Source organism: Orbicella franksi, chromosome 10 (genome assembly GCF_964199315.1).
Source record: "Orbicella franksi chromosome 10, jaOrbFran1.1, whole genome shotgun sequence".
In the NCBI taxonomy this organism is placed as follows: Eukaryota; Metazoa; Cnidaria; class Anthozoa; order Scleractinia; family Merulinidae; genus Orbicella; species Orbicella franksi.
This window is the reverse complement of record NC_138154.1, coordinates 8,704,394-8,847,369: the sequence shown is the minus strand read 5'-3', so window position 1 is coordinate 8,847,369 and position 142,976 is coordinate 8,704,394. Positions and strand designations below refer to the sequence as shown.

General features: G+C 38.4%; 9 protein-coding genes, 3 long non-coding RNA genes and 8 pseudogenes across 15 annotated transcripts in view; 7 read left to right on the top strand and 13 right to left on the bottom strand.

Annotated features, from left to right (window-relative positions):
- Positions 1-8,304, top strand: part of LOC145499382 (uncharacterized) — a 10,330-nt pseudogene extending 2,026 nt beyond the window's left edge. Inside the window, exons 5-9 of the transcript XR_014050925.1 lie at positions 1-76; positions 335-427; positions 687-903; positions 1,341-1,427; positions 1,909-8,304. The exon at positions 1-76 is cut by the window's left edge and continues 115 nt beyond it. The product of XR_014050925.1 is annotated as an uncharacterized LOC145499382 (transcript). The remainder of the gene's footprint in view (positions 77-334; positions 428-686; positions 904-1,340; positions 1,428-1,908) is intronic.
- A 14,143-nt stretch (positions 8,305-22,447) lies between these two features.
- Positions 22,448-30,865, bottom strand: LOC145499517 (uncharacterized). The gene is made up of 11 exons (XM_081479036.1): positions 30,776-30,865; positions 29,768-29,850; positions 29,506-29,604; positions 28,739-28,832; positions 28,501-28,588; positions 27,936-28,019; positions 27,657-27,773; positions 27,197-27,322; positions 26,457-26,492; positions 23,810-23,876; positions 22,448-23,217 (listed from the first exon to the last, which is right to left on the bottom strand). The coding sequence occupies exons 4-11, from the start codon at positions 28,822-28,824 to the stop codon at positions 23,066-23,068; spliced, it is 756 nt and encodes a 251-aa protein (XP_081335162.1). The 5' UTR covers positions 28,825-28,832; positions 29,506-29,604; positions 29,768-29,850; positions 30,776-30,865; the 3' UTR covers positions 22,448-23,065.
- A 1,121-nt stretch (positions 30,866-31,986) lies between these two features.
- LOC145499516 (uncharacterized) lies at positions 31,987-36,072 on the bottom strand. The gene is made up of 6 exons (XM_081479035.1): positions 35,556-36,072; positions 35,246-35,385; positions 33,618-34,070; positions 32,720-32,782; positions 32,559-32,621; positions 31,987-32,183 (listed from the first exon to the last, which is right to left on the bottom strand). Exons 1-6 carry the CDS (start codon positions 35,843-35,845, stop codon positions 32,074-32,076), a joined length of 1,119 nt encoding a protein of 372 aa, XP_081335161.1. The 5' UTR covers positions 35,846-36,072; the 3' UTR covers positions 31,987-32,073.
- Positions 36,073-36,923: 851 nt separating this feature from the next.
- On the top strand, positions 36,924-38,998 carry LOC145500069 (uncharacterized). Its single transcript, XM_081479564.1, has 3 exons — positions 36,924-36,970; positions 37,680-37,791; positions 38,344-38,998. Exons 1-3 carry the CDS (start codon positions 36,924-36,926, stop codon positions 38,809-38,811), a joined length of 627 nt encoding a protein of 208 aa, XP_081335690.1. The 3' UTR covers positions 38,812-38,998.
- Positions 38,999-55,355: 16,357 nt separating this feature from the next.
- LOC145500067 (uncharacterized) lies at positions 55,356-56,242 on the bottom strand (annotated as a pseudogene).
- Positions 55,887-59,576, bottom strand: LOC145500522 (uncharacterized; annotated as a pseudogene).
- A 5,459-nt stretch (positions 59,577-65,035) lies between these two features.
- Positions 65,036-71,640, bottom strand: LOC145499798 (uncharacterized; annotated as a pseudogene). The gene is made up of 9 exons (XR_014050987.1): positions 70,752-71,640; positions 70,071-70,395; positions 69,430-69,658; positions 68,767-69,305; positions 68,342-68,555; positions 67,867-68,118; positions 67,450-67,621; positions 66,545-66,693; positions 65,036-66,224 (listed from the first exon to the last, which is right to left on the bottom strand). The product of XR_014050987.1 is annotated as an uncharacterized LOC145499798 (transcript).
- A 1,859-nt stretch (positions 71,641-73,499) lies between these two features.
- Positions 73,500-82,507, bottom strand: LOC145501196 (uncharacterized). The gene is made up of 3 exons (XR_014051215.1): positions 82,457-82,507; positions 74,356-74,389; positions 73,500-74,235 (listed from the first exon to the last, which is right to left on the bottom strand). It is a non-coding gene; the product is annotated as an uncharacterized LOC145501196 (long non-coding RNA).
- LOC145500992 (uncharacterized) lies at positions 74,586-81,022 on the bottom strand (annotated as a pseudogene).
- On the bottom strand, positions 74,586-82,102 carry LOC145501188 (uncharacterized; annotated as a pseudogene).
- Positions 82,508-86,411: 3,904 nt separating the features above from the next.
- Positions 86,412-86,866, top strand: LOC145501135 (uncharacterized). The gene is made up of 2 exons (XM_081480691.1): positions 86,412-86,544; positions 86,634-86,866. Exons 1-2 carry the CDS (start codon positions 86,412-86,414, stop codon positions 86,864-86,866), a joined length of 366 nt encoding a protein of 121 aa, XP_081336817.1.
- A 462-nt stretch (positions 86,867-87,328) lies between these two features.
- On the top strand, positions 87,329-89,458 carry LOC145501149 (uncharacterized). Its single transcript, XR_014051190.1, has 4 exons — positions 87,329-87,395; positions 87,795-87,884; positions 88,084-88,170; positions 88,316-89,458. It is a non-coding gene; the product is annotated as an uncharacterized LOC145501149 (long non-coding RNA).
- Positions 89,459-92,194: 2,736 nt separating this feature from the next.
- Positions 92,195-97,080, bottom strand: LOC145499782 (uncharacterized). Its single transcript, XM_081479310.1, has 6 exons — positions 96,998-97,080; positions 96,377-96,479; positions 96,096-96,162; positions 95,627-95,689; positions 95,312-95,499; positions 92,195-95,055 (listed from the first exon to the last, which is right to left on the bottom strand). The coding sequence occupies exons 2-6, from the start codon at positions 96,435-96,437 to the stop codon at positions 94,775-94,777; spliced, it is 660 nt and encodes a 219-aa protein (XP_081335436.1). The 5' UTR covers positions 96,438-96,479; positions 96,998-97,080; the 3' UTR covers positions 92,195-94,774.
- A 3,169-nt stretch (positions 97,081-100,249) lies between these two features.
- Positions 100,250-101,438, top strand: LOC145499783 (uncharacterized). Its single transcript, XM_081479311.1, has one exon. The coding sequence runs from the start codon at positions 100,257-100,259 to the stop codon at positions 100,734-100,736; it is 480 nt and encodes a 159-aa protein (XP_081335437.1). The 5' UTR covers positions 100,250-100,256; the 3' UTR covers positions 100,737-101,438.
- Positions 101,439-101,481: 43 nt separating this feature from the next.
- LOC145499784 (uncharacterized) lies at positions 101,482-106,906 on the bottom strand. Its single transcript, XR_014050985.1, has 3 exons — positions 102,931-106,906; positions 102,107-102,814; positions 101,482-101,825 (listed from the first exon to the last, which is right to left on the bottom strand). It is a non-coding gene; the product is annotated as an uncharacterized LOC145499784 (long non-coding RNA).
- A 1,727-nt stretch (positions 106,907-108,633) lies between these two features.
- LOC145499836 (uncharacterized) lies at positions 108,634-118,805 on the bottom strand. Of its 2 annotated transcripts, XM_081479363.1 has the most exons (16): positions 116,039-118,805; positions 115,833-115,904; positions 115,330-115,401; positions 115,026-115,070; positions 114,733-114,798; positions 114,009-114,056; positions 113,629-113,732; positions 112,977-113,059; positions 112,655-112,743; positions 112,261-112,365; positions 111,877-111,958; positions 111,295-111,354; positions 111,073-111,148; positions 110,530-110,565; positions 109,948-110,004; positions 108,634-109,503 (listed from the first exon to the last, which is right to left on the bottom strand). In XM_081479363.1, the coding sequence occupies exons 1-16, from the start codon at positions 116,130-116,132 to the stop codon at positions 109,486-109,488; spliced, it is 1,107 nt and encodes a 368-aa protein (XP_081335489.1). In that variant the 5' UTR covers positions 116,133-118,805; the 3' UTR covers positions 108,634-109,485. The 2 variants fall into 2 exon arrangements, with proteins under 2 accessions (XP_081335489.1, XP_081335487.1); XM_081479361.1 differs by lacking the exon at positions 108,634-109,503 and having other exon boundaries at positions 109,518-110,004; positions 116,039-118,800.
- Positions 118,806-118,929: 124 nt separating this feature from the next.
- On the top strand, positions 118,930-120,004 carry LOC145499837 (uncharacterized). The gene is made up of 2 exons (XM_081479364.1): positions 118,930-119,366; positions 119,547-120,004. The coding sequence occupies exons 1-2, from the start codon at positions 119,169-119,171 to the stop codon at positions 119,994-119,996; spliced, it is 648 nt and encodes a 215-aa protein (XP_081335490.1). The 5' UTR covers positions 118,930-119,168; the 3' UTR covers positions 119,997-120,004.
- Positions 120,005-135,417: 15,413 nt separating this feature from the next.
- On the top strand, positions 135,418-138,133 carry LOC145501001 (uncharacterized). The gene has a single exon (XM_081480571.1). It carries the CDS (start codon positions 136,158-136,160, stop codon positions 137,739-137,741), a length of 1,584 nt encoding a protein of 527 aa, XP_081336697.1. The 5' UTR covers positions 135,418-136,157; the 3' UTR covers positions 137,742-138,133.
- Positions 138,134-138,239: 106 nt separating this feature from the next.
- On the bottom strand, positions 138,240-140,889 carry LOC145500071 (uncharacterized; annotated as a pseudogene).
- A 174-nt stretch (positions 140,890-141,063) lies between these two features.
- LOC145500072 (uncharacterized) lies at positions 141,064-142,092 on the bottom strand (annotated as a pseudogene).
- Between the last annotated feature and the right edge of the window lie 884 nt (positions 142,093-142,976).

The following is a 142,976-nucleotide window of genomic DNA, read 5'->3' as shown; positions in this document are numbered from 1 at the left end:
AAGGAAAACTCAGAAGGAGGAAAATCGGGAGCTGAGTTGCTATGCTGGCACACTAACGAAGGAATTTCTAACAATGGTGAGGTTTACTTTCATGCTTGTTGGATGTGTGACTGGTTGTACCCAACTTTGCGCTACACACCTTGTTGGTTACTCACCATCTCCTATCCAACGTGCGCCAATTTAATTCTAATTCTTTTTCAACACTGTTTATTTATGAATTTTGCAATGATTTGGCTTGCTTAATTCTCGGATAGAAAGAGGGGTTGTTATGTGCCTATTCATTGGCCAAACAGACTTTCAATTAACCATCATGTGTCACTTTTGACTTTCTTAGGTTTGCTCCCTTTGGAAGGAAATTGCTCTAATAATGAGAGACAGAGAATTTAAAGCAAATGAAGAACACTAGATCGACATTTTTGATGTCAAGGTTGGAGCACTTTAATGGAACTTATTATCCTTTAGAGCTTTCTTTTAGTGTGGCATCAGCTTGTTTGGAGTCGTAATGATTTGTGTTTGAAACTGGTTTAACATTCTTTATACATGTACATGAACACTAGTACAATATTTCCCATAGAAATGTGTTACTTGCATTACCAGTGTCATGTTGGTGGAAGACAGTCAATACAAATAATGCAAATAAAAAAAATTATGATGAGTTTTAACTTGAAAATGTCAATCTTTTCTAGTGCGAAAAGTGGGGTTTCCTCCTCCTGGAGATGTTTGGGAGCAATCTAGGAACAGGTGATTATGGCCACCTAACGGTAGAACATGTTCCAATGCTTTTTAGAGTGCATCGCTCTCTTCATCACCTATCCAACCAGGGATTTGAAGCAGCTCACAAATTACAGCGACAGCTGTATGCCAGAGCAACGTCACATGATTCATCAGGCAACACTGCATCATGTAAGTTTATTACAATTTGTACTGGGGTGTTCCAAACTTGATACTCAAAAGAGGCTAAAATAAATACTTGTAAGTGTTGTTGGTTTTTTCTATATTTTCCATCATGATGATAACAGCACTCACAGATACACCTAAATCTAGCATGTTTCTTGGTGATTACTGTTTTGACCTTAAGAACCACAAATCAGAGAATATATTAATAATTTAGAATCAGAATGAGTCGAATTCAGTCATAGACTGGAATATCTTGGTCATTAGTAAACTTAAACTGCAGGGTAATAGGGTAGTAAATCAGGTAGATGGTGATTTAAGCCAGTTGAGATTCACCTTCATAGGGTAAATTGTGCATAATTAATTGCCAGAACATATAAACCAAAAAATTCCCCAAACTAAATTGTTGTATTAATTAAGTCTTAAATGTACATAATCTATTTCAGTGGATCAAATCCTCACACACCTCTATACAGAGATGCTGCTTGACATGAGACTAGCTTTCAAAGAGGCTAAAGGCTGCATTGCTACAGGTATTTATACCTTTTGTTGGTTCCTTTGTGGTGAATATAATTTGCTTCCAATTTGTTACAAATTTCCAATTTGTAACATCTTGATACTATCCCTGTTATATGTCATTTGCAACAGTGCTGCTGGCAGACTGAGCTTCAGATATTGCCAAAGTCCAGCCACATGACAAACTCTTCTTTAGAATACTTGAACAATTTTACACCATCCTCTGCAGGTTTCATTTTACACTTACCCTCTCTAGATAGTGTGTCTAAAATTGAACGCTGCTTTATACTGATGAAGCATTGAGTACTTGAAATGAAAATCCCTGCACAAAAACGAAATTTTCCTGTTGCATGGAATTTTTGTTCATGAAAGTGAAGATTTATGTTCTGCCAATGAAAAGTGAAAAGTGTTGAATAAAATAATAGTTATATGAAATACAAAAATGCAATTATTCAGACACACCTCACAGGCCTCTTGTATGGCTTTTTTTTGTTTTAGGAAAGCCCTTCTACTATCGAGGATGTGGATGGAGGCCCAAAAGGATGACCTGGTCAGGGGAAGAACAAGCATGGATTGGAAGGATAGATCAACTGCTGTCTGATTTATTTGGTCCAGACTACTGTAATTATGAATACACAGAGAAAAAGCACTGTGTCCTGGTTCCAGGTCAATTCCCACTCATGAAGTATGATCATGGCGAGTGGGAAAAGGCATACTATTTTAGTGTTAATAGTGACAGAAAACCTTGTGTCGACCATGCTTGTAAACCTGGAAATGATTTTGATGACACTCCTGTCAGCAATCCTGACTGCCAACCAATCAGCAACCCTGTCAGCAATCATGCCTGTAGCCCTGTTAGCAATCCTGACTGCAAACCAAGCAGCACTCCTGACACCAGACCTTCCAGCAACCCTGTCAGCAATCCTGACTGCAAACCAAGCAGCACTCCTGACACCAGACCTTCCAGCAACCCTGTCAGCAATCCTGACTGCAAACCAAGCAGCACTCCTGACAGCAGACCTTCCCGCAACCCTGTCAGCAATCCTGACTGCAAACCAAGTAGCACTCCTGACAGCAGACCTTCCAGCAACCCTGTCAGCAATCCTGACTGCAAACCAAGCAGCACTCCTGACACCAGACCTTCCAGCAACCCTGTCAGCAATCCTGACAGCCAACCAATCAGCAACCCTGTCAGCAATTATGCCTGTAGCCCTGTTAGCAATCCTGACTGCCAACCAATCAGCACTCCTGACACCAGACCTTCCAGCAACCCTGTCAGCAATCCTGACTGCAAACCAAGCAGCACTCCTGACACCAGACCTTCCAGCAACCCTGTCAGCAATCCTGACTGCAAACCAAGTAGCACTCCTGACAGCAGACCTTCCAGCAACCCTGTCAGCAATCCTGACTGCAAACCAAGCAGCACTCCTGACACCAGACCTTCCAGCAACCCTGTCAGCAATCCTGACAGCCAACCAATCAGCAACCCTGTCAGCAATTATGCCTGTAGCCCTGTTAGCAATCCTGACTGCAAACCAAGCAGCACTCCTGACACCAGACCTTCCAGCAACCCTGTCAGCAATCCTGACTGCCAACCAATCAGCACTCCTGACACCAGACCTTCCAGCAACCCTGTCAGTAATTCTGACTGCAAACCAAATGATAATCCTGGTTATACACGTAAAACTGTTGAAATGAAGCAAGGAAAGAAACATTTCCAAGCTACCTTCAGATATGACAGCATTAACCATCTCACTCGTGGTGAACGAGCATCCTTGAAGCTTCCAAAAGTGGTCTTTGTATCACCCAAAGAGGTTCAGCTGGTTGAAAGTGGCAGTGAAGTCAGTGACCCGCATCTTGTTAACATGCGTCCTGCTGAAAGTATGGTAAAGGATGCAATGGATATGCTGACAGTCTACAATTGCAGAGTGAATGATGGCGATGACAGCAGTGAAACATTAGTCAGGGTTGGTAAACTTGGTACATTTACATTGGCATCAATGAAAATTTTCCAAAACATGTGCACCCTTCAATCAGATGCTGTCAAGCTACAACAAGAAAGAAACTGGCTTTCACAAGAGAAGGAAAACTTGTCGGTCATCAATAAAATCCAAGACATTCTAGAAAACTCTAGGCCCCATGATGAAATTTTAAGGCAGGGCTCTTTTATTATCGATGTCCATGATTTTAGCACATTGGCATGCAAACGATATGTCAATGGATTCACCATAGATACAGTGTGCTTAAAACTTTTACATGAGTGTTTGCCCACTGAAGTTGTTTACTTGCCAACATATAGTCAGACGTGGGCAAGGCAAGGTGTGCAGTATTTCAGTCAGAGGGTAAATCGGTTTTTTAGCCACTGTAAAGTGCAAGATGTGGAATGCATTTTGGCACCAGTTCATTTTGAAACTCCCAAACACTGGGGATTGCTTTGCTTTGAGTATTCAAGAAGAACAGTGTACTTTGATGATGGTCTCAGGATTTCTCCACCAAGAGACATTTCCACTGTGATAAGGAACATGCTGGGTGGTTTCAGAGCCCTTTCAGATGATGCCAGCTTTGATGAGGAACAGTGGAACCAGTTGAATCTTCCATTGCCACATATCAACATGCCAGCTCAGACCAAAACAGGTGTAGGTTCCGGAAGCTGTGGTGTTGGAGTTATTCTGACTGTGAGAGATATAATATCTAGTGGAAACTGTCACCCATCATTTCTTTGGAAGTTTGAAAACATGGACAAGTTACGGAAAGAGCTGATGTCTCTTATCCTTCAGTGGTGAGATTAGAGGTACTTGTACTGCAACTCTTCCCTTAAACCTTGTTGCTGCTTGTGCACTCAGTACAAGCATCAGAAACATTGTGTGTACTCTACAAAATAATGTTGGTGAGAAGGTATTTAGTCAAGGACCTTGTGTGCCATGAGCACAAACAAAGATGTAAGAACTGGACACTGTGCAGTTTTTAGTGGGAATGTCCTTGTGCCTATTCTTGTGCACAAGTGGGAAGCAGGCTTCAGAGTAGAGTTTACAAACATACATTTTAACACTAATTGATGCCAATAATTATTAATTATTATTAATGTCTTGCAAATAAATACTTGTCAACAGTGGTGCCTAAACAAGACATAACAGTAATGTGTGAAAATAATGAATAATCTATTTCAGGAATTGTGACTTATTGAACAGAATATTTATTATCACTCAAGTTACTCTCTAAAACTCTGAAATTACAAGCAACTTTTAAGATAATGGTCATCAGTGGTAATAATTAGATTCAAGTGCTGAGTGAACTTGTATGGTATCTAAATTATCATCTGAGTCACTCTATGAAACTATGAAATAGCAAACAACTCTTAGATTATGACATCAAAAGGCATATTCTGCTCACTAATAATAATATCATAATTATGTGCCCACAACATTTGGATTCCATACCACTGAAACAACTTGCTTTGTGTAAATGTCAGTTGTTTTGCCAATTCACTATAACAATGTCAATCAACATTAACATGGCATTTGTCCATTGGAAAAGTTTAGTAAACAATCCACCTAATATTAAATTAAATTAATCAATAGACGATATTTGTATTCTCAGTATTGGACTGGAACTAGCTTGCAATGGAGGTGAAAAGATTCCCCTGCATCAGCCTCCATTGCAAGCTAGTTCCAGTCCAATACTGAGAATAAACATATGGTCTACTAATTAATTGTCTTAAGTAAAGATCAGGTAGTTCACTAGACAACATAAAATATTCATTATATTTGAAAATTATAACTGGCAAAGAGAACCCCACTGTAGACTTTTCTGTTGCTAACTACTTGTTCCCGTTATACTTTACAGAGGACAAAACTGAATTCATTTGCCAGATTGAAGTTATTTGAAATTATTTTTCCTGAAAGTTTTGAGTAAGAGGAAGACAGACCCATTGAATGACAGATGCAGGTTAACAGGAACAAAGGAAATGACAATCCTTGTAACCATGGTCATTTGTACAATTGTTAGTGACTAAAAAAATTAGTAACTTTAGGGCTCGTTATCTGAAAGTAATTATTATTTCAGTGAATGCTTCAAGATGTTTAAATATTTGAAACATGTCAGTAGTAAACCTCAGACATTTTTCACTTCAAGAGTTAGTAATTGGCATTATTTACTGTGAAATTGCCTTAAGTTTGCTAAATTGAGTTGTAGCTAAAGAAAAGTCACCTCTAAAACTCGCACTTTTCAAGAAACATTCTTATAACCAACTGGCCATGCTCGATATGAGTGTACAGTCCAGGCCACCAAATAATTTCTATTTCCCGTGTTGCTCGACCTTCCCCATATCCAACTACCAATGATGACTTTGATGATGCTCTGTTGTTTTGTAGCGGGGCATATGCTCTGTCTTTTGCTCTCAAAATTTCTTCTTCAGCACAAAGTGGGGCAGCTGAAGAATTTGCCTCGCACTGTTTGTTGCCAGCAAATAAAATTTCAGTATTTAGGTGGATTTTACTTTCTTCCAGTGCCTCAATAAATGGATCCAAATCATAGGTCTTGTATGAGATCCTTCTTGTTGTCCCTTTGTAACTGGGCTGTGACTTGTGGCTCCCGTCCCTAACTGTGTTTACTTGATTGTTGAGTCTTCCTATGAAATACTCAAAGTATATTTTGGGCACTTGATGGCTATCAACTTTTATCCATCTCCCTTGGAGAGAAGAAACTATGTGAGAAACATGTTTTGTGGAGCACAGGTGCCATTTCAATACATACGTGGGAGAACTTGTTTAAAATTTAAATTAATTGCTAGCAATGATTTATTGTAGTCTTATAAAACTAAATTTTTTGACTCGAACATTCCTTACTTCGTTGCGTCGTAGAATTTGCCCCATTGCGATTTATAAGTTTTAGAAGGAAGTGAGAAAAAGATTTGAACTTTTAATACTCTACAGTGACTTAATCGATATTATTATGCATCAGTCAACTCCAGCAGTGCCCATTCCCCCCCGGTAACCGCAGGGCATTTGCTCACATTGTCAGTCCCGGAGGTGGGGCATTCGCAATCTTATCACGGCCCTGGCGCTGGGCATTTGCATGCCCCAGGGCGACCCCCGGGCATTTGACACGTGTGTTTTCGAAGTGCCATGGACGAGGTCATCAGGAAAGACGCGGCGTTTGTCGAACAATGGCTTGTCCGTCTGTGACTAGAGAAACTTGTAGATGTTTTTAAAGGTAATCAGCTAACACGTACTGTTGTCCTTGAAGTCTTACCGTTGCATTCAAATACTGAACAGTCGAACGATTTATTCACTGATTAATAAAAAACTGCAGAGGTGTCGGAAGGTGACGATCCCGGGGATGGGGCATTTACCTTCTTTCTTCGTCCCAACCCCGGGGCATTTAGTCAGCTTATATGTCCCCACCCCGGGAAATTTGCTCCTTTTTTTAAAAAAATGCTTATGCCTGGGCGTTAGCCCGGGGGGATGGCCACTGTTGGAATTGACTGACGCATTATGACCAACAACAGACCATTACTCGCAAGTGGGGAACCCAGGCATTGCACATTGCATGATAGTTTTCAACTTAGTGAACGCTTAAATGTTTTAATTCACCTGGTAAACGAGGATGAAACGTAGAGTTTATTCTTTCCACCAAGCCTCCAATCCGTAGTTGATAACCTTCTTGATATTTTGGGTCAAGGTTCCCTCGTGGCCTTGGTAATGTCGTGACATTTCCATCACCATCTTTAAAAGCTGGATTCAGGGGATATTCTTCTCCTTGGTGGCGTTCTCGCATGTGTTTGGCCAAAGAATACAAGGTTTTGAAACTTCTCTTGCAGCACGGACATTCGGTCGTGTAGCTCGGCATTATGATACTAAAGAATGAATAGCCTAGTCATACACTTGCGCCCCGGACATCGTGAATTGCAAATGTGAAGGCCTTTATTCTCACTGGCATTGTCACCGGAAGTAGAACCCGTGAAATTTCCCCCACCCTACCCCAACTGGCTTTGGAGCATTAAAAGCAAGAGAGGTTGCAACGCCAATATGAGCGAAAAATGTATACTATGAAAATAATTTCAATACTTGTAAAGACTTACTGTTGTCAGTCGGCTATTGTAGCTGCTGAGGGAAGAAAAATATAAAAGGCAAATTGTGCATCCCAAGGGTGTCCCAGTGAGAATTAATTGTCTTCTCTCACGCAACGCACCAAAGTGATAGCGTTACTATTGTGGGTTAGTGTTTTACGTGATGTCGGAAAAGCCGCAGTTTTCAGCGAAAGATGAGAGGTACCGGTATCATCGACATTCGAAAGAGGAGAAGAAGAGACAAAAGCGGGAATGGAAGAACCGGTTCGGGAGGAGTGAAAAAGGAAAAAGCACGAAGCAAAGAGAGGAACATTAGCCGTCATTGATATGCCCGATGTGCGGCAGAACCAGATTGACGGAACTGGCAATGATGATCTGGAGTGCGGGGATTTCCTAAATACGAAGTTAAAGTGTAACACAGAATGGCTAGAAGTTGAGGGAGCTAGCACAGTAAAAAAGAAAAAAAATGGTTTTGTTGACTATAAGGGACGTCCACAGGAACAAGTCTCGATAGAGAAAACAAAGCATCCAGAAACTATAACATATGAAGCAAGCCAGGGTTTGGGCAGAGGTCAGAAAATGCTTGCTCTTGTAAAGCTCGAAAGGCCGGACATTTCCGCACACAATCCAAAAATGTTCAGCAAAACCATCGCACGGACAGTTAAATTCACAACAAGCCGTCAACTTGAAAAGCAACGCAGCAGTACCTCCAAGTCAGTGCGCGAAATCAACTCGCTCGTTAATTGTCAAAATTTCTCAAGAACCAGTTGGGTGTGGAACATTTGGACAGTGTTTCCTGGCACGGTATCGAAATATTACAGCAGTTGTTAAGGAAATGAAAAGACAGAATAACACTTTCAAAGAGGGTGAAAGATGTAAGCTTGAGGTGTTTCACAAGGCTAATGTATTGCATAGCCTCGGTGATCATGCTGGGCTTCCTTTTCTTTTGGGTATATGCACCAAACAGGAACCATACTGTTTAGTCCTCCAGTTTCATGGCTGTGGAGAGGAAAGCCTTACCCTTCACAAGGGAATAAAACGAAGACTGCTCAATAAAACATCAACCATCGGAACATTTAAAGATATTTGTGGTACTCTAGAATACATCCATGGCAAAGGCTTTCTTCACAATGACCTGAAATCCAACAATGTTTTACTTGAAACAAAAAAGGATGGATTTCGCCCGATTATTATCGATTTTGGAAAAAGCGGACCAATAGAGAAAGAGAAGGGTTACAAACGGAGCTATGGTGCCGAGTACATTGCACCGGAAGTCAAGAAATGACACAAGCAAAGCTGTGCAAGTGATGTCTATTCGTTTGGAAAGATGCTAGAGACAGCAGTTCGTAACAGAAGTTTCGGTAGTTTATTTTCAAACATTATTTCCAAAGCAACTGCGTTTTCTCCCACACTAAGGCCTTCCGTTGGGGAGATTTTTACTCAACTAACAAATGCTGCTCATAAGTGATTTCTCTTTTACGTACTTTGAGTATACGTATCGCTGGTAATTTGTAGGTCCCGTTTACGTTGAACTCTCACATCAGGTAATCATAAAGATATACACAGCAAAAACATTAAAGTTCATAGTTCTGGTTAAAGTAATTATTGTCATCTTGTGTAAAAATAGCCTCATCATGTTTGGTATCCTGCAGATGTGGCCTGTGTTAGCCGCAATAGTTGGTGATATAAAGTTTCGCTAAAACAGTGAAGTGATGAAGTGTGAGTGACAGAGAACATTATCCCGGGAGACTAGTAATGCGCATTCCATCAACACTTTCTATTGTCCTCAAATTTACTGGGCATTTAAATTGGTCATTTCAAATGACCGATCTCTCGGTAACTAAGACTTGTGGGTTCTCATGGCGTACAGAATACATTCAGCATATGAACACAAGCGTTATTTTTCAATTCTTTGCATTCGAGGCTGTATTAAAGCTTTAAATTTGAAAACCGCAGTCTTCAATATCTAAAATTTGGGCTGAATAAGTGTCATTAAGTTTTTTCCAGCGTTAGAACATGCCTGATAACTGTTGTGCGCCACTGTGTTGTAAGAGTGGATAGCGATTAGGGCCAGACGGAGAAAGGATCACATACCACAGCCTTCCAACGACAGATCCAGAAAGGCTTAAGGTATTTTTTCGATCTCTATTGATTTGATACACTTGCTGTTACATAAATTGTGGTAATTTTGTTTCAATTGTCTTATTTCATAGACTTGGCTTGTAAAGATTAAATGAGATGTATCCACAACATTCCAGATCGTGAAGCGAACCAAGATCTGCTCGTTGCATTTCAGGCCAACTGATTTTCAGAAAGGCTTAGCAGGTCGCCAAGTTTTAAAACATGATGCCGTTCCCTCAATTTTTCAATGGTCTGCACCATCTCCTAAGAGGAAATCGCCACATAAGCGGTCACAACCTCCATCTTCATCGGCTGAAATGCCATCCTTCAGTAGCGTGAGTGAAGCAGACATCGATACTTCCACTCTGGATGAAATCGACAATTTATGCACGCACATTGCAAAGTTAGAACAACAAGTCAATTTACTTGAGCTCGAAAATAAACAACTTTTGAAGAATGTCAACGAACTTCTTGAAAGCCAGTTTGGCATAGCATGATTTAAAGACTCAGACTCTGATATCAATTTTTACATGGGATTTCCTAATTTCCAAACCCTTCTGGCTTGCTACAAGTTTTTAAACCCAGGTGAGAATGGTTCTAACATTGTTTATGTTAACAGTGCGAAGGAGGACCTAGAGTTTTCATCATCAATTAATGCAGATGGCTTTTTGGGAAATAAACCCGGCCCACATTGAAAACTTAGTACCCTGGACGAATTTTTCCTGGTGCTTGTGAGAATGAGACTTGGGTTATTTGAACTTGATTCAGCCCACAGATTCAGGATACATGTTTCTACAGTAAACAGGATTTGTATTTCTAGGATCAATTTTTTGTACTTAAAATTTGGCTTCCTTAACATCTGGCCAAACAGAGAGGTAATAGATAAAGCAATGCCCCAGTCATTTAGGGATAAGTATCCTAAAACAAGGATCATTATTGATGGAAAAGGGATCAAATGTCAGACCCCTTCTTCCCTAGTTTTACACAGTGAAACCTATTCTTCGTACAAGAGCCATACAACCTTTAAAAATCTGATTGGCATCGCACCCAGTGGCCACATAACATTTATTTCCCAACTCAATGGAGGAAGTATTTGAGACAGGGAGCTCACAGTAAGGTCAGAGTTACTCAACTTGCCTTTTGATCAAGGTGATGTGGTGATGGCTGACAAGGGGTTTACCATTTCTGACCTGCTTGAACCTATTGGTATTGGCCTGAACATCCCCCCATTTCTTGGTTTGCAAAGTCAACAGACCCCTTCAGAAGTTATTGCCACTCAAGAAATAGCTTCAGAAAGAATTCATGTGGAAAAAGCTATAAACAAAGTGAAAAACTTTTACAAATTTAATCAAGCCATTCCATTGTCTTTAGCTGGTAGTCTAAATCAAATGTGGACTGTTTGTGCCATGCTTACCATCATGCAAAATCCCATTGTTACTTAGCGATCAATTTTAACATTAGTATATACCACACAAGTGAATAGTGCTTTTCACATGCGCTGATTGGTTCACTGAGATGATTAACAAAGTACTATACACCTCTGAGCAACTAAAGAGAAACAAACTGTCTTTGCATGTTGCTGTGTTTACCAAAAGTGATGTTTTGGTCCAGTAGTTATTCAACTTGTGTGATATACACTAAAGCACTGATTATTCACCTCAGTGGTAGTGAATGTGGTAAATATTTACCTCCACTTCAGTAAATAATTGTTAATTAAAAAAACTACTTTGAGTAATGACAAAAAGAAAACTGGAAAAAAACCTTGTAAATTATGTTAATGTGTGGTTTCAGAAAATATAAATACCCACTCCATTGATTTTAGGCAAGTCAGTTGGCAGGGGTGGGGAGAGGGGGTGTTATGCCACAAAATGTAATAACTGACACAAAATGTAATAGTAACGCAAAATGTAATAACTTTTGTCACAAAATGTAATAGTAACGCAAAATGTAACAACTTTTGATGCAAAATGTAATACAAAAGTAACGTAAAATGTAATAGCACAAAATGTAATAATGTTTTGGTTGGTATAAGTTTGTTGGAATTATTCATTTATTTATTTTTTAATTATTATTTTTTATTTATTAAGATCGTAATAGGCACCCATCAGAGACTTGGTCTAGGCAAGAGTTTCAATATCAAGGCACAATTGATAGCAAAATCGTCCCACTTAAAATGATTGAATTCCCATGCACATCTTTAAATTAAGCTGTACACTAAGATCTTAAAGAACCTAATTTATACATAAATGATAACTTGGAAAATAATTGGAAGTAAGGGATGACTTGTGCAAGAATATAAAAGAATATGCCATTTTATCAATGTAGGGTAAGGGATGTAAATATATCTAAAATATATCTGCTTAAGACAATGTTAGAGCAACATTGCCATTTTGTTAATGTTAATTGTTTTATGTGGCAGGAAACGCAACTTTCCATCCATGTATGACAAACTTGGCAAAATTTTTTTTTTTCACGAAAAGTTTGTAGAGGTCAGTAAGGGGTCAGTTGACCGGCCGCAGGTCACTGTTTATCAGTAGTAATCTGAAACCAAAGTAAGACACTCCTCTGTCGTTTCGATAAGACTTAGTATACCAATGCTGGTCACGTCTTCATTCTAGTCGACCATGAACACCATATTGTGGTATTGGTTTTTATTCGTAACCATTGCCAGTAACGTGCAACAAATTTTCGCAATTTCATCACTCGACGATGAGACGTATGAGACATTTCTTGAGTTGCTCAAAGGAAAATTTAACGTCCCATTGAAGCAAAGAACCACCAAGCAGAAATCCGCTCTTGTACGGTTTTGGCAAAATCGCGACCATGTATCTCTGAAAGGGGGCAAGGTATGCTACAATGGTAAGCCAATAATGAAAAAATCAGCTGTATCGAGCATTGTAGCGAAAGCATTCAAGGCAACAAAAGGTTTGGGTGTGAGGAAAATCTATCACCGTCTAAAAGATGTCTGTAGTGGCGTGGGAGAAAGAGACATCAGAAGTGTGCTTGGAAAGTCGTGCCTACATCAACGACTGAATGTTTGATTCCAAAACAAAGCTGCTTTAAAGCCAGTATGCGCTAAAGCTGTACAAATCCGCCATCGGGTGGATTTAGTAAGCATGGAAAGTATGCCAGTCAAGTGGAAAGGAAAAGTATTCAAGTATGTCTTGTCCGTTTTAGATGTATTTAGCCGGTACCATTAGCTTTTTCCACTGGAGGGGAAGAAAAGCAGCTCGATCGCGGCGGCACTTTCAAACGTTTACAAAGAGCATGGGCCTCCTTGCGTCATACAGCACGACCAGGGGCTAGAATTCGACGGTGCTGTCAATAGACTGTGCAAGAAGCTTCGTATTAAAGTAATTAAAGGGCGCCCATACCACCCGCAGTCACAGGGAAAAGGAGAACGGGCCCACAGAACATTTAAGAAAAAGATTATGTACGATTTATTGACTATGCGGAAAACAGGAGTGAACTGGGCAAAATGTTTACCAGAATACGCAAGAGCATTAAATCAAGAAGTTAAGGAGGAGCTATCTTGGAAGTCTGCCTTGGAAGTTTGTTATGGGCGCAAACCTTTCAGGAAAGATGAACTATCAGAGGCCACTACTGCACAAGAATGGAATGTCGAGAACGAAGCTTACGAGGAGATGATATCTTCGCGACCAAAAGATTACGAATCCCATGATATACAAGTTAATCGAATACAGAAAGCTGCTTCCGTGGCAAGTAAAAGATGCGAAAACCGCATGATCCAGAAGGGACTGAGGAACAATCCACCTTCAGTTTCTGATATTGGTGAAAAGGTGCTGATTCGCTACCCTGCGGCGAAAAAATAGGTAGCAAGAGGTCTATCTTAATGGCAAGAATACTTAAGGAAAATTTGAAAACTTGTAAATACAAAGCTCAATTTACATTTCCAGCTGGCTCTTCCAAGATTCTGACTAAATGGATTTCCGTTAATGACATGACAAGTACAACACTTGACAAAGAAAAGAGGAAGAGAAAGCTCGCATGCCAGAGTAACAAGAAAATGCACAAAAAGAAGTATTTGATACCTTTCTCAAATCATAGGGAGAAATTCACTGACATGCAGTCTGAGATGAATTTTTTAATCAGCTGTGACCCGCCCAAAGATGGCAACTGCCAATTTTCTGCACTTTGTCATGAGCTTGTGAACATTGGCATCTTCTGGTCTGCAGAAACATTAAGGAAAGAGATTGTGTCATTTCTGGAGTCGCATCCAAACTCTCCAGATGGGACTCCTTTGGAATTATTCGCTGGCACACCTTGGAGCCAATATCTGCGATTAATGGCATGCAATGGAACACATGGTGATCACTTAATGCTCCAAGCAGCAGCTGATATATTTAATATACAAATTGTTGTATATTCCACTCTTGGTGCAACAGCTATGCAGACAATTTCCCCTATGAATTGCTGTCCCATTGTGACATTTTATCTAGGTCACTTCGCTGAGGGAGCTGGAGAGCATTATGTGTGTTTGGCAGACGAAACAATTTTGGATCGCTCCGACACAGAGTACAATTGTCTTTCCCCCGTCCAAGATGAACAGTCCAATTTAGGTGGCACATCAGGTTTAAATGAACCAGGGGATCAGTCCCAGAGCGATGCAGATCAATACACTCCTGACATCAATACAGCCCATGGTAACCAAACCCGATTACATGAAAATGAAGAGCAAGATACGAATAACCAATGTGGATATGAACAGCAGGGAAACGATCGTGCAAGTCAGTTTAACGAGTGTAATACAGATTATGGTGCTTACAGTAATCCTGATGTTTTGGAGGACGTTACAGAAACAACAGGGGGAAGTTATCCGGAAATGCGAAGTTCTGAGCCGCCCAACACAGAGTATAATTGTGTTCCCCCCGTCCAAGATCAACAGTCCGAATTGGATGGGGCATATCAGTCCCATACCAAAACAGATTGACATGCTCCAGATGTCAACACAGCCCATGGTGACCGAACCGGATTGCATGAAAATGAAGAGCAGGATACCAATAACAAATGTGGATATGAACAGCAGGAAAATGATCATGCAAGTCAGTCAAACGGGTGTAATACAGACTATGGTTCTTTCCTTAATCCAGATGTTTTGGAGAACATTATAGAAACAACAGTGGGGAGATATCCACAGATGCGGCAGACCCTTAGAGCTGTTTCGTGGTTTTTCAAACGGATCGTCGACAACGTACCTCTTCCACAAATTTACCTTCCAGAGCTAGCAGATGTTGCCGACATACACCAGCTAAGCATACGAAACATAAAGGGAAAGAACAGTGGAGCAGTAATCGCTCTAAAACACATAATTAATGCTAAGAACTGGACAAACGCTTGGGTTCGCTTAGTAGCTTACAGCTATGGGTGGTACAGTGTCTCCAAGATTTACTGGAGAACCCGCAATTAAAAGAGCCCTGCAATAGTTTAAAGTTTAAGTTTCAGTTTATATTTTCAAGTTTCATTTTTCCTTCCTCAGAGTTGCAGTTAGATTTCGTTTGAAATAAGATTTTCATCAATTTAAAATATATATGCATAATTCTTTTACCAATTTTTATTTTAAAAAAAGGAGCTGACTCGCTTCTAGCGTGATATTGCAAGACATTAAATTGGACAGAGTCACTTGTTTGTTAGTACGTTAATTAGTGTGACAATATAACGGATAAAGAATTGAATGATATAAAGTTAGCATATATACCATTACAAATCGTAGTTTTTGTACCTTGATTTCAAAATAAAGAAAGGCATGTGTTATTTGGAGGGCTTTTTTGTATGAAAAAATACTTTTCTACAGGAATTTCACAAGAGTTCACCTATTCACCCCTTTTCCCCTGGAAAAATCAAAGTAGCCTTTTTGAAAAACTTGTGGCGTCCGCCAGTTTTAAAAAAAGACAGATGTTCTGTACCTTACCCACATGTAATTCCTTATATTTCGAACAAATATATACCAACCAAAACATTATTACATTTTGCGTTACTTTTAGGTATTACATTTTGCGTCAAAAGTTGTTACATTTTGCGTTACCGACGTTGTTACATTTTGCGTCAAAAGTTATTACATTTTGTGTTACTATTACATTTTGTGGTAAAAGTTATTACATTTTGTGTTACTATTACTTTTTGTGTCAGTTATTACATTTTGTGGCGTAACAGGGGGAAAAGGGCTCAAAAGCCAAATGTTTCAAGTGAAAGTGACAATTCCAGAGAATTTCAGGGCAAGGGGTTTTACCCAAAAAGCCTTCTATGGGGAGGTATTATGTTCTCTGGAAGAACACAAATAATTGGTGGCTTATTACAGTGCATACTAGGTTTCATGTAAAAAGTTTAACATGATAATTTCTACTTAATTTCCACTGATACTACTTGATGATGTTGCCACAACATTAACTGTGCCAGCTGTGCTTGCAGAACACGCTTCAGCTGGCACTGGCAGTGCCTTGAAGAATTTAGCAAAGTGCTTTAAATAGAACTGTTCTAATTTTAACAACATGGCAGCAAAAAACTCAGCATCAAAATAGATACGTTCGATGACCATCCCCTGAAAGGTGTAGGTGACGAAGTCACACCACTTTGCCCCTGTTATCCCCATCTGCCCTTGGACCTGACAGTAGTATTTGTGGTTTTCCTTTAAAACTGGGAAATCATCTTTCATTTCCAAATAAAATTGACCATCACCAGCACATGCTGTCTTGGGTGTGACATTTCTATGTTTGTAGGGACATTTAATTTCAAGGATCCCATATGGGTTGTCCTCTGTCACATCAATAACTTTTGCATCTGGTGACCAACCAAGGAATGGAAAAGCAAGGTTTACCACAAATCCCGGTGTAAATGTTTTTACAGGATGCCCACTGTGCCTTAGATAGTTCTCATATTGCTCTAGGGCTTTACTTTCATACTCAATCCCATGTCTCAAGGGTTCAGGTAAATTTCTTGAGTTGCTAGAGGTATTTCCATCCCCAACAAGGCCCTTGAAAAAAGCATTACTGACAGATTTTCGACTTAAAATGTCTCCAAATGTCAAAGCTGTCAATCTGGGTTTCCTTTCACTCCACCATCGACTGTTATTTCGCTGTGACTGTGTTTCAGATTTGAGTGAATTAGCATCCTGTTCACTGATTCTTAGAGAATCATAAAATTGCTGATGTTCTGAAGTGCATTGTGTGAAAATAAACAGGGGAAGATGTAAAGATACTGGGAATGAACGATAATTTGTGATAGGTACAGTGTTGCTGTTACATTGCTTAGACAAATCAACATTGCATGTAACTTTGAAATTTCCTTTCCTAAGATATCCTCCCAAGGGTGCAGGCCCAGCTCTAGTGGGTACATTTTTACCCCCAGTATCCATGTACGAACTAAGCCCAAAGTTATTGTTGATGTTTTGGAAATGGACTTTGAAACTTTCAATCTCTATGTCACTTGGGGCTGCCTTAACTGCAGGATACAATGAACAGGCAATACTGGGTGAGGACTGTACAGAAGTGCTTCCTGACGCTGTTGTGCCTAGTTTGGGTTTTTTAAAGACCATATTCATCAATGGTTCTAATGAGATGCTCTTTCCTCTAGGCTTGTGCCACTGTGAACTATGTATTAAATTTAATTTATTAAATTATTTTTCTTTTTTAAATTACTTTTACTTTTTTAAATTTTTTTTTTAACTTCAGCACGCCTGTGAAAACAGGCATCATTCTTTGCTCCTGGCACTAAACAAAAGAGGCAAGGTCGCCACTGTGAAGTTTATTTGTGAGTGCACGGTGGCAGCATGATGGAATCTTGCACACTGAAAAAAATAGAAAAAAATTTTTGCAAATTCTACATTCACAAGAAAACGAAATGCAAGTAATGCTTTTTTAGAAGTGTGTCAACTTCCACTCTGAAATACAATTTGAGGGGAGTGACAATAATTACCAGCTGTGATACTTTGATCACGAGTAGTACTACTCTTCGATCAGTTGATGTAAAAATAACAGTGGTATGAAATAAATGCTCAGTCATTTTTCGATTATACAGCCGCTTTCACTATCAGCATCCATAGCAGTTTATGTTGCTGCATCAGCTTCTGACGTGTCGTTTGAAATAAATCAATCAAAAACATTGCACAAGAGACCAGTATTGAGAAGGTCATGGTAGTGGCCTGTGATTGGTACATCTCGATGTGTCTTGTTTGTTTAGGACGTCAAAAGATGAAAGTAGCTGTCAATGTAACACTGAAAGGGAGCTAATGGGTACTTTTAAAGAACAACACAAAGAAGACTCTTAATATCAATTTTAGTGACGCAAAGAACAAAGTAAATGACCATGGACCGAGCGCCATGGACCGAGTGCAGTTCATGTTCTACCCATGGTTTTCTTTGTCTTTTTTTGTCATGTTGGTGACCAGCCCCAAACTTCCTCTCGGTCAAATGTTGAAACTTGCAACCTGAAATGAAAAATGAAATGCTTCCTGAGGGGGTTATTCCCACCAGGGCCTTGTAGGTCTCCTTACCTTTGTAATTGGAATACATATTTCCTTTCAGCTCGAGAGATGTAGGTGCTTCACAGTCAAGCTCAGTACAGTCTATAATAACACGTGTCTTTGGATAGCTGTCTTTGAAACTCTGTGGCATAGTTGCATTGACCTGTTCTCTTGTTGGCCAAATAGGAATTGCTGACAAACGGAGATACATGAAGTTAACCCAGCTAACAAAGAGTTGACTGACTGTACTCTTGTCAATTCCAAAGAGCCATCCCAGATCCTTAGTAGAAAACCCTCTCCGTATCCTCATCAATGTCAAGAGGAATTGCTGTTCCCCCGTGAGAGAGTGTTTACATCCACACCCAGTTTCCGGGCGAGAATTTGGTGCTGAAACCAGCCTGATGTTCTCTCCATTATCTCCTGGTTGTAGTAAATTTAGTACGCTAACAAAAACTGCATAATTTGGGAAACCAGTATAGTGCATACATTTCTCATCAGACTTGATAACTTCAACAGAAAAAACTGGACCATCAGCTTTTTTTCCTACTGAGGATCGTGACTTTCTCAGTTAACTGCGTATTTGCAGCAGACAGAGCATTAAGAGCTTTTTGGACAGCTTTCAATGCTAAATCACAAAGCAAGTTTATGACATTGCCTGTCACTCTAGCAGTAGAAGTTTCACAATTTGTAGGACTAAAAGAAAAGAAAAACAGGCAAGCAGGTTACAGGGGGAGAAAGACCCACAAGATCAAGTGATTACTCCCTAAGCTAGCATTTGACTTGTTTTGCAACTTTTTGTAAATAAGTTTTATAACATAGTGTTTCACAGGTGGATTATTCAGATTTTTAATGTAAAAGTTGTTTCAGCTTCTAAAATTGTACAAACAGTAGGTTCATATCATCTGCATAAGTCGTCAATGTTATTGACTTGTTTTATTGAATGAGGTTATGGTGTAAGCATAAGTCTTGCGTAACTTTTAAAAACTGACCCTGACTCTGCTGACTCATACAAGATGTTAGATGGTTGACTTCAGTTTTTCTGGGCTTTCCTTTTTCTCTGTTCGCCAGCAGGCCTCTGATTCCATTTGAGTGGCAATGTCCCTATCTTTAAATGCAAATGGCTGCCCCCTTGTACACAAACAATGTCACTTTGTTGAAGTGTATGTTACAAACCCTTGGTGCATTCATAATCACAAACCCGTCCTTCCCTGATGTTCTGGACATCAGATTTTCCCAAACTCATCCAATTTTTTTTCCACAAGGAATACTAAAAAAGGTAAAACCTGTTTGATTATCATTTGCATCATATATTCTGTTTGAACAGCCAAAGTAAACACACTGTTTTCCTTGGCTTTTCTTTGCCGCCATTTTGAAACAGATACTTCCATAGCCTCGCTTTCGTGCAACCAGAAATAAGAAGGCTGAATTATGCAAAGCGTCTATGGAAGACTCGACTTTAAATGATCCTTGTTTTAGTGGGTCGTGTCCAGGAACTGTTGCCAGGCAGCCAAGTCTCCCTCCTGTGGTATAAGCACAATTTCATGCGTGATATTTGGAAGGGAATTGCTCCTTCGCTGTTAAGAAGTCTTTTTGCTGGGTCAAATGAAATTGACAGAAATAATACTAGGCATGCTAGTAAAGGTAATTATTATCAGAAAGAAGCAAAGTTGGAAATTTTCAAACGCTCATTTCCAAGAACTGGAGCAAAAGTATGGAACCTTATTCCTTCTGACTGGAGAGATGCTTCTAAATCTTTTTTTAAGAAAAAATTGGTGGATTTCTCTTTGATACTCTTGGATAACAATGATTATGTTGAAGTCGAGAATTTAGTGCAATGACAACACCCAGGCTCTTACAATTTGGTGGAATGTATTTATTGATAATAAATTTAGATACTAATTAACAAATAACTACAAAAGCCACTTGAACTTGTTGCTTTTGGCAACTTTGTTGTTTCTGTGGGATCCAAATGAAATGGGATTTACAAAGTTTAAATTTCTTAGTTGTAATAGAACTATTGGATAACAGTTAAGCGTGTATTTTCAAGAATATTTTTCAACATGTTGTGTTTACTTGTACAATTTAAAGCTTTCCTCTCAAAAATGAAAAATATTGTAGTCACGATAACGATAACACAATTTCAATGCCACACAAATTCAATTTACTGCCTGTTAACTTACATATAACATTACACGAATGCAATAAAATTTATCTCATTTTACACTAAATTAAAACCAGTTTGTCTCTTCTAAGGGAGAGCATTTGTCTAATGTTTGCCTTTTCTTCAAATTATGACATGCTATCCACACGTTAAACCTGGAAATTTCAAGTTTGGTTTTTAAACCAAAACACAAACCAAATGCCAACAGCTGATAACAGCAAAATTCTCATTTGTCCAATCTTACTTTAGTCAGGTTCTGACTAAAGTGCACCTAAATGCCAATTTGTTTTTCTGCTAACATGAAACTTTGCACCTATTCCAAAAACATCTAGTCATTTAGCAGTTGTCCCCATGCCCCCCCTTCCTAGAATTTTTTCAGGCTTTATTTTCACTACTGCTTAAGTAGTGTTCATGGCTGCCATGATTGTTGACAGCTTCAAAAATCCAACAGCTGCAAAGTTTTGTTCCTGCAGAAAACAATATTTTAGGGTTTTGGTGCAATTTAAGAAAAACAACATGATTGTACAACGTTCATAGTCTGCAAAATTGGATCAATTTTTGTTTCTGGGCAACCGACCATGATAAAATATGATCGAGTACGAAAAACAATTCGTGCACGATACAATTACATCCACCACGATGATTTTTACATCGAGGTCGATTACTTTTAATCGACGTGGATTACTTTTAATCGACTTGTTATGGAGGTGGATTACTTTTATCGAGGTGGAGTTCTTTTTATCGAGTTGGATTCCTTTTCATCGAGGTGGATTGTTATGGAGTTCGATAAAAATCGTCTTGTTCAATACGTTTGATTTTCGATAGTAAAAAGAGACTGGTACAGATAACGTGACATCTCACCCGAGGTAGACTGGTGAAGAAACTATTTCTCGTTGTTTGTGAGCCCCTCGTAGAAAGAAAATGGGATCCAGAAATTGTACAGCCGAAATAAGTATTTCCGTTGGACTTTGCCGTGTATGTAACATGGGCCTCATTCGTTTGAGCTCGAACTTGAAGTAAGTTTCTTTGGGAAAATTTACCAGTAAGGGTCTGGCAGCAAGTATAGATAAAATGTAAATTAATATGTGTAAGTACTTATTCGGCTCAGCTTTAAAAGTAACGGTCATGTATATTCTCCTCTTTAATAATGTATATATTTAAAATTCTTAAAAGTATGTTGTAGTTAAGAATTAAATTGTTCAAATGTAAAGAGAATAAGACTAGGTAAGGAACTGCCTCTTTTGATACTTTGCAGACAACATATTCGGGTTTTTATTCTTGTGCAAAGGCAGAGTCTGTGCTGGTGTGTAATTAAATTTCAAGCTTACTATAAGGTTTTTGCAAGTTCAAGTAAGCTTAAGCTTTTTTTGGGAAAATCTTCATGATAGTATGTTATATGCAGGTTGGAACTCTCTGTAAAATGAGGCATAAAACAATAATAATTTGTCAGGTATTGTCCTGGGTCCAAAAGAAGACTTGCAGTGAGGCATGGCATTGTCATCTTCCCATCCACCTACCCTCCCTGCCACTCCAGAGTAGCTAGCGACAAGTGTACAAAAAAAGTCACACAATAACAAGTACATGCAACGGTTCATATCTGCTGAGAACGTTTATTGCCAACATATACTTATCAGTAAAAATATTAAGTTAGAAATTTAAAAAAAGGCTACTAACAACAAAGTCTCTTACCTAGAGATAATCAGAGATAGAAATCACTCATCCGGAAAAAAATATTTCTCATAATTGATAAAGTTATAATGAAATAAATTACTTGCAGCTTTTCTGACGTTAACTAGCTATGTTCAGTTGCAACAAATATCAGTTAATTACATTCCTATTTCAAAACATGGTTAAACTAGATAATGAAAACTACATATGTTCTATATTCATCAGGTTAATTGAAATAACTCCATGAATTACAACTCATTGCAATTTAAAAAAAGTGAATTTAAATCAGTTACCTGCATCTTTTATTACTTTAAGTATAACTTGCACATTGTGTTCAGGTGCAACAAATGTTAACAAATAATATACAATGAAGACAAATTATTAAAATGAATTAATTATTAAATTGAAGTCTATGACAGTTTTCATTTGAGTGTAAAAAAAAAAAACCAAACTAAACACCCTGGCGGATCATGAAGGAGGCAGACAATGTAGTAATTTCAAACCAATACATGTACATGTAACTAAAAGGAAAAGGTGAAGAAATTAGGATTATGAGCAACTACTATCAACCTTTGCTTTTGTTTCTACATTTACAGCACATAAGACTTGATCAAAGAAAGAAACAAACATAAAATTAACTTACTTAAACGTATCTCTAACTATACACAACTAGATTTTCATTGCTGAAGTACACAAACCATGCACTTAGTACTTAGTACTACTTATTACTTTTTTTTACTCCTAAACTAATCATTCAAGAACACTGGACATGCCCTTCCACATGTACACTTGCTTTTTCACAATATAAATTACTGGCAGCTTTTATAATTTTACAATTCCAACGTTCAATTGCAATATATGTCTCCAAGCTACTTTCCTTTATCTTAACAGTGATATACTTAATAATAAACCACCTAGATAACTATGTAATTGTTTATAATTAATCACTCAAGAAATATAACTCATTGCAATTAAAAAAAAGGTGAAATTAAATTAATTACCCACAGCTTTTGTAACATTAGGTATAATTTTTTTTTAATCAGCTTTTAAATGCTTTGCCTTTTTTCTTTCTGCAGTTGTTCTCCTGTCCTTTTTTCGTTTCCTTTTTCTGCTCTTCTCTTCCTTATATTCCTCTTTCTCTAGGACTTTTTCGTTTTCTCCTTCAGTTTCTTCCATTTCTTCTTCTATTCCTTTTTCTGTTTCTCCTTCCTTTTTTGCTTCTTCCGTTTGTTCTTCCTCCTTTTCTATTTCTTGTTCGTCTGTTTCTTTTTCTTCTTTTTCTTTGTCCTTGTCTCCATTTTCTCTTTCTCTTTCCTGTGCTTTCTCGATTCCTTTTTGAGGCTCATCTGTTATAAAAATGTACAATTTTTTGTTAGTCCATTCACTTCTTCTCTTTTTGTTATTTTCTATTTTTAGCCTTCCAATGTTATTAATGTAATGTCATTATTTGCCGATTATGATCAGATAAACATGATTTATGATTGGCTTGGGAATTTTTAAGTCAGCCTTTGTTAGTTCACCGACTGTATTCTGAGGTATGCTATCATTTTTCTTAGCTCAACTCTAGCCTTCAGTATAGATTAACCTTGGATTTAATAGGTTCTATTTACAGTTTTGTATATGTTGTAGTTAAAAATTAAATTCAGGTAAAAATTAAATTCCTTTGTCTCTTAACCACACTTATTCATTGAGTATGGATAATTAGGGTTAGAAGACAAAGAATTCTGTATCGTAAAAAGAATCCTTTGAGTCCCAGCAGCAGATAGTCAGGTCAGGAAGAAGTCGAATGGGTGAAAGTGACGTGAAGGTAAGTTTTCACGAACGATTGCACCCATTTGACTTCCTCCTGACTTGGCCATCTGCTCCTGGGTCTCTGAGAATGCATAAAGAGTTGATTTTTACTTACCCAGTAGTGTAGCAGATAGTGTTACATCTTGTAATTCACCTTGAGGGAAATTTCCTCTGAAGGAGACCTGCAAGTCAAGGTAAGGAAGGGAAGTGTGCTGTTCAAAGGAGTCACGGATAACTTGTTTCAATGATGGAATACAATATGTTGTAACCATCACTGAAACAAAGTTAGCCATTTTTTTCCATTTGAGCAGCCCACCTCCCTTAAGATGCCTACAGTTGCCTATTGACACTGTAACCACTGAAATCACTATTAACCACTGTCAGTGTTGGGGTAGCCTTTTTCTGTCATTGTCACTGTTAGTGTTAATCGTTCCGTTATTGTTAATTTTTCTGTTGTTGATGCTTGTGTTGATGCAGTTAACGTTGATGTTTTAAGTGTTAATAATATTGTTACTGTTAGTGTTAGTGTTTCTTTAAGTGTTAGTGTTAGTGTTTCTGTAAGTGTTAGTGTTAATGTAATTGTTATTGTTAATAATAGTGTCAGTGTTAGTGTTTCTGTTAGTATTTCTGTAAGTGTTAGTGTTAGTGTTAGTGCTAATTGCTAGGGTTAGGGTGTTAGTGTTAGTGCTAATTGGTAGTGTTAGGGTGTTAGTGTTGGTGTTAGTGGGTGTTCTGGTCAAGTTGGTCTGTCTCAAGTGTCAATGCTCTAGAAGAGCCTTGTCCCAAGGGATCCGGTCAAATTAGTCTGTCCCAAGTGTCGATGCTCTGGAGGAGCCTCGTCCCAAGGGAACCAGTCAAATTGGTCTGTCCCAAGTGTCGATGCTCTGGAGGAGCCTCGTCCCAAGGGAACCAGTCAAGTTGGTCTGTCCCAAGTGTCGATGCTCTGGAGGAGCCTCGTCCCAAGGGAACCAGTCAAGTTGGTCTGTCCCAAATGTCGATGCTCTAAAAGAGCCTCGTCCCAAGGGAACCAGTCAAATTGGTGTGTCCCAAGTGTCGATGCTCTAAAAGAGCCTCGTCCCAAGGGAACCAGTCAAATTGGTGTGTCCCAAGTGTCGATGCTCTAAAAGAGCCTCGTCCCAAGGGAACCAGTCAAATTGGTGTGTCCCAAGTGTCGATGCTCTAAAAGAGCCTCGTCCCAAGGGAACCAGTCAAATTGGTCTGTCCCAAGTGTCAATGCTCTAAAAGAGCCTCGTTCCAAGGGAACCAGTCAAATTGGTCTGTCCCAAGTGTCAATGCTCTAAAAGAGCCTCATCCCAAGGGAACCAGTCAAGTTGGTCTGTCTCAAGTGGCGATGCTCTAAAAGAGCCTCGTCCCAAGGGAACCAGTCAGGTTGGTCTGTCCCAAGTGTCGATACTCCAAAAGAGCCTCGTCCCAAGGGAACCAGTCAGGTTGGTCTGTCCCAAGTGTCGATGCTCCAAAAGAGCCTCGTCCCAAGGGAACCAGTCAGGTTGGTCTGTCCCAAGTGAAAAGCCCCGTCTCTGGATAGTTGGTAGTGTCAGTCTTCCCCCAAGTATCAGGGCTCTAGAAGGGCCTCGTCCCTGGAGAGTTGGTAGTGTCAGTCTTGCCCCAAGTATCAGGGCTCTAGAAGGGCCTCGTCCCTGGAGAGTTGGTAGTGTCAGTTTTCCCCCAAGTATCGGGGCTCTTGAAGAGACCTCGTCCCAAGGAAACCATTCAAGTTGGTCTGTCCCAAGTGTCAATGCTCTAGAAGAGCCTCGTCCCAAGGGAACCAGTCAAGTTGGTCTGTCCCAAGTGTCAATGCTCTAGAAGAGCCTCGTCCCAAGGGAACCAGTCAAGTTGGTCTGTCCCAAGTGTCGATGCTCTGGAGGAGCCTCGTCCCAAGGGAACCAGTCAAGTTGGTCTGTCCCAAGTGTCGATGCTCTAAAAGAGCCTCGTCCCGAGGGAACCAGTCAAATTGGTCTGTCCCAAGTGTCAATGCTCTAAAAGGGCTCATCCCAAGGGAACCAGTCAAGTTGGTCTGTCCCAAGTGGCGATGCTCTAAAAGAGCCTCGTCCCAAGGGAACCAGTCAGGTTGGTCTGTCCCAAGTGTCGATACTCCAAAAGAGCCTCATCCCAAGGGAACCAGTCAGGTTGGTCTGTCCCAAGTGTCGATGCTCCAAAAGAGCCTCGTCCCAAGGGAACCAGTCAGGTTGGTCTGTCCCAAGTGAAAAGCCCCGTCTCTGGATAGTTGGTAGTGTCAGTCTTCCCCCAAGTATCAGAGCTCTAGAAGGGCCTCGTCCCTGGAGAGTTGGTAGTGTCAGTCTTCCCCCAAGTATCGGGGCTCTAGAAGGGCCTCGTCCCTGTAGAGTTAGTAGTGTCAGTCTTCCCCAAGTATCTTAGCTCTAGAAAAGTCCCGTCGGTGGAGAATTAGTAGTTTCGGTCTTCCCTCAAATATCAGGGCTCTAGAAGGGCCGTGTCCCTGGAGAGTTAGTAGTGTCAGTCTACCCCAAGTATCGGGCTATAGAAAAGTCCTGTCCCTGGAGAGTTAGTAGTGTCAGTCTTCCTTGAGTTTCATGGCTGGGAAGGGTTTTGTGGCACTGAGGACAAGAAATTAATCCCAATTTTTACATTGTAGCATGCTTAACTCGTAGCCTCACTAAAAAAGATTTTTGGATGTATGTCCTTATTCATGTTATGTTAATGTCGTTTTAGTTTTACCTGGTGTCATAATCACAGTTATTACTCATTTATGAAATTTTCCCTACCTCACAATTTAAAAGTGTCTTGACTTCTGCCTCTTCCTGGAAAATGTTGAGAAATACGAGATAAGTACAGAGTATGGAACCTTTGTAATGATATCTCAGGTTATGTTCTATCAAGATTATTCTGGAATTCTTAAGAGTAGGTGCACTCAAATATGCACATGTCAGATTCTATATTCAAATTTTATTATTAATGCATTCGTATGTTTGAAACTTGCCAGGGGTGCTCATTGAAATATCCCCTATTTAACTTTTTTGTCACATAATCCGATTCAAACACTAAAAGTAACACCACAACAATTTGCTATTAATTAATTAATTAATTAGTACAAAATCATATAATTATTTGACAGTCATTTCTCAATCTCATCTCACGAATGTATGATCATGTTACAGTTCCTGATGAGATCAGTTATGTATCAGCTTTTTAATTGTCAAATGGAATATTGGATTAAGACCCAGATAACTTGAAACCCTGCTAACTCGAACTGATTTTCACTTCCGTTCAGATTTCAAGTTATCAGGGTTGCACTGTATTTTTATTTTGATACTTGCATTCTTTCCTAAATTTATAGGTGACTATCATACTTCACACTTGGGTTGCACAATGAGTGCAAGATGGCTGATAAATTACAGTACAGAACCTCACATTGGTATGTCAGTGTTCAATCACCATTTCTTAAGTTCTCTGTTGGATAACATGTAACTTAGATTTTTGACATAATGCTAGAGAATCTACTTACTCTTCCATAAACATCGAGGACCTCATGTCCCTCTATGGGGTCCAAGTGCAACACTACTTTGTTTCGCCGTTGCAGGGTAAAGTGGAGTGGCATGCATCCCATACCCCCTGCCCAGTCATATACTTCCTGTTATTCACATAGACAAAAGTAAAATCTTCTCAAAACCTGTCAGGTACAGGCCAAATATTAAGACAAAAGAACAAATAAGAGAGGAAAAGGTCTAGGGAGGAGATAGTTAAATGTTGTTGGTATGTGGTAATTATGCTTGCAGGGTTATGCCTCGCTCAAGTTTAGATATGCTTAGTTAAGTATTGTATAAGCATACTAGGTAAAATTAAATATAATAACAAGTATGAAATGAGTGAGTGAGTATGAGTGCCAGCTCCTAATCACATGTTTTACAGACCACCAATGGCTTCCTTTGGTTACACATAATTTTAATGTAGAGTATTGTATAAACCTGAAACAGAGCTGTTTCCTTGAACTTCCGCCTTGCTTTTATTTCACCAAAGCGAAGGGCAATAACAATGCCTTCTTTGGGCTCTGGAGCCACACGTTTTCTTCTTTCCTCTCTTATCTAGACAGACGAAAACAATTAAAATAATGTTTTTCACTAATTATTTCCCTTATTAATCGTTGCCAGCCTATTAAGTTACACATGTAATTTCCATATGTACATTATTGTGAGTTAAATAAGATACACTCTTCAATAGACAGTATCTGTTGTTTGAAAACTTACAATCACTTCTGTTTGAGACAGTTTTTGCAGCTCTTTGTCATCTTTCTCTGTTTTGTTCTCCTGCTGCACTTCATGCTCATGCTCCTGTGTTTGACCAACAGACATTATTTGTTTGTAATAAATACTAAAGAGACAAATTTAAAGCCCAATGATAAATGATAAAGATGAAATTTTCATTATGCCATGGGCAAGGGATTAAGAGAAAATCTGAGTCCCCAATGGGAATAGATGCCATGAACTCTCAGATACCTCTGAGCTAGGAGACACTTGTGGAGAGCTGGGCAATTTTACTGGGTTGGTATGTGGCATGCGTCCTGTATACATTGCTGATCATAGCAGTATCTGGGAGGCCATGGGTTTGATTCCCTTCAGGGACATAATGAACATTTCATGTTTATCATTAAAATTGTTGTATTTATTGCCATGTCACTGGAGTAGAATTGAGTTTTTAAATCTGCAGCACTCTGCATCTTTCCTTTTGTCGTGCTTTAAAGGTGTTTTAAAGTCCACTAAGTAAAACATTTTTTCTTCAATAACTGGTAGCATTTGTTGTTTAAATACTAACTTTGTCTGATGACTGATCAGTTCCCTCACATGCTGCAAGCTGGCGCTCTTGCTCGCGTCTCTCCTCACGCCATCTTGCAAGTTTTGCTCTAAGTATAGAAATTTACACCAAATTTGCCTTAATCATGCATGAAATGAGTGCTCAATGATTAGACTGTTATTTATGATTGGTTGTTAAATATGGTGTCTGTGATATGTAAGTTACACTACATAATAATTCAAGAAAGCAATGAAATTACCTCTCTAATGCAAGCGATTCAATCATAAAGGTTGCTCGCTCACATATGCTCATTGTTGAATGGGACAGCCAATCATAGTCGTCCATATCTGATGCTGCAATTGATTTACAAATAAACAACATGAAAGGTGTATATATTTTTAACTATTACTCCTTGCAAGCCTACATTGGAAAATGTCTGTTGGAAGATAGAAGATTTCTGATTTTTTCTAAAACTCATTCATACTCTCTGAAAAAAAAAACGTTTTAAATCTAAGACGTAACCTCAAAATAGTAAAATTATTAACAGGGCTTTTCAGGACCAATGTTAACAAACACAGCTAAAAGAAACAGTCCTTTTTTATAAAGGCTGTATACTGGCAGGGAAAAGCTCAATTCAAAAAAAATGTTTTAATAATCTTCTTACAGCATTTTATCTTTTAAAGATATGTTCTTTTAATAAAGATATGTTACTCATACACTTTCAAACCCATTAAAGGCTCTGAACAAAAGCAGTGTTAACTCCAAACTGTTAGCCAGCTTACATTGTAGTAGCCCATTTCAATATGTAAAATACCACATAGGCACCAAACAAAACCTTTTGAAAAGCTTTTCGTTGGGGAACAAATAAATCACAAATGGGTTGGGGGTACACAATATGTAAGTTATACTTTAAAAATGCAGATCAATACAAAACAATTTTGGAAAATTATTTATCAAGTAACAAAATGAGGGTGGTTAAGTTTTCAGAGCAAACCATACTGATTTCAATGTCAAAAATTGTGTCACCTTCAATCCGCTCAATGAAGGTGAGATTTCTTCCGGCTGATGGAGTTAAAAATATCAACTGGTCCACATCATTACTTCTGTTCCCATACAATTTGAGTGCTGTTTAATTAAAAAGGACAAGGAAGTGTTAGGATAAGCAGAAAAGCAGTTTCATTAACAGAACTTGCTATCACACTTTTGAGATGTCATACAAATACAATTTGGCTTACTGTTAAAAGGGTTTCAGGAAATTCCTTGTTAACTATGTTTATGTTTAACCAACCTTCTTGGCCATCTTTGGATGTTGTTTCTGCAATCCAGAAGAGCCAACCTTCCTGGCATTGCCCAAGTACCCTCTGAAAAACCCTTGACAAAATGATAACATCTGAGTTAGTTTTAAAAAGTGTGCATATACAGTAAAATTTAAAATTTATTATTATATAAGTTGGTTGTTCCGTCGGTTGATCGGTCGATCCTTCTTTCCTTCCTTGGGTCGTAAACTTTTGTTTGTATTTCCACTGACGAAGAGAAAAATGTGGTCGAATGAAATGTGTTTAATAACATGATGCATGCAATGCATGAATGTCGAGCAAAATAATAAATTATTATAAATGGAAAGCACTTATTAACTTCTTGGGGGAAAAAGAAAGAAATATCACATCAGAGGGAAAAGAAAAAGAAAAAAAAAATTTGTGCGTTTGCACGCCCGAGTCCTGAGGTTTAAATACATGTAAGGGACAAATGTAAAAAAAAATTTTTTTTACAACAAAGCCAAAACATTTTCATCTTTCTGCATATACTCATGCATGTACTTCATCGTGCAAAATAGTCATAGCCTAAAGGCCTTTGATTTCTTTGTGCAATTATTTACTGATCCTAAATTCAGTGCTGAGCATGGCCAAAGAAAATTTTTTGTTCAGGAAATTTTTCATGAATTTATATTGATGCACACCTTTACATAATATTGATTATTGCTCCAGAATTCACACCTTCATGCAGTAACAAAAAGGAAAGACAGTTTAATGTTGTCTTATGTTTTATTAGTACTCAGAAAAAAGTCCAGATAATGGACTTCAGACTTGTAACGGATACCTTGTAGATTTTATTTTTTCAGAATTTTTCTTTACTCCTTCCTCCAAAAAAAATTTGTTTTTTTTTCCATGGGAAATGGTGGACAAATCATAATGTTGATTTCTTTTGAAATTACATTAAGCTGTATTATTTTGCAATCAAATATCTGGTTGAATTAACAACAAACAGTACAATAATACTATACAATGTACATCCAAACCTCAACGTTGCCTCATTCAATTTCCCATGCAAAGTTGTATTGGGGCGCAGTAATAGTGCCACTACAGGTTTTTTATCCTCACGAGCCTGCCAGCATAGCTACATGTATTTGTAAATCCAGAACAAGAACAAGTTTAACTATGCAATAACCACAATTTTAAATTGGGGGCTCACGGTTTCAACATTAAAACCCCCACATAAATCGCCCACTTTCTAGCACAGGATTTTAGTCATTTCCCGCACGTATTTCTTGTAGGTGTTTTGTTGTTCACACCCTAATTGGAACGTTATTTGTACTACAAAGCTCTAGTATAAAATAAGTTCCATTTATGTATCTTGTAGTTTTATCCTGATGAAGTCTCAGTAGCATACGAAGCCGGTCGATTAATAAACTCAGTTATACAAGGCAAGTTGCTGTGTGCTGCTCTTAAGTTTTTTTATTTAAAAAAGAAAGCAAATAGATTAATTAAAGATTGACTGACCGACTGACAGATTGACTATAACAGCAACAATATACATGTATCTTTATTGCTTCTAATTCTCCAAAGGGAGAGGTTGGTCTGATTGAATGAATGAATGAATGAATGAAAGAATGAGTGAGCGAGCGAGCAAGCGGGCAGGTGGGCGGTCAGGTGGGGGGAGGGGGTGAGTGATTGAGTGAGTGAATAAATGGAAGACGGATGAATTTTCCACCATCATTGCCCGAATGTCATTTTTGAACTTGAACTTTATTACGATAATCCAAGTTCAGGTTAATCCTGATAGCCCAATAAAAAGTGTTTGTCAAAATGTGCTCTCATTTACCTCTTCAAAACTGTGGTTTAAAAAAGATGGTAACCATTCCTGAACATTGACACAGGATGCCTGAACAGCGGATTCGCATCTAAACACTTCATTCACGCGACACTCTCTACTGGAGACCCCTAAAAACAAACATTACATTTTGCATTATTTGAAAATGTGATAGAAAACCATTATGGAAAAAATGTTTGTTGTGGTTATGTTATGTACCTCCTAAGCCATGTGGAGACATGTCCATTGTAAATGCCCCACTGTAAAAAAGGCAGTGCAAAAAAAATGTGCCATACAAAACTTTTTATTAGCATAAAGTATTAAATTACACACATCATCATCATCATTATTACCAGCAATATGTTATTATTATTATTATTATTAATGTACAATTTTTTGGCTTGAGAACAGCTAGGCAAAACTTGTTACAAAAATGAACTATGTATACAGAACATGACTTAAAGGCCCAAGAAACTATGACATCACAGAGAACCCAACGAAACATGTTCAAACTGCAGAAAAATTAATTGGTCTCAACTGACTGCAGCAAATATTTAAGATAAAAACACTGTACTTACCATTTATACCAACTCCGTGGAAAGGCTTGCCACTTATCCCTGGGTGTAAAGGAGAGATTATTGCAACTATGAAGACCGTACTGTGCCACTGTTCAGTTATTGCAAAAAGTAAAAAGGTAACTGTAATTGAAATACTGTAGCTGTCCTTCTAAAATGGGATATTGATCCCTTCTTGTGGCAATGTGTGACCTTGGATACTGGTTCTTTTTTCTTGACAGCTTTGGACATTTCATGTCTACAATTGTCAGTTAAATTAGCCATACACAGTGTTCAGCAGATTTCATTTGAACTTTGAATTTGTGCTGATTAGCTCTTTATTAGCTCTTTCATAAGCTCTCTATACATTTGAAACGAAATCAATAAAGATGAAGAATAAAACTGTATAAAATTACTTTTAAAATCTTTAGATTTTACCTGAAGTAGTACGGGTAGATGATGTTTGCCTTGCACGTCTGATGAATGATTTTCGTGTTGGCACTTAAATGCAAATGATAAGTGACATCATTATCAGGGCTTCTTTCATTGTATCATTCTAAGGTCATAAATTATTGCTATGGATACAGAGTTGTTCTTACCTTGCACAGTGTTTACAGTCACTAAATCATCATCTTCGAAAGGACTTTGAAATAGATCAGTGTCTGTGGGAGTTCAGCATGCAAACAATGCATTAATTTTTATTTAATGTATTTTTAATTAGTTACAGTTAATTCGATCAATTTCCCTGAACCTATTTGGATTGTCTTTTGTTGCTGTTATTAAGGATTATGCAGTATAGTCCTGTTTCTCAAACCTCCAGGGGAAAAAACCCACCACAAAAACACTAGCATGAAAATATATAATGATTCATGATTGTCTGCAAGTGGCCCATCAGGCTGGAGCTTATCCTGGTTTCCGTGGCATGAAACAACTAGCAGTATTTCTATTCCCCCCTGGATGGGATGCTAGTCCATCACAGGGTTACCCCCAGCAGTAAATTTGCCGATACCCAAGAGCACAACAACCTGGCACAGGGTTGCAAATTTTTTATTGGTGACTGCTACAGCAGTGGTCTTGAACAAGGGGTTTGGTTTTTAGTTATGGGTAGATTTGTAGTCAAAGTATAAGAACTGGAAAAGGTTGTCAGCAACCTTAAAGCAGTGAAATGGGTAGGGGGATAATTCATTGTATTACTTTGTATTACATGCAGCTCTCATAGTTAGTAATAACAACTATTATTTTGTTTTTACTCTGGTGTTTGTGTTCCACGCACTTATACTAATTATGTAAAGTAAGCACTATGGCACAAAATCTGACATTTTTTATTTTATGGGCTGTGTGTACTCTTAGTGTTGCAAGTAACACCTGAAATTTACTAGCAGGCTGCTAAAAGTGAGATTTTTTCCTTTCGAGCACTTTTACACATTACAACGTTATTGCACACAAACCTTAAGATAATTGCTTTAATAAAATTTTATTTTGAATCATTTCACTTACATTCACTTCTTCTAGGTGACTGGTCAACCCGGACAGGTGTGCTGGCCAAAGGGGCAAGAACTGATGATGGAAGAGGCGATGAAGAGGGTGATGTAATGGCAGCAGGTGTTGCGTAGGTGACTTGTGTAGCAGTTGAAACAGTTGTGTTGGCAGCGATGGCACTGGTGACAGATGTAGTGGTTGAAGCAGTTGCATTGGCAGGGATGGCACTGGTGACTGGTGTAGTGGTTGAAGCAGTTGTGTTGGCAGGGATGGCACTGGTGACTGGTGTAGTGGTTGAAGCAATAGTGATGGCAGGGATTGTACTAATGACTGGTGTAGCAGTCGAAGCAGTAATGATTGCAGAGATATCACTGGTGACTGGACTAGGGGTTGGAGCAGTAGTGATGGCAGGGTTTGAAGTGGTCACAGTCTGACCTCGTGTCAAAGTGTTGTTATTGCGGCGCGGTCTGTCTGTAAAGGAGAAGAATGCAGCTTAATATTATTATTGGAAAGCACATCTGCACATAATAATAATCTTTATTGAGGAAACCTTTTCACATACATGTGGTTTTCGAAAAGGACCTCAAAGATTAATACTAATTAGTCTAACTAAAAATATGAAATTTATAAAACACTTAAGTTAAATTTAAAATCTGTCTCTTAACCATGGAACTTTGTACTGGTCTTACTAGTCCATGGCACAAATTACATACGCATGTACTAGTGCCTTGTACAGTACAAGCCTATATATAAAAAACCACAGAAACAAATTGAAAATGTAATATTAAAAATCTGATGTTTAATTAATCTGCAAGCAAGCCAGAGTGAAATACAGGCTAGCTTCATTTTGTTCTGTGGTTACTTTTCTGGCAGACAACCCAACAGACATACGGACAAGCTAAGCAGACTACTCGGTACTCCGTTAAGTGTTAAAAACAAATTATAAAAATGGAATTGAAGTACAGTGAAGTAAGATTACTTTTCTATGTCCTATTGAACATTATTTTCTATTTTTTTTTTCTATTTTACAGTCAGATTATTATTTCATTGGTAAAATCAATGTACTAATGAATTTCCAGGTTACATCAATAAAGATATTACCGGTTAATTATTCATTCGTTGCTGGTACTGAGAAAGTCTTTTTAAATTTCGCCTTTTTTCTGATGAAATGTAATTGTAATGAGTTTATGTAATGTGATGTAATGTATTGAATTGTATGTCTTGTAAATTGTTTGCAGGCCCCCATTTAAACCAGCCTACGCTGAATTGGGTGGCCTGTTGAAATATTGCATATAAATAAATAAATAAATAAATATCTGGTGGTATTTAGGGTGTATTTTATATTTTTAAATTGTGTTCGATTTAGTTTGATTGGTTTCGATTAGATTCAGAAATCGAACTCTGTCACACAACCCAATCGTTCGACTAAGTTCGATTGAGTTCGACTACCGAACAGTGGGAAATAGGTGAGTAAGTCCGATTGATCTCGAGACAACAATTTCGGGCATACGACAAAATGAAATTTGGCAGTTATACGAGCGACCAAAAACTAAAAACGCGCGGGTGGCAAAGCTTTGAGAGGCGCGGCTAAAGAGGCCTCGCCGCGCGCGCGCTTTTTTCCCCAAATTAAAGGCTAAGTTACTCACCTTTTTTACGTTTCCAGTGCATGAAAACTTTTTTCTTTTTGCTCCCACCGAATAGATCCAATATCTTGTCGCCACTAGGCACTCCCACGTGGACGACTTTCATAGCCTGTCCTTTTGTGTACGATGAAATGAATCTCAAACTGTTGAAAGGAAATAAACATAAACTTTCTGGCTGTTCGAGCATGTATTGCTATACAGCAAATAACTGTTGAATACAGTGATCAATAGATAGAGATTTACTAGTAAACAATCTAGGCCTGATTTGTAACAATAGTTATTATTGGATTTCCAGTTCAAAGCGATCACTCACCAAGATAGGTCTAAACCCGCTAAGGTTGGAAAGGCGGCAACCAAGCTGTCTGTTATGGTGGACGCCGACTCGCTTCTTCTAAAACCAACATCTTTTACTCTGCCAGCGTCAACCAGCTTTTTGAAAGCTGTTTTCCTGGGGACTGTTTGAATCCTTTTAGGCAGATGAATAAAAGTCCGCGTCAACGCTCGACCGGCGTGGAGAGGCGGATCGGCAACGTTCTGGACGTCAGAATCGCTCTCACTGGAGCTCTCACTAGTCGAGCGATCACTGTTATCATTACCCATCATGGAAAAAATAAATGAACTTGTCAGCGACCAGAGGGTTTGTGTCTTGCTGAATGCAACGACGCTAACTTACGAAAGACGCTTATTTCGCGGCGTCACAAAGTAACTTGATACTACGTTATAACTTGTAAGGGGCGGTACGCTCTAAAGACACTGACAATGATACCATATAATTTGTGTTACGAGAGGTGGCAAAAATAGGATAATTTTCATGACTTTTACTGCCAGTCACAATGACAAAATCTGAGGATTTTTTAAAACAAATAGTTTCTGTGATCTCCGCTGTCATCAAACAAAGCGAAGTTGTATTAAATACCGTGCGGTGCTTAATTTGAAACGACAGAAGAGGTGTCACAATTTTTCTCAACTTCAACTTTGGGTGCTCTTTTTTTTCGCGGCAATAGGAAACAGGAATAAAAAAACGCTTGATCGCAGTATATTCTCAGGCACTCTGCGTTGTGTCTTCAGAACCAGTTTTCTCCTATCGCAATGGGGTCATTTGGGGAGGTATACAGAGGGTTTTTGTGTGAAGCCTGATAAATGAAAAGAACGGAAATCGCAAGGTGGTGCGTGATTACTGGGCGAGTTCCCGATTTCTAGGCGCGTGACGTAATTCACCTGTTAGATTTCAAGGATAAGTAAGGCTTTCTCTGGGCTATAACAATACCATTAGATAGAAAAATACAGTCCTTATAAATAAAACAGAATATTAATTGAGGTCAAACAATGAATTTTCTCTATTTATGTACGTCCAAATGTAATCAATATGACAATTCGGCGATATGGCAAGAAATCTGATCGACTTCTTTGAATGGAAGTGAAATTTGCATCACAAAAGAGCTGAGGTGCGACAGTGATTCAGCGAACGTGTATTGTAGCTCGTTAGACCGACTGGAGTCTTCAACCTGAACATTGCAAAATCTGCTTTTGATCAGTATTGGAAATTCGTGCTTGGCATTACGATATGAATTTGAATTTGTTTATTGATTTGGAAAGAGGACCGCGATCTGCTTTGGTTCGATGGCTCCAAAGGCGACGTTTGATAGCAGATCCTCTTTGGTGTGCGCAGTGTAATATCGCGATGGAATTAACCGAGAGAAATGGCGAACATGTAGACGGGTTTCTTTGGTGAGTACAGAGTTGCATCTACTGAATCAGTGCGATTCACGTGAAATCTAATGTAGTCTACTATAAAATTGCTTATACACGAAATGAACGCTACACTTGAACAAGAAATAATGACGCGCCTTCAAAGTTATGCTAACTGTTTTAGCCAATAGAGAAAACAGAAAATTTTCATCATTCTTACTTGTTCTTCGAACGTTTTTTCTCTATGCTGGCGTAACTAGAATTAAAATTAGAATTAAAAATCTGAAACCCTGAGAAGAAGAAATGTAGAGTCTCGATCATGCAAACATATCATGAGCCCTTGTATTCGTAGAATCACCATTTCTCGGGCCATTTAAAAAAGGAATTTCTAGCATAAATGGCCACATCCGTTAAATAATTCCCAAAACAATTGATGTCGTACCTCTAAAAAAAAAAACGGCAGGGATCAAAACTGCAACAGTGAACATAAATCATGTTTAGACTCTCTTACGGGAACGGGGCGCATAGGTCAATTAGCAATAGCGTGTATTTCTTTTTGTTTTATTAGGAGATGTAGTGGGTGTCGCAAAAGACGAAGCTTGCGAACGAACAGCTTTTTTGTTGAATTCCCGAAGATCCCTTTGGGAATGCTTCTTCGCATAATGTTTTCCTTTGTGCACGAGGAGTCACAACATAGAATTGCGGAAACGCTTGCCTTAAGCCGAAGTTTAGTTTCTCGCATTTATAGGCCACTACAAGATCTGTGCTCAGTGGATCTCGAAAACAGGTCAATCCTACCGTTTGGAGGACCCGGAGCTGTTATAAAGTGCGACGAAAGCAAGTTCAACCATAAATCCAAGGTAATAAACTTAACCCAACCTGATCCTTATAGAGCTACCTTATCTCAAGAAAACGCACGCAAAAATCCAGAAAGGAAATTTGGGATATATGAACAATTTACCGCTCTTGCCACTATTGTTGTCCAACTAACTTTTGTGACTTTCTTTTATCACCGGTGAATATACGACCATAGCGTCTCGTCCCCTCTTTTATGCTAAAAATTAGTTAAAAATACCAACGACACCTTTTGGGATTGTCGCGTAAACTTTCTTTCACCTTAATTTAATTTTAGAAACCGCTCCGGAGAAAGTCGTTTTAATTTTGCCAAAAGCTGTTTCGTTTTGACTGGAAATCGGTTAACCTATCGTCGTTTATTAAATGCACAAAAAAATCTCAATTCGGAGATAATGCACACAACCATTCTTAACGTTCGATGGGTAACATCTTGGTAATGCACATAAAGACCGTCAAATACTAATAAAATGATAAGCACAAATTTAAAGGATAATCTTTTTCAAAAACTCTAAGAAAAAAGCGGCCGAGACAAAACTTACTTTGGTTGTTTATTCCAGTATAACAGGGGAAGGAGAGCAGCCCGTGACTCGTGGGTGTTTGGCATCATAACCACAGAGTATAGTCCCGCGCGGGGTTACTTTAAGGTTGTCGAGAGAAGAAATGCGGCCACCCTTCTACCGATCATCAATAGATGCGTCCTGCCCGGTAGTGAAATCCATACAGACGATTGGGGGGCATACAGACGAATAATGCAACTTCCAAGCGTCCGCAGACATAGAGTTGTCGTGCACGCCCACAATTTCGTCGATCCACGCACTGGAGTGCATACACAGGAGGTGGAGTCTTGCTGGAGCCAGCTTAAACTCGGGCAAAAACAGAGAAAGGGGCTGAGAAGAGAAGATCTGCAATCCTACCTCGACGAGAGAATGTGGCGGCAGTGGAGAGGAGGAGACCATACGCAAATCATGGCAAATTTTATCGCCATCATACCCCTACAATTCTCGACTAACCAACCAGCTCTATAATAAATAATTATAATCTTCTTAAATAGTAATTTTCAAGTCGCTTATAGAGTGTTTTTATTTAAGGACGTTCGCGCGTAAATTTTCTACTCGATAGATTTTTTTTAAACTTCTACTACAGTGAGACTGATGACTTACTTGTTTCAGAAATGAAATAAAAATAGGGGGTCACCGGCTTCGTTTCAGAGATAAGGCGTGTGGAAAACTAGTCTGATTTTGATAAATTGGTGCGTGTAATTCAGCATGCTCTCCAAGTTCTTTAGGTTAAAATATCAAAGATAAGTCAACAGTGGCAAACTATCCTAAGTGAATCTGTGGCGTTCATAATTTCAAATATTTCCATTATTTTCAGAGACCTTAACCCAAAATCCACGCAAAGTCAAAGCGATGGCCATTTGCCCTATTATTCTTCACTTTACTACTTAGCGCGCGCGCTCGATGCATGACGTGGCATGTGAAATTCGTGCGCAGTAAGGATGCGCAGAAACAATTAGCGCGAACATCCTTAAGGGAGACTTATGTTTAGTGGCCCAATATTTTATTTTAAATTCAAACGTTAACAATTTAACAGTTCAAACTGCAATACGACATTTGGTACCCCAATACACAGAACACCTGGCTACGCCCCTTCTAATTATATATGTTTTAGATATTATGGTGGCATACTTCAGTTTTAAGAGATTCAAGAGCGCACGTTAACATTTTCTTGTTAACGTCAATGTTGCACGCGCAGCCGGCAAAACTTGGCCAAAAAAAAATTACACGGGAACCACCAGTTACGTTTAAACAAGGGCACTAAACATATTCTTTTCTGCCACATTGTCGTGTCACATTTACGTCAGAGTTTTGTTAGCCACGATATTAGAATATAGAAGAAATAACATTAATTAATGTAAATTGAAGTTTAGCAACTTTCTTTTTTAAAAACGTTAATTGGAAACGGTTCTTTTCGTGCCCTGGTGGAGCCTATAATCTGGAGTTTAATGGGGACTGTGGCGGTCAGGCGGTTGTTTTGTTTTACACTGTGGTAAAACACGACGGGCATTTGAGAACAGTAGGGAAAAGTAGAAAGGACGAGCCGCAGGCAAGTATTTTCTACATTTCTCGAATGTTCTCAAATGTCCGGAGTGTTTTATCACAGTGTAATAAACGTCTTAGGCTTCTTCATTTGCTTTATGATATAGATTTTACATGCGCAAAACAATAACACACGCTTTTTCTATGCTTTATACTCTGATAAAACATAGGTTTTTGACCAATCAGAGCACGCGCAGGGTCCTATTTATATTGTAATTGTTCATAGATCTAGACACTGTTTTGTTTAAAATATGAAATTGATGTTCAGTGCAATAAAAGTCAGACAAGATACAAAGATATCACTTAACGTCGCGGGCTTTGTCTCGAATGTAACAGAGCATTTTACGTGGATTTGGCACTATGGCTGAGAAGGAGGTGGCCTGCAATCTGCCGGGAACTTGGTGCTAAAGGGTGAACATTATTCACTCACTAACAGGCAGAGCTGCTGCTCGAAGCTATCACAAAAGGGACAATTGTCGTAAACGAGTCGTAGTCAATAGTAGTTCGACAACTCAGTTTGACATACCTAAAAAAAGCAAATAGAGATAAGGATATTACTTTGCACGCCCTTAGAGCTTAGAGCTCATTTCTTATCCGAAAGCTTCGTTAATCGCGTTCATCAACCTAACAGATCTCAGTTCAAGGCCAGGCAAAACGAGGATACATGTTTTCGGAAATTCAGTTGAACGCAACGTTTCTTGGTTTAGCCACACCTTAAGTCACGGCGCACGGCTGACGCAAGGTTGCTGCATGCGAGAAAAGTATAACAAAGTTTTCAGACCATAGATATGAAAACATGAAATGTTCAATACTGAAGTCGTGGAATGACAAGCCATTAGGCGAGTTGTTTTAATGGGGCCTGGTTCTTTCTTCGTAAGGACTACTCCCTACCGGTCAATTCATCTTTGTTGCTGTTTATAACACTTTTTTGACTAAAAATTAAATGTTAAACGTCCCAACCGAATTCAGTGGCAGCTGAAAGAGATCAAACAGGTCGATCCACTTTTTTCCTGAACTGAACAAGAATAAACACAATATGTGCTAATAGATCGTGTCTTCGCCATTGACTAAGATTCCATTTCGAAGAAAGGTTAGTTTAAAGGGAAGTATCACGAGAGGTCTTCTAAGTTTTTGTATAAACTATGCCAGCGTTAGAAAGGTTCTCTTACTGATCGCAAGAATAACCTTTAAACAAAAAAAAGGCATAAATTCACTCATTAAGATGTGCACAAACCACAATCAATGGCTTTTTTGTGATTTTACTCCAGGTGATACTTTCAAATTTGAAAACGTAGGCCCGACGTTTTCAAACTTTAGACCATTACTTCTACCTGTACGAAGCCAAACCAGTTTGAAACAACTTTCGTGACCAGTATAGCACGTTTAGCAAACGTTAGGCGACTATTAGTAGACTTCCAATTAATTCCATCGCTTTCATTGGATTTTCAAGAAGCACTAAATCTTGGTGAGACTACCCCTTTAAGTTATATGGTCTAATATGGCTGTGCCCTATATAGGAATGGTGACGGTGAATGGTTAAGCTGAAATTTTCAATAGAAGAGAGAGGGGGGGGGGCGATCCAGTTCGCCCATGGGCAAGGACTCGTGGGGTGAGCTGGATGTCAGCAAATGTGTTGACTCTCTTTTAGAAAAAGTTGTAAAAGCTATATTTCACATAACCTGGTGTTATCCCGATTTCATTGTAATGCAGATGTTAACTTCAAAATGATTGATTCTTACAGAATAATATTTTTTTGTTATTTTTTTCCAAGCGGGCACGGTAACGAATCCTGCAATCTGATTGGTTCTTAGCGCGGTCCGGATTTTCCTATCTATGACCACAGTCACAGTAACGCTTGCGTAAGTTTTTTTCCCTGACTTTTTTTCGTTTGAGAGCTTGGAAAAAAATAAATAAGTTATTTACCGGCTTAGGGTCGGTCCGTATAGTGAAAAATTGTGACCTCGGACTTGGAAATGCTGCCCTCGGCCTGCGGCCACGGGCAGCATTTTCAAGACCTCGGTCACAGTTTTTCACTATACGGACCTCCCAGCCGGCAAATAACATATAATAGAACTGAAAATTTCTCACTTCGCGGACAATTCTACCCACAAATTTGCTTGAAAACACATTGCGTTAAATTATCTTTCCTGTCGCGATCTTTGTAAAAACCCTCCAATTTTTATTTTTAACTTTTTTTTAATGCTATTCAACGTATTTTTGGTCGTTCCAATTGTGTCACGCCTAGGGTCCCATCTTCAAACTTCCTAAGGATTAAAGGGAAACAGTTTTTAAGACCTCGGGCACAGTTTTCCCCAATACGGACCTCCCGGCCGGCAAATAACATATCTATATTTTTCGGGACATTGCATACGAATTAGAAAACATTGTTTTGGTAAGGTTTAAAGGAAAATCAAAAGGCTCTTTGGGAGTACCCCCCGGGTGGGGGGCTCGTGTCACTTTTTATGAAGCTTTATTTGAAACTGAACGCTTTTCGCGTCTTTTTATTGCCTGCTGGCAACCTTGCTCATGGTTTGTTACAGTGATTCCGATATCGCAAATTGGTAAAAAAAAATAATAATAATAATCAAAAGATAATTTATGTAGCTTTTTGTTACTCATTGAAGGTTGCGTTACATTGTAGCGTGACCTTTACAACATGATATACGATACACGTGTAAGCCAGGTCAATTTCCCACGACAATCTTTAGTCAAGAAAGATACACGTTTCTGTTTTTCAAATCGAAGAGAGCGTATGGAATATAATTTCTCTCTTTCGATTACACTTTCGTGTAACACGCGTGAAGAGGAGAGAGAAAAAGAGAGAGAAAAAAACCGCTAAAGGTGCAGCCTGCAATCGCTCCAAAGCCGGAAGCCAATTTCATTTTTTGTGCTGCGCTGGAAACATTATCATTGTCAAAGTAATTCCATTGATGATTTCCAGATTCCTTGTGAATTGTTCCTTTCTGCCTATTTGTGCTAGCTAGCGTGTTCGTGGTCGACAATCCCTTTTCGACAAGCTAAATATTCGAGAGAAAGTATCTTCTCAATGATGTCTCTGGAAACAGCTTTTAACTGTGCTTTTTTGGAGAAGGTGGACGCGAGTTTACAGTGCCCTATCTGGTGAGTTTTGAAATTCTAATATTGCTTGGTCTAAGAATAACCGTTGTTGAATGCATTGCCATGTTTCTTTCCAGTTTAAATGTTATCCTGAAACCCGTTACCCTGAGCTGTGGGCATTCTGGCTGGGAAAAGTGCTTAGCTAATCTGGCTAGAATCGCTACGCCAAAGTGTCATACATGTCGCACGCCATTCACAGCGAACGGCCTGAAGCTTAACGTCATCATGGACACCATGACCAGAGATCTAAATGTAAAATGTTTAAGCGGAGGCTGTGAGTGGAGTGGCATTTATCCCGAAGCAGAGGACCACTATAATGAATGTCCTAAACTAGAAGAAAGGTGCAAAAACGAGCACTGCACACACGTGGCTGCTCGGGAAACGATGCCAGCCCACGAGGACGTCTGCCCAAAACAAAAGCTCCCGTGTATGGACTGCAAACTGCTGGTACCTAGAGATGGCATACAACATCACCACGACTTTATGTGCGTCAATTCGCCAGTACAATGTCCGTTGGAATGCGGAACGCTGTTACCACGGTATGTTGATTATTCCCAATTTCTGGCCGGAACAGTCGATTTCTCAAAACAGTGTGATATGGTTCATGAGAGGGATGCGGGATTGTCACTTATTTTCACGATATTTAAATTACACGATGTGCCAAAAAAAATGCTAAATAGGCGACCTGCGAAAGAACTTGTTTCACGTTTTTAACGTTTTTTTAAGCCAAAGCATAAAAATAAGGTGGTCGGAATAGCATGCTTGATCCACTTTTCGAAATTGCGATCCCGCGAAACAGGCAGCCATAGAGGATCAACATAACATACGAATAGGTTATTGCTTGAGGTGAGAGTCAAAAATAGTCACTTAAGAAAACGAAACCTGGTTGACCGTTGACAAAGAGTGAACTGAACAAGGAAAACCGTTCTAAGTAGGGGATATATATGCACCCCTTGCGAAGGTAATAGAGTTTTGACGGTATGCAAAGACGCAATATACAACTTTTGCTTTAAATTTCATTTAAACTTCAAAAAACTCAGTTAACCTGATAGAATTCAAAGTCCTTTATAATGTCGTTATATAGCACTTGCTTGCAAATCTGATGGCACAAAGCAACGTTCTCGAATACTGGTTTCCATCCTATTTTTCTCTTCGGCGTAGAATTTTCGAAAAACAGTTCCAAGTCCTCCGCTAGTGGCAGGATCAGGATTTTTTTTTGTCTTGAAGAGAGTACAAGATACACTTTCACAATTGAGAGACTCCTCTTCGTTGCTCTGTCAGTGTTTCGACTATCCTTGTCTTCGATCTAATAACTTGGAATTTTTTTCCTCTTTGTATTGATGAAACCTTTCGGTCATTTTTGCGATTTCAGCATCAAAGCCGTTTTTGCGTGACGTCAGTCCTGAATCGTCTAATAATTTTGGTATTATTAAGACAACTGTCCAATAATAGAAACGTCTTCCAAATTTGGTCGTTGCCAGCCGGTAAGCTGGAATTGTTTTTTTAAGATGCTCTAGATCGGGGTTACTAAATTTTTTTACACAGCGCTACTGAGTTAAATAAGTAACTAAACAAAAAAAATGGGATTCTGTCTTGATGCTTTAATCTATGTGAGGACATTATAATTTAACAAAAGGACACGGGTGATTAAAACTCTAAACATGGTTATCGGCGAACGCATTTAGTTACTTAGAATCTGCGATAAATTTATTTATTAGTGGAGAAAACAGTTGGCGGTGTTCGACCACCTTGTTATAACTTCTTGATATATTGTAACAAAAGGTAATATCCCATCCCATTTTCAGGAACCATGTAAACCTACATTTGGAGCTTTGCAGCAACAAAGGTATCGAGTGCCAGGTTCCTGGCTGCAAAAGAGTCGTGGAGAGAAAACACTACCAGCAGCATGTGTTAGAGGCCGCTGAAAGTCATTTCAACCTGCAGAATGCAGAAATTCAACGGCTTAATAGGATATTAAACAAAGAGGTAAAAAATAACGGGCTTTAATTTATACCATTCGATATATTCCCATGAATAAAAATTTCTTAAGTTTAATGTTTGATCAATTTCCCTGCCCTCATCAATAGTCAAATTCACATATTGAATAGTATACAGCATACACATTTTATAATTGAGCATGCACATCTTTAATACATTGGGGTAACATTAAAATAAGCTGAACTAGTAGATGTATACTTTATTCACCCTCGGAAATGTAGAGTAGCTTTAACAGCTAATGTTAAGGAGCATTTCAACAGCACAATGGGCAAAGACCAGACCACAACACCGGGAACTTCCCTGCTTTTGCGAGCAGGAGTGTGTGGGTTCTTTAACGTCCCCTGCTGACCATAACAGTGAAGATGCAGGAGACGGGGCCTACGGTTTATCGTCCTTATCCGAGAAGACTAGAAAATCTAACCATTTGCAGATGTCATTGCAAAGGAAGCATATTCTCCTCAGTTATTTTAAGACCCTGAGTGTTGGTCCGGTCTGGGGCTCGAACCCGAGACCTCCCACAGTCCGACGCTCTACCAACTAGGCTAACCGGTCGGCAGTGGTAACTGCCTCCCCTCTTTTGTTACTCACTCACTCACTCACTCACTCACTTGCTCGATGAAATTCACGACGACTCCCCTGTTCATGTGGCAGAAGCACAAATTTGCATTCTATATTATAGAGGGTCATCCAAATATAAAAATAACTTGGTTAAATGCCGGCTGTTAGTCATATGGTCATAATCATTGACAAATGTAATGAATACCATCATCATTACAGGATTACAATGCAGAGAAAGAGGAACCAGAAGCGGACAAGGTTATCTCTTTTAAATGGGAGATAGAAGAGTTCCCCACCAATATGGCCCTTCTGAACACGAGACAGGAGCCACTGACCAGTAATGTTTTCAGGAACGGGAGAGACAGTTGGAGGGCTCTGCTGACACAGGACATGGATTTGTTCCTGCAACTTGTGTCAGCAGCAAACCCAGTGACAGTTGAGATAAGGTAAGAAAATATAATTAAAAATTATTCAATGAGTGCATGATGGATTGGAAATGGCAGATAGCCAACGAGGCATAGTGCCAAGTTGGGTATAACTAACTCATATCCAACAAGTGCTTGTGGAAAATTTGTTTTATTGAAAACATCCAAAGAATTGCGATTAAAAGAATTGAAAGAACTGCAACCAAGCATATTTGTGGTCCATGGAATATGAAATCACATACAGGGAATAACTGAACACTTGATTGATCTGGTTAAAATGGAAAACCACATGTTCATTCCGTAAAAGTGTATGATTTGCATTCAAAATGTAAGGCAGTAAAATTATGCAGTCAAAGTACCGGTACACCTTTAATCGTCACTCGATCTATTAGAAGGTCTAGCTGCTGGAAAATGATGAGTATTATTCAATACCTTTGAAACTTTATTTCTTAATTAGGTTTGTGATGATGCCTGGAGGAGATAAAGAAGAGGTTTTTTTCCTCAGCCACACTACCCTCAAAGAAGGGCAAATGTGGGGATTAAATTTACAAAGAATAAATAAATGGGTAGAAGAAAATGGGAAGCTGAGAATCAAGTTTATAATTTATTTTCTTAGATTTTAATCACTTTTTTGGGCTACAGTATACCTTTCTAAACTGAAACAATCAAAACATTAAATGAGAACAAAGGATGTTGCCTTTTTGCCTAAATAAATCAATGACATTGAATAAAAGAGACAGTAGTCCATCGAAAAAAGATGCAGACCCCTAGGAAAACTTGCCTAGTCTCAATACTTTTGCGTGGCTTTCAACATAGTGGGTTTTGCATTCATACAAAGAGACTTTGAATGATTCAAGTAAACAGTTATGATACCTAACCTAACATGCTTTAACATCGAAGATCAGTTTTAGAACAACATAGCCATCCCCGATCTATTGTTCTCAATTTACATTTTGATTGGTCTAACCTTCTTCTTGGCTTGTAGGCCAACCGTAAAATTTAATTTACGCAATGTAAAATGTAAAGGAGCTTTGTTGCGGATTTTAACAGATTTTCGAACAGTAGAAATTTAAATTTGTGGCATAGGAAACCTTAAAATCAAGTGCCATTGTTACTAACAATTGCCATAATAGAGCCCTGAACCTGTCAGCAACCATATTTGTGACTGTGGATAGATTTGTTGGAAATGGATTGTAAATTGAAAATTAATGCTAAACTTTTCAGGTTGTTTCAGAGCGTGGTAAAAATCAATATTTATAACTCTAGTTTGATTTCAATCAAATTATGGTCATGTCTTAACTTCCTTTATATGTTCAAAGATAATATTTTTCATGGGTTAAGTTACCTACCACTATAATTTCAGAACAGTTTAGCCAAAGAAATCTGTGAAATCCCTGTGACATAGCTCCTTTAGCCATATAGACATAGAATATTGATCAAATGTATGTATCATTTTAACAGAAAATATAATTGTAAATTCCAAGGTGGGATGTCCTATTATCCTGCCGTGAATACATGCAAAGTAATGTATCCTACAATCATGCTGCATCAAAACAATTGAGAGTTTTGCAAACTTAACATAAAAAAGGAGGCAGCGTTTAAGGTAGCCAAAAATGTTGTTCCCAAGAAACGTGTTGCATTTAGTTGCATATATTTGGTAGAATTGTAATAACTTGATTACTTTTTTTGCTGCCCTCAAACATCTTGGCAGACCTCATGAAAGGAAGGCAAACGTAAAAACCATTTTACGCCTCTCCATTTGGAAGATTGTGATCCCTTTTCTTAGTTTTTGTTTTCAAGGTTTATTGATTGCCATCATATGTATGCATGAGTGTCGTCAGAGTAAACCGCAATCTATAGTTGATACTAAAAGGCACAATAAGGTTGATAATATTGAACCTTAATAAAGGAATCTAGATTTGTAAAAAGTGCATTATTGTTGAGTTGTATATGTTGTAGTTAAAAATTAAATTCAGGTAAAAATAATTTTAACCTAGTTCAATTCTCAATTTCCCTTGTCTTCTAACCCTAATTATTCATAATCAATGAATAAAAGGGTTATGAGACAAAGGAATTTAATTTTTGCCTGAATTTAATTTTTAACTACAACATACTTTTAAGAATTTTAAATATATACATTATTTAAAGAGGAGAATATACATGACTGTTACTTTTAAAGCTGAGCCGAATAAGTACTTACACATATTAATTTACATTTTATCTATACCTGCTGCCAGACCCTTACTGGTAAATTTTCCCAACGAAACTTACTTCAAGTTGAAAAAACAAAAAACAGCTTACCTTATTCATGTTACATACACAAAGTCCAGCGGAAATTACAAATTACCACGCAGTAACTGCAAAATTTTCCCTTCCCCCCGTCGTCACCTCTCCTTATTTCGGCTACACATTTTCTGGATCCCATTTTCTTTCTACGAGGGGCTCACAAACAACGAGAAATAGTTTCTTTACCAGTCTACCTCGGGTGAGATGTCACGTTCTCTGTACCAGTCTCTTTTTCCTATCGAGCTGGACTTTTTCGATAGTCTTATCAAACGTATTGAACAAGACGATTTTTATCGAACTCCATAACAATCCACCTCGATGAAAATCCAACTCGATAAAAAGTACTCCACCTCGATAAAAGTAATCCACCTCCATAACAAGTCGATTAAAAGTAATCCACCTCGATTAAAAGTAATCGACCTCGATGTAAAAATCATCGTGGTGGATGTAATTGTATCGTGCACGAATTGTTTTTCGTACTCGATCATATTTTATCATGGTCGGTTGCCCAGAAACAAAAATTGATCTGCAAAATTAATGTCTTTCAGACAGCCAAGTGCCTAACCAGTCTCATCATAACAGCTGGCGAAGTCTTCCCGAAGACTTCTCTGCTCCTCTTCTGTCTTCAGGCTGCAAATACCATAGCCATTTGTTGCCGACACCACCAACACATCTTCAAATGAGGAAGATGAGGGCTGCGAGTTGGCTCTGGTGACTGATGTGGTAACCAATAGCTGAGCCGATCTTGGACAAATTGGCCCAAACATCTCCCCACCCCCTCTCAAGTTGCAAGTGTTTCAATTTCGGACAAACCACGCAAAGGAAACCTGCATGGAACACAAATTGAACTTTAGTCTTGGAACAGTTGAGGAGCTCACAAAATGCATTGACAAATTGTGCCCTTCTTTCGTTAGGCAATTCATCAGAGTTCAAGCAATGTGCAATTGATGGAGCAAGTTCCAGTAAGGCAGTTAAGTGTTTGTTACGTTTTAGGCCAAGTGCAGTGAGTGTTGGTCTGTCTAGTAAAGTAAAGTAGTTTATTAAAACTCTCTTGCAGTAAAACAACTGAATTAACGAGTACATTTTACAATCTTAAATTATCTAAAGTACAGTAATTTACAAATATAACAGTGGTACTATCAATTGAGTCACATAAAATATTTAAATGTAAAAAAAGTCCTCTACTCTCTTTGTCATGCAGGCCTGCATGTCTAATTTGTTCATCAACACCCAAACAGTGCATTGTTCATTTTACATCTCTCTGACACTTGATCTACCTCTCTGCCATGTTCGTCACATAAACAGTATGGACAATTTTGATCTGCATCCCCCTGGGAAGGACGAGCCACTGCTTCACCAAGGCATGTACAGTCGCTCTTGGACGTTGTCTGACTGTTTCCTCACGTACCTGCTGGTAGCTCTGAATTGCTGCGTTCTGCCTGGCCCTAGCTGTAGCTCCTGCAACCTACAGTGGAGAAATAGGTGAGGTCCCTTACACTGAAAGTGAAAATGGGTCTGTCAGTGTCCCAGTAATAAGTGTACAACAATGACTTTATTCATCATCATCATCATCATCATCAGTCCTCATAGCGCCATCGGACACATAAGACCTTCATAGTCTCTCCCCAGCGCGAAGTGTATGGTCTCGAGTTCTTTTTCCGTTGACCTCCTCCAGGTTGTTCTAGACCTTCCACGTTGTCTTTTCCCTTATGGTGTCCAGAATAGACCTACTTAAGGAATGTCGCTGGGGTCTTCAGTATGTGTCCAATCTAAGTCCATTTCCTCCTGGTTAAGCTCACCATGATGTCTTCTTGGTTACAAATCTTGCCCACTTCCAAGTTTGTCACTTTCTGTGGCCATGTTATGCCCAATATAATGCGAAGGCATTTATGGGAAAAAACCCTCAGCTTTCTAACCATTTCCTGAGTTGTTTTAATAATAATAAACTTTATTACCGTGTCTAAAATGTTTAGCTGAGGGGAAGCGTCCCCTCTACTAATTGTGGACACCTACCTAAAATAATTACAACTATTACAATAATAAGAAAAATTTCTGTGATAAAAAAGCTATATACATGATTATTATTAAAATTCACAAAGGCAGCAATTGCATCTTTCATTGTTTAAAAAGTTACTGAAGTCGTGTTTCCAAATTGTTTTCTTAAATGTATTAAGAGACTGACAGTTTCTTTCATCGGTCGTCAGGTGACTCCAGAGTCCTGATTTCCAGGTTTCCGAGCCATAGAGAAGCACTGTCTCAACATTTGAGTTGTAAAGCTTTAATTTCATCTTGAGAGAGATCTTTTTAGAGCTCCATGTAGGCTTCAATGAAGTGAATGCTTATCTCGCTTTGCCAATTCGTGCTTTTGCATCTGCATCTGCACCTCCCTGTACATCAATCACACTACCAAGGTAAGAGAACCTATCTATTTTCTCTATCTCCTGTCCGTTTATTTTGATTTGGCAATTACGCTTGCACCCAGTGCTCATCCATTTAGTCTTTTTGCTGTTGATGTTTAACCCGACCTTAAATGCTCTCCAGAGCTGGAGAGCAGGCAGAGGTCGTCAGCGTAATCCAGGTCTTCTAATACGGATGTCAGCTACCATCTAATCCCAGTATGTTGGTGACTTGTTGTTTCCTTCAAAACCCAATCTAGGGGAATCAGAAACAGTAAAAGTGACAACATGCATCCTAGTTTTACCCCTGTTTCGACCCCAAACCATGGCGTTAAATTTCCCTCATGGAGAATGCTGCAGGTAAAGTTTCTGTATAAAGCTTGAATCATCCAGATGATCTTCTGTGGGATGCCATAAAGCTTTAGGACTTTCCATAGGATAGTACGCTGCAAGCTATCCAAAGCCTTCTCGTAGGCAATGAAATTCAAATTTAGGGGTGCTTGCCATTTCATGCATTGTTCTATTATATTCCTTAGGGTGGAAATCTGTTCTTGTGCATGACCTTCCCTTACGGAAGCTTGCTTGTTCCTTTCTCAGCTGATTGTCTACTGCCTGTGAATTCTTGTCAGAATAATTCTGGTAAACACTTTAGCCACCACTGATACAAGAGTGATTCCCCTCCAGTTAGTACATTCAGTGGTGTCACCCTTCTTGGGATTATCATGAAAAAACCTTTGTGCCAGTCATCTGGGATCTGCACCTCCTGCCATATGTGCTTGAACAAGACAAAGAGCACCTCAGAAGCTGTTTCAATATCTGCCTTTAGTAGCTCTGCTGGTATGTCATCATAGCCAGGGGCCTTATTATTCCTCAATTGTCTAATTGCTTCTCGTATTTCATCCATAGTTATTGCGTCTGAATTTATATCAATGCATAACTCTGCTTAAAGTCACACTAGTTTGCTGAAGAATGCGCAAGAAAACTAAACACATGAATTGGATGAATTTGGCCACAAATGTTGCGTGTTTAACTTGATCTGGGACACTTAAATTGTAACAACACATTTACAGGATTTCCATTGTTCAGCAAAGGTGGGGTGAAAAAGACGCACCCACATTACTAAATATAATCGAACAATCTGATGTCTGGTAACAGGGGATGGGGGGGACGGGATAAATTTTCCTTGCGAGATACTGAGGGTACAAGGGCCAAGGGAAGAGCGCCAAATTGCTCAAGAGAAATATCTTTTATCCTTGAGGGAATGTCTCCTCTCTCCCCTGGGGTGATACTTTACACAAACCAGACCTACAGACCATTGCATGACCATCATGGCTCGACATAAATAGCATTATGTGTGAACATAATGTTTGGTTTTATATCGATGCATGACTCTACGGAATACTAACTCTGCTTGAAGTTGTACTAGTTTGCTTAAGAATGTGCAATAAAACTAGACACATGGATTGGACGAATTTGGCCACAAATATGGCGTGTTTAATTTGATCCAGGACACTTAAATTGTAGCAACACATCTACAGGATTTCCATTGTTCAGCAAAGGTGGGGCAAAAAAGACGCCACATGTCACCGGTTGTGGCAGCCCCACCAAGACAAAAGCAGAGTTAGCGTGACGGGATAAGTCAAATAACACGAGACTTACTCTTTATGTTGTGCCTAATAATATAAAGAGATTGCTAGCAGTAGGCCTGTTTAGTCTTAACAGGCAAGCGTGAAAACGCAGCCCTTGCCTGACTGGCTTCAATGAAAACTTAAAGAGCACGTTCCACTAATTATTCTGTGGAAGAATAAATCATAGAAGTTAGATTACTTAAAGACCTAGGGGAGCTAGTAAAGCCGCAACCCCTGTCTGACTAACTTTACCAAAAGACGATGGCTTGGACAAAGAAAACATATAAATTTAACAGGTGATATAAGGATAAAAGAATGAGAGTGAAGTCACAGCTCCTGTCTGACCAACTGCAGTAAACTCCCAGTTCTGAATATTGCTAATGGTAAAAGTAATATTATAGCGCCCTCATAAATATCGATATACCGTTAGAAGAGGCTGTATACTGGAAATCAAAATAGGCCGTAAAGTAGCAACCCCTGACTGACCTACCCTAGCAGCCATACAATGAAGGACAGCAACATAGCAGCCCTTGTCTGACCTACGAAGCTGTCAGGACTTACTAAATACAGGACAAGAAGGACTTTCAATTAAAACCAATTCGCATTGATACTTTCTGATCTAAGGTAAACCTTAAAGGCGTTGGATTTCCATCGACCAAGAGCTCGAATTTGCGCATCAGAAAAACTTTGGTCGGCAGCGTAACACGCTGCCCCCCCCCCCCCCCCCGATTCGAAAACTGTGGTTTTTGTATCGACTTATGTCTAAGCCGCAATATTGGAGGCAATGCTGGAGCTTGGTATTAAGTTGATACACAGTAATAGGTGACTGATCAGAATTACGCAAAAGAGGGCCAGGTCTATTACTTCGAAACTTGCAGTAATTAAGAAGGGTTTTAACCGGCCAAAAGGGGACAGAATCATCCCGACTGATTAGGATATCAAATGGCCGGTGGTCAGAATTGTGTTAATAATCAGTGATAGTGATCTTAGCCATGCATGGGTCGCCTTCACGCGATAAATTTTGCAGATCACGATATTGGACAACTGAACATGCAAAGCGAGTGCTCTTGGTTGAAAGCTCACCAATTCGCAAAAGTCCTTAAAAAGTAGTAAGAAACATGGTGGAAAGTAGAGTGCGTTGGAAAGCTGAAGAGTGTATTCGAGGGACCACACGAACTCATCCAACACTGGTTTTGTAATGGGCAAACAAATAGCTAAATGTCTTTGACGACTTAATGCTGTTAGTAATTTCTGTATTGAAAATGATTTGATTAGGTCACAAAATCCTCCGAGTTTGTGACCATAAGAAATGGTAGAAAGATGTAAAGTTATCGTAGAAAAAGCCAATTTGCAAAAGGAAAGATATGAAATATAAAGGGGAAGACAGACAGGGGATAATGGCAACGTGGGGTTAGAGGACAGTAAAATTGAGCATAAAATTGTCGAAAGATGACCCACGTGCGTTGATATGATCTGCGGGTTCCTTCAGTTAGTGCTGAGCTCAACAAGCCACTCAGGTTAGAGACCAACTCTTGGGTAGTAGGTTGTCAGGTACTGTGGTTGGATTCTTGTCTACATCCGGTGAGAGTTCCTTGAACTTTGCTACCTGAAAACGTGAAATGTAATCGGCTCAAGTATTGTAAAATCAGGAATGTGTTTCACGTGAAGTAATACATTGTGTCTGGGGCAACTTGACACTAAATCCCTGATCAACACCATAATACTCTGATGTTTGGACGTCTGCTTGTTGATAATGTCAACAACGGCAGCATTATTGGTAAAGAATATTACACACTTATCAGCCATTAAATGTCCCCAAATATACATCGCGAGGACAATAGGAAATAACTCTTAAACTGCAATGTTATAAGTTTTCCATGAAACCAGCCATTTGCCGCTGAACCAGTGCTTACCAAAGGCAGCCCCAAAGCCTATTGAGCCTGCTCCATCAGTATAAAGTTCAAGGGTATGCAACGTTTTCCATGTATTGTCGAGAAAAAATGATTTGCCATTAAACTCCTCTAAAAACCGAATCCACGAAAGGAGATCCTGTTTCAAGCCTTTACCTAAATGGATATGATGGTGTGGCTGTCTTATGCCCTTGGTAAGATCAATCAGGCAGCAAAGAAAAGCACGGCCCGGGACAATAACTTGACAAGTAAAATTTAGTAAGCCTATTAAAGACTGAAGTTCTTTTAGCTTGACTGTGCGACATTTATAAAAATTGTGCAAGAGCATGTGGCATTTTTGAAGCTTTTCGTCTGGTAGTCGTGCTTCTCTTCTCACCAAATTGAGAGTAATACCTGCAAATTGCAATACTGTATCAGGGCCAATGGTTTTTTCCAGAGCTAGGGGTACTCCGAGATGATGGCATAGAGAAATAAAGTTGCCCAAGTCGGCCTCGCACCGGTCTTTGGTCTTTGCAATAAACAAAAAAATTGTCTAATATGTGCAAAACAGATGAGGCACCCAGACGATGAATAGCCAACCATTCCAATGCGGTACTAAAAGCTTAAAAAATGTTGCATGAAGAAGAAAGCCCTATGGGTAGGCATTGATCAAAGTAATACAAATTATCGAACTTCATACCTAGCAAGGAATAGTCTGCAGGATGAATTGGTGTAATATGAAAAGCCGATTTAATGTCCATTTTAGCTAGAAAACAACCCTCCCCAGTAGCTTTAATGGCTGTGGTCACATCACTAACAGATGTGTATTTGACAGGGGAACAATAGTCAGGAATAGCATCATTAACAGAATTTCCTTTCGGATAGGATAAATGATGAATCAAACGAAATTCAGACGGGTCTTTCTTGGGTACAACGCCCAAAGGAGAGGTATGAAAGCTTGCAAAAGGGGGAGTTCTTCAAGGACCCACTATTTGGCCTGCGTCGTATTGCTCGCGCAATTTCGTTGTAGCAATTTCCGGTTGGTCTAGGACACTCTTAAGATTAGGAGATTCAAAAGGAAGCCGATCACCTACAAAATTAACACGAAAGCCACAATGGAAACCATCGACAAGGAATTGCTTTTTGTTTTGCTAATAACAGTGTAAGAGGCATTCAAGCCATTCCACCCTTACGGGGGTTACTGGCAGAGTGTGAAGGGCCTGATACTTGAGTAGAGTTTCCTTTTGGTTTAACTCCACCAGATCGCTGTTGAGGGGTTGGTACAGAACACTGAATTGCTGGGTGCGTTTCTTCACATTTATAGCAAACGTGTTCGAACTGACACCCTTGGCAGTGTTTTCTGGCATGAAATGCCCAACATGTTTCTCGGGGGGGAAAAATTCGGATGAAAACGCTGGCATGTTGACGCTTGGGGCTTACTGGTGATCAGCTGTGATCTCCAAAAATTAGCTGAGGCCCTTAACCAAAGTTCCCAATGTATTTGATCCCTTGGATATTTATCAGGTGCAGATTGCCTCAGATAATGAAATTGTTAGTCATACCAGAGCCAATCCCCTGGCAATAAAGCCATGTCATGGTCTACCTCGCAATACTTCATCAACTGTGGGGTTTCACTCTGGTATTGCTCAGTATTAATTGAGACAAAAATGTGACCGTGCACGGGAAAATGTACCTTAACGCTTATCTGTTAGATGGGCAAAAGCGTTAAGCATCCGTTAGTCATCTGTTAGCAAGTTCTCTTAAAAATGTTACAGGCGTTAGCCGAACTGTTAGATGTTAGCATCAGGCCGTTAGAACGGAGAGTGCAACCGTTAGCAAGAGACGTGTATCCGTTAGCCGTTAACATTAGACTGTTAGACGGGGCAGCATAACCGTTAGCAAAAACTCTGTATCCGTTAGCACGGCTAGAGAAGTCGTAAGGATCTGTTAGAATGAACTAGCACACATTAAACAGGTAACGATTCCATCAGAATGGCATGACACACGTTGAAGTAGAAAGCGGTACGTACTCTGAAACGAGACCAGCTCTTGGCTTCCATTTAGTTCAAAACAATCATGAGAGGTAGCTATCTCTCGACGAGGAGTTTTGCAATTATTAGTTTTTGATGATTGATAAATACAACTTGAACGAAGTTCAATAAAGCCTTCATACTATAATTATTATACACGATCCAAAACAAAACACATTTGCCACTTTCGAGAACAGAAACAACATGTAAAATCATAACAACGCTCGTCATTATATGAACTGTTTTATTTATTCCGCAAATTCCAGTTGTTTTGAGAGCTTGTAATTTTTTACCGTAATTCATGAGCAAATGAAAGTTTAAAAATACCTTACAAATGCCATAAATGGACGAAACAAACACGGAGAAAACTCAACCAAAATGGCCATGCGATGAATAAAGATTTTCTGTGAAGTAAACACTGATCACTTGTCAAGAACTTGTGCTCGTGTGTCAATTCACAAAGTGTGGGTTCAAAAATTTGCATAAAGTTGTTTACATCTACCAAGATGTGAGAAAGAGCCATATTCTGGCGGAAAGCTTGATAAATATTTTGATAGACTGTTGTCTGATTCTGAATCAGATGAAACCAATTTAACAACATGTATGTGACAAAAACAACTTTATCTGATGAAACCAAAGTCAACAAAAAGCCTGTCGCTTCAAGACTAGCTTCAGACTTTGAAAGGTACCGCTTTTCACATGCTCTGTCAAGAAAGCGTAATCTTTCACAAATCCACCGCTAGATAAAACAGTTACTTTTAAAAAATTCTATACAAAAGCACTGTGTAAAAATAAGTACAAGCGACAAATCCATTTGAGTAAAACAATAAAATATGTTCACCTGGCTCGACTGGCGAGTTTTAAAATTGTTTACATGTGGGTTTAGCGACGTTTCGCGTCCCACACAATAATAAAGGACTCAAATTCTCAGTTTGTCTGTCTTGATGAGGAAGTGATAGTTTATATTACTGAGTTTTGCTTTCAATGCTCCCCGTGGAAATAATTTTTTTAATGTGTCTTATCGATGACTGATGAAATCGGCACTTTGTGTTTCGTTTTTTTAGAAATCGTGAGTGTAAGACTGATCACGGATTGGCACGATTATGTGTTTATAACAATGGACTGAAAGCCACACTGTTCGTTCGTTAAAAGCTCTTAGATGTAAACCGTTAGACAACTGTTAAACGTCCTTAGTTGTAGACTGTTAGACAACCATTAAGCGGCTTCAGTCATCCGCTAGAACAAATTGTGCAACCATTAGAACGTGTTCTTCATCCGTTAGGTATACTTAGTTAGCCGTTAGAACATTAGGAGAGAGCGTTAGAATGCTTTGATCATCTGTTAGGCACAATTAGATAACTGTTCGAACGCTAGGACAAAACGTTAGAATGCTGTAAAGGCCGTTAACTATCCGTTAGCTATCCGTCCATTAGCGACCGTTTAACGGATAAACATTAAGGTACGTTTTCCCATTCACGTTCACAAATGCTAAATGCTGAAATCCTCTGTTGTATGTTGGACACCCTCTTAGGTGTGTGATATGACTCAAGAGTCAGCCGCGGTTGCTTTGATGACCCAGTGGAGGGTGTGATAGATAACGCATACTTATCGATTTGAGGGTTGGATGCTAATAAGGCCCCAAATTCTACATATTTGTTAGCCCAGATTTTAGCTTTAATTTTCGAACCCACCTGGGAACTAAGATTTGCAGAGATGCTGATAAAAATTTGTTTAGGTTGAACATTGTCGGGACCCAAAAGCAAAGAATCCTCTCTTGTACCTGCACCAGTGAGGTTACTGACATGGTTGCTCACAGCTGTGGTCACGCTATCTGATGAAAGGTCGGCTTGAGACTGCCCTGCTAATGTGGCTTCAATTGACGTGCCGTCTTCAACGGTGTTTTGTCTCATGATCTCAGTTAGATGGTCCTTAGACAAGGCTGTTTTCACCGCTTCTGAGATGGCTGTTGATATGGTTGTGGAGAGAACGCTTACGTCCAAGGAGACCAAACTGGGATTGGTAATAGCTGGTTGAGATACAGGTGGGTCCGCTGCTGTCAGCTCTGATGTTCGCACTCACTTAGAACGTGTTTGGTGGCCTATCCTTGATGGCTGTCCTGCACACTTTCTAGGAGGCATGACTTATCGATAATAGATAACATTAGGTAATCAAATATGATGGAATGCAATGTAATTTCGAAACAAAATTGATAAGAAATGTGACTCAAAGTGACACGATAAAATTCCATCCTACATTGTTTGGTCACAGTTGAGGAGGCATGAATTATCGATAATAGATAATATCAGGTAATTAAATACAATGCAATGCAATGCGATTTCGAGACAAAATTGATAAGAAGGAATACGACTCAAAATGATAAGATAAAATTCCATCCTGAATTTTTTGGTCGTAGTTGAGGTGGGCAGTTCCACAGGTTCTTTGGTTCATAAGCAATGATACATAACCGGATTAAAAAGATAACAGAGGCCAAGTTCCCAAAACAATGCATTACTGCCAGTGCCGAGTGCATTGGACCACTCGTAAAGAGGCATTCTAAAGATTGTACATTCATATGGCAGGGGTAAGCAGAAAATAAATCATCGTCAAAGCCATAAATGCACGTTGGACGTGCGAACCATGGTTCCAATGAAACGAATAAGCACAGTCATTGCTCGTGGGAGTAAAACCCAACGGCAAACAAACAGGGGCTGTGAAAAAACAAACATCAACTGACGAGTCGGCTTGGCTTAAAACATAAAGGGAACTGGCAAATCTTAAGACAATTAAATGAAAATCACAAAATGGCTGGGCAAGGCAGGCAGTATAGATAAATAAGAGGATGTTTCAAATTTGTTACATATGCCGATTTGCGGCTATAGCGATTTTAGGCAATATAGAACTGCCCCCCTAAAACTATGATGGAGCTTGTGCTGACCCAGACCATTTAAATGTACCCTGTCGTGGGCCATAAAATTAGTTTTTGCCCTCCAGAACCCTTTATGGCTCCAGAAAATTGCATAAGGGACGGCTCTAGCACTACTTTTAAATACCAATTTAAGAGGATCACGTTCTTGTGGAACGTAGGAGCTCCCATTCGATAAATAGTTTGACAGACACAGACACATTTCATGTTTAGCGAGGCACTGAGGGACTGGGTAAGGTCTTCAATTGCTGAGCCATCGTTCACTGGGGAAAGATGGCTTAAGTCGTTAGTGCCTAGATGTAATATAACTATGTTGGGCTTGAACGATTCACCCACAGAAAGATCAAATTGGACGGTCTTGAGTACTGTTCTTCCCCCGACCCCGTGCCATTTTAACTCTATGCCTTCGTGGATATGCAAATTAGCATCTAGATCGGTACTCCGCCCTACATATTCGCGTAAACACGTGTTACCGTCATTTGGCTGCTTGGAGCATAATGTTGTAAACTAAGATCTAAAGAGGGAACTGAAGAGTTGAAAATGAGAACAGGTACTTGCCCGAAAATTCTTGGAGGCAGTGTAGAAAAAAAGTTTCCTTACGAGATACTGAGGGTACAAGGGCCAAGGGAAGAAGGCCGAATTGCTCGAGAGAAATATCTTTTATCCTTGAGGGAACGCCGCTCTCTCCCGTGGGGTGATACTTGACACAAACCAGACCTATGGACCATTGCGTGACCATCATGGATTTACAAGAGAGACTTCTCGTAATATCATACAGCTTTTTGTTGTCATTTGCCTTTGCTGCTTCTTTTGCTTTATTCCCGATGTAGTTTCTTTTGGCTTCACGGGCGCTTTTCTTAACTGCTTTTTTCTTAACACTGTATTGTTGCTGGAGATCCTTGCCTTGAGTGTGGTAGGTATTATTTAACATGCGTTTCTTCAATTCTTTCCTTTCCTGAACTAAAGTCCATGTGTTGCCTGAGATCCACTCTTTCCTTTTTCTGGTTGAGTACCCTAGCACTTCTTTTCCTGTTTCTGTATATATGCCATTAACACTTTACCAAATATCTTCCACCCCAGTTTCTTCTTCCTGAGTGCCCAATTCCACTAGAACCTCAAACCTGTTCTGTAGCCTTAAGCTGAACCCTCTGTGTTAGTGGATCTTTATGCTTATCAAGGTTTAACCTTGTCCTTGTAGACTCTTTGACTACCCTCCTTAGTTTCAAATGGAGCCTGCCAACCACCAACATGTGGTCACTTCCAATATCTGCACCCCTAAACACCCTTGTGTCCAGGAGCGAGGTTCTCCATTTGCTGTTAATTGCAAGATGATCAATCTGGTTTTTGATCCTTTTGTCTGGGAACATCCATGTGGTCTTATGAATCTCTCTATGAGGGAAGATGGTACCCCCTATGACCAACCCATTAAGACCGCAGAGATCTGCAAAGAGCTCTCCATTCTCATTCCTGTCACCAGAGCCATGTTTCCCCATATGATCTTCTCTTCCTGTGTTGTCACTCCCAACTTTGGCATTTAGGTCACCTACTACCATCAAGACATCATGCTTTGGTGTTACTGCCACCTCTGACTGTAGCTGTTCATTGAAGTTGAGCTTGTCTGCCTCGTCTGCTGTATTAGTGGGTGCATAGCATTGAGTGACTGTAAGTTTGCAATGTTTAGAGTAGAACCTAGCGCAGACAATCCTCTTGTTTACTGGTTTCCATGCCATAAGTGCCTTAGCAGATGTTTTATTTAGCACGAGAGCCACACCTTCCTGATGTAGAGCATCCTTTGGGCCTAAATATATAACAGTTGTCCCTTCAGCTAATACTAGTTTGCCACTACCCGTCCATCTGGCTTCGCTAACTCCTAAAATATCAATTCTATTTTGTCTCATTTCCTTGGCCACTTGTGCAGCTTTTCCTCATTCGAACATCGCTCTGACATTCCAGCAGCCAATTCTGGTTATGAATTTAGGTCCCAGAAAAGAGGGGGGTTTCGGCTTACGGAGCATCATACTACCACCCGAGGAGTGGTCTGCTTTCTGGTGACCAGTCGTCTTGCACTGTAAATTTCCTGTGTCAGTTTTTGTAATCACTCATTAGTCAGAAGGGGTGACCAGCCCTCTGCAGACTTGCCATAGCCCCTATTAGCCAGTTTGTTCAGGGTTTCTGCAAGGCCTTCACAGCTACCGTAGCGGCCCCAGGACAAGTCCCACTGTACTTCACCCTGACAGGCTGTCCCCTACTCTGCTGTTTCCCACCTCTCTCAAGCGAGGACGTTAGGGGTTGGTCTTTGGGAGGCATGACTTTATTCAAGTGTCGTTATTATCTAGCCCAGGGTGAACTCAACTACTTCTATGGTGTTCTTGTCCAAGCAATGCACAATAATATTGGTTAGCCATGTCACAACTGCTGCAATATTATCTGGTGTGGTTCAATTTTATCCTGGCTTTAAAACTCTTCTCCCTTGTTTTCGGTACAGAAATTTGTTACTTTAACCCTTTAACCCCTAAGGGGTCTCCCTTTGACGAGTAAAATCGTCTGGCATTAGACAGAGTAAAATCTATAAGTCACTCTTAGGAAGGGGTTAAAACAAAGGGAGAAAAATTTGAAAGCAAGGATGAAATTGAAGGTCAACATATCCGGTTGTAAAGTATTTGGGTCAAATTTTCATTGCAGCTTACCCATTTGGGATTGCACAGCTGGTTGTCATGCAAGAACTGTTCAAGCCTGGTGAGTGAGACCTTGCTGGAAATTGTTGTTGCTTTGATACCTGGGAGGGTTACCAAGACCTCTCTGAGATTTCATGTTGTATCTGGAGCTGCAACTGCAGGCACTGGAGGTGTTCCCTGTTCTGCCTCTTGGCCACTGATGGCTGGGTTACTTGTGTCGCATGAGGCGCTGGTTACAGCCCGGTGAGGAGCTGCCTGTTTCCTTCTTCGGTGATATTCAGAGTTGCCACTGGGCCGGCGTTGGCCTGTCTTTGTCCCAACAGCAACTTCTGTCACAATGGTTTGAGACACAAAACACTGAACCAGCCTGTCAAAGTGCCTTCTTAGAGCGGTATCGTGTTCTTCGCTGTCTGGTGCACCTGGCAGCAAGGTTCCAAGCTCATCATGAGTGTCCCAGCTAACTTACTGTCAGTTGGGGCTCCTCCTCAGAACTGCTCCCATATTCTTCGTTTGGTGGTTGTGGTAAAGACCAAAGCACCTGGGACCAGTGATTTGTGGAGGTTGTCCTGAGGGCCTGTAAATGCTCAGTAGTCAGTGGTTCTAAGGTCAAGAAATTCAGGCCAAATCTCATCATCAGCTAAACAAAGTGAGCTGGTTTGTAGCGTTTTCCAGCATATTTGACTGCACTGCCAAGAGCTAACAGTATTTCCGCTGTTGACAGCCCGAGACCCTTAATTATTGACCTTGAAGGAAAGCCAGCTATATCTCCTGGAAAATTTAAAATGCTTGTGATTACTGTGGTCTGACTTTTAAAGGGGCACTGTTGCATAATATGGATAAACTGAATGGTGTAGGTATTTGGGCGATGGAACCTTTGAAAGCCTTTTTGCAGTTCTCTTAGAAAGCACTTAATACTGTATTGTCTTCATTGATATCTTATTAACTATTAACCTGTGCTACAAGCAGTCTAAAAAGTGCCTGGGCCAGTTTTGTAGGGCGCATTTGATCATACCTAAATGCTGATTTGGTGCCAAACAAGTAATATAAAATGATTATTATGATGTAAGCATGTGTACCTGTGTACCTGTATAAATATGAACTGAGTCTGGACTGTTCATCTCACCTATAGACGAACTATGCACTGCCTGGTTGGAAATCCTTGCTGCAACTGTGATGTTTCCTGGCAGGATGTCTCTGTGGGAGTCTGTGATTAGACATCACGGAAAACCGTGCATGAATTGTGCTGAGATGTCACTCCAAAATGGGGCATGGAGGTGCATTACGTTCCTAAAATCGTTGAGGTGAAGGTCATCCAAATGATCATAAAACAGCTCATTTCCAGTCATAATTTTTTGGCTCAAGGGATGCCCTGCCAGTTGAAACATCTCTTGTTTTGACAAAGTGCCCTCCCTCTGCTTAGTTCTGCCACAAGAGCCCACCTGATCTTTGAACCATGTTTCTCAGTTGGCGATGTATGCTTCGCAATATTCCCTACACCCTTTAAGTCTGCAAATTAGACGTCTGTCTCTCAGTCGTCATGGAATAGCCCACACTGCAGTCGAAGGTTATCAAATAGGAAAACCCAAAATTGAACACTAGTTCTTCAGGCATTTTTGCCAGTCCTGCTGGGAAGTATGGTGTAATTAGGCCAGGCACACACTAGGGTTGTCCACATTATGCTCACAATTTTCACTATTATGCTAATTCTTCATGCTCAAAAAGTGTTTCTATTATGCTGAAAAAGTCCCACTTTTATGCTCAAAATTTTTTTCCCGGATCACTCATTGTTTACCTAAAATAAAATACAATCGCTTGATATGCTTATATGGATGGTTATATCAACAACATAAAGTATAAGTATTCCTTTTACATGATCATTTTTTGTTATACCGAAGCATGATGGAGGCTTCAATATAGTCCTCCATAGCACATGCTTGGTTGTCCTGAAAGGCATTTTGTAGCAATGAGAAGATCCTCTCTGAGGCTGCGGATGATGGTTGGATAAGCAAGATTTTCTTGCATGCTTTTGCTCAATTTGGAATCTCTTGTTTGTGATTCCCCCAACAGGTTAAAGCATCAATATCAGGATTGACATCAGTAGCAGCAGCAACGTAAGTTGGTAGTTCCCTTTGGAGGCCATCAATACATGCATCATTGTTCAAGAAATGAACTTTCCTTAAAGTGCCCCTAAAACGGAAAATCATGAGTTTTTTTTCCAATATTTTTCAACTGAAAATGGCTATTTGGGTTCACTAGTGGATCGTAGGATGGAAAAAACTTCAAACCAAGTGTTCTATGGTACGGTATTTTTGCTATGAAATCGCTGGAAATCTGTCCACCGTTACTGAAATCGTGTTCCAGTTGAGTCTGCGGAATGGCAGCGGAATGCATCAATCATGACGTCAGACTCTCAACCCTCGTTGTTGATTTCAGTGTTGTTTAGTAGGCTCTTGAGTAAAAGTTTGAGGAAATGTCCAATGTTTCTGACGAAGATTTCTCCGAAATTTCTTCAATCAGTGGATCAGAGTCTTCGGCCGAATCTTCTGAAAGTTTTTATTCGACAGCTGAGGACGTAGAACGATATGACGACAGTTTAGAGCTGATTGCAACCGAAGAAGAGATAGCCAGCTATGCAGAGCAGCTTGCTATCGAAGAAGAGGACGAGGAGATGCTCTGGAGCAGATTTTCTGGTGAAGTTGATGTTGGAACTTGGTCTGTACTACTTTTCTCTTTGCTTCTTTTGACTATTGCGAGCATTTATCTAAAACTTACTCACTTTACAAGTCGGATCGCGAGAGGCTATTACTGGATGTTCAGTTGCTCTCTTACCTTTGGTATTGCTATCTACAGTTGTGAAACTTATTCGCAGGCCATTAGAATGTTGCAATTTTTCAGGTGCAAATGCTCTAACTGTACATTGGAGTTTGTTGTCAAGCCTGATGAGTGCAGATGCTGTTCGGAAAAAATGGAGGAAATAGATATGGAGGGCGCCTGTATTACAACACATTCAGGCTTGGATACTGTTTGCCTAAACACGTGGGTATTGCAGACTGCTGTAGTGGGACTTAAAACAAGACGCAACAAGTCTTATTCAACCACGATGACTCAACTGGGAGCAGCTGAAAATGAGTGAGTCTGTTTTCGTGTAGCTAAAATGATTCTTCAAAATGTGAAGTCCCAGTAACTTAGTCTTTTTGTTAGTGATGTTTTGTTGGCAACGTTTGTGGCATTTCAGTTGTTCTTACTACTTACGAAAGTACTAGACGGATATTGTATATTAATTGTCTAGAACTTACCTGTAGATTTTCAGAACCCTGCCTCCATTTTATCGTTTTAGTGACCTTTCATTATTATTTTAATTTTCATAAATTAATATCATAATTTGCAGAAAATTATGCTATTTGGTCCACGTACATCTAAAGCATTTTCCTTGAAATTGTGATGATTCATTAGTTTGCATGTAAAAATTACTTACCATGGCATTGTTCTTTTTCAATATCTAGATTCCATAGATCTGTTGCCTACCGGCAATTTGTGCGATTTGTTTGGGAATATGTTGGATCCTCCAACAGAGTCCCCCCTCCCAAGTTGTGTCTACTCTGCTATAAGGAAAGCTTTCCCCAATAATGCAGAACAATATCGAGGCTATGAGGAGGAAACTGAAGACTGACTACATGTATTTGCAGGTATCAGTTAAGAAGCATTTTACATACAGTACCTCAAAGGCAATGAACCAATGTGTACACATGCCAACTATTTCATTAACATTGATGTTTAACCTCTGAGACAATGAAGTTAGGTAAAAGCATGAAAACATGTATTTCAGTCTGAATTGGTAATAACCATGCATCAGCATTTTTATGACATCAAAATGTAATTTATAGTAATGGAATACAGAGAAATCATAAGTTAAGGTGTTGATGGCAAAAATCAATGTTCCTGTTTTTGGACTCGACTTGGATGTTTCCTTCAAACTGTTTATATCAAAAAATTATGTTTACGAAGTATTAATTAGCCTTCTGCTTTTGTCAATTATTTTGGTTGCTAAAATGATATGAAAACAGCAAGGGGACTGTGTAGTGGCATGCAGAGAGAATGTCAGAATGTCTTCTCTAGTTGCTGCACTGCCCTTTCTTATGTCCCTTTCTTGGTTTGCCACACTTTTTACATACAGATGCTTTCCTTTTGGATGTGGGAGGCTGGGCGACCTCCTCAAGTTCTGCAGTTGGAGGGCATATCAGTGTCTCCCTTCCTTTCCTTGACTTATACTTTTCCTTGGCATCTTCACTTGTCTCTTTGTTTGAGAGCATAGCGTGTAAGGCCTCAGGAATCTGTCCGTTCAACTCATCCTTTATACACTTTAGATCTGCCCTAGGTGTTGAAATTAGGGTTTCATATATTTCAGACACATAATCTATGGAAATATAAATATGAAAACTGAACTAATATACACAGTCATTCAGAACTACTATTGATAGGACAATTAGATTACAGTATGAATGTTACATGTTCCTATGGTGAACTGCTTTCTTCATAATGAATGTATAAGTAAGAAATAGAGCTACAGATGCACTGTGAATGATAAAAAGAAATGTTAATTCCAATACTCTAGTCAAGCTAGCCCATTAGTGAGAGTAGTTAGCCTGAATGTCAATAATACTAATGAATAAACATTATTTTTTCCTCTTACATGTATTGAAGGTGTAGGGGTTAGACAGCTTTAAATTTATTTACCATAATTTTGCTCCACTTTCACCTCTCTGACAGTGGCTTCACCCTCCTTGAATTTTGCATACGTCACCTTTAGCTTTGGATTGCCTTGATCATCAACTTGTGCCTCTCTTTGAAGGTTGTAATTAAAATGTATGGCAGAAAGGATGGTCCTGAAAAAAGTGTTATAATAAATGCACAGTAGACAGCTGTTAAGGAAATAACCCCCATTGTAGATTAATAATATACACTCAATGTATGGTCCCAAGGGAAAGGGTTAGTTTTCTTTTCCAGAGAGTTCTGATACATGTTTCCCGAGACAAAGTCAAGGGAAACATCAGGACTCAAGGGAAAACAAAACCAACTTGTTTCCCGAGGGACCAGACATCAAGTGCACTGTTATATATTTAGACTTTCCCTTCAACAATCACAGCAAAACCCACAAACAAACAAATGTTGTATCCGGCGCGGGCATCAACTGCGGAATTGTATCCCAGTCCAGAATTGATCAGAGGCAGGTGAACAAGAATCAACCAATCACAGTGCTCGTTTTGTTGAGTGAAAGTCTAGGAACATAACAATAGTTATTATTATCTGTAGCAGCTTTTCTACTGTTCAATGTAACTGGCTTCACAGATTTATAATATTAATTTTGACATCATGACAAGAACTAGTGTGCTGTTATTTTCTGTCTTGTCTCGACACCCAGCAAGATTGATATCGATATGATAGCTAATGTCAATATTGATTATACACAATAAATAAAAAAATTTCAGTGCTGTGGTTTTAGAATAATTCTAAAGCAGCAATATTATTTAAGGGCCTGAAAAATCAGTAAACATTTTGTGGCAACAATACTAGTGAACCAGCATTTAGACTGCAACTGTTGGCCATTTCTTTCAGGCCACACAACTAATTTAGGTTCTTACCTGGCAAGTATCCCCAGGTAAGAGTAAGCCAGCATCTTGGGTGCAAACTGATTCACGTCAGAGTGATAACCCTCAAGACAGCTTGTTTTTGCTACTGGAGAAGCCTTCTCAATTGCCTTCAACAGAGGTGCCTGGGAAAGTACTTCACACAGTTTTTCATAGGCGACTGACCCTTTGAAATACATATATACATGTACATGGCTTTATTGGTGCCATATAATGAACACATATAAAGAACACAAGTATACTGTATGTACATTGTTATTGCATTCCACTATTTATGCCACATTACCTGAATTGTTTCTACTAAACATCATAAGTGAAAAAAGAGTGAATTTTCTAGGTGTTGAAAGTCATTAACCGTCACAAGAGCATTCATGAATCAGTAAAGATGTTCAAACACAGTGCCGTAAGTACCTTTTGTTAACCAAACACGAGGGCTGGTGATTGGACCATGTGCACACTTGTTAAATAAATGGTTTGGAAGCTCCTTGTGCTTGTTGATGATATGTGACAAAAGGCACTGAAATTTTGCCAGTATGACTTCCCCTTGGTTAGACATAGTTGGGGTGACTGACCAGTACAAGTGCCTCACACATGCCTTCCACCATTTCCCAATTACCTCACACCCCTTCTCTTTGCTTAACTTGATAAGAGCCTTCTGTATTTCTATTTTGGAGGTAAAAAATGAGTGCAAAGTAAGGCTTTCCATGTGACACTGTACAAAAAGTATTATAAAAATTCTAGTTTTTCTCAAATGTGTTCAATTTACCACCTGATCCAATATATCCATAATATGCACTTGCTCTGCATTAAGCTGACCTAACAGGAAAACAGTAGTAAAGAACTAGCACTAGTGTATGTAGTATTCACAGACTGGTATAAATCTTACTTTTACTAATGTGCCATAGGTCAAAGCAGTGGTCAATTACAGGCTTCCCCAGCTCTTTGCACTTCTTCGGACAAGTCTCCCGCATCCATTTGGCTATTTGCATATGTCGATCAGAAATAAAGGCCTTTATAATCATGCCTGTGCCAAGCAGGAAGGCAAAAGCCTTTTGGTGGCCTGTAAACTCCATGTTGCTGCTACTACCGGCTTGACTGGCCTAAGGAACAGTCAGTTTCAATTGGCAATTTTAACATACATTGTGCCATGACATGTTGAATTACATGTACACTGTTAACATACAGAAATTTTTACATTGTGAAACATGCAATGGTTGTATTATTCACAAAAAAACATGGTGTAATTTGTGGATTTTGCAAAGTTATTGAAATAAAATTACTATTAGTAATACTAATTGATATTTCTGGTACCTGGATCAGTACAATATGGATGATGAGGCCCACAGTGCAACAAAATATGGTGTAGGTTCCATATTTTGCTGAGTGGCCCATACTGTCATGGTGGCCATCCCCTGCAAGCACAACTTCTTTACCATTCAGTTTTTCCAGAATCCGAGCCTGGTAGTTGCGCCAAAACTTCATTATTGATGGTATTAGGAGATGCCTCTGATGGTAATAATAAGTGGGTTGGGAATATACCAAGCATCCCCATGTACTTGAACACCAACAACACTTTGTAAACAGAAGCACCCGCACAAAGGATTGCGAAGCTCAACAAAAGGTTTCCAGCAGGAAACCTTCCAAGGAGATACGGCTGACTCTGCCAAACGTAACTTCCCTGGCACATGCTGCAAGTTGTCTTAATCGTTATCATTGTCCCTGTCTGTGACACACTGATATGAGGACTTGTGGCAAAGCACAGGTGGCAGTATTGGAATAGGAGCAGTAACTTTGATAAGAAGACAATTCCTTTTGGTTCCTGTTGTACATTCTTTCCCTCACAAGTCAACCTAAAAGAAAAATAAAAGAAAGCAGGGTGGGCGGTAATCAGTCTTAAACAGGAAAAACCAACTGCAATAAGTGCTTTTAACAGTATTACTTGAAAAGTAGCTGTTACAGTAGCATAATTCTTACCTTGGTTTTTCACCCTTTTCACTGTCATCATCGTCTCCAGTTTTCATGTAAGTGGCATCTAATTCAATGTCAGGTGACCACAATGGGTCCTCTTCATCAACATCCATTGCTTGCTCTCCCTCCTCAACTGCCGCATCTTCATCAGCATCATCATTATTATATATCACATCCTCTGTTGGTGCTTCAGGTGTGTTAGTGCCAAACAAATCATCTTCACTAGTTTGAGTTCCTAGGAATAACATTACAGTTTTTAGACCTGTCCTAGAAGATATCCATACCCATGCCTATGACAGTTCCAGGACATTATGTGAGGAAGGGGACTCATCTTCTAACCAAACTTTGTAAGAAAAAGTATAGGGTAAACTGGAAATTGTATGAGTTCAACTGCTAGAACACCCTTGCAATTAGGGAAGGTAGGGACATTGCTGTGAGCCGCATAGTATTCCATAATAAAAATAAATAAGTAAATAAATGTTGCTAGCCAAAACTTGAACACATTAACTCATAAAATAGATAACTGCACCATAACCAGTTAAAGGCTTGAAGCATATTGTGTTTACTTTATATCTGCATGTAGTCTGTTGTTGTGTTTACAATGTATTGATTGGCCTTGTGATGTTCTGTGATAATATAAGGCTCACCTGAAGATACTAACTGTGGCCTTTGGCTCATTTCTTGAAATGTTTTGGCCCAGTTTCTTTGGTTTTCTTCCATTTTCTGATTAACTGATTTTAGTCGAGACTGTCCAATTTTTACTTTCCTTTGAAGTTTTTTCTTTTCACTCAGCAAAACAAGGCAGTTGACACATGATTCTTTCTTTCTGTGGGGTTTTTTGCCCTTGGAAGATACCCGGCTTTGTGTAGTGGATTGTTCTGTGAGCACCTCTGATGAAGTGCAGTCCAGTGAACTGTGAGAGGTAATGGGGGATACTACAGGCAGCTGAACATCACTATGACTCTGGCCTGTCTGAAAATGCAAAACAGTCATTCATGTTTTTTAATTATGTTGGCATATAATAATAGTCATACGTAGTAGAACTATAAAACAAAAATAGAGAAAAAATTACGAAGGTAAGTGAGCTTAACCTTTCTAAAAGCAAGAGAAATAGTCATGCATGGTAGCTATATCAAAGCTGATTAAGGCTGCCGGCTGGACATCGCTGGATTAATTTGTTGTTGTTTGTAGTAGAAACCAGTCAATTTTTACTTTCTATGCATTTTAAGTTCTAGGAAGTTCTATGCCTTGCATGTATCACTTGGCTGAACTAACCACCCTATCTTATTATTCCTAGTTATGGAACAGAGATCTCTACAAATTAATACCTCATAACTGATGGGAGTACTTGACAGAATGTCCATGTATGTGTCTGATCCACAAGTGAGGGCCGGAGAACCAGGAGCTGGACAAGGATCGTTCTGTGAGAAATGAAATAAATAAGAGTTGTGCTAGCAATTGTAAAGCTTTATGCGTTAGTAAGATAACTTACAGAAGTGTCTCCGGATCCGGATGCTACAGGCGACATCAAAACATGTGGACATTGGTCAAATTCCTCCTGGCAAGAAATACAGATATTATATTTTTATCAAACAATCGCTGTTACTGGAAAAAGGCAGTGCAAAAGATAGCCAAATGGGGACCTTTATTGTGTCCTTACAGGCAAAACATTTGTGCAGGTGCTGCTCCTTGTTGCTGGGACTGGAGGCGCAGTAGCAGGCTCGGAAACCAATTCCATGATGATCTATAGAAACAAAAGTATTCAAGTTATAGCTAGTTATGTGTGAAAGAAACATGCCATCATGGATAGGAATGTGAGATCTGAGATGTCGCATAATTTTTAGAGTTTGTAGATACCGGATACTGAAGACATCTAAGATGCCCTGTACATTTTCTGGTACCTATATGTCTTGTTCGCCGGAAAGGGCAAATAAACTAAATAAGAGTGTATAGGAGAAATAGTGACCCAGAACGTCCGACTCTAGAACTGTTGCATACTCCAATTTTTTTCCTTGAAAGGGTACATTTCATAGGGCCTGTTTACTAGGAGGTAGGGTAACAAACAAAACACACATGGTTTACCTTACGACGACTCCGCTGTGAAAGAGGTTGTTCGACAACCTTCCAAATGGTTGGCACAGAATGCGGCAGAAGATATCTTCTTGATCGCTCGAAATGAATTGTTCTGCCAAAGCAGGTTTCGTCGAAGTGTTCGGAGCAGACCATGAAGCGTCCCGCCGGATTAAAATTTGCTATTGCTTCTACAATATTAATGGAGGGTAGTACTATAAACCCATTTGTGTGGTTTTGTTTGCCATAAATGCTTATCCCTACCCTCCAATATATTTTGTCAAAGTTTCTTAATTGATGAAGCTGTTTATAGTATTATTAAAGGAACTAAATGTTACAGTGCTTTTGTTTTCTAGGGAATAAATCTTAATATCACTATAAGGAGAGTTTCCTCGAAATCACTTGGGTTGTTTTGTCTGCTACATTGTATGTTTTCATCCCCTGTCTGCAATGTAACTTTCTTCAAGTGTTCTTATGGCATTTCAGATAACAACTGACACTCAGTTGTTTTGAGTAAGCTGCTTATAGTATTATTAAGGGAGGTAAACTTGGGAATGTTTTTATCCTGCATTGATTAATAACAATTTGTACAAATAATATTTTCTTTTTCAAGTACTTAAAAGAGAAGTTATGTTGCAGTTGTTAGAGTTTTCCTTACTGTAAGGGGAGGAACTGTGAAATTACTTGAGTTGTTTTGTCTGCTATAATTTTCTATCCCCTGCTTGCAACATGATAGTGGGATATCAGATAACGACATCTGACAGTCTGTTGTTTTGAGGGAGCTGATAATGGCATTGTTAAAGCAAGTAAACTTCAGGATCTTTTTGTCCTTCATGGATTGAATGACAATTTGAGCAACTAATTTTGTATTACATGTGTTTGAAAGAGTAGTTATGTTGCAATTGTTACAAGTTACAGTTTCCTCTTCAAGTTGTGCTTCACTGATGGTCATGTTGCATACTATGCAAGAGGCCATATGTTTGATGTGCACACCAATGCAGCGGCCTTCAATTGTGTTGTCTTGTATTTCTGGTGTGGTCAGATTGATATTGTGTAAATCTTCAATTTCTTGAGGGTCAGTGAGTTCATTTGTATTTAAGTACTTTATGTCATCAAAGATACCAACTTTCAAATTCTTGAAAAGATGTTTCCCTGTTTGAATTTTGTCAATTATGCCTTCCCAGAGGACTAGTTTAACTGAGTTAGTTTCATCTGCTATTAGACAGTCAGTTTTGTATTTTGCTTTTTCGCCGTCTTTTACATCAACTTGCTTCTTTTCCTGTTTTTTTTTAGGACTTTTGCTTTGACGTGTAATGTTTCATATACATCTTTTTCCAGTGCTTTGGTAATGGTGCATAACTGGTTGCTGAAGTGTTCACTAGAGGTATAGGGCAGTGAAGTTGGAGTTACCTTTGCATGTTTTGCAATTGTGAATTCTTCTTCTTGTTTGTGAAATCTTTTTGATGCTGTTTGCTTCACTCCTGTGATTTTTAGGGAGGTGGCGTGGCCGAGTGGTTTAGGGCGCTGGATTTGAAATCTGGAGGTCCCTGGTTCAAATCCTCCATCCTACCACTATCTGGACTTGTTCTCGGTAGCCTCGAGTTCAACTCCTCGACCATGTTGTGTAAATAGCCAACTGGTCAGCCTCCCACCAGTTGGGATTCTTAATAGTTTATGTTATATTTGAAATATTTGTTTATTTTTTTACAGTGTCCCCAATTAGCACATTAGTGCTAAACACATCGACACTTAAATAAAGTGATTATTATTATTATTTTACTGGTGATTTATTAAGGAACGCTTGTTTTAAATTCATGCGCTTTTGAGGTGAATAACAGACACTACAGACTGCTTTGTCCTGTCCTGTTTGAATGCGACAGTTGAAGTAGTTGGTTGTGGAATTCCTTGCAGTTTGTACTTCTGTTAATAAGTGCACATATCCTTCAATGGATTCGTCTAGGAAAAAATTTAGAAGAACAATTTATTTTTAGTAATTTTGTATTTATGGTCAGTCAATTTAGTAGAATCGAAGAATGCCTATTAAATGCTGACCCATTAGGCAGCCACTTCCTATTAAGCAGCCAAAAGTATTGTCAGGATTTTAATAATAACTAAATAAAACTGCTATAAAGCAGCCACTGCCACCATTTGAATGTTCTACTGTTTTTACTCCCATTGAGTAACCAGCATATCAGGGTCGCAACCAGACTTTTGACACAGATGTGGCAAGTTCTGTGATTGCTAAAGGCATGAGCTGCTAGGGGGGTCTGTGGACATGCCCCCCAGAAATCTTTGAAATCTAGCATCTCTCAAATTCTATTTTCAGTATTTTTTAAAGGAATTTCATTTGAAAATGCAATCTCGTTCAACTGGGGATTATTTTGCCATCTAACTGTATTTTGTTTTTAATTTTGGGTTAAAATCTAGATGAGGCAAGTGCCTTCCATGTCTCTTGGTAGTTACAGCCCTGAGCAAGAGTGTAATATAAGAGCAATGAGCTTGGATATATAGAGAAGAGGTAGAGTCGAAAGTGACAATTGATAAAATCATTCAAACACAAGTTTGGTGCAGTCTTTATGAGATTTCGAGATGAACTGCTAATGAGTAGCCAAAATACCTATTAGGTGGCTAGTTGTCATTTCTCCAAGGCTTGTTTCTAACAGGGGTTGTATAGTATATACAAGCTTTTTTTTACCTCACTCTTTACTTTTGGTATTGATCTTTGTTGTTGATGTACTTTTACTGAAAGAAAAGAAAATAGATTATTAGATTTCCATTAAGTTAATGTACATGCAATTGCATTCACTTACCTATAATGGCAATTGGTTAATGTATTTAAAGGGTCTTATTACAACAACTTACCTTGAGTTTGAGTCCATGTTTGGAATGTCAGTAACTGTGAAATAAAAGTAACAATATTGACTGAGATAATTTCTATATTTGTACTCAAATGAACTACTTTGTAATGTGGTTTCTTTAGTACTTGTATATGTGCAATTTAAATGATCATGTAATGTAAATGACCATGTGACATGCGGTTAAGCGAACGAAAGCCTGTTTTGTTAACTTAACACTTAAACACACTTAAAGAGTTTTGGCCACCAGTTCAACTTCATTTTGCTTGTGAAAATTGTTGTTTAATTTAAATGCCTTTGAACTTTCAAGTTAACGATGAATCATAGACGTTTGAAACCCTGCCTTCCATTTATCAAATCTCTTTCCCTATTGTTTTGGAAAAGACTTTGATATTTAAGCTAAATCACTAAAGCAATCAACAAGTGCACAAACGGATTTGTGATCTGTAAAATATGTTTCAAGTATTTGTACTTTAATATTTGATATTGGTATGTTGCTATAAACATGATCTATACAAGTCTTGTTATCAGTGGTGTAACATGACACAAGCTGTTTATATCCATGATCTCTAACAAATAAGTTATAAAGTGATGTTCTTTCTGTGGTTTTTAGCCAGTCAATATTGAAGTCGCCAATAAAAACATTGAGTAGCAAGGCCTGTAAAGAAAGGACATTTGAAAGAGCAGAACACATTTGCACTATAGGTACACTAGGTGAGCGATATATGCCAAATATATGCATGTGGAGCAGTCATTAGTCTGATAGCAGTTATTTCAATTCCATGAGAATTACAGGAGTATGGATAACCAGGATAGTAATCAATACGACTATAAACTGCTGTACCTCCATATGGTCGGAGATTATTACTTGTTATTCTACTATCATTTCTAAATAAAGTGTAGTTATCAATAACATATAAACTATTGTCATCAGAATGGCTGAATCTGGTCTCTGAAAAAATATTTACATCAGTACTCGAGTAGTTCCAGTCAGTGCACACATCTTCAATGCGTCTATGTAAAGACCTTGCGTTTAAATAACAAAGTTTCAATGGCACTTCGCTTGCATTGTAAATGGAATTTATACACAAATGCAATTTAGCTTCAGTTTTTAACCTTAGCATTTCTTTCTGCACATCGGTATTTACAGGTATTTTCTCTTCACAACGGTTTATTATGTATAAGCCTTCCATTGTTGTTACTTTGCTTAAACCTACATAGTGAATATGAGGTATTGTTTTTTTAGTATCATAGTTGACAACTATTTTAGGAACCGTATCACCTTGGGACCTGTGAATGGTTTTTGCAGCAGCAGGACGCAGTGGGAATTGTTTTCTTATGACCTATACTGTTCTATTTTTACCTACTGCGAACTGTGATGTAACTTGTTTGATGGGTGTCCATGAAGGTTCAATGCCTTGCACATAGAGATGTCTATTATCATGTCTTGTTTTCTCACCAATATTAACACAATCAAATTGTACCCATATAATACCTGAAGGTTTGCCAGTTTGTTGTAGTTGAATAAGTTTGACTATATTAGCAGCACCATTTGTCAAGCCATCATCAATTCTCATATTAAGAGAGATATCTGTCCTTTCACCTACTGCTAGGTTCAACACTGTATGCAATTGACTTGTTTCATTTGGTTGATCAAGTGGAATTTGTTTTAGTATTTTTCCCTGAGTGTCTGAGATTGAGCTCCAATGACAGTGTGATGTGCTTTGATTGAGTACTTAGGACCAGACATAGCATTGTGAGCTCTGTCGTTGAAATTGTTTACTTTAGCATTCTGTATGAATAAGTGAGGTACATCAAGATATTTGTTGCTGTTGGAATCTATTAACCTCTCTTTAAACTTCATAATATATTGACAGGTATGTTTACCTTCTGTCAATCTGTTAAGCATTTGAGCAAACATTTTACTTTCTCTTTGCCTCATAATTTCATGTAGTTCAAACATTCTAAAATGTTCTTGCCAAAGGTTAGGTGCAAGAATACTATACTCTGAATTGTCTAGGTGTTTAAATGTGTAACCATCCATTACTGGTTGAAGTTGAAATAGGTCACCTATAGCAACAATACTCACACCTCCGAAGGGTAAATGACTGCCTTTAATATCTTTAAGTCTATTATTGATTTGAATATTAAACATACTGTTGCCAACCATGGATATTTCATCTATAAATATCAATTTGAGATCACCTAGTTGACATCTCAGGGTATTGAGTCTACTTGAGTCAGGGCATTTGTACGTTTTCAGGGTGAAATGCAAATATTCCAAGAGCAGTATGTATGGTATTGCCTTTGATATTATTAGCAGCTTTACCAGTAGGTGCTAGTAACAACACCTTTACTTGTCTAAAGTCAATGCCTGCTCTCTGATTATAATATTTTAAGGCTGCCTGATACAAGGCCTTTGTTACAACTGATTTCCCAACTCCTGCTCCTCCACTAAGAAAACAATGAAATGGCTCGTCTGATGTTTTAATCAGATGTAATACATGGTAAAAAAAATTCCTTTTGCTCTTTGTTCAAAGTTTGAATCATGTGTCTGTAGTCGTCATCCTGCATTTCATATAGTAGTAGTGGTTCATGATTTAGATCAACTGATGGAATGCCAATGTCATCAGAAAGATTGTAGTTCTCATTTAAGTCAGGTTGTAAATCTTGATTACCTTCTGCTTCATCTTGGCATTCAACATTTTGAGTACTTGGTGCTAACATGTCATATTGATTGTCCATGTCTTCCATATTATTTGCATGTTCTTGTATTTCATTGAAGTCTACATTGCATACAGAATATTCTTTTATCTTTTCATTTATTTTATGAGCCATAAGAGAAAAATAATCTTGATAAGATGAACAATTACCAAGCAAATCAGTGTCTTCATTTCTCCATGAAGTAAAAAGCATGATCAGTTCATGATAGTGTTTCTCTGGTTCAGTTTCTTTGTTGAACCACACACTTCTTATTATTCTAGCTTTTTTCCTCCTTTTGATTTTCTTTGAAGATTTTTGTTTAGAGTGGGCATCATCATCATCGTCATCATCATTATAATCATCATCGTTAAGTTCATTAGTAGCAGTCTCTAAAAGAAGGCTATCAGTGTCAAGTTCTTTGGACTGCTTATTGTATGGTTTTGTATCAGTATCATACCAGGCAGCCCAGTCTGCAAGTGTAAGGTGTTCAAGACTAACTGGGCACTTTGTGTATCTTTTAATCAAATTACCTGTATAACTATCTTCACAATCATCATCCATTTCCTTAATATCGCTTAGTGGCTTTAAAACGTTAATTCTATCAGTGGGAGTTGAGGTATTTATAAATACAACCTGTCGAGATGCTTTACGCATTGGAAGCTGTAAAACACTTATTTCAACATTATTTAAAAACTTGCTTCCGATATCTCTCACTTGCTGATTAATGGTGGAATTGGCCTTTCTCGCTTTGGTACAAGCCTGTTGTAACAGTTCACTCATACCCTTCTGAGCCTTTGAAATATAATTTGTTATGTATACAGCACATGCATACACATCTAATATAAATTGAATATCCATATTGGCTCTCCATGCACTAAGACATGGGACATTGTAATTATTAACTACTTAATAACCGAGAGTGAGGTCGTTACGGGAAAATCTCAAACTAAGGCCTTCCCGTATTGACCTTGCTATCGCTCGGTCAATACAGTAGGCCGAGGTTTGAGATTTTCCCGTAACAACCGAACGGTCGAGGTTATTAAGTTGTTCATTATATGGCCCATGAATTAACAAAAAGAAAAAAAGTATTCGAGCGGAAGTCGTCAGTTTACATCCGGCGATGCGCGTGTTTACCGATTCATTCATTGTCTCAAACCCAGGGCAAAACTACGCAGTCAGTGAACTTCACCACTGTATTACGAATTCCGTAAAAATACACATTTCTTTATGGGAAAAGTGATTGTCACAGCCTCAAAAAGGTGTTTTAGTATAGTGGTGCCACAAGTTGATGGGGGAGTTTTTCCGACTTTTGTGGCGAAACGTCAACGCACATGGAAAAGACAGAAAGTGCTTCAAAATAGTCCAAACCGACGGTCTTTCGGTGAAACAAAATACTAATGCTTCAGAATCCACTGCTCAGAATAACTTGATCTCCGCTTTCGCTTTCGACAACATATCTTCGCCTTCTTCATTCTGGGATTTATGGATGAACTTTTCAGGCCTTGTGAACGTCTAAAACTTCCTGCAGTTATTAGAAACACTGCTACTGACAGAAACCGCTTGATTGTTTACATCTGATGATCCTGGAAGCTGATTTACCCTTGCTTGTGTAAAGCGAGGGAATATATTTGATGAGAACTGTGACGGAGTTTAATATTTCTGTAGTTGTTGTGACTAAGATGATATCTTGTAAGTTTCTTTATTGTGTTCTGCTCAGGATGCATGACAGATCTGCCGATGGTGTTTTTCACTTAGCGATTTTAGCTTTACTTATAACTCGGCAAACTTTGATTGTTTTTCACTAGTGCCCGCCAAGGTTACTGGCTGGCAAGTCACAAACGACTTCTATATAAATTTTATTAAGGAAACATCTCTAAACTTTTAGCTACTTACTTTCTCTTACTGTTTTAAATCGGCTTTCATCGTTTCAATGCACTTGAATTTTCAGAGCCGGGCTCTTTCTAATTTGCATAATCCATAATCGGCCCGTGGGCATTACGGCTGCATAATGACCGTTCAGATCTCGCTCTTAGCCAATCAGAGCGCATATTATATCGGCCACAAGCCAAAGCCATATAATAATTATCCTTAATTCATTAGGGCTTCTTTTGAGAAATATAGTTAGTGTATTAATCGATGATCTTATAGCTAATATATAATCATCTTCAGTAATACCTAAGATCACAAGTAGGTTGTCAAAAGTGATATCCATACCTTCTTTAAGGTCATTCAAATATTGGTGTATTTTTTTTCCATGAATCTTTGTATGATTTTACTTCATTCATTGGTATTTCATCCACAGAAAATGGATGTAAAGTAACTGTTTGCCTAATTGGTGGTTGAGGATAATTGAACCTACTTTCATTTTTAGATTTCTTATGGCATGTATGGGAATGTTTATGAATTTGCCTTTTAACTGGCTCCAATAATTCAGCATGTCTACTGGCTCTTTACAAGTAATTATGTTATCAATAAATGAGGTGACTTTGCTGTCACTATCTTCACCAAATACATGTGCATTTTCTATCCATATCATCATGTGAATGTGAGGTGAACCTCTTTGTTGGTATTCAACTCTATAAAACCAGTCAGATATTTTTCCTAATGGTTCAGCACTGCTTAGCAGAAAATGCCTTAGGAAAGTATTCACTCGATAGTCAAAATGTCTAGCACATGTGACAGGATCACTTTGGATCAATGTACACTTTTCCTCCCAGTTTAAATTCACTAGTTCATCGTTAGTATATTGCTTGTGATCAACCAGTTGACCATGAATTCTAAGGTGAATCCACTGTGTTTCTGCTGATGAGAAACTACAAAACAAAGTAGCTGTGCCAAGTTGTCTTATCATAGCAAATAGATCTCTTTTAGCTTGTTCAAAATATGAAGGGGATCCCCTTAAAGCTTTCAGGAATTTGTATCCCTCGTCATGATGTACTAGCTTTTCCAATCCTCCATCTTTCTTTAAATCCCCAGCTGTTAAAGACTTATTATTTCTATGGCATTTTCTTAAAGCAACTTGTGATTTTCCTAATAGAATTTTCATCTGAAATTTTTTGTTTTATAAAAAATGTTGTCCACATTCATTGCAGCTCTACGGTCTGACCTTCTCAGTTCTGACTTACAGATGTCACTATAAAGAACTTTGACTAACCAGTCTTTGTGATCTTTGGTGGTGTCAGCAAAGTATCGGTCACACCTGCACAAATTTCTGCTTCATCTTCACTTCATTCATCTTCGTCATTTTGTGACAATTCTTCATTGTTTTTTTTATTTTCAATCAAGACTTCATTCTCATCATCATTGCTTTCAATGTCTCCAGCCAATGCTTCATTGTAGTTGTTTAACCAGTTTTCATTCAGTGCAATACCTTCCTCTTTATACAGATCACTGTTGTTCAAAAGCCAAATTGCAGCTGTGATAACTTTTGGTCTAACAGTTAATGATAATGCACTACTTTTGTACTGTAGCCTCCGTTTCAAATTCACTTTAATTGTTGCAGTTTCCTCTGGTAGCCGTGGCAACATACCAACAGTACTGCTCAGATCAGCTGGTACATTAACAATATTACCATGTATTTTAAGTTGCTTTCCTCTTGGTACCTGCATAAGGTTTTGAAAAGCAATTCTGGGTGCAATTAATCTACACTCTAGATCATTTAGATCAAAGAATGGTGGTTTGTGTGGAAATTGCATTCCGTTTACTAAAGCACATGGTGGAACTTTGTTTTTACTCAAATAGTTTAAACATGTTTTACAAACCCATTCAATATTGTTGACACTTTTCTTACCACTAAGGTATTTATGAATATCAGGATTCTTTTGTTTTAGATTACTAGTATGAATGACACTATGTTTGTAAAACAGCTGATCGCAACAAGTACAAATATACAATGACCCTTGAGAGACCATGTCATGAAACTTTGAAATACAATACTGGATGTTTTGTTTCTGTGCTCTGTAATTCTTCATGTATTGATTATTTTTTTCTCTTTCCTCCTTAGAAATGCCCTTTTCTGCTTTTCTTTTTTTCTATATTCTTTCATGTAGACACTATTCTGTGTTTTGCGGTCATAGTTTATTTGAAAGTCACAAGATTTTCACAAAACTTTTCAGTCCCAGTTTGAGTTGAATTAATTCTGAATTCAGCTTGTAAAGTTGACACGTAATGCATTTCACCAATGTGACCTAAATATATAGACCTTATATTTCCAGTCTTAGTATTCATAGGTTCAACCAGGGTCAAATCTGAAAAATTTGCATTAGATTCTACAATATGAATTCTTAAGTTCAGTGAATCTACAACAGCTTGTGTAACAATGTGATCAGTCCATGTTCCCTGCATAGACATACAAGATAAATATCTTAACCATGATCCATCCACATTGCTTTCTATAAATTGCTCAGGATTAATTCTCAAATACTGGACAGCCATTGCTCTAATTTCTAAGTGACAGTTTGAGTCACCACATAACTGGTGTGATACTGATTTAAAAAAGCAGTCACCTCCCCCACCAACATCAAGTGGTCTTAATTCATGTCTTAGTAGCCTTGAGCTCAATAGCAATTCAGGTGTGGTTTTGCATACTAATGTTGATGAACTAATTCTGCCATCTGCAACTGGACTTGGATTTAATTCAACATCTCTGGAGAGTAAAATATTTCTTTTTGAAACATTAAATGCAAACAACCATGTTATACACTTTTTAAATCGAAAAAAAAGAATTACAGAAGAAACTAGTCAGTTTTCGAAATTTCAAAGAATGAATCACTGTTCGCAATGAAATTCTAGATGGTTCTCTATCTCGAGATTTAAGCTCGCATGATTTTACTGCTAACTGCTTGAATGGTGAACGTGATCTAAAATGCACATCGTTTTTCACACTTCTGACAGTTTTAAATACATTGTTATGTACTTTTGTATCAGAATCAACAGCTGCATTGTACTGTACAGAACCAGGCACAGCTTTCATGAAACCTGCAACACGGGAGAATTTCGCGAAAGAGATTTTGTGTCCCAAAAGATAGTGACAATTTTCAAATCAGAATTAGTGCAGAGCACTCATTTCAAGTGCTTTTGAGTGGCAACGCGGTCAGCACTTTGACAGATGTGACAATCGGCACGTCGTGCACAGTCACTTCCAAACAAAGACAATAAATTAAGATCATTTGTCCTTAAAGGCCAGTTAAAAGCATTGCGGATTGCCGAACTCTTGACAACATTTTTCAAATGCGTCACTCGATAGTTGTCAAACAAAGACCTCCGTTCATCCACTGTCTCTCTTCCAAAATCTCGAACAGTGCATGAAACATCGAATAGTTCTTTACAAACATACGATTTACGCATTTCTCAAAAGCTGTGCCTAATTAAGTGGGTGAAATACAAAGAAAACATTATCAACTTACCAAAATTCGCCGTCATTCACTACTTCGCTTCTGACCTGAGCTCAGCAAAATATGTGGCTTGTTTCACTTGTTTGTCGTCTTTCCATTGGTATGACAGCCAAAGCATTTCCGAGCATTTGAGGATATTTATCACAGACCATATTTGGAAGATCAGATTTATCCGTATTGTAATCGTTGACGATCGTAGAGACCCATCCAAAGTTGTAGAATAGGCCGACTACCGAAAACAACTCGTGCTACCTCGAAATGTAATTGACAGTAAATTGATTGCGTTTCTCGTGATCTGATTAGCTCCCGATTAGCTTCTTCTATTGTTACATGACAACATGACCGCAAAGAGGATGCCAGTGTCTAGGATACGGCATCCACAAAAACATAGTTACCTATGGGGCTGTAAAGATTTGCGATCAATTCACTTCAAAGAGACCTTGTGTGTTTCGATATGGAGAAAGACCCAATCATCGGAGATGGAGACTGCACTTTAAGGGCCATTCCTTGACTTCACACTAGAAGCCAAGTTGGTCTCATGTGAGCACTTCACTCAAGTGCACTTAAAAAACTCAAATCCCACTTAAGAAAACTTGGCTTCACACCTGATGACAAAGTATATTACTTGAAACAATTTTGCAGCAAAATCACTAATACATATCACAAAAGCGATTGTTGGCAGTAAAAATTGAAGAAATGCATATAGTTGCTTTGTTGGTGAAGAGCAGCAAAGCAATAGCAGCAACACAAAGGAACAAGCGACATCTTCTGTATTTCTCTAGAATGGCTCAACAATGTGGTTTTCAGCAAAGAAATTGCTGTAGGGCTTTAGCTAACCTAGAAAATGCATTTCCATGTGACTCATCCAATGTTGAACAGAGTTGTTCTGATGCAAAGAGATGACCTTGTTGAAACTTGAAGCCGTAGCAGCTGGTTTGTAATTTGCAGAAGAGCATTTGGTGTCAGATGATATTAAAAGCCATGTTTTAGGCTGTCCATGAATATGAAATTCACGTAAGTTGTTTACCAGTATAGGTTCGTTCATAGAAATTTTAGCAACGCTGCACATCGCTTTCAGTTGGCTCCCATTTCCTATTGGTCAAGTGCATTCTCAAGTGAAAAATAAAAAGAATTAGAAGCACCAGTTTTTTTTCGCCTTGGGAGAAGGAGGCGTAGCTGTTTAAAAACTATAAAGATTGCATGGTCATGGGAACTAAGAATTTCTTGGTCAACTAACAAAATGGCTTTGTGCTTGTTCAAAACATTGCAGCAATGTTAACTACGTACGTACCTTTGTTCTCTTTGGTTACGACTTGCCCAGCTTTCGTGGTCTTAGCTGTTAAAAGATAAGTCAGTTGGTAGTACTTACATGGTTATGGGAACTGAGAATTCCTTGGTCAACTAACAAAATGGCTTTGTGCTCTATTTTAAACTAACTACAACTATGTAATAAAGATCATAATGCATGCAGCCATTTAACTAAACTGTAACCCTTAAAATTTAAGGACTAATTTTATTCACCATCGATTTGTTTTGTCTTGGGCAATTTATCACAGTACCTTTTAAATAGCTGCTGCTCTAAGCCATTAAGGGATGCAACAAGATCTTCTTTTGTGCCAATGAGGATGACTAGTGTAGGTTTCCACACAAAGTCTTGCTGCTTCTCCTCCTCTCTGTTTGTTGAAGAGTCAGTGGGGCCGGACCACCCCTTGCTTGTGGAGACCATGCATAAAGTTTTTTTCAAAATGGTGTATGAAAAGTCTGCAAAGGCTTCTTGGTGCCGCCATATTGGTTTTATGTCCTGAAGCGGCCTTGTTTTCGGCTGTATTATGGGGCCCTGGGGCAAGCGATGCAAATTTTGCAGTCATTTTAATAACAAAGCTCCAGCGGAGCCCCATACTCATATAAAAAAGTAAAGGAAACCCATGAATTGATTTTCTCATGGTTATCATGGCTAGCAGTATTGCTCGTCAGTGTGTATCCACGACCAACCGTTCCGCACGTTGTAACGCACTAACTAATGGAATTGTTAGACGTTGTATCAAAGTAAACTAATGCATTGTAAATGAATAACATTCAAGGCAATTACTTTTCTAGGTTGGGAGGGTGGGTAATGATTTGGGCAACACAATGCGTTTGCTCGATCATTTGCATTTGGGCTCAATCTGGGATTATTCTTCTAAAAGTCATTTGCATCTGTGAACAAATCGCTGTTCCAGTTGTGTTTTTAATTAACGACGCTTCTTAAATCAGTCAGTGTAAAGGTAAGTGTTTGCAAACGCTCTTACTTCAGAGATTATTTCAGTGACCGGTGTATTTACACTTAGTGAGTGCGTGCATGTGTTTATGGTCATTCATCAATCGATCTCAAATAGAAGCAGTAAACCTTAGACCTTTAGCTTTAGCTTAACTTCATATATTGGAGCTCATTACATCTGCATCCTCACTCGCATATTCTACTGTCAGTACATGCTTTAAACTAACAACAACCACAGTCGAGAGTAAAATCAGAACGAGTTCATCGATCGACACAAACCAATAATTAGTGGCATACAACTACAACAAATACAAACCAATAATTAGTGGCATACAACTACATCACATACAAACCACTAATTAGTGGCATACAACCAAGTCACATACAAACCAATAATTAGTGCCATACAACTACAACACATACAAATCACTAATAAGTGGCATACAACTACAACACATACAAACCACTAATTAGTGGCATACAACTACAACACATGCAAACCACTAATTACTGTCATACAACTACATCACATACAAACCAATAATTAGTGGCATACAACTATAACACATACAAACCACTAATTAGTGGCATACAACTACAACACATACAAACCACTAATTAGTGGCATACAACTATAACACATACAAACCAATAATAAGTGGCATACAACTACAACACATACAAACCAATAATTAGTGGCATACAATTACAACACATACAAAGCACTAATTAGTGGCATACAACTACAACATACAAACCAATAATTAGTGGCTGCAACTACATCACATACAAACCACTAATTAGTGGCATACAACCACGTCACATACAAACCAATGATTAGTGGCATACAACTACAACACATACAAACCAATAATTAGTGGCATACAACTACAACACAAACAAACCACTAATTAGTGGCATACAACTACAACACATACAAACCAATAATTAGTGGCATACAACTACAACACATACAAACCACTAATTAGTGGCATACAACTACAACACATACAAACCAATAATTAGTGGCATACAACTACAACACATACAAACCACTAATTAGTGGCATACAACTACAACACATACAAACCAATAATTAGTGGCATACAACTACATCGCATACAAACCACTAATTAGTGGCATACAACTACATCACATACAAACCAATAATTAGTGGCATACAACTACATCACATGCAACTCAGAGTATTACTTCGAAACTGTCAAGGAATTATTGATGGATATGTAGTTGCTTGTTATAACCTATAAACTGTAAACTTTTATTAGATGTCACGCAACAAACTTAGTGTCGATCAGCTTGGAAAACTGAAAGTACTGTGGCTGGGCAGCATGACAACTATGTCCAACAGGGAGTTGATCATGGAGGCTGTCGAGTCCACAGGTCTTGATGAAAAAGTGATAGAGGTTGTTAACCATTACTGTACAAAATATTGATCTATTTTAAGTAAAGCTTATTCCTTCTTGCTGGCTATTAAAAAGGGAGTTACATGTTAAATCCAGTCGAGAATTAAACGTAATAAATCAGTGGAAGTTTACGTTATGAATCATTTTTGTTAGAAAATTGTGTTTTTCTTTTTGTTATACTGAGTTGTAGTGTTACAATGTAAAGGGTCTTGGTAGCATTGATTTCATTTGCTTTATCAGCACACAATCTAAATTTCACTTTCTGCGTGGCAGAACTGGATTGGGAATGAAAAAAAAGGAGAGGCCTCGCAGTGAAAGAAGCAAGCCACCAGCTAGGGAGGCGAAAACTTACATCGAGGGAAAGCTAAGAAAGAAATCGGCTTTCTCTATCTTCAAGAGTGAGTTTTTGGGAAAGGAGGGTAAGTGGTCATGCTGTTTGTTTAATTTTCTTGTGGGCTTTTGGGCTGAAAAGGTTCGAGAGCTAATCCCACTACTTTATCTCAACTAGCCAAAACAATGATGGCAGAAGGGGTAAGCGTGGCAGAGCTACAAAGGAGAGGCAATGTGGCATACCAGAGTCTTGATGCTAAGGAGCGTGAAATGTATCAGAAAAGGGCAGATGATGCAAACAGCAACAACCAAGTTAAAGAATCTGCAGTTTCTCATACCAAACTGGTCCGAAAAATTGTTTCCAACATACATGCAAATGTAAGGATACAGTTATTGCGCATGTTGAGATAAGCATATGTCTGTGATCCACTCTCTCCTATTAAGTCCATGTCACACGAAAGGAAGATGATCCTAGCACTAGTTGATTCCTGGAAAATGTGTCGTGTTTATTGAGGTCAAGCACGCGTTGTAATAGACATAAAGGTAACCAAGAACAAGTTTGAGTAGGTAGGAGAGTTAATTGAGACCAACTGAGTACTAAAACAAGTAGATCAGCTTCCATGGATGGTACCCCCGATGATTCCAGTGCTAAAATAATCGTCCCTCCATAGTTCGTATTTAACCAGTATATTTAGGAGAAAGGAAATGTTTCTTCTGGATATGTCTTTACAATTATACGGTCTTTGCTTACTTCCTCGATACTCACATAAGTTACACGTTACTATGACAGATGCAGAAACTTGACGAACTGGGTTGTCAATCCATTTGGATAGGCTTTGCGGGGCTCAACGTCAGCGACTGTATTCACCGCAAATGGCAGATCTCGCCGAAGACAAGACGTTAACCAACTTCGTTGTTTCTGCCATGGTAAACAAACTCGGTGAGTATGATTTGTTTACCATGGCTAGTATGTACCAACCCGTAAATAACAAATAAAAATAGTATTGAATTAAAGACGATCATCATCTGTTTATATTTGTACTTTTCTCTGTGAGAATTTTTAGTGGCAGCGCTCAGGGTAGTTCATGTCAATTCAGAGTTACATACATATTCGGGAAGCAAACTATGAATACAATTTAAAATAAAAATAAGGGAAAAAAAGGAAGATGCCTCTAGAAAAGGAAGTTAAGATGTTAACCCTATATATGAAAACTCCCTTAAAAAAGTACAATAAATCAAAATGAAAATTAATTTCTCTTTACTTTAGTTTCCTCTGGCTTCTAAAGAACACATTTGTGTACATTGCCTGTATTACTTATTTGTATGTGGATTGTTTTAGCCAAAGCACAAATGGATGAAAATACTCCCACCACATCGAAGGGAAAGAAAACCAGTTCAGGTGCTTGCAGTGACATTCCCAGTGAATCAGGTGCGTACAAGCTGGCCTATAGTGTCTTTGATGAGCAATCTTGCAACTCTTCTATAATTTTATACAGGGTGTTCAATAGATGCCTTCTGAAGTGCAGTTGACTTTCGCTTGTTTTGCCATAGTTAGAAAGAGAGTACATTCATCTCGGTTAATCACTCTAAAATGTTTGTAACAGTTCAAATTATTAAATTTTTAACAGTTCAAATGCCAAAGATAGAAGCAACAATTACCAAGGCTAGGGGCTCCAAGAGGAAAGAAGACAGCTCAATCGCTTCTGATGTACCAGGTACGTACTGGCTTAAAGGAAGTATCCTACCTCATAACTAAAAGGCGTAATTTTTGGTGTCCATAATAAGATCTTACATTTCAAAGTTTCTTATGAAAGATTTCTTATGTATTATTTCTTTTTGCCTTCTCCATTATATGTTCAGGCTCAACGGAACATGAAAACCTAAAGGAATTATTGCACATGTAGACTCAAACGTTCCTGGTCCTCATGCACTTAGAGAAGGTTAGTCCCCTGTGTTTACTTTGCCTGCTGATTACCAGTCAGGCTTGATATATTTCATGCTCACGGGTCGAAGGGGAAATAAATGGAAGTATTTCGTTTTGTTGTTGTTGTCAAAAAATGTCATATATACAGTCAAAAACAACCTTAATGACATCTGCTTAGAACGAAAAACAAAACATGCTAATTACACACAGTTTTCCTGGTGCTAACCCATACGTTCTCTCCTAATTAATCCGTCTAATATGAGCACTCCGATATTTGCGAACGTATTTTCTTGTTACAACAGAAACCAAAATATGGGTTGTACTATAGTACAATAACAGCCCTGTGTAAATGTTTTTATTTTAGGTGATCTGGTTCACATGCTTGACCAAGAGAGCTGTGCGGTGGGAGAGGCGACAGTAACATCCCAAGAAAAAGTCCACGGCAGAGACATTCTGCAAGGTTGGGTTCCTCTCATGGTCACTGAAATTCTACCTTCCATCAGACCGTGGCTGGAATATCCAACCCACTCGGGCGAGGTGGAGAGCAGCAGTTTTGTTGCCTGGCCCGAGCAGTATCTAAGCAAGAGAGGAGAAAAGCAGCATTTCAGTAAGGAGGTAGAGGTGTTAAAGGATCCTCTACATCCAGATAGAGATGTAAGCCCGCATACGTTAGTCTCCCGTGACAGGCAATTAAGGGGGAGGATTAAGGCTACCTAGTGGTAGAATATGTCCTTCGTCCACATTTTGAAGGGCCTTTAACACTTTATTCTAAAACAAAGAGACAAAAGCAAGACAAAGAGGATCATTGTTAAAGGTCATGAAATAATAAATGGATAAGTGGATAATAAATATGGCTTGTTACGATATTTTCATTTATGATTTGTCCACAATCAAAAGATTATCTCTTGCCACAATATAGCAACTTCTTTGCTACGTTAAGTGGTGCTATTTGCCTAGCACACAACAGTCTTAAAAACGTTGTTAATTTACTGTAACCGTGTCTACCTAAAAAAAGTTATAGCTGATTACGATTTATAACGATTGAACAATGCACAAAATCGAAAAAATCTAAACATGAAATTAAAGCTTAAATGGGCACCTTCATTGGGGTGCTGCTGTATTCATAGTAGATTTATAGTACCATACAAACACATGTACTCATGTACTGAACGTGCCTTTTTGATGATCACAGTTTATAAATGGAAAACGGGTTTATGCCATATGCTATGTTAAGGTATTTGGTTCAAGACTGAATCACGCAAGGTCAGACCTGTTATGAAATCAGTAGCAGAAATTCGAGTGTACTGGTAATAAATAAGTAGCTTGGAAAAGAGACAACATTTCACTTGATGTAAATTAGTAAACAGTTCATTAAAGAAAATTGACATTTGCTTTGATTGTTACGTCTTTTGGCATTTGATAAGCACTCTATATTTGATTCGAAAGATTGCTTTTTTTTAAGAGAATACACCCGACTTCTCATGGTAAGGGCTTGTAATGGTGGCGCTAACTAACTTCGGGCAGATTTTACATAGAACATCTTTTTCTAAACAGTGATTACCTTTTTTATATATTTCTTATATGATTGCTTAATGAGGTGATGAGACCGTACTTTGTGTTTGAACTTACGATGCCCCTTAACTACATTTTCATCAACATCTTGTTTCAAAGAAAGCGAAGCTGCGGTACTAAATGAAAATGTGACACCTCTAAACGATAGTCAAAACAGTTCAATCAAGCCAAGTTCCAAGCTGCTGGTAACTGAGCGACGGAAGAGCATACCAATAAAAGAAAAGACAAGCTTGGAGGTTAGCTGAAAGTCCGTTTGGTTTTAAAAAAAAGTTAATTCAGGAATTAAATAATGGAGACAAAGCTACAAAGATACAGAATGGTTCTTTTATCGGTGGGGGATTCAAGGTGGTGCAAGCACTCAACAACCGCCAAAGTAGCCTGGGTTTGAATTCCAGAACCAGTTTCATAGGTGGGTTGTATTTGTTGTTGCATGGTTCCCATACTTGTTCTGAGGTTTTTCTCAGGGTTCACTGGTTTTCCGCCCTCTGCAAAAACCAGCCCTTTTAATTCTATTGCGATCGTGAATTTGAGGGCGACTGGATTGTCAGACGGAATACTGTTTAATGTCAACTTATGTTTTTTATCAGAAGGTGTAATCTGCATTCAGCAGTAAGCACCAAACATGTTTAGGGCGTAACGAGCCACAGCATTTATGGAATACCGTATCACAAACTTTGTTGATGTGCCACGTACTTGAGAAGTTCAGGCCAGAACGTTTGATTAAAATGGAACCAGAATACATCAACTCTTGGTTGACTTCAATACTACAACATAAATCCAAAAGGTTAAATCTAAGCTTTTTGGCCCTGGTTGAATTGAAATTTGTTTGAGACCAAAATAAATGGCATTATATTAGTGCCCAGGCTCCTAACATAACATGCTGACTTTTTCCGTACCCTTACTTTAAAATTTCAAAACATTACTAGGCTCTCACTTTATTGCACCCACAAATTAGGGGGGTGGTCTATCTTCTAAGGCTTTGACTACACCAACCTGAACCTTTTCCAGACTATTAGGTTCTGACAGCCAGAATCTTCCAAAAAAACCTTTGAGCGAAAATGGCACCATTGTACTTCAGCAATCATTCAACTTGAATGCCCCTGGATAGCTCAAAAGGTTATGAACAAAGTATTGTTGCTCGGACTTTGTTAAATTTTTCATTATTTTTGAAAATAAACGGCTTTTTATACTAGTGCCCAGTCCCCCAATGAAAGTAAATTCTTATTTTCTGCTTTTGTTTTAAAAAATCTCAACAAGCTCAGACACAGAAATAAAACTTATAATAGTCTTAACACTATAACACTAATGCCAGTTTCCTAGATACTGTAAAAAGTGGTGCCATTTTGCTAAAAAGAAATGAGCTATAAATAGCCCTGACAGGTCACGTGACAATACATGAGACCAGGAAATATTTAAGTTGCCGAAATTCGTGCCCCTAAAGATATCCCAAAATTATAAGGTGTTTCGTTAAATGCTTAAAAAATTAGACCACCCCCTCACTTTTCTCATGACAAGTTTACAGCCAGGCCTTTGTTACCATTGTCACACTGAGAGGTAATATCCAAATGGGGATGAATCGATAGGAGATTTCTACTGTACATCTCAATGTTACTGAATTTGAACCATGACTGAAAAGTGAGGTTAATTTTGTGATTTTAAACAACTAAGCGATATAAAGTACACATACGGATTTCTACTATACACCCCAAGTTTACTTTATTTTAAACACGACTGAAAAGCGGGGTTAACTTCCTGATTTTCAACTACTAAGAGATAATAAATAAATAATAATAAAATATTTATATAGCGCCAATATCCTAAAAGTTCAAAAGCGCTTTACAGTTAGAAATATTAAAAACACTTAAGACAAATAAAGTAAAAATAAAAAAATGTCGCTAAAAAGTTATAAAAATGCTTTCTTAAAAAGGAACGTTTTTAGTTTATGTTTAAAAAGGGACACTGAGGAGCTGTTCTTGATGTCAGATGGAAGAGTGTTCCAAAGTGTAGGAGCTGCTACAGAGAAAGATCTTGCGCCATATGTTTTCAAATTGAAGTGCGGAATGGAAAGAAGTTCTTTAGAAGATGAACGTAGCTGACGAGACGGAGTGTAAGGAGTGAGAAGATCACGAACGTATGAAGGTGCCAGATCGTTTAGGGCCTTGTACATGATGAGTAGAATTTTAAAGATATTTTAAAGATATAAAGTACATACACAGATTTCTACTATACACCCCAAGTTCACTTTATTTTAAACACAACTGAAAAGCGAGGTTAACTTCGTGATTTTAAACTACTAAGAGATATAAAGTACATACACAGACTTGTAGTATACACCCCAAGTTCACTTTATTTTAAACACGACTGAAAAGCGTGGTTAATTTAGTGATTGTAAACTACTAAGTGATATAAGGTACATACACAGACTTCTACTCTACACCCCAAGTTCACTTTATGTTAAACACCACTGAAAAGCGAGGTTAATTTCCTGATTTTCAACTACTAAACCATATAAAGTACATACACAGATTTCTACTATACACCCCAAGTTCACTTTATTTTAAACATGACTGAAAAGTGGGGTTAACTTCGTGATATTCAACTACTAAGCAATATAAAGTACATGCAATGACTTCTACTATAAAACCCAAGTTCATTTTATTTTAAACATGACTGAAAAGCAGGATTAACTTCGTGATTTTCAACTACTAAGAGATATAAAGTACTTACGCAGATTTCTACTATACACCAGAAGTTCACTTTATTTTAAACACGACTGAAAAGCGGGGTTAATTTTGTGATTTTCAACTACTAAGAGATATAAAGTACATACACAGATTTCTACTATACACCCCAAGTTCACTTTATTTTAAACACGACTGAAAAGCCAGGTTAACTTCATGATTTTAAACTACTAAGCGATATAAAGTACATGCAATGACTTCTACTATACAACCCAAGTTCATTTTATTTTAAACATGACTGAAAAGCAGGATTAACTTCGTGATTTTCAACTACTAAGAGATATAAAGTACTTACGCAGATTTCTACTATACACCAGAAGTTCACTTTATTTTAAACATGACTGAAAAGCGAGGTTAATTTCCTGATTTTCAACTACTAAACCATATAAAGTACATACACAGATTTCTACTCTACACCCCAAGTTCACTTTATTTTAAACACGACTGAAAAGCGGGGCTAATTTCGTGATTTTAAACTACTAAACGATACAAAGTACATACACAGACTTGTACTATACACCCCAAGTTCACTTTATGTTAAACACGACTGAAAAGTGTGGTTAATTTAGTGATTTTAAACTACTAAGCGAGGAAGGTACATACATAGACTTCTACTCTACACCCCAAGTTCACTTTATGTTAAACACGACTGAAAAGCGAGGTTAATTTCCTGATTTTCAACTACTAAACCATATAAAGTACATACACAGATTTCTACTATACACCCCAAGTTCACTTTATTTTAAACACGACTGAAAAGCGGGGCTAATTTCGTGATTTAAACTACTAAGCGAGACACTACATACACAGATTTCTACTATACACCCCAAGTTCACTTTATTTTAGACACAACTGAAAAACGCGACTAATTTCATGATTTTAAACTACTAAGCGATATAAAGTACATACACAGACTTGTACTATACACCCCAAGTTCACTTTATGTTAAACACGACTGATAAGCGGGGTTAAGCGATTTAGAAGGTAGTACAAATGCACAGACCGTTGATTGTGGGCAGTCATTCGCAGGTTACATGGTGGGCTTTCGGCCAATGAAAATGAAGGAAAAAAAAGGCATATAATGATAATTGTATATATTCCCCTGGTGAAATTCCCCAGTTTGCGAAATTTGCAATTAATGTTCAGGCGTTTTCAGCAGGATAGATCTTTTTAATTGATTTGAACAAACATTTTGAACAGACTAACCAGATTTCAACATTGACAGATTTATTTTAACGTTTAAAAGCGTAGAACTGAGCCTCGTGTAAAAACATTCGAATTGTAATAAAAACAATAGCCTCAGGTCGTGAAAATATGCAGGAATATATGACCTGTTGTTACTTCTCGGAAGAGATCGCGTCCAATGACAAACTTCTGTGCATATTTTTGCGTCAAATTTTAGGCTATTGTTTGTATGTATGTCAAAAAGGAGGCGAGTGTTTTTTTCTAGAGAATCTTCCCATAATTCAGCGTTGGTTATAAGAGGTCATGGGTTCGATTCCCATTGAGGACTTAGATTTCGAATTGTCTGACGCTTGTGACGCGATTGACATTACATCGTTTTATTTTCTAGTAGTAATTTAAATACTAAAATGGACTTCTTGGTGACTATGTTTGACTAGTTGGCTAGAATCTTTTTTCAGTATTTATATAATAAATAAGACTTAGAATAGGGCCTGGACTCGGCTTATTACAAAAAAAAATTGTATACAATAGGCAATGCTGCCATCCTCATTATCACTGTTCATCAGTAACGTTTAATACATCCCATTATCGAGATCTTCGTCACTAAAATCGTTCTCGTCATCATCGCTGGCATTATCTTCAAAAACAACCTCCTCATGAATTGTTTCAGAGTCAACAAAATCAGCCATGTAATTCCTAATTTGCCGTGAAGGGGTACACAACTGGTTAAATAGATTACATGCTGTGGACAGATGTACACGCTCATAATTAAGATCCCTTTTCAAAACTGAGAGCAGACCTTTTAACAAGTTAGAAGTTTCACATTGCTCATATGATCTCAATGTAGAAAGGCGGCTTTCCAGCAGTAGACATTCATTGAAAAAAGTGGTAATTACATTAGCCATTTCTTCTTTCAAATACTGGGTCTCTAACTAAGGTGTGGGCGTCAACAGCAGCTCGTTTAACAACCAAAGGAAACTGATCGTCATCTGGGAAGTTAATTGAGTAGATACTACTGCTGACAACACTTGCTTCTTCCCAAGTGAGGGGTTTGAATGAAGAGTGCCCCTTTTGGTTAAGGATTTCAACAGAGGAGTTATATTTCTTAAGTTGTTTCTTTAAGTTGCTGGTTTCGCTGGTGATACTTTTCGCCAACCGTTTTGCTTGAGCCTGTCCATCTGAAAAAGGAATGTCAAAAAATAATCAGCAAAACCCATCCAAAAGTAATCAAATTGAAAACGTCTTACTTAAAGGTCCAAGATTACGTAGAATTCTTTATATCTGACAATAATGGTGCGCAAAATAGTTCCAATGATTCGAGGTACTGCAGCTGGAGGTGAGAAATAAATGTGTTTTTTCAAGGACATACTTCTCTCACCTGTTCCAATCGTATGTATTATAGCTACCCCACACTCCTGAACAAGCAAAATATACCTGTATATTTCTTCTTTAGGGAAAGGAGAAACCAACGTCTTCTACCAGAAACAAGCATCATATCCAGAGTCTGCTTTGCTTTAACCGCTTCGGTGGTGATCAAACTAGACTGATACTGAGCATCTGATGGCAACCAACGTGTTTGGATATTATTCTGGTGTTCCATCTTGAGGAGGCATTCATTGATACTGTAAAAAAAAAAGTTAAAAAAAAAAGAACGGAAAAAGGGTCTCAGTACTTGGAACAAATTGAAAAGAGAGAACAGTTTTTTTTAATTGCTATTTGAAGAAAACACCGCCTCTTGTTTATACTAACTTGTTCATAAGTCCAATGAGGTGAAGAGTTTGCGAACCACCCGCACCACTCGCAAGACTGTCACTGTGTGTGAGAAACAATACAAAACAAACAAACTATTACTATCACCATCACTATCACCGTCACCCTCGCTACGTTCACTGTCACTGCAACCGTCACTATTAAAAAGTATTCTTTATTATTTTTATAAGTAATATTATAAAGATTAACGTTGACCCAGCCGTTTTGGACCATAAAATGTAGGGGTCGTCGGCACATTCAATATCGTTTTAGGAGTCATGTAAGGTTGCCCTATCTTCCTTGTTCTTTAGTTGTTCTTTAACACTTAAGGAAGTTTCCCAAGTAGACTAACTAGGTACTTCTGTATTATTTTGGTCATTTGTTTGTTTCTTGCATGACTTATAAAACATAAAACAAAAACGGACCTTAGAAAGCTTTATGAAAATAAACAAATATAATGTTCTCTTACCGTGTCAAATAGTATTGCTGTAAGAGGGGAAAATAGGATAATACCCATGCATGAGGTCCCAAGTCAACTGTAAAGAAACAAGACAATCTAGTGCTACATAAAGCCATTTTCAACGACATACACTGCATAATAACATAGGGCCTTATTGAGGTCTATTGAACCAACAAGACAAGTGATTGACTAAAAAAAAAATCTATATTCACGTACACTTAACTGTGTACTCTATGTTGCAAAATAAGCTATAAAAATTATGTAGGAAAAATAGTTATGGAAAAACATACCGTTATCTGCGTTTGACTTCTTAAGAATATCTGCTTCATTTTCCTTCCATTGTAAAATCATTTGCTTTGTCAATGGAAGTAGACAATAAACAATACAATATCTCTGTACATGTAAATTTAATCAAACAAAAGGTGATAATGCTCACAAATGATCTTTAAAATAAAATGCACTCAACTGAATGTCTCGAAGATACAAGCTGGAAGTTGTCAAGAGTTGTACCATTAACAATTCCTTATTTGTCCTTTACACACCCAGCCAGGTAACCTAGCCCAACCAAAGTACATAAAAACAGAAAAAGAAAAAAAAAGAAAACAAACTTATTAGGTGGCTTTTTCTGAAGTTCGTCCAATTCCATTTTGGCAGAGTTAGAAAGGTCAGAAATTCTCTTGCTCTGATTTATTAGAAGTGAGACTGCAGGTGTTACAAGCAAAGATAGAAAGGCAGATCGGTATTTGAAATCACCTACAGTGCGAATATGCTGGAAAGAAATATTCATTGCTTTCTCCAAGTCAAAATGCATTGCAGTAACTATAATTATAGAAGGATAGATGGATAGATGCATGATGGATACTTGGTAAAGTTAAATACTTTAATATGCACCACAGTTTATGTTGTCCTACCTATTCTGGATTTAAGCCTTTTTGCAAGGTAGAATAAAGCATCGGACAATACATCCTCCCTATGACTTGATGACATCTCCTTGGTCATCTTTCTAAATAGGCCAAGGTATGACCAAAGCCTCTCCAACATTTCTCCATCAACCAAACCCCATCCTTCCAATCTACATGGACTATACAGCAGCTACATGTATAGGTACAAAAAAAATGTAGATTTACAATCATATTATTAGATTGAATTTGTAAAATTTAAATTTAAATTTTTGTATATAATTCATACTTTTTAGATTTTGTAATTGTAAATTCTATGCCTGTAATTTCTTTATTGACTTTTTTGATGCTCTTTATACTGGTCACCGATTAATACCAGTCAATCTATATCTTGATCGACTGACCAGTCTTTACCAGGATAAATAAAGTTATTATTATTATTATTATTATTATTAATTTGACACAAATGCAATATTCTACTCAAAATTCTCAGTCAGTTATCAGGTCCCTTGGAATGAATGTATACAAGTTTAACATTCAAAAATATTTAGATAATCTACATTACTTTTATGCTCTTCCTAACCTGACATGTAGCACCTGGCCATATACATGAAACTGGGGACAGGCCATCTGTATATTAGCTACAAGGTCTACAAATTTCTGTTTCTGCAAAGTGAGAAACAACAGATGTACAACATATTGTGGAATTTAATGCTGATATCTTGAATTTTACACAGTGGAAGTTGTTGGTTCCCAATCTTGCTCCAGTGTCTCTGATCAACCTCCAACTGCCACAAAAAGCAACCATTTTAAAACCCAATCCAATAGACCATATTCGTATTCCTGGTATCAGACTGGAACTAGCTTGCATCTGAGGCCAATGAGGGGAGTCTTTTCAAATGCAAATTACATTACCGTATTTACTCAAATAAGCGCTGCAGCACTTATTTAATTTTTCGTGTCTCCGGTGCAGTGCTCATTCGAGGGCGGCGCTTATTCGAAGGCAGCGCTTATTTACAAGGCTCATACCAAAAAAACAAAATATTTTGATTGTACAATTTAATTTACTTCATGAGTATTTTTCATGGCTTACAGGCTTGAAGTTAACCTAAGTTTTGGCTTTCATAACAGCCTCATGAATACTTTTCTGCAGGTTTTCAACAACGCTTCACTCGATGTCAATGTCCTGACTGTTGCTGAAAGTTCACAAGATCTAACACAGGATGCACTTTGTCTTAGTCTGTGCATTTAAAAGTAGTCCAGTTTCTCTCAAGCACTTTTACAAACACAACAAACTTAGACGTCCTGTAGTCACATAGTTATTGGACGTTTTCTTCTGGTATCTACTAATACCCGGTATCTTCAGTCAACTTCAATGTCACTATCCCCCTCTTGGTCAGAGTCTAGAAGTTCCAACGGTGGTGGGTACGCTTCTACATCAGAATCTGTAGTATCAAAAGGATTGGCATTGGCTGGCTCACTCAAGATCTCTAGCTGTGAGGGAAGCATAACTTTTCCAGTGCTACATGGCTGGCCGTCTTTGAAACAATGAATAACATCGTCGCATGAACTGTCAACAGGGAGGTTTAAAGCACAGCTTCGGAAAGACTCCTTAATGACCTCTGTTGGCCGCTCGGCCCATGCATCAAGAATCCACTGTAGAATGGCCCTCTTTGGTGGAGCCCTCAAGTTTCCAGCAGCCGTTTCTTCGTGAATTCCTACAGTTCCCAGCCATTCATCGTATTTTTCGGTACACACAGCCTTGAAAGGCTTATTCCAACTGACATCTGGTGCCTGGATGTACTTTGTGCAGCCCCCAGGCACAATTACACGGTCAACTTTCTTAGACTTCAATGACTCGGTGATTTTGTCCTCCATGTGGCATTCATAGGAATCCCAGGCTAACAGCGTTCGATTGAATGCAAATGCTCCAACAACAAAGTCAATCCAGACTTGGGTTAGCTCAGTATCCATCCATCCGTTCGCAGAAGTTGCAACAACCACGCAATTTTGAAATTCTTGTTTCAAAGCCGCAACTTCTCGCTTCTCCCCTTTAAAAACCACCATAGGTTTCAGTTTAGTTCCATCAGCCTTTGCGGCTAGACAAACTGATACTTGCACTTTTTCGTGACCGGTTGATTTCAGAGAAATAGTTTTCTTTCCTGTTGTGTCAACAGTTGTTTCCAAAATCATGTCACACCAAACTGGGGTTTCATCCATTGCTATTATGTCAGATGGTCTGTACTTGTGTTTCTCTTATAGCCTTCTAACCTGGATTACATACGATACAAGTCTAGCTACCATTCTTTCTGGCTCTTGCTGAGCGACGGAGGTTTTTCATCTCAGTGACAACCCATTTCACTTCATGAATCTGCAAAGCCATCCTCTGGAAGCTTTGAAGTCGTCGCCGTCCACAAGGTTGTTTTCCGTCATATCGCGATGTGTTATCTCTGCTTTCTTCATTATGAGCTTACACGAGACTCTTAACCCTTGAGAACGCCTACTTTCTATCCATTCTAGCATGACCCCTTCAAGTTTTGCGCTTAAAGGTTTTCTCCCACCATCTAGTCTGGATCTTTGCTTTGCTTTGGCGGCCGTCCCAAGCAGACCTTCTATATTACTCTTGGTAGCTCGCCATTCCCTTATTCTCCTTTCATCAACTGAAAATTGCCTGGAAGCAGGTGGATTGCCATTAATTTCAGCATAAGTAATGACTTCTTTCTTGAACGACAAATTGTATTTCTTCAATGTTTTCCCCTTGTGGGAAATCACCTCCTTATTCGTGTCTGACATTCTCTCAACCAAGCACGCTTGATAGTCAAGTATCATTCAGTGTGTGTGGTAAGTTATTTTAGGCGGCGAAATACGAGATACAAAAACCCTCAACTTGTGTACCAGGAGCACGTTTGTTGCGTGACAAGTTGAAAGAAAAATGAGCAAGAAAGTCAAAATTTGTTGCTCAAAGTAGACCCGTGCTCTACTTTTTGCAACAAATTTCTTCAACCCGCAACAAATGTTTTTGGTGCGTGACAAGCTGAAAAATGTGAGGCATCGACCCAAAACTTGCAACGGAACAATGTTACGCGACAAGTCAAGGGTATTATTTCGCAGCCTTTATCTGTAATGGGTCATTTCCGAGACGTGCCTGATTTGCCATGATTGGTTGGATTTAATAAAGCAGGTCAGTAGGGTTTCTCTGGAGCTTCAGCACTGCAGTGTCAGATTTGAGCGCTTGGCAGAATAATATTTACCACTCAGAAACATCGCAAAAATGGCAAGAGTCTCCCCAGTTCAATACAAGATGTATTACAGAGTATCTTTCGAGACAGTCATCAGAGGACACCATGTGTATAAACAGTCATGGAAACCTGAAATCAACCAAGTGTTACACTGTGAAGAAGATAAAAGGGCCGAAGCCAAAGAATATGACATCAACGCAATCGGCCTGTACGTGACACATGAATGCCCAGACGCTGAAAATACTCTTGCTGGCCATGTACCGATAGAACTATCGCATTTGTTGACCTTCTTCTTACAAGCAAACGCTGACAATCTTCTTACTGCAACAGTTACAGGGAAGGGAAAGAGGGAGGTTGGTCTTGTCGTACCGGCAAAGTTTACAGCCTTCACACAAGAATTGAAGAACGCGAAGATTTTGAAGAGAGAACTGAATGAAAGAACGTCGAGATGTACTCACTTTGAACTGAAAAACATCACTTTTGATGAAAATAAATTCCCAATGCTGGCTTAGAACCGCATTGCAGCGAGTACAGTGTATTTTTATCATCTTATAAAATACTTGAATAAGCGCCGCACCGCAGCTGCAGTGCTTATTAACTTTTTGACCCCATGTGCGGCGCTTAATTGAGGGTGACGCTTATTCAGGGGCAGCGCTTATTTGAGTAAATACGGTAATCTCTTTTTAATGATATTTCCCCACATGAGCCTCCATTGCAAGCCAGTTCCAGTCCAATACCGAGAATACGAATATGGTCTATTTGTAAAAAGTGAGGGAAAAGAGCCACTAAGTGGATATACCCAGGGAATATATTTGGCAATTTACACAATTTTTACTCCTAATTTATTTAATGTTCTTTTCATAGTGGAAGCCACTCTGAAAAAGTTGATGGACTTTGAGACACTTTGCAATTTCCTGTTTTAACACAGTCTGCTAGGTAAGGTTAGGCTAAAGATATATACATTATGATTGACAGTAGTCTATTAAAACTGCTAAGTTATTCTAGATGAGTTTAAACTGAAATTCCAAGTTAGACGGCTAAATCATAAGAAGTAAATACTGGGGATCCCTTCACATGAACATGTTAAGGTCTTTCAATCTACTGAACATAAAAACTGAATTATGCATGAATTATTTGCATTTCATCATTCCATTTCATAAAATATTAAACTCATTAAGACCACTGCCATTGAATTTCTTGAGCAGTGTGTATGTATATGCAATACAAACTAAAATGTACTCACTTTGAGATGAGAATCAAGAAGACAACAGATGTCATACACGAAATGTATTTCTAGCCCATCTCCCTTAGAAGCAAGAAGATCATTGAGCAGATAAACTGCATATCCCAACCTACAACAAAAAAGATATCAGATATCAATTGATACAATGTTTAACTTTAAATATATACAACTATGTGCATTAAAAATGTACATGTAGCAACAGTTGGTGATGAGCATCTCACCTTTCACCACCCTTTAAATTTAGAAACTTCATGGGGAAGCCATGTTTACAGCACAAACTGCCAACAGCTGTCTCATCCAGTGCATCAAATTTACTTTTTGACTGGATTGCAGAGCCTGCCTGAAAATGACTGCAATCCTGACAGTGAAAAAAAAAAAGGATTACCAATAAACATCTGGAATAAAAATACATATTCACAAACTGTACAGTAAGAATAATATTATATTATTTGTAACTTAATTACTATGGATAAAGATCTTGGCTGTGTACTTTAGGATATACATGGACAACTTTATTCCTCTAGAATTATAATGAAAAGGAAAATCAATGGTCGAGAGGAATTTTTTTGTCTGCTGGTTTACAAAAATAATTACAGTTAATAGTTGTTGATACATGTAAGTATGTATTGGAAGATAAACCTTCTTTGAATCATTCTTTGAAGAAGGATAACTGGCCCTAAAGTTATCAACATGCTCTTGGTTGTGAAAGAACATGTTGCTGCTTAAAGGACTTCAATAGCTAGCACCAGATGTCTTCTTTCTTGGCAGACCAAAACAAGCATCAATAGAGACAAACAACTTTCCATTTTCCTGAGAATTAAACCAAATACACTGTTCACAAACAGTCTACTTTGTCATTTTCATAAATTACAATGTACCAATTGTCATGAAATCATGGACGCTGATCCGCTCTTGAAGCATTTCAATGCTAAAAGTTCAAAATATAATGAATCAACTGGTATAAAATATTATTAATAATATTATATTCAATAACTGTTGTTTACTCTATTTTGAGATAGTTGAATACCTTAGGACAAGCTGGACAGTATGGGGCTCTAGCTGTACAATTTTCCTCTTCCCAATTGTACCAAGAGCCAGCTTTAACATAATACCTAAAAGTTAAACAGTTAGTATTAAATTTTTAAACTTTGGACAAATTGCTCCACCTCAAGTAACAAAATGCCTCAGCCAGGATATCAAACTGAAAAAGAATAAAGTATTTTTAACAACAACGACACAAGTAAATCACTTGTAAAGTAAAAATTTAGAAAAACAATAAATTGATATGATTTACACGTGCCTGAATTCTTCAAAGCTGTCAAGTAACTGCTCGTACACTGTCCTTTTCTAATGTGAAACAAAAAAAAGTAGCCATTAATTTAAAGGGAATGTATCAGTTAATTCCAATTATAGCAATCAGAACATATAATAACAGCAGGAAAACATAACATACAATATTGTACCTTTAAAAGAGGGTTTTTGAAAAATTCCAGTGCTCTGCAGAAGTCATACAGAGACACTTGGCATTCCATCATCAGGGCTAGTGCCCAGTTAACTCCATAGTGAAAGCCAAGGTGGGCTCGACAGTGTGTTGCAGGCCACAAGCCATGCAACAACAGACTTTCTGCAACAGTCTGGCATGCACAGCAAATGAGAGAAATTTCATGATGGCAACCTAAATGTAAAGATAACAGAACAGAAATGTTTAAAAGCAAAACAGATTAGCTAGTTCTATTTGACTTTGACCTATTTTAAAATAGCCACAAACTATTACATCTACTGTATGCACAGTAAAACATCTATAATATCTGGATGAGCAAGAGTGGCTGCAATCCAAAAGCACTCTGCCTGAGACTTCATATGCTGAAAATGATGCCAGTAATATTTTCTTTTAACTCCAACACTAATAAGCACAACATTTCATTAATTAATAAATAAATTAAAGTGATCAGGTACAACCACAAATCACATCTATAGGAAAATAATACCACTGACAGAAAAATGACATATTCTGAAGGATTGTGATACTGACAACTGTAGAAAATTCAATTCAAAGCCAAGTGGTGTTTATTAATTATGTTCAGATAAAACTCTAAAAAAAATTGTCCTTTAAGCAATTAAGTTGAGAGATGAAACTACAAATGAGAAATTTACAAGCTGTGTTCAGCATGCTCAACTGAATAATTAACATGCCAAAAGCTAATTTTAGAAGGCCTTATGTGACAGATGATAACTATTTATATTTTGATATTTTGACATCTGCTGAATAAACCAAGAAGAACCTCAAGTGGGGGACTGGGAGAGGAAAGAAATCAACAAAATAATTCATTCCAAGGTTTAACAAATAACCTCTAATTATCTCTTTACAATGTTTTTTATAATAAAAAAATAACCTAAGGAACTGTCGCCATATAAGAAAACTTTTAAAAATGACATAACCTGTTATATCAACCAAATTAACACATCTACAAGAGTGGCTGTAATCCAGAAGCACTCTGCCAGAGACTTCATATGCCAACCAGCATCCATCCTATTGTTGACAAACAAAAGAACCTAATCAAGGTACAATTCATAAAAAAATTCTGCAAGAACATTGTCAATAATAAGTCATCCTTATTCTTATATAAAGAATTGCCAGAGAGGACAGCCTTTCCTTACTCGGAGTGCTGCGACTTTCAAACTCTTCAAGCTAATTCTTACGTTTAGCAGTGCTGATCATGGCAAGTACTGTACATGCATATGTGGTCGTCACACCCCTGTTATATATTGCGGAGCCTGAATCTTCAGGTTGCAACGCATTAACATATTTGGCATATTTTTTCTCTCTTTCTAGTTGTCATGACAAATTATAAACAAAAATGACTGTGAAGGTGAATTAATCAACATGACACGAGCGTGGGACAAAGAAAAATTCTGAGTCCCGGACAGGAATCGAACCCATGACCTCCCGAACACCGGGCGGGCGCTCTATCCACTGAGCTACGAGAACTCATGGAGAGCAAGGTCATTTAACTGAGTTCATATATGATAGGTGTCCTGCATACTGCTAGGATCAACGCTATCGAATTCATCGTGAGTAGTGATAAGTTAATAAAGATGGTGAATTTTTAAAATTTCGGGAGGTCATGGGTTCGATTCCTGTCCCACGCTCGTGTCATGTTGATTAATTCACCTTCACATTTCATTACCAAGCTTAAAATTCACCATCTTTATTAACTTATCAAAAATGACTGTATCTCAACATCAAAATAAAGACTAATGGCTGCAGGAAATTTAAACATCTTGATCCAATGGAATGGATAATAACCCAATCAAAAATATAGAAGCAAATTATAAAGCTCTTTAGATGTGTTAATGGTTTTAATTAACAATTAACCTGCTGCTAATAAAATAACAACGCAAAAACAGGAAGGAATATATTTGTGCATTCTACTGTTTAATGAGTGACTGCAGTGTCCTGCATGGCTTAACTTGCACTAGGAAAATTAAGCATTAGTTTAATTTGTCAATAATTTTTGCATGTCCCAGAAGTCAAGAATATATAAGTAGTTATACAAGTTCATTCACAACATTATAAGCAATTTTTTAAACTAAAAACACCACGAGAAACACTCACCTTAAGCACTTCTGGGGAATGAAACTGATGTTTCACTCTGTGCAATTCATTGCAGCACTCAGTGCAATAGTATGCACCAAAGCTACAATCCTGGCACCTAGTTTGAGCGTCCCTATCACAGTCACCTTTAACACATTTAGGCTGGATGAAACCTTCCATCCTGAGAGATGACTGAAGTAAGGGGCACCCTTAACACCTCCCAGTTTCTGCACAACTGTTCTCTTTGTTTTTGATATGGTGTGGACAAAGTTTCTCCATCAGATTCTTCATCTCTGCTCCATGACACACAAGCAGCTGAGTCATCCACCATCTCGCTAGGTTCTTCCACATCATTTGAACTTGTTGGAGTTGACCAACACGAAGGCAAGTTGACAACTGATGTGCTTCTCTTATTCGAGACATAGATCACTTTAAAAGCTGATTTCCCTTTTTTCTTGCTGCTTCCGAAATACATATTGTTTACTATGCTAACAAACTAACTAACCTATAACTACCTAACTAACCAACTAACTAAACTAACTAACGATTAAACTGAAACCAAAAGGACGAAAGGGACGCCATATTGAAAAATAAAATATCCGTTGCCCATTACCTGCCCTCCCACCCTAGAAAAGTAATTGTCGTAAACGTTGTTCATTTACAATGCATTAGTTTACTGTGATACAACGCCTAACAATTCCATTAGTTAGTGCGTTACAACGTGCGGAACAGGTGGCATGACAGCGATGATGGAGTCATGCAACATGGTGGCCATACTCCAGCTAATAGGCTGACAGAGACATGCACCCTCGGTTTGTAGCGTCCCTCTTTGATATTGGACATCCATGCTATGGTCAATTGACACCTGTCAAAACAAGGTATCCATTGACCAGTATCACATGACCACATGGCGGGCTCAAGTTTAAAGCTTGTTGGTTGTTTGGAAGCTGGGAAACACTAACCCGGGATTATAAAATTTAATCGAAGTATACAAATGACTGCTTTTGTTTTGTGTATTTTGAGGACCTTGAGATTATTCAAACTCGAAACAAGGCCAAACAACAGAAACAAAAAACCTCACTGTAAAGTTAAAAAACTCAAATCAAAATTCTTGCTTATCCTGGGTTAGCTTAATCGGGCTTTGAACAACCCAGCTCAGGAGCTCTGCTTTTAGGCTTGGCTAAAGGCTTGGCCTTCCCTAAATCTATATATTAAAGTTGAATGAACAAGCTTTCTGTTGGTATATGATGAGGTGCATTTTAGTTTGATAAATGCGGCAAAATAGATATGATAGGATGCGAAAATACCGAGTCAAACGACCGTGGAGAGGATTTTAGGTAAACACTTTCTTTGAGGTTTTTATTGGAGTGGGATGAACTTAATGAAAATTCGAAATGATATGATGGCATTTCAAAGTCCATTTTCATTAGATATGTATTTATTCTTTGCTTTTGTCTTCTCTCTGCAAAAATAAATCATGGCCCTTTTAGCCCACCATTAGTGACAAGAAGGAAAGATTTGCTATTGGAAAGTACCAAAAGCTGAAGAAGGAAAGGGCAAATTCCCTTATTCAAGCATCACTTCAGGTAGATACACAAATAAGTGAGCTCAACAGGCAACTAGAATCTAAAAGAGCCAAAATTGATGCATTGGGGAAAAAATAACACAGCACAGAAGAAATTGTACTGAGACGAAAATGAAAGGTTGGTTCACTTCTCTGTATATGTTGTATAGTAAAACCCCACTTATAACAACCTAGAATTTTCAAGGTCAGGCTGAACAGGTCGTATAGTTTTTCACAATTCAGGCTCATTAGGAGAAAAGGTTCTTATTTTTCAGAGGTTGTATATATACATTTTTTTAATTTCACATGGTCAAAACTGGGTGTTTGTTAACTGCATGGCTCCGATGATATAACAATCAAGGTCCAGGAAGGAGATCAATACATTTTTATATTTTGTTTTATAACATATTTTAAATTGTCTATATCGCACTGTAGCTTTATGGAAAACATATTTCTGGTGAAAATCCAAAGAAATGTAAATCAAAGAAATCATATACCCAATACCTTTTTGTGAGAAGTTTATCACACAATTAAAATCCGGAATTTACACCATCAAAAGTGGAGTGGTTTAGTTGTATAAGAACCTATCTTTCGTTGCCAGGCACAACAGGTTCTTATACTTTTGGGTATATAAATGCTAAATTTCAGCCTGTAGGTTCTTAAGTTGCTAGGTTTTTATATGCGAGTTTTTATTGCATTCATGTTGTGAGATGACATCAAACAGCAAGGCAGACTGTTTACATGAAGGTTCTCTTTATTGCTTAGCTAATTATAATAGGTGGAGCCTTGGGTTAGCTGTATTAGGCTATGAACCTTTGGCATGCAATTTTTAAAGGATCTCAGAAATTCAAAAGCTGTAAAATTTTGAATGATTTCCATATATGAAAGTTGAACAGCCAAATTGATTTCCAAGTATTTTAACTTTGAATCATGAACAGATAACTGAGCTTAAAGTTGCTGGTGATGAGAATGAGTGTCCAGCAACCCACACTAGAATGCCCATGACCTCAATGCCTCATGACCGATGACCTCAAACAAATGCTCTAGTACTGTATTGTTATTATTAGTTTTGTGATCAACAGCAAAACATTCTTTTATGAAAAAAGGTTTTTTAGAAGTTAACATCTGAACTCAAACAAATATTTTTATTTAGTTTATTGTTGTTAAGGTTTAAGCTGTAGCAAAACTTGTTGTTTATGAGGAAAGGTTTCAGAAAACTGTATTTATTACACTGTATCGCTAGCATATAATTAATTAATTTGTCATTTGTTGTTTGAATTCTTAGAGAATTTACACTTGGCACTTGAAAAAAAGGGCAAGACTCTGCATAAAAAGGAAAAAAATTATTTGTTATATTGTCATTGAAAAGTTTTGCAAGACTTGTTGGATCAATATCAGCAGCTGGGCAAAGTCCCTTACGTAAAAAACTTATTTAAATTACTTAAAAGTCCCCTATGTAACTACAACAATTTAAACTGTTACAATTACTGTCAGGACCCCCTATACAGTTCTGTTGTCCTAAAAGTTCCAACTTCCCTAATAATTCTTAAAATTTTTCAAGATTCTGAAATGTCTTAGAGGTTCGAACTTTAAGAGTCCTTAAAGTTCGAACTTTTAGAGTCCTTAAAGTTCGAACTTTAAGAGTCCTAAAAGTTCGAATTTTTAGAGTCCTAAAAGTTCGAACTTTAACAGTCCTTAAAGTTCGAACTTTTAGAGTCCTTAAAGTTCGAACTTTAACAGTCCTTAAAGTTCGAACTTTAAGAGTGCTAAAAGTTCGAACTTTAAGAGGCCTTAAAGTTCGAACTTTAACAGTCCTAAAAGTTCGAACTTTAAGAGGCCTTCAAGTTCGAACTTTAACAGTCCTAAAAGTTTGAACTTTTAGAGTCCTTAAAGTTCGAACTTTAAGAGTGCTAAAAGTTCGAACTTTTAGAGGCCTTAAAGTTCGAACTTTAACAGTCCTAAAAGTTCAAACTTTAACAGTCCTAAAAGTTCGAACTTTTAGAGTCCTTAAATTTCGAACTTTAAGAGTCCTTTAATTTCGAACTTTAAGAGTAATAAAAGTTCGCACTTTAAGAGGACTAAAAGGACTAAACTTGTTCTATATCAGCACCGCTAGGACTCTTTAAAGTTGTGGAAGGCATCCGGCATAGCAACTAAAAATGGCTCTTAAAGATCTGATTCAGGCAAGTGTTCTGAAGTCAATCGGTGTAGTTGAATATCTGACTCAGTTAAATCTGACTGGTGGGTTCAATCACAAACGTATGCTTCCTTTCTCCCTCACCTCCCCCCACCACCTGTCCTCGCCCGAAATAAAAAATTGACTTCTAATAGTGGGTCATTTTGTAATTCAGGCACTCCGTTTGTGTTAAACTAAGTCAATATGGTGGTGTATCAGCAAAGCGTGTAACAGGAGGTGAAACTGTTTATTTAACTCAGCAATAAACAACATATATATCAATGATTACAAGTTTATTCTTTCGCCGATTTACACAGCAATGATTCGATGTTTTTGAAATACAGATGCAATGATTGCAATGGCCAACCTGTTAAACTATCAACTTCATACAACTTTAAAAGTTTCTTAATGCAATACTTGTAACAAAACTAAATCGACTGTCTTAAACTCCTACATGGATTTGCATTTTGGTAAAAATATTGACCCATTAATCATCTACATATCATTGATAACTAAGGTAACTAAGGTAATTGTGTAGTAATAAAGTAGTTTCAAAAAGGTCAAAAAGATTCTTTTCATTCAGTGGTGAAATGCTAAAAGTTCTATTTTTTTTATTTTTATTTGTTCATTTATTTAATATTTAACCAGCATTTTCTCACTGATTTATCAATGATACAGCTAAGTTATATCCTGAATGTAACCTGAAAATAAAATCAAAGAAGAATGTATTTACTTTTAATTTTCAGTGATGATAAAGCCCAGTTAAGAGTACCATTAAGTATCAGAAAGTGAAGAAACTCAGGACTCGAGAAAAACCTTTTTTTCCAGTTTGCCATTCTGACAAGCAGCACTCAAATTTTGCTTGCCCTGGGCAAGTCTTAGTTTCCTTTTTTTTAAAATTAGATTGCAGATTACTTGCCTAGGTCCTTGGCAATTGGGCAAGTTAGAAATTTAAGTTACTTTTCTTGCCTCTGTTATGGACGAATGAACGATGGTGCCCCCTGCATTGATTTAAGGTGATTAGGTTCATCTATTTTTTAACTGTGAAGGGAAGGGGAAAGTGGGTAGATGATGATGTAAACAATCATAAAATTATTTTAGCCCAAACAATGAAAAACGTATTGGATTCCAAACAACTTCCTTACTGTTCCACTATCATCGGCCACAGAACTCTCTTCCCGGGGGCGTTTCGAAGTGCCAACCTAAAACAAAGAAATAAAATGTCTTACATCCTTGAGTGTCTTTACCTTTACCATGATGTATTTTGAAACTTCAGTAACAATCCTTTGAAGTTGATAACAAATCTTAGTGTTTGACCGATTACTTTAGCTTAACTGTTCAGGTGTTAGAAATACAATTGAAATTCAAATCAAAGGTCTCTTTGAGGCTACGACTATTTTGCATGATGAAATACATGCATCAGTTTTTGGCTTTGTCGCCAAAATAGATTTCTTTCTTCTGTCCCTTGTTTAAACCTCTTAAAATCACGCTTTAATCACTGCGTATTTTGTACTGACTGGTCGTAACTGATATTACTTTAACCCATACATGTTCACATGCTTAGTGACCAATTTATTTGTTTCTGCCCCTGCTGGAAGGAGCCCAATGTCATGTCATCTAGCAGCTCATGCACAAAACGCTGTTAGAACAGGGAAGTTTTGCTTTACCTTCCCACGCTCGAACAGAGTCTCTTTAATCTATGATAATTACTAGAGTATAATTTGTACCTGGGCATCTAAAGCTAACAACCTTTTGCGTCGAACCTGGAAGGAGTTAAAACAAATAATTTCATGAGTTTTTAGCTACAATAATAATCAACAGGTTAACTTTTTACCTAACTTGCTTACCTGTGGTTAGTGCCTGTGGATTATGCAAATGGTAGGAAATGTGGCTCGAAATACGTTCTGCATTGGTATGATTAAATTAAATATTGCAGTACAAGCAATTGAGGCATACCCCTCAATATTACATTTTATTTAATGAATCGATTATTCAAATTTTGAATGCACTAGATGTTTCGAGAATGCAATGATGAATTGATTACTGTCAGTGCTACTTTACCCGAATATACATGTACATATAATGGGTTTTATAATTAACTAAAAAAATGAATTTGATATCATTGAATCTTGAAATGACTATAGCGAGTGCAATAGTGAAAAAATTACAAGATTGCAGTCTTGAAAAGGCTAGTGGGTTCAATATTCAAGTAATGAATTCATTTATGTATTCTTGAGGGGTACACTTTAACTGTAAGGAATAACACTTACCTCGTCATCATCAGCAACTGTTTCATTTTGACTTTCTTGGGTTTCTTCTGCATGTTTTCTTTGGTCTTCCTGCTCCTGAAAATGTTCGGGAGAACTTTCAAACCTGTTTCATCCCTTTTCGATGTCAATTTCCCTCAAATTTCTACCCATGTCTGTACCATTGAATATTTTCAAATTTGGTTAAAAATTGAGCACGATCAGCGTTTTCAATTGAAACTTAGCGATAGTAATAATTCCGCCTCTTGTCGCCTCCGTATTACTCTGTTTTGCTGTAAAAGTTCCCTGTAATAATTTACCAGTTTGTATTAATATTGATTACAATTAAAATGTTGTAATAACAGAAATTGTGACAGTTCTTGCATTTGGCAGATTAGATTGGAAAAGTGTCATCTAGAACAAATTTCTTTCAAAAGACTCTCATGCACTATGTAATCATGAATGATTACTGTTTAATACACCAATGACACTAATGTTCCACAAGCAATAAGTCATACTTTTGACTTTTGCTGTTTAAGATTCATTTTGCATGATTAAAATGCATGTAAGAATACATCACAAAAAGAATAAATCATGTTCCCTACTCGCTTAACAATTACTACTGGAGAGAATGGAGAATATTTTATTATAGTGGAGGAGATACAGTGTAGAAGCAGAAAACTTAACAGGCGTTCCTCAATTCATTTATAATAACAGTACTTAACTCTACCTTCCTTCTAATAAAAAGTGACAAAAGTATTACTTCTACATTCATTAAGCCAAAATAGCATTCAATACAGGAAACCTAACTAATAATACTAGTCTTACCTGTTTGCTTTGATAGCCTCGGCAGCTTCCTGAGCATCCTGGATTGAATCGCTCAATTGAACAAGGAAGTTGTCTTCCTCTCCTTCAATGGGAATTTTAAATATAACACTTCCATTAGCATGTCTAAGCATGTGATTACTTCCCATTCACAACCTACATGTACATATCATTTCTTCTCAAACCTCAGGAACCACTGCATAATGTTTTTACTAAGGGGATTCTTTTCATCTCTTCTGCTTTGGTAGTTTCTTTCTCAAGAAATTTACAATTTGCACTTTTTAAACAAGGCTAAAAGAGGGCCACTCGTGACATAACCTCTTATCTCAAATTAACATTTGACACACACACACATACACAAGCAAGGTAGTATTGCATTATGATCACCTGTCAAAATGTTTCCTACAACCATCCTAGCTGCCGATGCTGTTGGATGCATTATGTGCACCTGGATGTCACTTCCACTGTTGAAGATTCCCTGCTTTCCACATGCTACAATATAGCAATCAAAGGACACATCACCTTTTTGCAAGTGTTGTAAGGTAGTATCAAATAATACAAAGAATTAGTTTAAAGCAACATCAGCCTTGCTCATAACAGCCAGTCAATGGACAGTGTCTGGCCAAAATGAATATTTGTCCAGACAAAATTTTGGTATGGCAGTCATTTTGACTGGTCAGGTACCTCACTTTCAAATTATAATTAACACCACTGGCCACCATTCAAAAATTATTTTGAGCCCTGTAACATATGTAATTGTAGCATACCACAAATTAGTTACCTTCCTCGTCAAACTGGCTCCCTTTCAAAGCTACATGTACATAGCAATTGGCCAGCTGTGGCAAAAGATCTATTGTCGTCATTAATGATCTGAACCAAAAAGGTAAAAAAAGTAATAGTTAATGAGGCTCCTATACGGTATTGTTCACAACAAAAGGAAAATGGTTAAATACTACAGTGTAAAACATGCATGACCATGTGAACAAGAAGATACGACAAGCTGTCATAACGAAAACACAGTGTCTTTTATCAAGAAAATGAAGAAAATAGCTGCATTAGTTGTACTACATGTTGTATTCCTAAAAAAAATCTTTAATACCCACCTAATAATGCTAATGGCCTTTGCACTTGGGATATATCGAAGAAGCACTAGTGGAGTGCAATCTTCATGGCTCTGCCTCCTCATCTGAGAAATTATAAGAAACTCTGCTGTTAAATTATTATATCCCGCATATACCTCTACGTGTTTTGGGGATTTGTACTCTTATACATGTATTTTTTAAATCCGGGATTTTTACTTTATAACACTAATTAAGCTTAATAACATCATAACACAACTTTTTGACAGATATTTAGTTTACACTCCCTCGCTTGGGCCTACTTTGCATAAAATATGTACACACTTAAAGCAATCTGCCCTGCCGCAAATACTTCTAAATAATCATAATCAAACAGTCATCACAACTTAATGGGATAAAATAAGATAGTTCTTTTTTTGAGTACCACTCAGGCCCAAGCAAACTTCACATGCTTATTCTTCTAAGGCAGATTTAGAGGGAGATGCAGGGGGTGCAGCCCCGTCCGAGATGAAACCCTCTAGATCTTCATATTCACTTTCAAAATTTGTGTACTAATGCACTTATGTGCTATTAGCAAAAAAGTTTGGTGTGTCATGAACATGCATTCACAGTCGATACCTCAGGTTCTTGTTTGACAAATCTATAATTATCATAACGTGAATTTGCTATCACTTACTTCCTGAGCATTAAGGCAGAGAAACTGGAGCCTTTGTGGTACTTTATACGCTTCCATCAACTTTGTCAAGAGCTGCACATCATATGCAGGTCCTGCTGATTCATCTGAGGAAATGTATGTATAGTTGTAATAATGAGACAAATATGCACTGAGTGCAAAACCACAGTTTAGTACTAGGACTCTCATTGTTGTTAGAGTGCAGAAGAATTGTTAGGCCAGTTTTCTATTTAATAGATGTTTGTGTAGTGCAGTGCCAGCAAAGGGGTTAGGATGCAATACCATGATTCACCTGAGCCATCACCTGGGTTCACTGCAAAAATTTAAAACCTAACTTAAAGTGACTTGTAAATTGATGATAAAAATTGCACTTATCAACTCACTTGCTTCAGCACCTATCAGATGATTGCACTCCTCTTCTACAGTTCCAACTAAAAATGGAAATCAATGTGATTATTTAAATCAGTACTGTGTATTGTAATTGGATTGTCATTTAAAGTGCATTAATCTTTGAACATAAATTTTCACATTGTGTAACTGTAACCACAGACAGGTTTTAAAATGTTAAGACTGTACTTTGCTGTAATTCTGGTGAGTTCCTTGGTCTATCTGCATTTTTTAAAAAAAAGCTTTTTCATTGATGAGCGTATTAATGATGGGCACTTGATCGTGATTTAATCAATATTACGTAACTTTGGGCTCCTCAAAATTTTTCCCAGACCGAAGCCTTGATGATAAATATGGGTTATTGACCAACAGGAGGTTGAGATAGATGACTGGATATTGACCAAGTTCTTTTTTTTTTTTTGCGTGTTTATGACCGTGACAAAGCTAATCACAGCATGATATTCGGTTCATCTTGCCCACTTACAGAGGTGGTCATATAATAATTTTCTTTAGTGCCTGATCGTGAGATATTTTTTAGGAATGACGGCTTAATTACTTATTTATACTAGTGACCAGAGTAATTATACATGTTGTCTCTTGACACTTGTAATTATGTGTGATTGTGGCACAATATTGATATCATCACAGTCTTTAATGAAACATCAATTAACTTAAGTTATATTTTTCTTAACAGTACTGGTCAGGATCATCAACATTTACCTTCTGTTGCCTGATCAGCACTCTGATTAACATCCTTCGTCACTGCACCACTGATAGTGATTGAATCTACAAATCAAACCCCAAAATATGAAAGGTGCTGATTTATTTCTTTTTACTCTAACATAGGAATTATTTTGTGACCAACACTATACAATTGAGTACCCATTTAATTTTTTCTCAAATCTATCTTTCAAATGCTGATGCCAGAATAATAAATTATTATTAAGTCAAGAATATCAAGAACATTAATACATTCAGCTGTCATAGTGCTTGTTTACTATATCTTGACTTACTATAAAATGTCTCCACAATCTTTTCCACCTTCCTTTGTACAGAATCTTTGAAAAGAAAGTTGAAAAAAATCATTGCCCATAACTGAATAACTTGCAACTACAGCTGTAATCAATACTCTCTCCCTAACTTATCCTCTCTGTCCTGGCATGAGGCTTCCGAAATGAAGCACTTCTCATTATCACAAATGGTAACGCTTAAGATCTGAAGTCTTAATATATTAAATGCCTATACATCAGACATACCTTTTCCAAATATTACAACTTGAGCTTATAAGTAGACATGTTATCACGATAGAAGATTTACATGTACATTTGGGCACTAGGGTGGGAGTGGACGAGAAGACTGGCGTCCCTAAATCATCGTCACTGTCATCATCTGAAGAGTGAGGTAAATATATAATTAAAAACCTTATCTCGTAATTGCAACACAACTATCAATTAAGATACACACAAGTACAATGTAACAGTTGACTTGTATGGAAGTTTTAAGACTTGTTATTTGCCTGTAATAAATTGCTCCAATTCTTTCGAATTTGGATACGGCATCTGATTGGGTTCTGTCATGAAACGATGTTTTTGTTCCGGAAGGCAGTCGTAGCACACACAACCTTTTTGTATGGGTGAAAGCTGTCTGGGTTCTAGATGCAATGCTTCATGATTATCACTAAAAAACCATCAACATGACTTCTCACGTACTGAATGCCATTTGTCTGTCACACAACAAAGAAACGCAATGCACTGACCATCACTCAAACAACCACATCAATATGACTAGTATGACCAACAGGACAAATACAAGCACCATACCGAATTGTGGAGCTAGGGCAGTACTGGAATCATCATCCTCAATCTCAATTTGTTGAGTTGCTGCATTTCCTCCTGTGCATCAAGAATTTAAAAACTATGTAATATATGTATATCACTTAAAATTGGTCAGCAAATACTTCATAGACAACTGTTTAAGTTGATGCTCAAATTAGTGTTTAGAAATAGAATAAACAACTCTAACGAACCTTTAACTTGACTTTGGCCGGCTTCTTGATTACTTGGCCCTGCACCATCTCCACTTTCTGTGAAAAAAATGAAATCCAATTGCTTTACATGCATAAGATCAAATGGTCACACAGATCATGCGTAACTCGATGTATAACTCATGAATCGACGCGTCACGCGTGGGTTTTCTTGCGCACCGTACCACTTAAGGTGGCTCCATAGGGTAATCATTTATGGCGTTGCACGCACAAGCGTTATGTTTTGAATGCTGTTTTTGCATTTGTGTTTTTCACCCAGTCCTCTCAAACTTGCCAAATGTAATAAGCAATGATTAAATAGTGTTTTAGTACTGTCTATGTTAAAATTTTGGGTTTAAGTCTTAAATTATAAATGCCCAAATCAATGTGTTTTTTGCCGTTTTTAAGGCTTTATTTGCGATTTTCTTAAATTTCCTTCGGTGAAATCTTCCAAAATTTTCACAGCACATCGCACCCAGCAGGACACAAATTTTAAACACGAAAAAAGTAGGGTTTGTAAAGGCAGTTTTTTAGATTTTTTCAGATTTACGTCTTTTACCGCTGCTAAAAAAATGGACATAGATTTCCCTGGAAAACGAGTTCCGACTAAAGTAACATATTTATTAACAGTCTGCCAAATTTTACGGAATTTCACCGAAGGAACCTCGAGAAATTTCACTGTCAGTTTTGCTTTTTGTGCTCATGTTGACGTAATAAAATATAGAAAAACACTGACGTTTCCCTTCGAGCGCGTGCAGATTGCTTGAAATTTCGTCCCCAGTGCGCGTGCGATCGTAAAACTATAGGGAGCCACCTTAACATATATATTCCAGTTACATATTTCAGAAGCGCTTTAAAGAATAAAGGCCATTTATTTCCATTTCATTGAATCACAAAGATACACCAATTATCTTATCGATGGCTCGTTCGTCAAAGCGTTTAGCTGCGTTCAAATATGATCACCAATAATGCTACCTTGTAAAATAAAAGTGTGATTTGACAGCTACATTAACAGCCGAACAGGATACCGAGTTCTTATGCTCAATGTTACGTCGCTTACGATTTAGATGTTCTTACCGTCCTCTAAGCGAAGGAACACCTTTGCGCGAGATTTATAAATACACTTGAGGGTGTCTCCGCAGATGTTTCCAGCTCTACCAGCCCGGCTTAAAACGGATGTGTTTCCAACAGTCTTATACAAGACAAGCCTAAAAAAGAAGATATTGATAACAATACAACACAAATCTCAGGATTAAGTCTTTGTTGTAAAGACCAAAAGTGATATTTATGTTATAGCTTCAGTTCTAGTACCTGGAAATGTTTGATTGGTTAAGTTGACCAAAGGCATTCATGACCAACTCAGTGATGTGCTGCGATGTCGCATTATTGCTAAATTCAATCTCCTTTATTCGTCCACTTGCCTCGAGTGTCTTAAGCGTTGCTGATCTAGGAACGTGACTATTCGAATCATCTGATCTCAGAAGTATAAAAGTTCTGGAGAGATTCCTGGCTCTTGGTTTTCGACCACCTTTGTCCGACATTCTTATGGAATTTCTGCGTACACCACACTAAACGATTCGAAGGAAGACAATACGATGTGCCGCGTGGTCCACGGTACTCATGTTTCAGTGCAGAGTTGTTTGGAATCATTACCATATTTGGAGATTTTACAGGAAGTACCGTGTTAGAGACCATTCGTCGAGACTGTCAATATCGCAGCACTGGGCAAACAATGAACCTCATTGATATTACGACCCTTTCAAACGGTCCTATTTTAGAGTTGATTCGATGGTTGCAGGGTCACAATTTGCTGGCCAATCCACTAAGATGCAGGCCATGCAATCGAGCAATGGAGTTGACTGAGAGGAATGAAGATCACGTGGATGGGTATCTATGGTTAGTATTCTATTTAAAAAATTGCAGTACTAAAGCCCCGGGGGGGGGGGGCTACTTCCTTACATGGGCTATATAGGTATGTGCGGCCCCAAAGGGTACGGTTTTTCAGCCGTTTTGGTCGTAAATTGGGTATCGATTTTACCCATTTTGCCGCCATTTTGCTAATAAGTAGGGTATCGATTTTTGCACTCTAGTTTTCAATTCGGTTTTTTTTAGAAGAAGCTACTTCTTCATCACGCCCTTCTTCTCCCATCTGCGCTTTGCCCTCTACCCCGTTTAACGCCTGCTACGCATGATAGATAAAGCCATTTCCCTAATTACGTAAGAGTCAGATCATAAATAGGGTATCAAATTTTTGGTCAGGTCAAAAATAAATAAGGTATGGAAAATCGCAGATTTTGGTCATAAATGGGTAAGGGTTTTCGGAAGCGGGCCGCACACGTACCTTCGGGGGAGGAGCGCGGGCTCCTTTCCCGAACAGCGGCTGTTAATCGAGCTTACAACAGGGAGTCTCCTCCTCGCTTTGTGAATTCGGGTGAGACTTTTTGATGATACATCAATCCCCGATTCGTGATTATTTTTGAGGGTGTCATAGAGTAAACTAGTAATCGAGATGGGAGTCCCACTCTGATTGTAACGCTGTTCCGGAAATAAAAGTTAAATTATTACTCGAAAGTAACGCCATCATAAATGACCACCTCCTGACCACTTGCATGCTACGGCATTAAAACTCAAAGAGCTCTGAATTACTTCAAAGATGTCACGATGCCAAAACAATTAATTTTCCTTAGTTTGGCATAAATTTGACTGAAAACTATCAACAATTCTCCAATGCGACAGTGACGATCGACAAACTTTACGAAGAAAATTTTGACAATGTTCTATCCAAAGCCAAACTGAAATAATCTTGAGTTGCGAATTGTCACCTTGCTTTTTATGGCACAAAATAATGTTGTGCGTTTTTTGAAAACGTCTGCTACGCAGGCTACCTGGTGCGCAGCTAAGGTTACCCTAGCTACCCTCCCCCAAAGGAGAAAAAGAAAGGCGGGAGTCCTAAGGTACCCTAGCACCATGGTTGTAATCAGGGCCTGAAAGAACAGACATTTATTTTTAAAATGCATGTGTTGCTTCTTTTTCACATAGGAGGTGCTCTACCTGCCGACGTAAGAAATCTCTCCGAACTGGAAGTTTCTTTGGAGAGCTGTCAAGAGTCCCGTTGGGAAAAATTCTCTTGTGTATGTATTTCTGGAGCGTTCGTGAGCTACATACGACTGTTGCAAATATGCTCACTCTGTCGAAGAATACTGTCGGGAACATCTACGCATTACTTCGGCATTATTGTGGAAGAGATCTACAAGATAGACCCGTTATTCCATTCGGGGGTAGAGTGTACGTTGTAAAATGCGACGAAAGCCAGTTTAAACATAAATCCAAGGTAAGTCAGGGTCTTGTACATGCTACATATGTAACCTTAACACAACTGAAACCAGTATTTCCAGTTAAACCTTTAATCATTTAATAAATAATTTTAAGCATTACAGTAATGCCCAGTGAAGTTGACAAAAGAAGTGCTACTTCCCACGTATAATCTTGAGTATTAATTGTTTCCTTGTAGTATCAACGAGGGCGAAGACCAAGGGACGACGTATGGGTTTTTGGAGTTATCTCAACAGAGTATAACCCATGCCGTGGTTATTTCCAGGTGGTTCCACGGCGAGATAGAGCGACATTAACTCAAATATTGCAAAGGGTTCTTCTTCCGAGGTCAGAGGTTCACTCAGATGACTGGGCTGCCTATAGGAACTTGCCGCTTCACGTACCTAACGTTTCTTTGCATAAGGTTGTTGTTCACCAAAATCATTTTGTGGATCCTCTCACAGGCATTCACACGCAAGAGGTGGAATCGGCATGGAGTCAACTGAAGTACCACATTAAACGGGAGAGGGGCATCCGTCAGTTGGACCTTCAAGATTTTCTGAATGAAGAAATGTGGAGGCAATGGAGGGGACTAAATTCTGTGTTCACTAATTTGATTCTAATCATTCCACGATATTATCAACTTTAGACTGCTGATCCAAAAAACACCAAATGTGTAAATGGTGAGGATTAATAACACCCTGAGGAAGGAACATTTTTTAATGAGATAAGATTGTGTAAGAGCGTACCCGGCTCACTGTATGTTTGGTAAGTGTGTGCTCAACGATATTTGTTCATTTGGCTGTCAGTCTCGTTTCAACTTGAATTGCTTGAATTCACCAGTTTTTTTCGTTTTATCGGTGGCCCATGCCATAATTTAATTGATCGAGCAAGTGGTGCGGTTGCACGTGGTCTTGAAGTTCTGGCTCGCTTCCATGCCCTTTTGAGAGGAACTTTAATCAAGAATGATTAGCCGTTTTTAGTGAGTAGGAAATGAAAGTCAATCATAGAAACGGATAGTGTTGAGGAAGAAGGAAGAGGGGTGGGGGCTAAAAGTAATATAAGTGACTACTGTAAAATGGTTAAAGAAGGAAATTTGTATAATCGTTGGAAGTTGTCTTTCAGTAGCATTTCAAAGGAAAGTGGCAAAAGTTCAATTGTGGCCTTACACTACTGTATAATGATATAAAATCGTTAAAAAAATCCATGAGAATATTAATAAGGTACAAATATGAATTAAAATGGATGATATGATCTAATGAGCGAGTGTCATCTGGTACGATGGTCTTGATTTCGATGTCTTTGTGAACTTTGTTTTGGCACTTTGAAATGTGTTTCTTCACGGAGGATTTGTCATTGTTCAGATGTTACACGTGATTTTTAAACAGCGTTGTGCAATAGTCATAATTTGGTGCTGGAGATAGGGCGTCCTCCGTCTTAACGGGTATCCTGAAAGCACTGTACACAAAACTAAGCACTCCCAGGGCCGTGAGAAAGACCCTCGACCTCTTAACACAGAATGGGCGTACCTGAACATCCCATATATCTGCGAACGCCAAAGAATACATCGAATAATATTTTATACTATTTTTTTTTTGAAACAGTCAATATGACCACTTGTAGATGTCTTTTTGTGAGCAAGAAATGCCTAACTTAGCTTATTTATTTCGTCTTGCCAGTCCTACACCCTCTCTAACTGAGGGCGCAATGTTGTAGATAGGCTATGAATTACCAAAGTAAAGGGCAGCCATGTTTTGTCTTTGCGTTTATCCTATATTATTATTCAAAAAAATGGAAAACTGTCCAAATATGGTCATGATTCTCTCAATATCTGTCATCCGTAGATAACAGATATCCTGCGATATACGTAATTTTGTACGCCGCAACAAGCAAAAAAACTGTAAATAAAAGAGTTTTTTTCCTGCCCGGATAAAATTGCTACGGCCTCGTCGGCTAAGTATCAGGCGATATTCCGCGCGATTTCGCAGGATAATTGTTAATTAGTGGCTTTCAAACTGTAAAAATAGCCCAGAGACTACTCGTATAGGTATGTGTGGTTTCATCCGTTAACGTTTTGGTCATTTAGTCTCAAATAGCATTCGTTTTAGCATTTTAGTCTAAACTGGGTATTTTTCTTTTCTTCCAGTGGAAGCTAATTTTTCATCATTGTGGATAGGACCATCCTCAAAAGCTCTTCATAAATCATGTTTAAGCGAGTGCGCGAGCCGCTCATAAATAAGGCATTGAATTAACGGTCAGGTCGTAAATAGGGTAAGGGTTTTCGGAAGCGATGCAAATCGCGTAAAGCAATTTAGCTGATGAACTTGTGTGTTATCAATTTCAACAATCTAAATCACGCATAATCTCCGTTAAATATATAATACTTGAAACCCGTTGTATTTACATGAAAAGTTGCCATCTTTACAAAGGTGTCTATAGTGGCACTTGCAACCGCAACTGAGCAAACAAACTGATTAAAAATCAAGTTTCCTTGGAATTGTGGAGCCAGACACCATTACATCTAAATGCAACAAGAAAAACAGTTTCTGCGCTTGGTCAACATGACCACACACTTGTGATGACCAAATTGAAGTTCTGGTCTTTCCGTACATAGCAAAACTTCAAGTTATGAGAGAGGATGACTCTTACAGTCATCATTCACTGCGATTTACATACTACTGATTTACAATATAATTGGAAAATTTGATTTATAGAAAACAATATCCCGGCCTGGTTTAAGCCGTGAATTTTCTAGTCCCCATGACCTGTCTGCCTGCAAGTGTACTGCTACGACAAGGTGAAATTATAAGCTAACCACTTCTCTTTCAAAAAGAAAATTTCGTCGCTTAACCCCTAATTAGTAAGTGATGAACACATTGAAAATTTTCTGTATTATCTTTAATACATTTTAGATCGGATATTTAAACACACATATTCGTCCAAGCGTCATTTATCTTAATCCACGTGTTTCCGGGATCTAAACGCAGGCTTACAATCCGAATAGCAACTTACACTTGGTCGGTCTGCAGTAGGTTTTTCTGCCATGGATGGAACTCTGTGTTAACGACAGTTTGGGGGATAGGCTTGTTATTTATATATTATCTTGGTTTCTTTTAATGTATTGGGCGGTTTTCAAGAATAAACCAATTATTCCACTTGCCCTTTTAGAGTACACTCTTTTTTTTATAAGAACCTTTTTTATAAGAACGTTGAGGCTGAGATTTACCAAAATTTTAAGAACTCGAAAGCTCAAAATGATTGAGAAATAACCATATCCCCTGTTCCACTGATGCACGTCCATCCTGAATCAGGTCACGAAAATCATAAATCTTAAGAGGCTTGTTCTTAATGAAGTTTTTCCGAGGGATCTATGGATTGGGTTAATCAAGTTAACTACGGCTTCTGTTGTCAATTAATGAGGGAGATGATTTTAGAGAGACCCTGCCTGGAAACTTAGGTAGTTGAGTCGGGGGCTGGGAATTAGCTCAGGTTCTGGGGAAGAAACTTGTCACGGGTTGCAATTCACTTATCTCGGGATCTGAAAAGAAGAGTAAACCCGTGGAGATCATGTTCCAGAAGTGTCCGTATTCCAGGTGTTGCAGATCCAGTAAAGTAAATTGCACCCCGTGACAAGTTTCATTCCCACAGCCTAGCGAGTTGTTCTGGGCTAATCCCTAATTGAGTTAATTTCCCCGAATCAGCTATCTTATCTGAGAAACGGCGGTCTATACAAAGCTAGTTTATAATGCAGATCTGAGGAACGTGTACTCCTGTATAATGTGAAGATATAGCTATGGCGGTACACTGCCGTAGTTCACCGGCTAATTTACAGGTACAATTATATCACTAGAAAAGAAATACTAAAATAAGAATTTGATGATTGTGTACTTTTTCAGGAATATTTTCACTTTGCTCAGCGGCAATTGCCATTTATTCCATTAATCACACATACAAATTTTTGTTTATCATGGTGTATGAGCTTAAGTGTAACGAAATATTGTTTTGTGCCTATTTGCTTAGGTAAATGATAACGCCTCAAGCGCAAAAAATGTTACTTTTATATTACCGCCATATTGGAAATTGAATTAATGTTATAAGGTAATTGTCGAGATAAATGAAAAATGGGTGGGGATCGCCTCTGGACAGATGATCCTCCCAAAAAGAGCCTCGGGTTGGCCAATAGAAGTGTTCAGCGTAAATCTGCAAATTATTCACTTCAAATTTCAATTTCCTAAATCCATCGAATCTCAATTGAACTAATCCTTTGAGAAAAAAATCCCTTCCTTCTGTAACAGTGACGACTTCATTGGTGTGGTGAGGCGCATCAAGGAGAAGGATAAGATCATCTTCTTCAACCTCTAAGGCATCTTTACGGTAGTTATAGCAGGTTAGGGCACAAACAATGTTGCTCACATCGACATATCTCTCTGCATCTTCCGTGAAAAGCATTGGATTGAAAGGATCTTGTATAAACACTTTAGTTTTCACCCTTTTCATGCCAACACTCACATTCTCTTGCAGACAAGCCATTATGAACAATTGACGAGTATTGATGGAATCAGCTTTAATTAACACCGACAATCTGCCTTAGTTTGTAAAAAGTCTCTGTTGTGTCCCTATGCAGCACTGGAACTGCTGCTGCTCCTCTCAGCACTATGAAATCTAGGGGCTGTACAGTCAGAGAGTCAGCTGCATACAAATTTATGGGCAGAGTTTCTGGATTGTCCTTTGTTGTCATTTTTTGCACTGTTTTCTGGAGGACACTCTGACCATACATTGCTCTCCAGTTCCTCATTTCACCTGCTTTTCAGATAGTTTGTGTGCCTTTGGAGGGCATAGCTTGGGTAAATCATTGTAATATGTGGTGGTGAAAACCTGGACTTGGGAGCTGTGAAGTAAGCAAATGGTGTAAAACTTTGCCTCTTAAACCGTTCTTTGATTGCCCTGTTTAATCTGTAATCGAATTCAAGCTGTAGGGGCACAAGCGTTATAAGACTTTTGATGCTAAATTTGGTGGTAAGGCTTGGAGTAAAATGATTAAGCAGGTCCTTGATGTCACGCAGAGACTTCAGGATCCTTCTTTCATCTTCCATGACAACAGACGAAACAGTTGTTCGTTGAGGGCCTTGTGTCACAGCTGTGGTACCAATAAGGATCATAACTGCATCAACACAATTTTTGTCAAAGGAGTAAACTTGCTGTAGCCTCTTGATTGCCTGGGGGATTTCCACTATGACCGAGGTGCTAGTCTTTGTGTGAAGTCCAAATGTCTCTCCAAACAGATGCAAATGCTTCCAATAGTCTTCCAAACTAGTGACCCTGCTTGTCATGCGGAGGGTACCTGTTGAGGTGTCGACGGTAAACTGAGAGTGTCATAATCAAAGCAGATGCCTATTGGCTGGGAAAACTGGGCTTTACTTCCATCTCTTCTGTCTTTTCTATTGCCAACTACAACAGAACATTGCTCTGCTGTAGGTTTATAAGCCTTGATATACGAGTCTCCAGTGTCACTTAATTCAAAGGAGTTGTCATTGAAGGTGGTTAAACTGTGTGCATTGTTGCAGAGTAAACCACCATTACTCACTATCTTCTCAGCCGAGCCACCTTTTGTCATGATCAGTTAAAGGTAAGTTTGTATATCCCTCCATTATCGTCGTGTGCAGACACATAGACCACATTGTTCAACGACAGTATCCCATAAAGAAGCGTAGAACTTAACTGTATAGAAGACCCTTTACGCTGATGAAGTTGAAATGAAGCTGTGCGACATAGACTGCGCCCGTGAATGTTGAAACAAACATTCTCACGAGCTCGTAACAATAATCATCTCGAAAATAATTTCGCCTGACACTCAAGAACGTAAGATATTTTATATTTTAGGGGCTCGGAAAGTTAAAAAGAATATTTTATTGAAAGTAGATCGGTGTTCCCTTGTTCCCAACAATCTACTCAAGAGTTCCCTTGTTCCCTGAAAATAATTTGAAAATATCCCCTGTTCCCAAAAAATAACTGTCCCAGTTCTCTTGTTCCCTAAAACCCCTGGGAGGGGCTCTTTGATTCCCATTCCTTTTTTCTCAGGGAGTGAGATGGAGAAATTTGTGACGAGCCCAAAGAGAATCTCTGTAGGAAGCTATAGTCTTTGTCGGGATTTTGGCCCATTGACATGTCACCAATATACTTGTAAATTATTTCATAAATCCCTTCTCTAGTGTGTTCCATCCAAAGGACCCGTGGTTTAAATTTTGATTCATTTTTTGGCGCAGGCGACTGGAACCGAGATCGGCTCGTGCAACGTCATTAGCCTGCAAACGTAGACCTATTTCCGGCTGTCGCTTGTCTCCGCCGAAGACAGCCTTCGCAGGCTACACACAAGTCAGTTGCACACAAGTTGTCGGAGACAGGATGGGCCATGATGAGCTTTACCATGCCATCCAAGCAAGTGTTCGATTATGTACGGTTTAGCGAAGATCTTCCACAGGAATTGCTTTGTAATGTTTGGTAGGAAAACATACCATTGCTATAATGTCGTAACATAATTTCTTTTCTTTGTCCATTTCTACCAGTTTGAAGATTTCACAATGTGGCCCTTCTGATTTATATTGCAGTTATAACCCAATAATCGATGCGCAAATCGCAACACCCTGTGGGCACACATTTTGTGGATGCTGCGTAAAAAAAATTATACAAGAGGCGAGCGGCCCTGTGCTCTGTCAGTTGTGTCGACAGCCCGTCCGTACTTTCTGTAAGAACCATTTCGCGTTGAACGTGCTCAGTACAAAAGAGGGGGAATGCAGCGCCTGCTCGGAAAAGTTCCCACTGGACACTGCACTGAGACATGTGGAAAGCTGTACTTCAACAGATGTTACGTGCGATCTTTGTCGCGAAACATTAAGACGCATCGATCAGGGAAACCACGTCCAAGTGTGTCCTATGGTGGAAATCGATTGCGAATGCGGCGAGAAGCTACAGAGAAGAGAACAGGCTGTTCATAAGGACTCCGAGTGCGCACTTAGGGAAATTGCTTGTCCCTTAAAGTGCAGTGAAATGGTTAAGAGGTACGTTGAGTACTAAGCGTAATTCATCATTTTCATTGTTTACTAAAACGAGCTATCAGTCTGCAACTTTTCATTCTCACTTACATGTTGATGACTTGGTCTCAAATCGCAAACAATTTCATGACATGACTTTCTCCAGGGAAAGCTGTGTAATAAGGGCAATACAGTGCTCATTTTTTTTCATGGTATATTATCCTACTATTTTGTTTTATGATTTTCCCTTACTGTCTCGCGCAATCTGGAATCGCGCTTGTTTCATAGCTCTCACCCCAGTGGAGCAGATTTCCGAATATTGTTTTTCGCTCTCGCGGCGTAAATCCGGGCGTAAAACAAAAGTCAGAAAACCATCAGTATTAGCAAACAGGGAGTTTCAATCCTGTTTGAAAATGTTTCTGGTTTTTTTTGCTTTCTGTTAGATTATCATTGAACTATCCATGAGGTCAACGGGACGCAGAAATTTTGATGAGGTTACGTAATATAACCTTTGGCCCTTTGCTAAAGGTGTGAATTTCACTGCTGCGAAAACGAAGCAAGGCTTTAATTAAACCATCTGAAATTGCCTCAAATCGGGATGCGGAGCGAGCGTACAACAAAGGAATCAAAACAGTTTTAAAATAAGTTGATATAAGCTTAGCTTCCACCTCACCACATGCAGCTTCAGGTCCTTCAGTGGAACAATTATTGTCATTTGTCCGCACAAGAGCAAATAACATTGAACGAGTTTTGACAACGTTTGGAATGAAAATTGCAGAGATTCGGTGCGCGAATGCAGACAGTTTATTTACTGTTTCTTGAGATTTAAAAATTACAAAGTTTAGACACTCTCGAAAGTATCGAATCATTCAGTGAAGGTGTCAAGGAATTTTTGACACCTTAGTGACATCATTCGAACCACCGGTCAGAACGAATTCGTTGTATGAAAAGCCAACAGTCGTTTTAATTCCATGTTTTAGCATTTACGCAGCGCGAAATCTAGAGAGGAAGCCGCGAGGCGAGACAGTAACTTTTTGGGTGCCTCTTCACCAGACTCATTCCTGCCTGATCGCTTTGCTCGCTACCGCTCATGCATGTGATCGAAAAGGTGCTCTTTCCGCGTCATTCGGTACCGGCTCCTGATAATTCCTAGCATTATATCCAGGATTATATTTCTGTCGTAAACGTCATTTATTAAATTTTTTACTCATATATAGTTTGTTAGAGTATAGCCTGCAGTACACCTCGCGCTTGGCGCTCGTTCTCACGCTTCGTGCGCGCGCTCTTGTCCCCGTCTTGTCTCGCGCTAGTTGGAGTGTTACTGAAACTGTTGCGCGTTAGAATGTTAATTTTAAAGGATACCCAAAAAATAATAGAAAATGGTAAAACGTAATATATTATGCAGGCCAAAAATAATTTGCGTAGCGCAAATGGTACTCGATTACGAGTTTTACAGTTACCTCGAAGCATTCTAAGCTCCAATAATTGATAGAGCAACATACTTCTGTTTCTTTCCTGAAGTTGTCTGATACCTTCTCACACCATGACTTGCGATGCCGTGATGACGATCTGCCAAGTCAAAGGATGTGGTCAAGCGCTAAGAAGAGGGCAATTACATGACCATATCGCCAACAACCAAATGCGCCACTTTTCCCTTTTGGAGAAAGATCGGGCAAACTTGCTCTGGGAATCCTTGGAAAAGGTAACTGATTTTCTCTGCTAAAACATTATTAAGACTAATAACAATACCCTTTATGACTTGCACTTTTTAATTATTATAATATCAAAGTGTTCTCAGATGAAATATCAACAAATTCTTGATATCGGGGACGTAACTAGGCTATAGGCCAACCAAACATCAAATACTACAAGAAAACAAACACGCGGGTACGATTTCCAAAAAAGAAAGAGGATCACCTTGGGATTCAGTTTCTTAGCTTGATCTTATCCTGCTTGGATTTAATGTCCGAGTAACTGTTTAATATAAGTAGTGGTTTGGAATGGAAAGTAATAATCTTTAACGCAATGTCATCTTCCTTTAGATGTCCCTCAACATTAAAAGTAAAGGGACTGGAGTCATTGGCGTATTTAAGTGGCGATTACCCACTCCATTGCGCAGCCAAATTATTTGTTCGCCCCTCTTTGAGAAGTGGGAACGAAAATGGAGACTGTTTGCCAAAGACGACTTCCTTGCCCTGCAATATGTTCAAGGCGTTGAATCCATCCACCTTGATTTAAGGTATGCACCATTGGTTATTAATAGAATTCTTATAGTATACTTCCAAATGCTACAATCCAATTGGCTGAACACGTTTTCTAACAGCCGTTCTGTAAGCGTGCAGTGAATGGAAGGAGTCCACATAATAACGTTTTCTGGTTTTCTAATGCTTGGAAGATGTAATTATTAAGTTACCACTCGATAAATTGATTGCAAACACTACTAATAAATAAAGTTACCAAACCATTATGCAACTTAAAACCTAAATCTTTACCACTGAAACAGTGAGCCCGGGAGAACAACTGTAAGATTCAAAAACCATTTCAGTCTGCGGGATTTTGCTGCGGCTTGAAGATTATTGGAAATCGTTTTCTAACGGAAATGTAGTCGGAATTCTACTGAAAATTATGAGCTCGATATTTTATACATTATGGGTATAGCTGCCATTTCATTATGGGTGTTACATACGATACAATCATATTTGATAAGAAAAACTAAGCTCAATGTCTTGCTACTAAACATGTTTTTTCTGAGAACACTGCTTTATTATCATAGCTTCATCATGGAAACAGCAAACGGTAACCAGTCCATCCACGTTGTACACAACGCTAAACTGGCTGAGGGGAAACAGTTGGAAATAAGCCAACGCCTGCTAACCCGCAGCTTGGAACAAATAATGGTCAAAATGGAAATTTTAGAGCCAATGCTGGTTAAATAAATAAATGAACAAATAAAAATAAAACAAATAGAACTTTTAGCATTTCACCACTGAATGAAAAGAATCTTTTTTGACCTTTTTGAAACTACTTTATTACTACACAATTACCTTAGTTACCTTAGTTATCAATGATATGTAGATGATTAATGGGTCAATATTTTTACCAAAATGCGAATCCATGTAGGAGTTTAAGACAGTCGATTTAGTTTTGTTACAAGTATTGCATTAAGAAACTTTTAAAGTTGTATGAAGTTGATAGTTTAACAGGTTGGCCATTGCAATCATTGCATCTGTATTTCAAAAACATCGAATCATTGCTGTATAAATCGGCGAAAGAATAAACTTGTAATCATTGATATATATGTTGTTTATTGCTGAGTTAAATAAACAGTTTCACCTCCTGTTACACGCTTTGCTGATACACCACCATATTGACTTAGTTTAACACAAACGGAGTGCCTGAATTACAAAATGACCCACTATTAGAAGTCAATTTTTTATTTTGGGCGAGGACAGGTGGTGCCGGGGGGAGGTGAGGGAGAAAGGAAGCATACGTTTGTGATTGAACCCGCCAGTCAGATTTAACTGAGTCAGATCTTCAACTACACCGATTGACTTCAGAACACTAGCCTGAATCATATCTTTAAGAGCCATTTTTAGTTGCTATACCTTCCACAACTTTGAAGAGTCCTAGCGGTGCTGATATATAGAACAAGTTTAGTCCTTTTAGTCCTCTTAAAGTGCGAACTTTTATTACTCTTAAAGTTCGAACTTTTAGGACTCTTAAAGTTCGAACTTTATTTAAGGACTCTAAAAGTTCGAACTTTAAGGACTGTTAAAATTCGAACTTTAAGGACTGTTAAAATTCGAACTTTAAGGACTGTTAAAGTTTGAACTTTAAGGACTCTAAAAGTTCGAACTTTTAGGACTCTTAAAGTTCGAACTTTAAGGACTCTAAAAGTTCGAACTTTAAGGACTCTAAAAGTTCGAACTTTTAGGACTCTTAAAGTTCGAACTTTAAGGACTCTAAAAGTTCGAACTTTTAGGACTCTTAAAGTTCGAACTTTAAGGACTCTAAAAGTTTGATAAGGACTCTAAAAGTTCGAACTTTTAGGACTCTTAAAGTTCGAACTTTAAGGCCTCTAAAAGTTCAAACTTTTAGGACTCTTAAATTTCGAACTTTAAGGACTCTAAAAGTTCGAACTTTAAGGACTGTTAAAATTCGAACTTTAAGGACTCTTAAAGTTCGAACTTTAAGGACGTTTAAAGTTCGAACTTTTAGGACTCTTAAAGTTCGAACCTCTAAGACATTTAAGAATCTTGAAAAATTTTAAGAATTATAAGGGAAGTTGGAAGTTGGAACTTTTAGGACAACAGAACTGTATAGGGGGTTCGGACAGTAATTGTAACAGTTTAAATTGTTGTAGTTACATAGGGGACTTTTAAGTAATTTTAGTAAGTTTTTTACGTAAGGGACTTTGCCCAGCTGCTGATATTGATCCGACTTGTTCTTGTGAAAGCTAACATCTGAACTCAAACAAGTGTTTTTAAATGGTTTATTGTTAAGGTTTGAGCTGCAGCAAAACCTGATATTTATGAGGACACGTTTCAGAAAACTGTATTTATTACACTATATGGCTAGCATATAATTAATTAGTTTGTCATTTGTTGTTTGAACTCTTAGAGAATTTACACTTGGCACTTGAGAAAAAGGCCAAGACTGCATAAACAAGAAAAAATTATTTATTAAATAGTCATTGAAACGTTTTGCAAGATTTTAAAATAAACACAAGGTTCAATAACTCTTTTTCTGGTTTTTCCCACATGGAATAGAACATTCAATTTAAATAACTATGTAAATTATTACGTTATAATTATTATTGTTCCTGAAAAGCACCATAGGGAAGGTTCAATAAAGTATTCATTCGTGCATTCATTCATTCATTCATTCATTCTTAGATTCATCGTTGCTCCCTAACGTAACATTTTTTCAATTTTAGCCTTATAGTTTAAAATTTAATTTCCTTCAATAATTTTGGTATTGTTTGAAAGCTATTAGTGTCCTCTTTTATTGGTATGAAGATCGTTGAATTTACCTTTCGTTGGGCTGAGTAAGAGGTGAAATGAACAAAAAATGTTACGTTAGGGAACATAGTCGTGGATTTGCCTAGCTTTTATCCCAGAAATCCAGAATTATGTGCTATCAGCGTTATAGAAAAGCGTCAACAAAGTGCACATATGCCGTGGAACTTCCACAGAAGTTTTAGTTTGGAAGAAAAGGCGAGAAAAAATTCTGTAGCGTTTTGATATACTTAACATGGTCGAGTAGAGGTTTCAAGAAATGAAAAAGTCCGCAAAGGTTGCACTCTCTAAGGGAAATTGTTATTACAGTATTTCAATTTAACGAATCGTATTGAAACTCATTGGGATGGTAGCTATATGTATTAAGAAGGTACCACGAAAGTTTCAAGGCAATCAATTGGTTTGTTTTTTAGATATAGACATTTTTGTGACGACTATTCAATAACACATACAGTGTTAACTTCCGGTTTTGAAGGTATTCTATCAAATTTGGTGTGCGGAGCCTAGTGTTGTCTAAATACTACAGCAGTGGCTGTGCGTGGTTTGCTGGGAAGAACTGACAAAAACATCATTTGCCATTTTTTGGCCACCAAGGTGGCCGTTTATTTTTATAACAATAAACTTTTACTCTGAGAAACATTAAACAATCAAAATCATTCCCAACAAAGGTGGGGGAGTACCCGCACAAATATTCAAAAAATACCATTTTCCCTATCCCAAGGGAGGGTGGGTGGGAAATTACGAACTGCGTGTAAAGCACGAGTGTTTGGGAAAAGAGAACAGTAGCCTGGCCTCGTCTGCTTAAATATAGGTTTTCCAAGGACCCAGATGTCCCCCCAACCCTTTGCTGGGAGACTGGCACTAACCAGATGCATAAAACCATTTATTCCCCTGTGGGGTGAATAAATCTCCTTTCTTTAATAGCCTGCATAAGCCATTTCTTTTAAGTGACAGAAAAAAAGATACGGTGCGAAAAAAATGCTGCTATAAGATTTAATTGTTAATAACTATTTCTCGCATTCTAAGCTTCCTTGTTATTTAACAGCTAATGCATGTAATGGTAGAGTTGTAAGGCTACAAAATAAATTTCTATGAGGATTATCAAACCGACGATCGTGATACCTTCCTCTGCGTGTCAGGCGTGGCCCACATAGCATCTAATGACGCAAAGTTACGACATTTTCATTTTTAGTTTTAAGTTTCTACGTCATTTCGTTCCTCCTTTTAGTTGTGTATGTGTTGTGTTGCGTTACTTACACTGGTCATACAATGTAGCTAACTGATAACGATGCACTTCATCATCATCTTCCTTTTGTTGTTCTGGGCACATGCCAAAAAATCCACCCTTATCCTTCACCTTCAAGTGCTGTAATTTAGACTAATTTGTGGCATTGTGTGTCGTGTTAGGTCGCCTTGCACAATTCAAACGGAGATTGTGTTCCCACTTTTCACGGAGATCTTTTTTTCGCGGAGATCTGTTAATGTGGATTGTCTAAATTGCTATGTGCACAGAAAATATTACGCCTCCAAAATAAACACGCACTTGCTTGAAATAATCGCGTTGCTTATCTTAAACATGCACACAAGAATATTGTGCTCTTTCTTAAAACAGAGATTTCTCCTTATCGGCCACGCCCTCTGAGGTCTTTCTCCATTTGCCGGCATCCCTCACCCCAAAAGGGCATACACAGAACGCATTCCCTTTAAAGTCCAATGGGCATTGTTCACACAGTATGTGACCAACATAAGTACATCAAGTATGGCACACAAGATCTCGTGATGCATCTTGAAAATCTAGTTCGCCTTCTTCTAAATGATTTCTGTTATCTCGATTTCTGAATAGAAAACAACTTCAAATTGTATACCTGTTTGTATCTGGGAACCTACGCCGTTTACACGTCAATTACTTAAGGGTAACTACCCCAGGACCACTCAGAGAGTAATCAGGCAACGAATTGTGATAGAAACGGTTTTTACGTATTCTGGGTAATATTGGGTAAAACCCTGCATATGCAGCTGATCGCATCATGATTCAAATTTTTGAGGTTACTGATGATCTAGAGAGGTGGTTTCAGTTTTTCCCTGTTCATTTACGCATAATTTTTGGTTAAACTCAAGCAAACCATATATCTCTGAAATGGTCATAAAATGTGGAATTTGTTTAGCACGTGAGAAGCTTTAAACTCAAAACTATCAATGCTCACTTCGCTGAGTTACCTTGCTTCACATCATCTTCTACAACCACACAAACCCTACCGTATCTTTCAGCACTTGATAGGCTAACAAATAGTGTCGGGCATTAAGCTAGGATCTCCCTATTAGTTTATGAGGAAATAATCTTTGAAGTTGACCAAAATAACTTGAAATTTTCGTTTTGCGCCATGCAGAGAGACGACAAAGTAAAAATATTTCTAATTTTGTAAAAGCCCAGCAGACTATGGTACCCTATCAAGTGCTGATTTATATATCTGTTATTCAATGAAACAAAAAAAAAACTTTTGCAGATTGTAGGAGTTTTAATCCCAGTAAAAATGTCAAACGCCATGACATGCAATCAACATAAACGCAGTGGAAGTTCTTTACAACAATAGTAAACCTTTCAGAAAAAGAAAAACTTCACTGAACAACTCTGTTTCAATAATTGTTGTTGAAGGTTCCAGTGCAAATCAAAACACTATGCAAAACTTAGACGATGAAAAGACGTCAAATCGGTTTGCTAACTTTTTAACTTTACGAAACGCGTGTCCTTCACTAACATGTCTAACAGCAATCTTCTCTGGCAAATAAAAACTTTAGCGTTGCTCCAATAAAAGGAGACACTAAAACTGCAGAGAACTTGAAGAAAACCATGAAGAGTGTTAAGTGTTAATTTGAAGACTTACGTTATGGGTCTCAAAAATAACCAAACAACAACGACTGCCAGTATTCCTCTTGAGAAGAACATAAAGGTAATGCTGCAGCTCTAATAAAAGAAAAGTCTCTTGCTAGACAATACCTGAAGAAAGTCACAAGGAATTGTTCCGGTATGACTACTTCGTGGATAGCTTTCTAAATCTTCTTCTTTCTGTCCTTATCTTGTCACAGATTTGAAGAGGCATGAATCTGTCAAGAACGGCTTTCGCAGCAAGGTTTTCGCCAAGGCGCTTCATAACTGATGCTCACTCGATGACTGCAGTTGTCCTGACCAAATCTTCAAAGAGAGTTACGAGTGCGTTAGTCTGCTCATCTGAGAATGCCCCACCTCTACAAGAACTTGCTGTGAAAAGTGTTAATGTCTTTTCTGCATTCTCTTCTTTCTGCGTAAATCTCTCTAGTTTTTGGTCCACAGTTTCTTCTTCAGTAGGAAGTTGAATAGATTGGTCATCAGTTCCTGCTCCAAACAGTGAGCGTACTTCGTCACAAACTTTCGTCACCATAATATCCTTGAGAATAGGATGATCCTTTATTTTTAGTCATGTTTCTTCGATTGTAATGTGCTTTCTCCCAATGTTGGTCATGAAACACTCGCGAATTGCCTCATCCTCTTCTTTACTCCACACGTGCCAGTTTGAACTCCCTTCTCCTTGGCTTTCTGATTCTCCTGGTTGTTCTTTGGGCGTCTTGTCATTTTCAGTTTCATCGTTGGATGGGCTTGGCGAACCTTGGAAAATAATTTGAAGTGATTCTGATTTTTCTTTTCTGTCTGATCAGGTAAAACTTCTCTGCCGTCTTTGGATTATGGCTCATAAGGTCTGCTAAGTTGTTCTTTAAGTGGGCGTGGTCACTGTGGACAGCAGAAACAGCGGCCTTTCTGAAAGACGTTGCACTCACATGCTCAGCTTTGCCAGTGGACCTTTGCCAGAAGGAGTTGATCTGTGCTGTTATCATGGACGATGTCATAGCTTTCGCTGACCAGCTTACGAAAACACAATCTTCATTTTCCCTGGTTACGCCCATCAAACGGTGGTGCATGAAAGAAACAAAGGCTAGGAGCCATTTTTGGACGGACGAACTCAAAACAACAGTGGCCGGGCCATGGTATTTCATTGTTTTGTGTTTTAGTACATCAACAACGAGCTGATTGCCCTCATTCTTTGCCTTTCTCAACTCGCCAAGCGTCATGCTTGATAACGGCCCAGATCGACAAGCGTTGTTTATGCAGATGGTTGTAAGTAGGTAGTCTCAGACAAGGCAATATTCAGCTTGTGTGGGCTGGATGTTTTCTCTTCACATCCCCATGCACTGGCCAAGAGTGGAGATTGCGTTTCGTACCAGATCTGACTTATCAAACGCTTGGATGTCTTTAGGCGTGACGAGCTTTTCCAGGTCTTCAAGTTGTTTTTCCCATCTTCTTTGGGCTATGGGTGCGTTGTAAGAACTCATCCATTTCAAGACCTGTTCTTTCACTTTCCGAGCATCCTCTTGGCTCTTTAGGATGTTGCTGGAATTTTCAACCATTAAAAGCGAAGAAACTTTGACAGAGATCCGAGATATGTTTTGCAGGTGCCAGGTCGTCGCTGCTTTTCCAGGGGTGAAAGCCATTTATCCCGAAGCGCCTTTACACTGAGTGTTGAGGTTGCGGTCAGATGTTTGGGATCGATGGTTTGGATTATGGCAAAGATCTGTGAGGTGTACTGTTTAGCAGTCTTCTCTTGACGTTCACCATCAATTCTTGGTTTTCACTCACGTGACACTGGCCATAGCAATGGTTGCTATCCACCATCTTTGTGTCCCTCGAGTGTAAACAATCTAAGAAGCAAAGAGACGTGAATGTGATAGTTCGAGATGGTCCACTGTATTGTAGTTGGTTGTGGGAGCAAAAGTGGCAAGCACAAGATAAATTTTAGCAAAATACCGAAGATTGTGACAAATCAAGGCGAGGAATGGGAAGAATTAACGAGGGAGAGAAGAAATCGATGGATTTCTGCGGTGAGTCGAGGCGACACCGAAGCAAAGAATGTCTTTGAAAGCAAGCGTGTTTGTGGTTGTCATTTTGTTTCAGGGAAGCCTGCACCTCCCTGGGACAAGCACAATATTGACTGGGTTCCCACTTTAAACCTCAGTAAAAAAGAATACAAGGAATCCGAACAGAAAGAACAACAACAGAAGGCTGCAGGGGAAAGAGCTGAAAGAGCAAAAGAACGCCGGAAGCGAAACATTGAGCAACAAGAAGCCGAAGTTGCTGAGAAAAAGAAGCATCTTAATCAAAGCGGCAATCGTGTAGTTAATATCCCTTTCTCCGAGGCGAGTACGAGTACAGAAGCTGGTAATGCTGATACTGCGGAAGCTATGTTAATAGAGCAACAGGAGGCATCGTGTAGTGGAGCTACGAGCAAAGGAACAGAAGAATTTGTTCATGATGTCAAGTCTTCAAAAGACGCTGCAACACAAACTGAAGAGTTCGAATACATGTTTTTTAAGCCCATTTACCAAGCACCGGACAGGGAGTATTTTAAATCCAATGATAAAGTGCGCTTTTACACAGGATTGCCATCCTACCAAGTTCTTTTAACAACATTGAATCATGTTGCGCCGCACTTGAATCGTCGCTCACAGTCGCTGGATCCTTTTCAGGAATTTGTGATAGTTTTAATGAAACTCCGTCTCAATGTGCCTTTTCAAGATCTGGCTTACCGATTCATGGTATCAGTGCCTACTGTTTCTCGGATCTTTTGGTCATGGATCAATGCCATGGACAACAGATTGAGTCCACTCATTCACTGGCCAGAGAGGGAAAATCTTTGGAAAACAATGCCAATGTGCTTCAAATATGCGTTTGGAAACAAGGGAACAGTAATAATTGATTGTTTTGAGGTATTTATTGAAAAGCCCACAAATTTAATGGCAAGAGCACAGACATTTAGCTCTTACAAACATCACAACACCATCAAAATTTTAATTGGAATCACACCTCAAGGGACTGTTTCATTTGTCTCTGAAGCATGGGGAGGAAGAACCTCTGATAAGTTTCTTACAGAAAACTGTGGATTCCTTGAAAAACTCTTGCCTGGGGATATGGTCATGGCAGACAGGGGCTTTACTGTCAATGAGAGTGTGGGACTAAAACAGGCGAAACTGGTCATTCTGGCGTTCACTAAGGGGAAGTCCCAGCTGGACCCTGTAGATGTCAAGAAGACAAGAGGAATTGCCAGTGTACGCATACATGTCGAAAGAGTCATTGGACTGTTGCGCCGAAAATATACAATTTTAGAGGGAACCCTTACCACAGATTTCCTAAGGGGCAACCCTAATGGATTGCCTGAGGCACAGGTTCTGATCATAGACCGCATAATTAGGGTTTGCTCTGCACTTGTAAATTTGTGCCCCTCCATAGTTCCATTTGACCAGTCATGGGGTAGTAAAAGTTAATTATGTTCACTAGCCAAAGCGGAGTTGAGGCCCTGCCAGGGGGGGGGGGGGGAGAATCCTGTGTCGCTTGTCTAAATTTGAAAATGTCCCAGTATTGCTGTTTTATCGCACTTCCCATCGCTGTCGGTACTTGAATTGAAGTAAGATGGCTTGTCCTTGTTGTAATTTCAGTATTTCCAAAAAAAAACTGTTGTTTGTTTTCATTTTATTTATGTGCTGTCGCTACCTTTTGGGCTGCGTCGCTTGTTGGAATTTACCCTGATAAGGCCTCAGAGTCTGCTCTCTGACCACACATTGAATTTCAACATTTTGTTTACTTAATTATGTCTTGTAATGTTATTGTAAATAATTATTTTTCTTATATTGATACAAACATAACATGAAAACCACTGATAAGAATTCATTTTTTCCAAGTTAGAAGCAACTGATTACATCTTGTAATTGTTATTTGCTGTTTCTTGGAAATTTAAAAAATAGTTAAGGTTAAAATAGGTTCCTGTTTGTCATAAACTACAGTAGCCTGGTGCTACTTGAAGAATATTGATACTTTGTAAGGACTCAAAGACTGCAAATTACAATTAATAATAATTATTATTAATTAATACAGCTACATGCATCATTTTTTGAGAATAAACCACTAAGTTATTTTAAAAGCGGAAGGTAGAGTACTGTAAGCTCATATTCAGGACATGCAGTTACACTGCAATGGACCAAACTGCTAATTCTTCGTCAATTTCTCAACCAGAAGCTGTTTTCAAATTTAATAACAAAGCAAGTGTATGAATAAACAAAACTGCTACCTGCAGGGTGCAAAGAAATTGAATTTTTCCAGGTAGTACTTTGGGCAAGCTGTAGTCAGGACATACAGTTGTACTAGCCCAAAGTCATTTCAAATAGCAAAAAAACCTTAGAAGCACGATTTTTTTTTCTTAAAGAATTTACCAGAAAACTTTTGATGGCATTGTACGACAAGTGACAGATCAAATCCACTAGCCTGACTGCAAAATTCACTAGCCCTGGGCTATCAATCATGTACTTCTTTGCAAGCTGCTTACGCTTAGCATATTTTAAAGCATCAGATTTTGATTTGACTTTTACAACATTGTATTTGGTTTTGTACAGTTTGTGAAAGCATAATCTAAAGTTTGCAGTGCAGTTAGGTAACCTCAAAACATTTTCTTGTTAAAACAAATCTATGCACCAGGTCAAATAAGGTTGAACTTTTGTAGTATGATAACCAATTTTGCCATTTTAGAGGCACATGAAAGTCAGAGAGGCCATGGGTCTATTCCTGAAATGAGATCTCAAACTGAGGGCTAAGCCTTTGTTAACACACATGTATGGATATACATGTATCTCCAACTACAATTGAAGGGGTGAATGGAAATTAGGCCTTAAGTAACACTTGATGAAATGACACACTTTCCTTTTGTTTCACAAACAATAATACAAGGGAAATAGAAGGAGAAATGCACTTGTTTTTGCAGATGTCACTTAGGGTTTTTTCATACACCCCTTCAATTTTAAGTTGCAAACAGTAAGACAATCTACTTATGTTTAACTTTGAATAAAACTGGCATTTAAAAAATTGGGAACATGTTCAATTTTTTGTCTTTGAGACAAGCTGCTAGATGCAGACGCATTCTTCGAACATCAAAAGTGACATGCATGGGGTCTGTCCCTAAAGCTAAAGAGACAGCAAACGCAATGGCAAAAACACCACAGTCACTATCATTGGTCTGCTGCTGCATGGGAACAAATTCTAGTGAAACCAAATCTCCACCTAACAGGTCATTGGTCTGATCCTCTATTTCCTGACTAATGACATCATGGAATAGGCTGTCGTACAGGTGTACTTTCCCAGGCAAACATCCTATGTTACTAATACAGACCCAGTGATTACTGCCTGTATGAAGAATCTGGACAAATTCACCTGAAACAACGTCAAAGTTCCGTACACATCCAAGGGTTGGACGTTGTAGGCCCTCGAGTAGTGGGTTGATGTCTTGTATAAGCACTTGTGCTGCTTGTACAATGTCACCATTAAGCCAACTGGATGAATCATTAATTATATCATAGTCTGAATCTTGAAGCTTTGCTAGGGGACCATATTTGTCAACAGTGCCTGTAGTTTCCTTAGTGATCTCAATTTCATCATCACTGACGCTGCTTGAATCACTTAAAACACTCGAATCTGCTGAAACTGGGGATGAACGAGCAGCAAAAGAAGTAGAAGTAGTAGGTTTAGTCCCTAGATTAGGTTCTTGTTTTTTCTTGCAAACCTCACACTGCCAAGTTGTCTTAGCATTGTTTGGCATCCTTTTCAGCCCCAAACAACTCAAATGAAAATAGTGTCCACTCCCGCAGCTTGTTCCGTGACACTCGAGTAATCTGTCAGTTGGGGTTGCACTGACATTACAAATACAAATGTTGCTACATTCCATGGCAGCCTGGTTGACTGCGGGTGGCTCTTTGCTTTTTCTGTTTTTCTCCTTTGCTTGAACTGTGGCAATCTACTACAGTATGAGCAGTACCATGTCTTCAACAATGGCACCTCAACAAGTGACAGACATGTGGTGTGGAATTTACCATAAGGGCAGTCCACATTACTACATGAGATTACATGATCACTGGGCTGGCCTCTGCAAAAGCAAATGCCACTGTCACTGGGAACACTTGGAGGTGTATCACATCTCCTTGTGAACCACCTCCCTAAGATCTCAGGCAGAATGCACATTCTCCAAAAAGCTTCAAGTTTCTTTAAAACTGTTTCCAAGTGCAGCGTGTCGGGGTAAATTCTGTCTGTCATTAAGTGTACATTTAAATGGGAGTCAATTCCACAGACAACAAAGTCACAATGCATTCTTTCTGGTAAGGTAAACAACTGCTGTTGAACCTGGAAGTAATAGTTGTGATTTCTTTTTAGCTTAAAGAAGCCATTGACTTTTTCCAAACAAGAGCTCTTTTCTTCGACATACTTTTCAAAGTCACCATTTTGGATGCAAATGGGGCATTTAACTTCGCCACATCCCAACCTGCAACAATCGCATGATGTTAAAAAGTCTGGTGTGGCATGGAGGAAAGGGTACTTCTTATTAATAAACAACCCACACCGTGTGAGTTGAAAGTTAATGTGGGTGTTTTTCATGTGAGCTTCATATGCCCTTATAGCATAATCTTCATATTTGCAGCCATGCTTGATTGCTTTGGTGTTAACTTTGTAAAGGTGTGGATAGCAAATGGACTTAATTAATGATTGTTAAGGTTGAGCAACATTACTGCGATACACTGCACCACTAACTGAGGCCCCAATTCGACCTGCTCAATGCCTAAAAAATCCTGAGCCCTTAGCTTGGTCACGCGTGTCCTGTTCAACTATGTTTATGTTTTCGTCTGACACATTGATCATGACTTCCTTGCACTTCTCCAGCAGTTCTGGATAATCAAGATCTAAGTTGCTGGGGTCATAAAGATCTGAAATAACAGGCACGTTTCGGCTTTTTGCTACAAACTGCTCGGCATACAGATCTATTAAGCTAAGAACTGAAGCCTTTGTCTCACACTTGTTTAGCTCTTCGTAGAAGCTGTCCATTTCCGCTTCAGAAATCGGATGTGATGGAATGGCAGTACTTGTTGTAACATTGCTCTGTTGACCTTCATGGCAACTCATCACTGTATTTAGTGAATCAATTTGAGTGTCAAGGTTTTCCTTGAGCTTTTTAGCGGAGCTAAAATCAATATTCCTCACCCTTTCGTAGGAAACTTTGCTCACATAAGTTGGCAAGAGCCACGCACACTTCACTTGCATGCATGCCATCTTCCCATTGACACGTGTCCAGCATTCGATGTAAAACATGGCGCTGGCAACATGAGAACACGATTCGGTGAGCCCAGCTTTACATCCTAAACAGTGAGCTGAGAGAATTGTTCCATTGGTATCAGCAATAATTCATACATTTACCAGAGGATCATTCACACGCTGCTAATGACAAACTTTAGCAACAACCACATACTTGCCGGAAATCACTTTTCCTTGTACCGAAGCCAGAAACCCCGACACTACTTGATTGTACGCTTCCAGGCTTTTGTAATTTTTAAACTGATCGTTTGTGTAGAAACTTGTTAGTAGAACTAGGTAGCTGAATAAATCAGACTGCTCGATGGGCAGCAAACATTCAGGACCAAACTGATCGAAAGGGATATTTGCTGGGTCGACACCAACTACGGAAATCTTCTGAAGGTATCGGTGCTTTACGTGGCTTTCCAATGATGCAGCGTAATCAGAGAGCGCAGGAACCTTTCCACTAAGCTTTTTGATTTCATTTTCCTCGCTTTTTGGGGCTGAATCCATGCTGAATTCACAGAACAGACCAAAGAATGCAAGAACTATACAGTGCTGGCTTGCTATTATCATAAATTTCACACTCTGGAGGGGCACAAATATGGCCGACATCCATATTTGGAAAATCTTGTGACATCACGTGAAAACCAATAATACCTTGTAGCCATTTCTTGAACTGGTCTAGTATCTCTTCTGTTACTGCATTGCTGCTCGCAGCAGTTCCGTTTGTTTCCATCTGCACCAGTTCTTTGAGGTATTCACTAGCGTCATCTACGTAATCGTCATCGTCATCTACATATTCTCCATGACCATCATCTACATAATCTCCATCATTATCTTCTACGTCATCTCCATCGTTATCTTCTACGTCATCGCCATCGATATCTTCTACGTCATCGCCATTGTTATCTTCTACGTAATCATCATCGTCTACGTAATCACCATTGTCATCTTCTATGTGATCGTCATGAAAATCTTTGTTATCGTCATCGTCAGAAGAAATTGACTGGATATCCATTTTCGTTTCTTGATGTTTCGTCTTGGTGACTTCATCTTTGTCTTCTTCATGCTCTTCGTCTTGGTCGCTGGAGGAAAGTTCCTTGAATGTTGTGTGTTTTAAATATAGCCGATACCTGTGGAAAATAATTAACGTATATCAGTTGATAATACCAATATTGTACCTAAGGTCTTTTAAATTAACTTTTCCTGTTCTATTTGATTCAAGACGTCATTCTCAACCACTCGTTAATTAGAGCATGTTACATTATGCACCAACAATTAAAGATAATCCACAAACAGCTCAAACATAACTTAAGTGAGCAGTGGCGAAAACAGTAGCTGTTTAAGATTAGGCATAATTAATTTAAGATTACGGTCAACCTCTGCAAAGGATT

Bases quoted from the DNA above. Each gene is read 5' to 3' on its own strand.
- LOC145499517 (XM_081479036.1), bottom strand. From the start codon at position 28,824: ATGGACGACTATGATTGGCTGTCCCATTCAACAATGAGCATATGTGAG. The intron at 26,493-27,196 runs GTAAGTAGATTC...AACATTTTCCAG, and splicing joins TCCTCGATGTTTATGGAAGA to GAAGAGGCAGAAGTCAAGAC. The intron at 23,218-23,809 runs GTAAGTAAAAAT...GAGAAAGCACAG, and splicing joins ACTATCTGCTACACTACTGG to GAAAGAGAAAGAGAAAATGG.
- LOC145499782 (XM_081479310.1), bottom strand. From the start codon at position 96,437: ATGATTTTACAATGGAAGGAAAATGAAGCAGATATTCTTAAGAAGTCA. The intron at 95,500-95,626 runs GTTAGTATAAAC...TTTTTTTTACAG, and splicing joins CTCATTGGACTTATGAACAA to TATCAATGAATGCCTCCTCA. The intron at 95,056-95,311 runs GTATATTTTGCT...TTCCTTTTTCAG, and splicing joins CCTAAAGAAGAAATATACAG to ATGGACAGGCTCAAGCAAAA.
- LOC145499836 (XM_081479361.1), bottom strand. From the start codon at position 116,132: ATGCATGTAAAGCAATTGGATTTCATTTTTTTCACAGAAAGTGGAGAT. The intron at 112,366-112,654 runs GTAACTAATTTG...GCTATATTGTAG, and splicing joins GAGCCAGTTTGACGAGGAAG to CATGTGGAAAGCAGGGAATC. The intron at 110,566-111,072 runs GTAAGTGTTATT...AACTCCTTCCAG, and splicing joins CAGTTGCTGATGATGACGAG to GTTCGACGCAAAAGGTTGTT.
- LOC145500069 (XM_081479564.1), top strand. From the start codon at position 36,924: ATGGAATTAACCGAGAGAAATGGCGAACATGTAGACGGGTTTCTTTG. The intron at 36,971-37,679 runs GTGAGTACAGAG...TCGCATTTATAG, and splicing joins CATGTAGACGGGTTTCTTTG to GCCACTACAAGATCTGTGCT. The intron at 37,792-38,343 runs GTAATAAACTTA...TGTTTATTCCAG, and splicing joins AGTTCAACCATAAATCCAAG to TATAACAGGGGAAGGAGAGC.
- LOC145501135 (XM_081480691.1), top strand. From the start codon at position 86,412: ATGAAAAAAAAGGAGAGGCCTCGCAGTGAAAGAAGCAAGCCACCAGCT. The intron at 86,545-86,633 runs GTAAGTGGTCAT...TATCTCAACTAG, and splicing joins TGAGTTTTTGGGAAAGGAGG to CCAAAACAATGATGGCAGAA.
- LOC145499837 (XM_081479364.1), top strand. From the start codon at position 119,169: ATGTATTTCTGGAGCGTTCGTGAGCTACATACGACTGTTGCAAATATG. The intron at 119,367-119,546 runs GTAAGTCAGGGT...GTTTCCTTGTAG, and splicing joins AGTTTAAACATAAATCCAAG to TATCAACGAGGGCGAAGACC.
- LOC145499783 (XM_081479311.1), top strand. From the start codon at position 100,257: ATGGCAAGAGTCTCCCCAGTTCAATACAAGATGTATTACAGAGTATCT.
- LOC145501001 (XM_081480571.1), top strand. From the start codon at position 136,158: ATGGTCCACTGTATTGTAGTTGGTTGTGGGAGCAAAAGTGGCAAGCAC.
- LOC145499516 (XM_081479035.1), bottom strand. From the start codon at position 35,845: ATGATGGGTAATGATAACAGTGATCGCTCGACTAGTGAGAGCTCCAGT. The intron at 35,386-35,555 runs GTGAGTGATCGC...TCCTTTCAACAG, and splicing joins GCGGGTTTAGACCTATCTTG to TTTGAGATTCATTTCATCGT. The intron at 34,071-35,245 runs GTGAGTAACTTA...TCTCCTTTACAG, and splicing joins GCACTGGAAACGTAAAAAAG to ACAGACCGCGCCGCAATAAC.